The sequence below is a fragment of the Chiloscyllium plagiosum genome, unplaced genomic scaffold, assembly GCF_037043375.1.
Source record: "Chiloscyllium plagiosum isolate Xiang-an unplaced genomic scaffold, Cpla_swu_hap1 HiC_scaffold_27, whole genome shotgun sequence".
Classification (NCBI taxonomy): domain Eukaryota; kingdom Metazoa; phylum Chordata; class Chondrichthyes; order Orectolobiformes; family Hemiscylliidae; genus Chiloscyllium; species Chiloscyllium plagiosum.
In genome coordinates, this window is record NW_028270165.1 from 9,728,315 (window position 1) to 9,868,375 (window position 140,061).

The 140,061-nt window shown below is 45.7% G+C and overlaps 3 protein-coding genes, 1 long non-coding RNA gene and 5 other non-coding genes across 17 annotated transcripts; 7 read left to right on the forward strand and 2 right to left on the reverse strand.

The window, feature by feature from the left end:
- The first annotated feature begins 21,123 nt into the window (after positions 1 to 21,123).
- trnap-ugg (transfer RNA proline (anticodon UGG)) lies at positions 21,124 to 21,213 on the forward strand. Its single transcript is given in 2 exon segments — positions 21,124 to 21,159; positions 21,178 to 21,213. It is a non-coding gene; the product is annotated as a tRNA-Pro (tRNA).
- A 2,742-nt stretch (positions 21,214 to 23,955) lies between these two features.
- trnap-ugg (transfer RNA proline (anticodon UGG)) lies at positions 23,956 to 24,045 on the forward strand. The gene is given in 2 exon segments: positions 23,956 to 23,991; positions 24,010 to 24,045. It is a non-coding gene; the product is annotated as a tRNA-Pro (tRNA).
- Positions 24,046 to 26,787: 2,742 nt separating this feature from the next.
- Positions 26,788 to 26,877, forward strand: trnap-ugg (transfer RNA proline (anticodon UGG)). The gene is given in 2 exon segments: positions 26,788 to 26,823; positions 26,842 to 26,877. It is a non-coding gene; the product is annotated as a tRNA-Pro (tRNA).
- A 2,742-nt stretch (positions 26,878 to 29,619) lies between these two features.
- Positions 29,620 to 29,709, forward strand: trnap-ugg (transfer RNA proline (anticodon UGG)). Its single transcript is given in 2 exon segments — positions 29,620 to 29,655; positions 29,674 to 29,709. It is a non-coding gene; the product is annotated as a tRNA-Pro (tRNA).
- A 2,742-nt stretch (positions 29,710 to 32,451) lies between these two features.
- Positions 32,452 to 32,541, forward strand: trnap-ugg (transfer RNA proline (anticodon UGG)). Its single transcript is given in 2 exon segments — positions 32,452 to 32,487; positions 32,506 to 32,541. It is a non-coding gene; the product is annotated as a tRNA-Pro (tRNA).
- Positions 32,542 to 46,593: 14,052 nt separating this feature from the next.
- On the reverse strand, positions 46,594 to 75,005 carry LOC148143058 (uncharacterized). Its single transcript, XR_015751110.1, has 2 exons — positions 74,852 to 75,005; positions 46,594 to 47,590 (listed from the first exon to the last, which is right to left on the reverse strand). It is a non-coding gene; the product is annotated as an uncharacterized LOC148143058 (long non-coding RNA).
- On the forward strand, positions 47,355 to 63,226 carry LOC148143059 (uncharacterized). The gene is made up of 3 exons (XM_087974030.1): positions 47,355 to 47,459; positions 53,376 to 53,557; positions 59,752 to 63,226. Exon 3 carries the CDS (start codon positions 60,141 to 60,143, stop codon positions 61,146 to 61,148), a length of 1,008 nt encoding a protein of 335 aa, XP_087830156.1. The 5' UTR covers positions 47,355 to 47,459; positions 53,376 to 53,557; positions 59,752 to 60,140; the 3' UTR covers positions 61,149 to 63,226.
- A 20,059-nt stretch (positions 75,006 to 95,064) lies between the features above and the next one.
- On the forward strand, positions 95,065 to 108,724 carry LOC148143060 (uncharacterized). Of its 4 annotated transcripts, none has more exons than XM_087974005.1 (3): positions 95,096 to 95,168; positions 99,572 to 99,656; positions 105,346 to 108,724. In XM_087974005.1, exon 3 carries the CDS (start codon positions 105,668 to 105,670, stop codon positions 106,859 to 106,861), a length of 1,194 nt encoding a protein of 397 aa, XP_087830131.1. In that variant the 5' UTR covers positions 95,096 to 95,168; positions 99,572 to 99,656; positions 105,346 to 105,667; the 3' UTR covers positions 106,862 to 108,724. The 4 variants fall into 4 exon arrangements, with proteins under 4 accessions (XP_087830130.1, XP_087830131.1, XP_087830133.1 ...); XM_087974007.1 differs by having other exon boundaries at positions 95,147 to 95,168; positions 99,561 to 99,656; XM_087974004.1 differs by lacking the exon at positions 99,572 to 99,656 and having other exon boundaries at positions 95,065 to 95,168.
- Positions 108,725 to 110,640: 1,916 nt separating this feature from the next.
- LOC148143061 (uncharacterized) lies at positions 110,641 to 124,865 on the reverse strand. Of its 6 annotated transcripts, XM_087974021.1 has the most exons (4): positions 124,520 to 124,865; positions 122,561 to 122,754; positions 118,248 to 118,310; positions 110,641 to 114,656 (listed from the first exon to the last, which is right to left on the reverse strand). In XM_087974021.1, the coding sequence occupies exon 4, from the start codon at positions 114,271 to 114,273 to the stop codon at positions 113,098 to 113,100; it is 1,176 nt and encodes a 391-aa protein (XP_087830147.1). In that variant the 5' UTR covers positions 114,274 to 114,656; positions 118,248 to 118,310; positions 122,561 to 122,754; positions 124,520 to 124,865; the 3' UTR covers positions 110,641 to 113,097. The 6 variants fall into 6 exon arrangements, with proteins under 6 accessions (XP_087830147.1, XP_087830146.1, XP_087830150.1 ...); XM_087974020.1 differs by lacking the exon at positions 122,561 to 122,754; XM_087974024.1 differs by lacking the exon at positions 118,248 to 118,310.
- Between the last annotated feature and the right edge of the window lie 15,196 nt (positions 124,866 to 140,061).

Here is a 140,061-nt window from a genome sequence, read left to right on the forward strand (position 1 = left end):
AAAGTGTGAAAGTTAATTCGCCTCAAGAAAAGCCCCCTCTTACGACCTGAACAAAATAGATTGTTCACAGCCTATTACTCACCAACCAAGAATGATGTTGTGAAACTTAAAAGAGTTCAGAAATTATTTATAAGAATATTGCTAGGGTTGGAGGGTTTGAGCTACAGGGAGAGGCTGAATAGGCTGGGGCTATTTTCCCTGGAGCATTGCAGGCTGAGGGGTGACCTTATGGAGGTTTATAAGATCTTGACAGGTATGGATATGAGAAAAAGATAAGGTGTTCCCTGGGGCAGGGGAGTCCAGTACAAGAGGACATTAGTTTTTGGGTGAAAGGGGAAAGATTTAAAACGGCTCCAAGGGGCAATTTTTTCACATAGAGGTTGGTGTGTGAACTGAATGAGCTGCCAGGAAAAATGGTGGAGGTTGTTACAAATACAACATTTAAAAGGCATCTGCATAGGTACATGAATAGGAAGTTTTAGAGGGATATGGACAAAGTGCTGGCAAATGAGACGAGATTAATTTAGGCTATCTGGTTGGCATATACTGAAGGGTTGTTTTTGTGCTCAACAATTCAATGGTTCTATTTCCACTGAGCCAGAACCAATTTCAAAAGGCTAGGAATAGGCCATTCGCCCCTTACACACTGTCCTCAACTGTGGCCTAACTGAGCATATTTCAATTCTCAGTGTTATGTAATGAGCCAGACTTTATTAAAAATCTTAAAGCAAAGGAACACTTAGGAGGCAGTGATTATAATATGGTAGAGATCAGTGTGCAGTTTGAAAGAGAGAAGGCAAAATTAGATGTAATGGTGTTACAGTTAAATAAAGGGCAATAAGAGAGGAACTGACAAAAATTGACTGGAAGCAGAGCCTAGTGGGGAAGACAGTAGAGCAACAATAGCAGGAATTTCTGGGTGTAATTGAGGACACAGTACAGAGGTCCATCCCCCCAAAAAAGAAAGATTCTCGGGCGGGGTGGGGGGGAAAAGAAGACTGCCATGGCTGACAAAGGAAGTCAGGAAATGTATCAACGAAAAAGAGAGCCTACAAAGTAGCCAAGACCACTGGGAAATCAGAAGCTTGGGAAGACTACAAAAACAAACAGAAGATAACAAAGAGAGAAATAGGAAGGAGCGGATCAAATATGAAGGTAAGCGGACCAGTAATGTTAGAAATGATAGTAAAAGTTTTTTGCAATACATAAGAAACAAACGAGAGACAAAAGTAGAAATTGGGCTGCTCCAAATTGATGCAGGAAGGTTAGTGATGGGAGATAAGAAAATAGTTAAAGAACTTAATAAATACTTTTTGTCAGTTTTCACAGTGGAAGACATGAGTAATATCCTAACAATTAAGGAGAGTTCAGGGGCAGAATTGAGTATGGTAGCCATTACAAAAAAAGGAAGTGCTAGAACAGCTAATAGGTCTAAAAATTGAGAAATCTCCTGGCCCTGATGGCTAAGCCTAGCGTTCTGATGGAGGTGGTTGAAGAATTAGCAGAGATGTTGGTTGTAATCTTTCAAAAATCACTGCAGTCAGGGAAAGTCCCAGATGATTGGAAAATCACTATTGTAAGTTCTTTGTTCACGAAAGGATCAAGACAAAAGCTGGAAAATTATACGCCGATTAGTCTAACCTCAGTTGTAGATAAAATTCTAAAATCTATCGTTAAAGATGAGATTTCTAAATTCTTGGAAGTGCATGGTTGGATTAAAATAAGTCAGCATGGATTTAGTAAAGGGAGGTCGTGCCTGACAAACTTGAAGAGTTAACAAGTAGGTTAGACTTGGGAAATCCAGAGGATGTCATCTACCTAGGTTTCCAAAAGGCCTTTGATAAGGTGCCTCCTAGGAGGCTGCTGAGTAAAGTGAGGGTCCATGGTATTCGAGTTGAGCTACTGGCATGGATTGAGGATAGGCTGCCTGAGAGAAGGCAGAGAGTTGAGATAAAAGGTTCTTTCTCGGAATGGCAGCTGGTGACAAGTGGTGTCCCGCAGGGCTCAGTGTTGGGGCTGCAGCTGTTCACTTTATATATTAATGATCTGGATAAAGGGACTGGGGGCATTCCCACGAAGTTCGGTGATGATACAAAGTTAGGCAGACAGGCAGGTAGTTCTGAGGAGGTGGGGAAGCTGCAGAAAGATTTGAACAGTTTAGGAGTGTGGTCCAGGAAATGGCTGATGAAATTCAATGTAAGCAAATGTGAGGTCTTGCACTTCGGAATAAAGAATAAGCATGGACTATTTTCTAATCATTGAGAAAATTCAAAACGCCAAAGTATAAAGGGATCTGGGACTGCTAGTCCAGGATTCTCTAAAGGTTGACTTGCGGGTTGAGTCCGTGCTTAAGAAAGCAAATATGATGTTGTCATTTATTTCAAGAGAGTTGGAATGTAAAAGCAGCGAAGTGCTACTGAGACTTTATAAAGCTCTGGTTAGGCTCCATTTAGAATACTGTGTCCAATTTTGGGCCCCACACCTCAGTAAGGACATAGTGGCACTGGAGCGTGCCCAGCGGAGATTCACACGATGGTCGCTGGTATCATAGGCCGAACAGACGATGAACAGCTGAGGATCCTGGAATTATATTCATTAGAGTTTAGAAGGTTGAGGGGAGATCTAATAGAAACTTACAAGATAGTAAAAGCGTGGATGTTTTTTTCCATTAGGCAGTTTGTTTTTCCATTAGGCAGGGAGACTAGGACCCATGGGCAGAGCCTGAAAATTCGAGGGGGTCAATTTAGAATGGAAATGAAGAGACATTTCTTCAGCCAGAGAGTGGTGGGCCTGTGGAATTCATTGCCATGGAACGCAGTGGAGACCGGGTCATTAAATGTCTTCAAGGCAGACATTGATAAATTCTTGGTATCTCAATGGGGAGAGTATGGTAAATGGAGTTGAAATGCCCGTCAGCCATGATTAAATGGCGGAGTGGACTTATGACCTTACTTCCACTCCTGTGTCTTATGGTCTTAAGGAAGAGCTCTTTGCTATTCACTTTACCTCCACTCCTAATGACATTATAAATCTTCGTAAGGTCACCCCTCAACCCCCTACACTCCAATGAAGACAGTACCAACCTTTCCTTATAACTCAAACCCTCCAGTCCTGGCAACATCCTGGTAAATCTTTACGAATCGTATTCTTCCTATCACAGAGTCACCAAAACTGTACTCAGTACCCAAAATGTGGCCTCACCAACATCCTGTTCAACCTCAATGTGATGTCCCAACTTCTATACTCAATGGGGTGGACAGTGAAGGGAATGGTGCGAAATGCTTTCCTTTACCACCTGTCTACCAGTGATGCAACTTTCAAAAGAACTATATACCTGAACCCCCTAACTCCCCCCTCCCCCCCACCGCTGCCGCCAAAGTATCTCTGTTCTACAACACAACCCAGGGACCTACCATTAACTGTACATAGCAATGCTGAAAATTCCTGCATTCTTCACCTGAAGCCCACTGAAGACGTTACCCAGTAGGTAACGAAACATCTGGAAATGAACTTTGCAGCTCAGCAAGCAACCCTACATCCAAAACCTCAACCTGAGCTACAAATCATCTCAAAACTCACTACGTCCAGCCGTTCCTTGTTTAGCAAAATGCAACCTCTCACTTTTATTCATACCTCTCTCATAGACACACACACACACACACACACACACACACTCACAGGCTTAAACTCCATCACACTCACACTTCAGTCTTATGCACGCACTCACACAAACTCACATACACACAAAACTCTATGGAGTGAATTTGTATTGGCAGAATTATATTTGCAATATTTTCAATTTTGCTCAAAAAGCACACAATCTGCAGGCAGTCAATCCATGCAATATTTTATAAATTCCAACTTTGGAAATAGAACCAGTCTGATTCAAGATTGGAATACTGACAGACTCGAACCTCACATCTTTAATGCATTGTTTGAGCTGAGATGTCACTTTTTTTTTAATAAAACATTAAGTCATCTCGAGAACGTGACTTTAAAGATGTTCTGGGATTTACATATTAATGAACCAAAACCTGCAACCCATTCTAAAAGATGAAAGACATAACAACAATCTAGGTTTATTCAATATATCCTATCAGTCGCATGACACTGTGATCTTTTGCTATACAATCGGGGTATTATTCTCCTGCCAACAGCTACCCGCTGAAGGAGCAGCACTCTGAAAGCTAGTGCTTCCGAATAAACCTGTTGGATTATAACCTGGTGTTGTGTGATTTTTAACTTTATCTACCCCAGTCCAACACCAGCACCTCCACACCGTTTCCAGTGAACGCAGCCCACATCTCCCACTGCTGCCAGTAAACTATACAATGCTGATGAAACGGTGCAGTACCTGCACTTCTGAAAAATTTACAATTTCTAATGATACTAGGTACTCATTCACTGCTCCATCTGATACATGACATTGGAAACTTAGTGCAGGAGGCTGAAATGAAATGAGCAGCTTTAAAACAAAAACCTCTTGGAGCTCAAAGCCTTCAATGAGAGTCTGAGCCCGGCGAAAAGTTCAGGTAACCTTTATTGCGACCCAACGTTGTTACAGCTTCAAACCACCCCCCCTCCCCACCCCCGCAAAAAGGTGTAGAAAAAGTAGCTGCTTTTTAAATAGCTTAAGGTCAAAGCGTGCACCCCCAACCCACACCATCTCACCTTCTTTACTATGGTCACCACCGAGTTGTCAGTTTGTAATTGGATCCTTGGTACAGCCTTAACTGTAGGAAGTATTGCCTCACTCAGCAATTTCAACCCATACCCTGTAAACAAGTAAGACTTTCCCCACTCAATGACTGGTGGCAGTGGTGGGCAATGAAGAGTCAATCATGCTGTTGTGGGTCTGGAGTTACGTGTCGGCCAGACCGGGTAAAGGATGCAGCTGGGACAACTGAGTGAATCCTTCCCCACAACAGCAGTTTCCTTCCCTAAAAAGGGATGTGAGTGAATCAGATGGGTGTTGTCCCCCAAACAATCATTTCTTCATGAGGTTCTGAACTCCAGATTTCTGACCGAAATCCAATTCCACCATCTGCCACGGCGGGATTCAAACCTGGCAGTCCCCGGAACTGGGTTGATAGTCCAGTCAATCAGGTAGTTGGCTATCCGTCCTTTATTCCCCCTGCGATGGCACATGGACTCGCTGGTGCCTCCGCAGATGGGAAGCGCAGGTAAAGCCCTTCTCACACGGAGAGTAGGTGAACTGCCTCTCCCCAGTGTACACCTGCCGGTGGGCCAGCAGGATGGAGGAATTGCTGAAGGCCTTCCGACACTCAGTGCAGAAGAACGGCCTCTCTCCGGTGTGCCCCTTCCTGTGGGCCAGCAGGGTGGAGGCCTGGTTAAAGCCCTTCCCACACTCGGGGCAGCTGAAGGGCCTCTCCCCTGAGTGGACCTGCTGGTGCCTCACCAGGTCAGAGGAATTGCTGAAGGCCTTCCCGCATTCGGGGCAGCTGAAGGGCCTCTCCCCAGTATGACTGCGTTGATGAGTGTCCAGGATAGAAGGGACACAGAAGCCTTTTCCGCAGACGCCACACTTCCACGGTTTCTGCACGGGGCGGGATCCATTGGGTTTCTCCATGGCCGAAGCTTCAGCTGCAGACAAACGCATGTACAGCCCCTGCCTGCCGTGAATTCCTCTTTCCAGGCCATATAATTGCTTCAGGCTCCATACTCAGTGTGCTGCAACATTAGGGTCTCTCATCCAGTCCCATTGATGCTGAAGACGTGCTCCAACAGGAACCAAAAGGCTTTGCTCCTTCTCACAGAATCACAAGTCAAAAATTGTTGCAGTCCTGATGGACTGAGTGACTGTCGGACATTGACGTCGAAGTGAGGACAGCAGAAGCTGGAGAGTCAGAGTTGAACAGTGCAGCGCTGGAAAAGTACAACAGGTCCGGCAGCATCCAAGGAGCAGGAAAGTTGATGTTTCGGGCATCAGCCCTTCATCTGTTGATTTTGAAACTTCCGTCTTCAGATCATCAAATGCTTTGTAAAAAGAGATTACAAAAGTCATGACTGTCAGTGCAAGGTAGAAATTCAGAACAAGCAATTCTACTTTCTGCAGAACATTCTTTTCTTTTGTTATTCCATCTCTGAAAATTGAAAGCACCATCCCTCTCTCTCTCTCTCTCCCCCTCTGTTCTCACACCGCTCTAACTAATTCTCCTGAAGGTGTTGATTCAGGATCTTACAGGGGCAGAACTGCAAAAACTTCAAGACTGACATCTCTCTGAGTTTTGGATAACTCCACTGCTGAGAGTGAGCAGGTCTGATTTTGGGAAGCTCAAAAAATAGTGTCAGTTCAGGGTGAACCTGCAATGCAAGTTCTTGAGAAACAACCAGACATGAAGTGGTTAACATCCCTGGAAAGGAGAGAGCAAAATGAGACATCAAAGGCATTAACACCGACATCAGGGAGAAACTGAACATACAGATGTGGCAAGCCAGAGTCAGAGATATACAGCATGGATGACTCGTCGATGCCAACCAGGTATTCTAAATTAATCAAGACCCATTTGCCACCATTTGGCCCATATCCCTCTCAATCCTTCCATTTTATAGTTCCATCCAGATGCCTTTCAAATGTCATAATTGCACATGCATCCACCATTTCCTCTGGCAGCTCATTCCTTACACACACCACTCTCAATGAAAGAGTGAATTTAGCACAGTGAATCCATCTTAGCCATAGTGCCCAGGGGTGTGTAGGTTAAGTTAGCACGGCCAATCCATGCTAACCTGCACATCCCTGGGCACTATGGGTAAATTCGCACATCCCTCGATGATATGGATAACTGAACACTGCCAATCCACCTGAACCCATCCAAAACAGAACACTATGGGTCATTTAACATGGGGAATCCACCCCAACCTGGACAAAGTTACATATAACATAATAAAAGGTTACAGTCCAACAAGTTTATTTCGAAGTACCGGCTTTCGGAGTGCTGCGTCTTATTCAGTTGGTTGTGGAGTACAAGATCAGAAGACACAGAATTTATGGAAAAACATTACAGTGTCCTGCCACTGAAATTATATACTGAACAAACCTGGATTGTTAAGTCTTTCATCTTTTAGAATGGGTTGCAGGTATCAATAATATGCAAGTCCCAGAACTTCCTGTCAGGCTCCTTCTCGAGATAACAAGGTTTTATAAGAAAAGCTGACATCTCAGCCCAGATAATGCATGAAAGGAGTGAGGTCAGAGTCTGTCTGTATCCCAATCTTGAGTCAGCCCGCTTCGATTTGCAAAGTGAAATTTACAAAATATTACATCTATTGGCTGCCTGCATTGACTGCCAGCACATTGTGCATTTAGAGTGATACAGTCATAGATGGACAGCATGGAAACAGACCCTTCAGTCCAACTCATCCATGACGACCAGATATCCCAAACCAATCAAGTCCCACCTGCCAGCAACTTGCCCATATCCCTCCAAACTCCTTCCTATTCATATGCCCATCCAGACTAGCCTCCACCACTTCCTCTGGCGGCTCATTCCATACACATACCACTCCCTGAGTGAAGAAGTTGCCTCTTAGGTCCCTTTCACCCTAAACCTATGCCCTCTAGTTCTGGACTCCCCCACCCCAGGGGAAAGACTTTGTCCATTTATCCTATCAATGCCCCTCATGATTTTATCAATATCCGCAAGATCACCCCTTAGCCTCTGACGCTCCAGGGGAAACAGCCTTAGCCTATTCAACCTCTCCCTATAGCTCAAATCTTCCAATCCTAGCAACATACTTGTAAATCTTTTCTGAACCCTTTCAAGTTTCACAACATCTTTCTGATAGGAAGGAGACCAGAATTGCATGTAATATTCCAACAGTAGCCTAACCAATGTCCTGTGCAGCCGCAACATGACCTCCCAATTCCTGTACTCAATACTCTGACTATTAAAGGAAAGCAGACCAAATGCCTTCTTCACTATCCAATCACTATCCTATTCTTCACTACCTGCAACTCCACTTTCAAGGAGCTATGAAACTGCACTCCAAGACCTCTTTGTTCAGCAACACTCTCTAGGACCTTACCATTAAGTGTATAAGTACTGCTAAGATTTGCTTTCCCAAAATGCAGCACCTCACATTTATCTGAATTAAACTCCATCTGCCACTTCTCAGCCCATTGGCCCATCTGATCAAGATCTCATTGTCATATGAGATAACCTTCTTCGCTGTCCACTACACCTCCAATTTTAGTGTCATCAGCAAACTTATAGCTATACCTCTTATGCTCACATCCAAATCATTTATATAAATAATGAAAAGTAGTGGACCCAGCACAGATCCTTGTGGTACTCTACTGGTCACAGGCCTCCTGTCTGAAAAAACAACCCTCCACCACCACCTTCTACCTTTGAGCCAGTCCTGTATCCAAATCGCAAGTTCTCCCTGTATTCCATGAGATCTAACCTTGCTCACCAGTCTCCCATTGGGAACCTTGTTGAACACCTTACTGAAGTCCATATAGATCACATGTATTCTCTGCCCTCATCAGTTCCCTTCGTTAGTTCTTCAAAAAAACTCACTCAAGTTTGTGAGACATGATTTCCCACACGTAAAGCCATGTTGACTATCCCTAATCAGTCCTTGCCTTTCCAATACATGTACATCTTGTCCCTCAGTTGGCTTCCCTCCAACAACACCGACGTCTGGCTCACTGGTCTATAGTTCCGTGGCTTGTCTTTACCACCTTTCTTTAACAGTGGCACAACGTTAATCAACCTCCAGTCTTCCGACACCTCACCTGTGACTATCAATGATACAAATATCTCAGCAAGAGCCCCAGCAATCACTTCTCTATCTTCCCACAGAGTTCAAGGTTACACTTGATCAGGTCCTAGGAATTTATCCACTTTTATTTATTTCAAGGCATCCAGCACTTGCTCCTCTGTAATATGGACATTTTTCAAGATGTCACCATCTATTTCCCTACATTCTATATCTTCCATGTCCTTTTCCACAGTAAACTCTAATGCAAAATACCCGTTTAGTATCCCCCTCACCTCCAGTGGTTCCACATACAGGCCACCTTACTGAACTTTGAGAGGCCCTATTCTCTCCCTACATATTCTTTTGTCCTTAATCTATTTGCAAAAATCCTTTGGATTCTCCTTAGCTCTAGTTGCCAAAGCTATCTCATGTCCCCTGTTTTCCCCTCCTGATTTCTCTCTTAAGTATACTCCTACTCCCTTTATACTGTAAGGCTTCACTCGATCTGTCCTGTCTATACCTGACATATGCTTCCTTCATTTTCTGAACCAAACCCTCAATTTTTCCAGTCATCCAGCATTGCCTATACCTACCAGCCTTTCCTTTCACCCTAACAAGAATATATTTTCTCTGGACTCTAGTTGTCACAGTTCTGAAGGCTTCCCATTTTCCAGCCGTCCCTTTACCTGCAAACATTGGCGCACTATCAGCTTTTGAAAGTTCTTGCCTAACACCGTCAAATTTAGAACTTTTGAGCAAAATAGAATGTATCTGCAAATGTAATGCTGCAACTTCAAATTCATCCCCATGGAGAGTGTGGTTGTGTGTGTGTAATAGAGAAACCCTGTTTCCATGCTGTATATCCATATGTCTATTTGATAACAGATGCTTTATTTTTGTTGTTGCAAGTATTGTTGTAAATCATAGCTGGATATTAATAGTTAGATGTAAGGGAGAGAGAATTCCTCAGGTAGAGCACTATCAGAATCCTGGGAGACCACTACTTCAGATTTACTTGGACTGGTTGACAGTCTGGGAGATTATGGATTGGGTCTCGATTGAATAAATGTTTTATTTTTCCCGAACGTGTAAAAGGGGGCGTTAAAGCTTCAGCAGAAATCCAGCAGAGCTGAGAACAGACCAACATCTGTGGGAACAGGGAGATCAACAGAGGACAGAGAAATCAGGACCTGAAATCCAAGCTGACACCAGACTACCCTATGATCAGTGCTTTGATGAGCAGCACCAACTCCCTCCCTTTACTGAGCTTCCCATTTGACTATCCCCTCGATATTCAGGATCCAGTCCTTCCCATCCTGAAGCCATGTCCCTGTAAGGAGTCTTAGATCATAATTATTCTCTTCAATGTGTTCAGTCAATTCATTCACTTCTGTTACAATGCAGCTCACATTCAGTTTTTAGTTTCAGTTTTTGTCATCTTCTGAATCCAGTTTTGATTGCTGGTATATTTACTCTCCTTGTCCCTTTCTATCATTCTCTGATGTTCATTTGCACATCACGACATTGCTCACCAGCCTTGATTTGGATTGGCCAGGCTAAATTGCCCATAGTGTGCAGGTTAGTTGGGTTAGCCATGGGAAATGCAGAATTATAGGTTCATTGTAATAGAAGCAGGAGTCAGCCATTTGGCCCGTCCTGCCTACTCTGCCATTCATTAAGATATGGCTGATCTATCCATCTTCTCAGCTCCTCCACCCTGCAATATCCCAACTATCCTTAATTCCCCAATTATGCAGAAACTCATCTAATTTTGTCTTCAATATACTTAATATACTAGGTGGGCGGCATGGTGGCACAGTGGTTAGCACTGCTGCCTCACAGCGCCAGAGACCCGGGTTCAATTCCCGCCTCAGGCGACTGACTGTGTGGAGTTTGCACGTTCTCCCCGTGTCTGCGTGGGTTTCCTCCGGGTGCTCCGGTTTCCTCCCACAGTCCAAAGATGTGCAGGGTCAGGTGAATTGGCCATGCTAAATTGCCCGTAGTGTTAGGTAAGGGGTAAATGTAGGGGTATGGGTTTCGCTTCAGCGGGTCAGTGTGGACTTGTTGGGCCGAAGGGCCTGTTTCCACACTGTAATGTAATCTAATCTAATCTAATCTTAACGAAGCAACCTTCTCTGCCATAGTTTCACTGCCAGAGACTGCCATAGTTTCACTACTCTCCAGGAAAAAAAGTTCCTCCTCATCTCTGTCCTAAATCTACTTCCCCTAATCTTGGGGCCTAGTCTCATCTACCAGCAGAAATGACTGGATAGGGTAGGGTTTCATCCCCACAGTGCAATGAATTCCCACTTTCCACCAAATCCCACATGTACTCACTCACTCACTCAGTTGCTGGCTCACAAATGAAAGATTTCATTGTAATTTCTTCTGCTCTGAGTAAGGGCAAAACATTTTTGAAAGCTGTTCTGAAAGTCCAGTCTTCACAACAACACTTCTGCTTTCACTGAAGATGATTAAAGTCATACAACACAGAAACAGACCCTTTGGCCCAACTCATCCGTGCCAGCTATATATCACAAACTAATTTAGTCCCATTTACCAGCATTTGACTCATCCCTCTAAATCCTTCCTATTCAAGTACCCATCCAGTGGCTTTTAAATGTTGTCATTGTACCAGCCTCCCCACTTCCTCGGGTAGTTCGTTCCATACACGTTCCACACTCTGTCTGAAAATATGTTGCCCCTCAGGTCCCTTTCCCTACTCACCTTAAACTTCTGCCCCTTTAGTTCTGGACTCCCCTACCATGGAGAAAAGACCTTGGGTATTCACCCTATCCATACCCCTTATAAACTTCTTTAAAGGTTACCACTCAGCCTCTGATGCTCCAAAGAAAATATCTCCCTGGCCTGTTCAGCCCCTTCCTGCAGCTCAAACCCTCCAAATCTGGCAACAGACTTCTAAATATTTTATGAGCCCTCTCAAAGTTTCATAACATCTTTCCTACATCAGAGAGACCAGAATTGAATGCAGTATTCCAAAAGTGGCCTAACCAATGTCCTGTACAGCCGCAAAATGATCTCCCAGTTCCTATACTGAACGCTCTGGCCAATAAAGGAAAGCATACTAAACACCTTGTTCACTATGCTGTCTATGTAAGACTCCACCTTCAAGGAACTATGAACCTGCACTCCAAGGTCTCTTTGTTCTGCGACACTCCCCTTAATTGTGTCAGTCCAGCCTGGATTGCTGGACCAAAATGCAACATCTCACATTTCTCTGAATTAAACCCCATCTGCTACTCCTTGGCCCATCCAATCAATTCTAATTTATGCTAAACTCTCTTTCCTCTGTTATTCCTGAGAAGCTGAAAATCTCTGTCCCACATACTCTCCCTCCATTCTGTCATTGCTGAACCTAATCCCTGCGTACCTCATCCTGAAAAGTCTGTTTCATGCTGATTAACAGGCCCACACTCAGGGGGATCTAATGGAAACATACAGAATACTGAATGGCCTGGACAGAGTAGACTTTCAGAGGATGTTTCCATTGGTAGGAGAGACTAGGACCCGAGGGCACAACCTTCGAGTAAAGGGAAGGCGTTTTAGAACGCAGATAAGGAGAAACTTCTTCAGTGAAAGAGTGGTGAATCTATGGAATTCATTTCTACAGAAGGTTGTAGAGGCTCGGTCACTGAGGATATTTAAGACTGAGGTCGATAGGTTCCTGAGTATCATGGGGATGGAGAGTTCCAGGGAGAGCGCAGGAGAATGGGGTTGAGAAACCTATTAGCCACGATTGAATGGTATGAACAGACCTGATGGGCTGAATGGCCTAATTTCTGCTCCTATGTCTTATGGTCTCTTGCTGTCCTGGCCACAGTGAGAGAATTGTGAGCAGGAGTTGGCCTTTTGGTCTTTCGAGCCTGCACAAGCATTGAACAGATCATAATTGAATATGGATCTACTTACATCTAGGTGAATAGGCTGGAACTTTTTCACTGGACCATAGGAGGTTGAGAGGTGACCTTATTGAGGTTTATAAAATCACGAGGGGCACAGATGAGGTCAATATCAGCTGTTGTTTCAAGAATAAGGAGCAATCTCTTTAAGGTGAGAGGAGAAAAATTTTAAAAAGACATGAGGAGCACATTTTTCGTTTAAGAGCGTGGAGTGTGTGTCAAATGAATGTCCAGAGGAAGTAATGAATGCAGGTACAGTAACAACATTTAAAATAAATTTGAATAAGTGCACAAATAGAAAAGTTTCAGAAGGATATGGGCCAAACATTGGCAGGTGGGGCTCGTTTAGTTTGTGAATATAGTCAGCATGGACTAGTTGGACTGAAGGGTCTGTTTCTGTGCTGTATGACTCTGTAACTGTTCTATACTGGTCTTAAAACCATTTTCTTGCCTTCCCCCAAAACCATCCACTTCTTTGTTCATCAAAGTCAAATGAACTCGGCCTTGAATACATTCAATGACCGGCCTAACTGCTGAAAGACATCCACACTTCTGAACTCAATTCCTCTTGCTAATATATCACTTGCTTTGCTCATTGCTTGCTGCACCTGTCTGACAACTGGCAGTAACTGGTTTCGAAGGACGCTGAGGCCCCTTTGTCCATCCACACATCTTTCCTGATGAAGAGCTCGTGCCCGAAACGTCGACTCTCCTCCTCAGTTGCTGCCTGACCTGCTGTGGTTTGCCAGCGCCACACTTTTCAACTCTGATCTCCAGCATCTCACTTTCGCCACATCTCAACATATCACTACATAAACAATGCACCTCCTTTCTGCTTTTTTTTTACATACATCAAAGGCTATACCTTTACATTGTGGCACTGCGTTTGCAAAGTGAGACACAGACCTGGATCGACTTTTCCAGAGTCTGTCCCCTCCCTCGATTCACTCTTTCTTTTCATTTGCTACAAATCAATAATTGAACCCCAGAATGAAAAGAAAATGGAAAACGTGTTGACAAAAACACTATTATACTCACAAATTTTAGACAGAGGAAGGAATTTATAGTCTGGGGTGAGGTTTAATCTTCATTCAGTGACAAAAGGGCAGCATCAGCGGTTTCAGAGCTCACGGTCCAACTTCCGCATTTCGACAATGGCCGACTCTGATTGGCAGGAGGACTAGCCTCCTTCGGGTCCTCCAAGGTTCTCCATTGGTCCATGGAACGGAGCTCGTGCGCCTTTTCTGCGGACACCCAGGCGTATGCGCAGTACTTTGCTGACACCGACAGACATGCGTAGTGCTTACTGACACCGCGGAGCATGCTCAGTATGCTCTGTCACGATGCTGGTGTTCACTGACAAATTTTAGAGTTAAAAATCATAAACCACCTGGTTATAGTCCAACAGGCTTATTTGGAAGCACGGGATTTTGGAGCACTGCTCCTTCATTAGGCGGTTGTGGAGTACAACATGGTAACACAGAATTTATGATCTTCTGATCTTATACTCAACAACCACCTGATGAAGGAGCCACGCTCCGAAAGCTAAGTGTTTCTAAACAAGCCGATTGGACTGTAACCTGGTGTTGTGTGATTTTTAACTTTGTACACCCCAGTCCAACACCGGCACTTCCAGATCATGACAAATTTCAAGTGTCCAAATGCGAATACGAGAGAAAAATGCCAACGCCATTTTTTTTCCGAAATGTTTTTTTTCCCCTGTGCCTCGACGTTTTATTCCTGTTGTATTTTGTCTGGCTGCTCAACGTTCCTGCCTTTACCCCAGGGTCGAGGTATTCCAAAACTAGAGGGTACAGGTTTAGGGTGAGGAGGAAAGATTTGAAGAGATTCAAAAGACTCGGCAGAGAACATTCACCCCCTACAGGGCGAAAGTGACGGCTACAGATGTTGGAGATTAGGGTCGAGAGTGTGTGCTGGAAAAGCACAGCAGGTCAGGCAGTGTGCGAGGAGCAGAAGAATCGACGTTTCCAGCAAAACCCTTCATCAGGAAATAGCTGTGTGGAATTGCAGAGCTGTAGCATAATCGAGTGGGTCTGGATGGGATGCTATTAGGAAGGTCGGTGTGAATGGCCTGTAGGGATGATATGATTCCACTGCCTTAGCCACGCGTATATTGAGAAATGATTGCCCCAAGTCTGCTGTGGGAGGAGTGGGTTCGTTTGTGGGACACTGATACCAGTTCTGGGGAAGGTAGGATTGTGCTGTCTCTCTCTTCACACTCTGCACCCCACCCCCGTCCATTTTCTCCTCACCCACGACCCCCTGCAAATTCTCTCCCCTCACACTGCATCCCCATTCTCTCCCCATAACCCTCTGAACCCCAGTCCTTCTCTACCCCCCAACCTCTGTCCCCCTCTCCATTTCTCTCCCTTCTCCGCCCCCACCAGCGACCGGCCCCATCCTTTCTGGTGCCTGAGCCCTCTTTGATCGCTGTATCAAGCCCTTTTAAGGAGAAAGAGAGAATGGGTGGTGACGATTCTACCTGGGAAACAGGGAGAAATGACTGATTTTTAAAATTGAGAATAGCTAAAATCATATATTCAGAAACGTTGTTAAAGTCTGGAAGAATGTTCTTTTTTGGAAAAAAAAACAAGCTGTAGAAATCTTTCTGAAACTTGCATTGATATATGCACAGTTAGGCCACAACCAAGGACAGGCTGTAAGAGTGAATGAGTGAATACAAGACAAGCCCCACCTCACCCATGAGGAGAAAGTGAGAACTGCAGATGCTGGAGGTCAGAGTCGAGAATGTGATTCTTAAAAATTACAGCAGGTCAGGCAGCATCCAAGGAGCAGGAGAATCAACGTTTCAGACATAAGCCCTTCACCTTGCCCTCTCCAGTGTGTGTTGTGAAACTGCTTAACTGCTTAATAATTTCTAGTGGCCGAGCAGAGGCTGATAACAAGTTTGGAACACACGAGAATGACCTTAGCTGAGACCTTGGGTCCATGAGTCACTACAGGAGACCCAGCTACACAATACACACGCAAATTCTCTCTTTCTCTCTCTCTCTCTCTCTCTCTCACACACACACACACACACACACTCAAGTACTCACACGGTCGTGCAGACCCACTCTGATACACAGGCTCTCTCTCAGACACACAATGAGACACCCCTCACACTCACATCCATGCACACACCTTCTCACACAATTATACTCCATCACACGCACACTTTACCCAGCATGCACACGCACACACACAGACGCTCTGTCTCCTGCATGCACTCACACATAGAAGTCTTTGGGGTGAATTGCATTTGCAGGATTATATATTTGGAAATAGAACCCGTCTGACTCGAGACTGGGATACATACAGACTCTAACCTCACAGCTCTCATGCGTTGTCTGACCTGACGTGTCACCTCCCTTTATAAAACATTAAGTTACCTGGAGAATGTTACTAAAAAGGAGTTCTGGGATTTACAGATTAATGAACCGAAATCTGCAACCCATTTTAGAAGATGAAAGACTTAACAGGTTTCTTCAATATATCATTAATGTTGCATGACACGATAATCTTTTGCTATATATTCTGTGTCTTACCATCCTACTCAACAGCTACCTGATGAAGGAACAGCGCTCCAAAACCCAGTGCTTCCAAATAAGCCTGTTGGATTTTACCCTGGTGTTTGTGTCATTTTAAAACTTTGTTTCCAGTGAATACAGCCCACACCTCCCACTGTTGCCAGGAAACTTTGCAATGCCAATGAAACAATAAACCTGCAGTCCTGAAAAATTTACAAGTTTGAACAATACTAGCTACTCATTCACTGCTCCTTCTGAGACCGGCACTGGAAACTCGGTGCTGGTGGCTGAAAGAAATGAGAAGCTGTTGGATCTCACAGCTTTCAGCGAGAGTTTAAGCCTGACAGTAAGTTCAGGTAACCTTTACTGTGACCCAACTTTGTTACAGCTTCAGATCTCCACATCACAAGGCGTACAAAAAGTAGCTTTTCTTAAAAAAAAAAGCACCTCAAGCTCAAAGTGCACACACTCACCCCCACTCCCCCACCACACTTTCTTTATTATTGGTCAGTTGAGTTGTCCCTTTGTAACTGGATCCTTCGTACAGCCGGGTAAAGCATGCAGCTGGGACGACTGAGTGAATCCTTTCCCGCAACGGCAGTTTCCATCACTGAAAAGGACATGAGTGAATCAGATGGGTTTTTGCCCTCTGAAAATGGTTTCATCCTTAGATTCTGAAGTTCAGATTACTGACCGAATCCCAATTCTGCCATCTGCCGCGACGGGATTCGAACCTGAGAGTCCCCAGAGCGGGGTTGTTAGCGGCGCTCGGCCATCGCTCCTTCCCTCCCCCCGCGATGGCACGTGAACGCGCTGGTGTCTCCCCAGGTGGGAGGAGCAGGTGAAGCCCTTCCGGCACTGACAGCAGGTGAACGGCCTCTCTCCGGTGTGGACCCACTGGTGGGTCAGCAGTGCAGCTGACTGAGTGAACCCCCTCCCGTACGTGGGACACGTGAATGGCTTCTCTCACTTGTGCGTCTCCAGATGGCTGATCCGACTGAAGCCCTTCCAGCACACTGAGCAGGTCAATGGCCTCTCCCCGCTGTGAATACGTCTGTGGGTTTCCAGCAGGGATGGGGAAGGGAATCCTTTCCCTCAGTCCCCACATTTCCACAGTTTCCCCATTGGGGGAGCTTTCCTTGTGTTGATCTGGGTTTGAAATTACAATCAGAACGGGGACATAGTCTATCCCCACCGTGAGGGATGAGACTTTGATTCCCCCAAGCTGAGTAAATGGTGTGAAGCACTTTTCACAGTCAGCGCACTGAATCTCCCTCACTCGGTGTCTCAGTATTCTTCCTGCCACACCAGTGTCCAAAATCTCTCAAGCAAACAACAGCAACCATGTCTTCTTGATTGGAATGGCTGCTGATATTCAAGTCCCAATGAATCAAGTGGCTCTGACAGAAGTTGATGTATCATTTGTTTTCAGATTTCTTTCGGCACGTTTTCCTGCAAAAAAAAATCACAAAATAAGTGATTTAAACGCGGGACACTTAAACGAACATAACATAGGTGGCAGTTCCCGTAGTTTGCCAGATGCCTGCTGATCACATAATACCCAGCACACAGAAACCTGAAATCCCTCATGCAGCCAGATAGGCTGAGGTGAACGGCCTCTCTCCGGTGTGGACCCACTGGTGGGTCAGCAGTGCAGCTGACTGAGTGACCCCTCTCCCGTACATGGAGTTTTCCCGTAGAGGAAAACTTCATTCAAATCTAATCTAATCTAATCTTCAACTAAATGAATGTACATATATATATATATATATATATATCAATATGCCAATCCTTTCAATGCGACTCAGTTCCATGAAAAATTACACTTTTAATTGTGAACATGAGGAAAAAAGCAATCATTTTCCAGCGTGCAAACTGCACACGTGCCAAACTGAGGGAATACACAAGGAAAATACCTAAAAGAGAGATAGAAAGTATTTGAGCACCTTTGCAGAATCTGCTCCCTCTCTGGATTCACTCCAGTTGCTACAAATAAACCTCCCTGGGGGTCAGGCAGCCCCGCATCGGGAAGCACTGGGATGGTCAACTACGACCAGTTTACATGGAGAACACATCTCCACATTAAGCAGCCTCGAGGCAAACTTCACTTCCTTCCACTTAAAGTTCAAGACCCCTCAAAGCGAAATTCCCCAGGTAAGTTTGGAAGAATTTCTTTCAGGTGTTCACTAATCATTTCTATGAGCACTTTGTTAAAGTTTGAATATTGCGAGTTTTGATAATTAGTGATTCTGAGCGAAATCACAGTTCGAAAAACAGAATGTGGGAATTTAGACAGAGTTTATTTTTGCACAACAGGATATGACATGACAGCAGTGAAGATCTTTTGACGTCATTCTCAAACGTGCCTGCCACACGCCAGATGAAAAGCTGAATACTTCTCTGGAAAAACTGCCGAGCATTGCAGGAGAATGGCACAACGCGTGCGTGTTGGGACCATAACCCAAAAGAAAAACCATTCTCCCCTATTCATTCAACGTCGTCTTTAGCAGCTTTCCCGTATAACGGCGCTCTGTTCTGCACCTTGCCTTCTCATCCGCTTCCCAAAAGATCAAGTCTCTAAACTTCATTTGTGCAAAAATGCCCCATTTATTTTCGCAGAAAGCACCGTCGTGAAACAAGGTTGGGCTGCCTGGAGAACGAATGGGGAAGAAACCAGGCAAGTGAAATGGTGTCGACCCAGCAGAGCGAAGGTGGGCCGCATGGCGTCTATTCAGAGTGAAATCACAGTTCGACCAACAGAATGTGGGAAGTTAGAAAAAGTTTATATTTACACAGCCTCCATACGTCTGCGCAACACCATATAAGACGACAGCAGTGGAGATCTTTGACAAGAGTCTCGTCAGACGAAAGGCTAAAGGGACCTGTGGAAAACGGAACTGTGCATAAGAGCAGAGTGGCGTAGCGGGAGCGTGCTGGGCCCATAACCCAGAGGTCGATAGATCGAAACCATCCTCTGCTATTGTTCACTGTCTCCTTGAGCGACTTTCCTTGGCGATGGGACTCCGTTTGGCATCTTGCCTTTCAAAAGACTTCCTGACTGTCTGAATGCCCCGTATCATACCATATAGTATGGCGAAACTCACACCGTTCAAGTGACGGGCTTTTGGAGGTCTGAGTGGTCTTCTCCTGTTCTTCGTTGGTTTCCTATGAACTGAACCGCAAAACCACTTCTCTGAGATGCCAATGAGCTGATAAAGTTGAAACGCATGCCTTGCGGTTTCGTGCCTTCCCTGCAGTAATTCGCCACGCCGGTTCCGACGTGAATGACAAGCAGATGTTCTGGAAACTCTTTGCTGCTTGCAATTCTTGGAGCAAAGTAGAATGTATTTCACACTGAGCAAGTTTCAGCTGGCTCAGAGTCTCCAGTGTACATTGCTCTCTTTCCCGCCAGCTCAGAGAGAGAACAATAGGAGGGACAAAGGAGTGAATAACGATCCGTGTGGGAGGGTGAATAACTGTTAATGGAGAGCGTTCGTGGCTAACAATAAGTAGTGTGTCGTAGCAGACTATGTGATAACAAGGGACTCGTATGTGTGTGGTAGGGGTCAAGGATATGGGGGATTTCAGGCCCTAAAATCGTGCAACTCGATCTTGAAGACCGGAGGGCTGTAGGGTTTTGAAGTGGAATATGAGGCGTTGTTCTTCCATCTGGAGCTGAGCTTTGCTGGAGCACTGCTGCAAGCCTGAGACAGAGATTTTGGCCAGGGAACAGGGTGGCGTGTTAAAGTGGCAGGAAAGCAGAAGCTCAGGTCCGTTTTTTGCGGGCAGAACCGAGGTGTTCTGCGAAGCAGTCATCCAGATTATACTTCATGCTCGGTTGGGGACACGACACTATGAGCGGCGAATGCAGGAGACTAGGTTGCGGCAAATGTGCAGGTGAAGTGCTGCTTCACCTGGAAGGTATGTTCGAGTCTGGAAGGATATTCAGGAGGGAGCGAGTAAATTGTGCTTCTGAGTGAAATCACGGTTCGCAAAAACAGAATGTGGCAATTTAGACAGAGTTAATATTTGCTTGTGGGTGATATGTCTGCCGGTGCGTGATGGGAGCATAACCCAGAAGGGAAACCATCTTTCCTATTCACTCAATGTTGTCTTTAGCAGCTTGTTGTGCACCTCGCCTTCTCATCTGCTTTCCAAAAATCTTCGACGTAAATATTTCACATTGATATACTGGCCCAAAATGCACAGTTGAGATGACACACTCGTGGAGGTCTGCGGGGTCTTCTCCTGTTCTCTGTACCCTATGTTGAGGAGGGTAATGCTTGTCACTGGTCAGTCCGGTGTCAGAGAAAAGTTTAGAAAGAAAACGGTTTAATTTTCTGCCAGTAGAGAGGGCCCTGTTCCTGGGGACGGGCAAACGGCAGCTCAGAGACAGAATGAGAAGCAGCTGTTCATAGAGTCATAGAGATGTACAGCATGGAAACAGACCCTTCGGTCCAACCCGTCCCTGCCGACCAGATATCCCACCCCAATCTAGTCCCACCTGCCAGCACCCGGCCCATATACCTCCAAACCCTTCCTATTCATATATCCATCCAAACGCCACTTAAATGTTGCATTTGTACCAGCCTCCGCCACTTTCTCTGGCAGCTCATTCCATGCACGCACTACCCTCTGCGTGAAAATGTTGCCGCTTAGGTCTCTTTTATATCTTTCCCCTCTCACCCTAAATCTATGCCCTCTAGTTCTTGACTCCCCGACCCCAGGGAAAAGACTTTGCCTATTTATCCTATCCATGCCCCTCATAATTTTGTAAACCTCCATAAAGTCACCCTTCAGCCTCCGACGTTGCAGAGAAAACAGCCCCAGCCTGTTCAATGTCAACTATACTTCACTCTGAGCAAGACTCAGCTGGTTCAAGAGGTAGAGCGGGGGGTGGGGTGGAAGCGCGCTTGCTGTCTGGCTCGTTGGTCTAGGGGTATGATTCTCGCTTTGGGTCTTCGTCGACGTAGATTTGCGAGAGGTCCCGGGTTCAAATCCCGGACGAGCCCGCGGTTTATGCCTTGTGCAAAAGTGCCTCTTCCATTTTCTCAAAAAGTACGTTCGTTAAACGAGGTTGGGCTCCCTGGAGAACCAATGGGACAGAAAGCAGCGAAGTGTAATGATTGGAGGTTGCGGTGTTTGAGGGATGTCAGCGATGAGGGTGGATTGGAAATTTGGGATAGCTCTCTTCGGAGATCCGAAGTTTGAAATCTGGCCCCATTGAAGCTTTCCAAGTTACGCGAAGTCGAGACAGAGAAAGTAATGTAGTCAAAATGCTCCCACGCCTGAAAGGATCGGCAACGATTCGGCGGAGATTTAAAGTCATGAGGAAAAGAACCAAAAGTGACATTAGGGAGAACGCTTTCGTACAGGGAGTGATTGGGGTCAGTAAATCCCTAACTGACACTGACAAAGAGGCAGATTCATGAGACGCAAACGGGAATTCGGTGGTCATGTTTAAAGTAACAATGTGCAGAATAACATGGAGAAGGCAAGAGAATGATACGAATAGAGACCCACGTTTACTTACTGTGTCGACCCAGCAGAGCGAAGGTGGGCCGCATGGCGTCTATTCAGAGTGAAATCACAGTTCGACCAACAGAATGTGGGAAGTTAGAAAAAGTTTATATTTACACAGCCTCCATACGTCTGCGCAACACCATATAAGACGACAGCAGTGGAGATCTTTGACAACAGTCTCGTCAGACGAAAGGCTAAAGGGACCTGTGGAAAACGGAACTGTGCATAAGAGCAGAGTGGCGCAGCGGGAGCGTGCTGGGCCCATAACCCAGAGGTCGATGGATCGAAACCATCCTCTGCTATTGTTCACTGTCTCCTTGAGCGATGGGACTCCGTTTGGCATCTTGCCTTTCAAAAGACTTCCTGACTGTCTGAATGCCCCGTACCATACCATATAGTATGGCGAAACTCACACCGTTCAAGTGACGGGCTTTTGGAGGTCTGAGTGGTCTTCTCCTGTTCTTCGTTGGTTTCCTATGAACTGAACCGCAAAACCACTTCTCTGAGATGCCAATGAGCTGATAAAGTTGAAACGCATGCCTTGCGGTTTCGTGCCTTCCCTGCAGTAATTCGCCACGCCGGTTCCGACGTGAATGACAAGCAGATGTTCTGGAAACGCTTTGCTGCTTGCAATTCTTGGAGCAAAGTAGAATGTATTTCACACTGAGCAAGTTTCAGCTGGCTCAGAGTCTCCAGTGTACATTGCTCTCTTTCCCGCCAGCTCAGAGAGAGAACAATAGGAGGGACAAAGGAGTGAATAACGATCCGTGTGGGAGGGTGAATAACTGTTAATGGAGAGCGTTCGTGGCTAACAATAAGTAGTGTGTCGTAGCAGACTATGTGATAACAAGGGACTCGTATGTGTGTGGTAGGGGTCAAGGATATGGGGGATTTCAGGCCCTAAAATCGTGCAACTCGATCTTGAAGACCGGAGGGCTGTAGGGTTTTGAAGTGGAATATGAGGCGTTGTTCTTCCATCTGGAGCTGAGCTTTGCTGGAGCACTGCTGCAAGCCTGAGACAGAGATTTTGGCCAGGGAACAGGGTGGCGTGTTAAAGTGGCAGGAAAGCAGAAGCTCAGGTCCGTTTTTTGCGGGCAGAACCGAGGTGTTCTGCGAAGCAGTCATCCAGATTATACTTCATGCTCGGTTGGGGACACGACACTATGAGCGGCGAATGCAGGAGACTAGGTTGCGGCAAATGTGCAGGTGAAGTGCTGCTTCACCTGGAAGGTATGTTCGAGTCTGGAAGGATATTCAGGAGGGAGCGAGTAAATTGTGCTTCTGAGTGAAATCACGGTTCGCAAAAACAGAATGTGGCAATTTAGACAGAGTTAATATTTGCTTGTGGGTGATATGTCTGCCGGTGCGTGATGGGAGCATAACCCAGAAGGGAAACCATCTTTCCTATTCACTCAATGTTGTCTTTAGCAGCTTGTTGTGCACCTCGCCTTCTCATCTGCTTTCCAAAAATCTTCGACGTAAATATTTCACATTGATATACTGGCCCAAAATGCACAGTTGAGATGACACACTCGTGGAGGTCTGCGGGGTCTTCTCCTGTTCTCTGTACCCTATGTTGAGGAGGGTAATGCTTGTCACTGGTCAGTCCGGTGTCAGAGAAAAGTTTAGAAAGAAAACGGTTTAATTTTCTGCCAGTAGAGAGGGCCCTGTTCCTGGGGACGGGCAAACGGCAGCTCAGAGACAGAATGAGAAGCAGCTGTTCATAGAGTCATAGAGATGTACAGCATGGAAACAGACCCTTCGGTCCAACCCGTCCATGCCGACCAGATATCCCACCCCAATCTAGTCCCACCTGCCAGCACCCGGCCCATATACCTCCAAACCCTTCCTATTCATATATCCATCCAAACGCCACTTAAATGTTGCATTTGTACCAGCCTCCGCCACTTTCTCTGGCAGCTCATTCCATGCACGCACTACCCTCTGCGTGAAAATGTTGCCGCTTAGGTCTCTTTTATATCTTTCCCCTCTCACCCTAAATCTATGCCCTCTAGTTCTTGACTCCCCGACCCCAGGGAAAAGACTTTGCCTATTTATCCTATCCATGCCCCTCATAATTTTGTAAACCTCCATAAAGTCACCCTTCAGCCTCCGACGTTGCAGAGAAAACAGCCCCAGCCTGTTCAATGTCAACTATACTTCACTCTGAGCAAGACTCAGCTGGTTCAAGAGGTAGAGCGGGGGGTGGGGTGGAAGCGCGCTTGCTGTCTGGCTCGTTGGTCTAGGGGTATGATTCTCGCTTTGGGTCTTCGTCGACGTAGATTTGCGAGAGGTCCCGGGTTCAAATCCCGGACGAGCCCGCGGTTTATGCCTTGTGCAAAAGTGCCTCTTCCATTTTCTCAAAAAGTACGTTCGTTAAACGAGGTTGGGCTCCCTGGAGAACCAATGGGACAGAAAGCAGCGAAGTGTAATGATTGGAGGTTGCGGTGTTTGAGGGATGTCAGCGATGAGGGTGGATTGGAAATTTGGGATAGCTCTCTTCGGAGATCCGAAGTTTGAAATCTGGCCCCATTGAAGCTTTCCAAGTTACGCGAAGTCGAGACAGAGAAAGTAATGTAGTCAAAATGCTCCCACGCCTGAAAGGATCGGCAACGATTCGGCGGAGATTTAAAGTCATGAGGAAAAGAACCAAAAGTGACATTAGGGAGAACGCTTTCGTACAGGGAGTGATTGGGGTCAGTAAATCCCTAACTGACACTGACAAAGAGGCAGATTCATGAGACGCAAACGGGAATTCGGTGGTCATGTTTAAAGTAACAATGTGCAGAATAACATGGAGAAGGCAAGAGAATGATACGAATAGAGACCCACGTTTACTTACTGTGTCGACCCAGCAGAGCGAAGGTGGGCCGCATGGCGTCTATTCAGAGTGAAATCACAGTTCGACCAACAGAATGTGGGAAGTTAGAAAAAGTTTATATTTACACAGCCTCCATACGTCTGCGCAACACCATATAAGACGACAGCAGTGGAGATCTTTGACAACAGTCTCGTCAGACGAAAGGCTAAAGGGACCTGTGGAAAACGGAACTGTGCATAAGAGCAGAGTGGCGCAGCGGGAGCGTGCTGGGCCCATAACCCAGAGGTCGATGGATCGAAACCATCCTCTGCTATTGTTCACTGTCTCCTTGAGCGATGGGACTCCGTTTGGCATCTTGCCTTTCAAAAGACTTCCTGACTGTCTGAATGCCCCGTACCATACCATATAGTATGGCGAAACTCACACCGTTCAAGTGACGGGCTTTTGGAGGTCTGAGTGGTCTTCTCCTGTTCTTCGTTGGTTTCCTATGAACTGAACCGCAAAACCACTTCTCTGAGATGCCAATGAGCTGATAAAGTTGAAACGCATGCCTTGCGGTTTCGTGCCTTCCCTGCAGTAATTCGCCACGCCGGTTCCGACGTGAATGACAAGCAGATGTTCTGGAAACTCTTTGCTGCTTGCAATTCTTGGAGCAAAGTAGAATGTATTTCACACTGAGCAAGTTTCAGCTGGCTCAGAGTCTCCAGTGTACATTGCTCTCTTTCCCGCCAGCTCAGAGAGAGAACAATAGGAGGGACAAAGGAGTGAATAACGATCCGTGTGGGAGGGTGAATAACTGTTAATGGAGAGCGTTCGTGGCTAACAATAAGTAGTGTGTCGTAGCAGACTATGTGATAACAAGGGACTCGTATGTGTGTGGTAGGGGTCAAGGATATGGGGGATTTCAGGCCCTAAAATCGTGCAACTCGATCTTGAAGACCGGAGGGCTGTAGGGTTTTGAAGTGGAATATGAGGCGTTGTTCTTCCATCTGGAGCTGAGCTTTGCTGGAGCACTGCTGCAAGCCTGAGACAGAGATTTTGGCCAGGGAACAGGGTGGCGTGTTAAAGTGGCAGGAAAGCAGAAGCTCAGGTCCGTTTTTTGCGGGCAGAACCGAGGTGTTCTGCGAAGCAGTCATCCAGATTATACTTCATGCTCGGTTGGGGACACGACACTATGAGCGGCGAATGCAGGAGACTAGGTTGCGGCAAATGTGCAGGTGAAGTGCTGCTTCACCTGGAAGGTATGTTCGAGTCTGGAAGGATATTCAGGAGGGAGCGAGTAAATTGTGCTTCTGAGTGAAATCACGGTTCGCAAAAACAGAATGTGGCAATTTAGACAGAGTTAATATTTGCTTGTGGGTGATATGTCTGCCGGTGCGTGATGGGAGCATAACCCAGAAGGGAAACCATCTTTCCTATTCACTCAATGTTGTCTTTAGCAGCTTGTTGTGCACCTCGCCTTCTCATCTGCTTTCCAAAAATCTTCGACGTAAATATTTCACATTGATATACTGGCCCAAAATGCACAGTTGAGATGACACACTCGTGGAGGTCTGCGGGGTCTTCTCCTGTTCTCTGTACCCTATGTTGAGGAGGGTAATGCTTGTCACTGGTCAGTCCGGTGTCAGAGAAAAGTTTAGAAAGAAAACGGTTTAATTTTCTGCCAGTAGAGAGGGCCCTGTTCCTGGGGACGGGCAAACGGCAGCTCAGAGACAGAATGAGAAGCAGCTGTTCATAGAGTCATAGAGATGTACAGCATGGAAACAGACCCTTCGGTCCAACCCGTCCATGCCGACCAGATATCCCACCCCAATCTAGTCCCACCTGCCAGCACCCGGCCCATATACCTCCAAACCCTTCCTATTCATATATCCATCCAAACGCCACTTAAATGTTGCATTTGTACCAGCCTCCGCCACTTTCTCTGGCAGCTCATTCCATGCACGCACTACCCTCTGCGTGAAAATGTTGCCGCTTAGGTCTCTTTTATATCTTTCCCCTCTCACCCTAAATCTATGCCCTCTAGTTCTTGACTCCCCGACCCCAGGGAAAAGACTTTGCCTATTTATCCTATCCATGCCCCTCATAATTTTGTAAACCTCCATAAAGTCACCCTTCAGCCTCCGACGTTGCAGAGAAAACAGCCCCAGCCTGTTCAATGTCAACTATACTTCACTCTGAGCAAGACTCAGCTGGTTCAAGAGGTAGAGCGGGGGGTGGGGTGGAAGCGCGCTTGCTGTCTGGCTCGTTGGTCTAGGGGTATGATTCTCGCTTTGGGTCTTCGTCGACGTAGATTTGCGAGAGGTCCCGGGTTCAAATCCCGGACGAGCCCGCGGTTTATGCCTTGTGCAAAAGTGCCTCTTCCATTTTCTCAAAAAGTACGTTCGTTAAACGAGGTTGGGCTCCCTGGAGAACCAATGGGACAGAAAGCAGCGAAGTGTAATGATTGGAGGTTGCGGTGTTTGAGGGATGTCAGCGATGAGGGTGGATTGGAAATTTGGGATAGCTCTCTTCGGAGATCCGAAGTTTGAAATCTGGCCCCATTGAAGCTTTCCAAGTTACGCGAAGTCGAGACAGAGAAAGTAATGTAGTCAAAATGCTCCCACGCCTGAAAGGATCGGCAACGATTCGGCGGAGATTTAAAGTCATGAGGAAAAGAACCAAAAGTGACATTAGGGAGAACGCTTTCGTACAGGGAGTGATTGGGGTCAGTAAATCCCTAACTGACACTGACAAAGAGGCAGATTCATGAGACGCAAACGGGAATTCGGTGGTCATGTTTAAAGTAACAATGTGCAGAATAACATGGAGAAGGCAAGAGAATGATACGAATAGAGACCCACGTTTACTTACTGTGTCGACCCAGCAGAGCGAAGGTGGGCCGCATGGCGTCTATTCAGAGTGAAATCACAGTTCGACCAACAGAATGTGGGAAGTTAGAAAAAGTTTATATTTACACAGCCTCCATACGTCTGCGCAACACCATATAAGACGACAGCAGTGGAGATCTTTGACAACAGTCTCGTCAGACGAAAGGCTAAAGGGACCTGTGGAAAACGGAACTGTGCATAAGAGCAGAGTGGCGCAGCGGGAGCGTGCTGGGCCCATAACCCAGAGGTCGATGGATCGAAACCATCCTCTGCTATTGTTCACTGTCTCCTTGAGCGATGGGACACCGTTTGGCATCTTGCCTTTCAAAAGACTTCCTGACTGTCTGAATGCCCCGTACCATACCATATAGTATGGCGAAACTCACACCGTTCAAGTGACGGGCTTTTGGAGGTCTGAGTGGTCTTCTCCTGTTCTTCGTTGGTTTCCTATGAACTGAACCGCAAAACCACTTCTCTGAGATGCCAATGAGCTGATAAAGTTGAAACGCATGCCTTGCGGTTTCGTGCCTTCCCTGCAGTAATTCGCCACGCCGGTTCCGACGTGAATGACAAGCAGATGTTCTGGAAACTCTTTGCTGCTTGCAATTCTTGGAGCAAAGTAGAATGTATTTCACACTGAGCAAGTTTCAGCTGGCTCAGAGTCTCCAGTGTACATTGCTCTCTTTCCCGCCAGCTCAGAGAGAGAACAATAGGAGGGACAAAGGAGTGAATAACGATCCGTGTGGGAGGGTGAATAACTGTTAATGGAGAGCGTTCGTGGCTAACAATAAGTAGTGTGTCGTAGCAGACTATGTGATAACAAGGGACTCGTATGTGTGTGGTAGGGGTCAAGGATATGGGGGATTTCAGGCCCTAAAATCGTGCAACTCGATCTTGAAGACCGGAGGGCTGTAGGGTTTTGAAGTGGAATATGAGGCGTTGTTCTTCCATCTGGAGCTGAGCTTTGCTGGAGCACTGCTGCAAGCCTGAGACAGAGATTTTGGCCAGGGAACAGGGTGGCGTGTTAAAGTGGCAGGAAAGCAGAAGCTCAGGTCCGTTTTTTGCGGGCAGAACCGAGGTGTTCTGCGAAGCAGTCATCCAGATTATACTTCATGCTCGGTTGGGGACACGACACTATGAGCGGCGAATGCAGGAGACTAGGTTGCGGCAAATGTGCAGGTGAAGTGCTGCTTCACCTGGAAGGTATGTTCGAGTCTGGAAGGATATTCAGGAGGGAGCGAGTAAATTGTGCTTCTGAGTGAAATCACGGTTCGCAAAAACAGAATGTGGCAATTTAGACAGAGTTAATATTTGCTTGTGGGTGATATGTCTGCCGGTGCGTGATGGGAGCATAACCCAGAAGGGAAACCATCTTTCCTATTCACTCAATGTTGTCTTTAGCAGCTTGTTGTGCACCTCGCCTTCTCATCTGCTTTCCAAAAATCTTCGACGTAAATATTTCACATTGATATACTGGCCCAAAATGCACAGTTGAGATGACACACTCGTGGAGGTCTGCGGGGTCTTCTCCTGTTCTCTGTACCCTATGTTGAGGAGGGTAATGCTTGTCACTGGTCAGTCCGGTGTCAGAGAAAAGTTTAGAAAGAAAACGGTTTAATTTTCTGCCAGTAGAGAGGGCCCTGTTCCTGGGGACGGGCAAACGGCAGCTCAGAGACAGAATGAGAAGCAGCTGTTCATAGAGTCATAGAGATGTACAGCATGGAAACAGACCCTTCGGTCCAACCCGTCCATGCCGACCAGATATCCCACCCCAATCTAGTCCCACCTGCCAGCACCCGGCCCATATACCTCCAAACCCTTCCTATTCATATATCCATCCAAACGCCACTTAAATGTTGCATTTGTACCAGCCTCCGCCACTTTCTCTGGCAGCTCATTCCATGCACGCACTACCCTCTGCGTGAAAATGTTGCCGCTTAGGTCTCTTTTATATCTTTCCCCTCTCACCCTAAATCTATGCCCTCTAGTTCTTGACTCCCCGACCCCAGGGAAAAGACTTTGCCTATTTATCCTATCCATGCCCCTCATAATTTTGTAAACCTCCATAAAGTCACCCTTCAGCCTCCGACGTTGCAGAGAAAACAGCCCCAGCCTGTTCAATGTCAACTATACTTCACTCTGAGCAAGACTCAGCTGGTTCAAGAGGTAGAGCGGGGGGTGGGGTGGAAGCGCGCTTGCTGTCTGGCTCGTTGGTCTAGGGGTATGATTCTCGCTTTGGGTCTTCGTCGACGTAGATTTGCGAGAGGTCCCGGGTTCAAATCCCGGACGAGCCCGCGGTTTATGCCTTGTGCAAAAGTGCCTCTTCCATTTTCTCAAAAAGTACGTTCGTTAAACGAGGTTGGGCTCCCTGGAGAACCAATGGGACAGAAAGCAGCGAAGTGTAATGATTGGAGGTTGCGGTGTTTGAGGGATGTCAGCGATGAGGGTGGATTGGAAATTTGGGATAGCTCTCTTCGGAGATCCGAAGTTTGAAATCTGGCCCCATTGAAGCTTTCCAAGTTACGCGAAGTCGAGACAGAGAAAGTAATGTAGTCAAAATGCTCCCACGCCTGAAAGGATCGGCAACGATTCGGCGGAGATTTAAAGTCATGAGGAAAAGAACCAAAAGTGACATTAGGGAGAACGCTTTCGTACAGGGAGTGATTGGGGTCAGTAAATCCCTAACTGACACTGACAAAGAGGCAGATTCATGAGACGCAAACGGGAATTCGGTGGTCATGTTTAAAGTAACAATGTGCAGAATAACATGGAGAAGGCAAGAGAATGATACGAATAGAGACCCACGTTTACTTACTGTGTCGACCCAGCAGAGCGAAGGTGGGCCGCATGGCGTCTATTCAGAGTGAAATCACAGTTCGACCAACAGAATGTGGGAAGTTAGAAAAAGTTTATATTTACACAGCCTCCATACGTCTGCGCAACACCATATAAGACGACAGCAGTGGAGATCTTTGACAACAGTCTCGTCAGACGAAAGGCTAAAGGGACCTGTGGAAAACGGAACTGTGCATAAGAGCAGAGTGGCGCAGCGGGAGCGTGCTGGGCCCATAACCCAGAGGTCGATGGATCGAAACCATCCTCTGCTATTGTTCACTGTCTCCTTGAGCGATGGGACTCCGTTTGGCATCTTGCCTTTCAAAAGACTTCCTGACTGTCTGAATGCCCCGTATCATACCATATAGTATGGCGAAACTCACACCGTTCAAGTGACGGGCTTTTGGAGGTCTGAGTGGTCTTCTCCTGTTCTTCGTTGGTTTCCTATGAACTGAACCGCAAAACCACTTCTCTGAGATGCCAATGAGCTGATAAAGTTGAAACGCATACCTTGCGGTTTCGTGCCTTCCCTGCAGTAATTCGCCACGCCGGTTCCGACGTGAATGACAAGCAGATGTTCTGGAAACTCTTTGCTGCTTGCAATTCTTGGAGCAAAGTAGAATGTATTTCACACTGAGCAAGTTTCAGCTGGCTCAGAGTCTCCAGTGTACATTGCTCTCTTTCCCGCCAGCTCAGAGAGAGAACAATAGGAGGGACAAAGGAGTGAATAACGATCCGTGTGGGAGGGTGAATAACTGTTAATGGAGAGCGTTCGTGGCTAACAATAAGTAGTGTGTCGTAGCAGACTATGTGATAACAAGGGACTCGTATGTGTGTGGTAGGGGTCAAGGATATGGGGGATTTCAGGCCCTAAAATCGTGCAACTCGATCTTGAAGACCGGAGGGCTGTAGGGTTTTGAAGTGGAATATGAGGCGTTGTTCTTCCATCTGGAGCTGAGCTTTGCTGGAGCACTGCTGCAAGCCTGAGACAGAGATTTTGGCCAGGGAACAGGGTGGCGTGTTAAAGTGGCAGGAAAGCAGAAGCTCAGGTCCGTTTTTTGCGGGCAGAACCGAGGTGTTCTGCGAAGCAGTCATCCAGATTATACTTCATGCTCGGTTGGGGACACGACACTATGAGCGGCGAATGCAGGAGACTAGGTTGCGGCAAATGTGCAGGTGAAGTGCTGCTTCACCTGGAAGGTATGTTCGAGTCTGGAAGGATATTCAGGAGGGAGCGAGTAAATTGTGCTTCTGAGTGAAATCACGGTTCGCAAAAACAGAATGTGGCAATTTAGACAGAGTTAATATTTGCTTGTGGGTGATATGTCTGCCGGTGCGTGATGGGAGCATAACCCAGAAGGGAAACCATCTTTCCTATTCACTCAATGTTGTCTTTAGCAGCTTGTTGTGCACCTCGCCTTCTCATCTGCTTTCCAAAAATCTTCGACGTAAATATTTCACATTGATATACTGGCCCAAAATGCACAGTTGAGATGACACACTCGTGGAGGTCTGCGGGGTCTTCTCCTGTTCTCTGTACCCTATGTTGAGGAGGGTAATGCTTGTCACTGGTCAGTCCGGTGTCAGAGAAAAGTTTAGAAAGAAAACGGTTTAATTTTCTGCCAGTAGAGAGGGCCCTGTTCCTGGGGACGGGCAAACGGCAGCTCAGAGACAGAATGAGAAGCAGCTGTTCATAGAGTCATAGAGATGTACAGCATGGAAACAGACCCTTCGGTCCAACCCGTCCATGCCGACCAGATATCCCACCCCAATCTAGTCCCACCTGCCAGCACCCGGCCCATATACCTCCAAACCCTTCCTATTCATATATCCATCCAAACGCCACTTAAATGTTGCATTTGTACCAGCCTCCGCCACTTTCTCTGGCAGCTCATTCCATGCACGCACTACCCTCTGCGTGAAAATGTTGCCGCTTAGGTCTCTTTTATATCTTTCCCCTCTCACCCTAAATCTATGCCCTCTAGTTCTTGACTCCCCGACCCCAGGGAAAAGACTTTGCCTATTTATCCTATCCATGCCCCTCATAATTTTGTAAACCTCCATAAAGTCACCCTTCAGCCTCCGACGTTGCAGAGAAAACAGCCCCAGCCTGTTCAATGTCAACTATACTTCACTCTGAGCAAGACTCAGCTGGTTCAAGAGGTAGAGCGGGGGGTGGGGTGGAAGCGCGCTTGCTGTCTGGCTCGTTGGTCTAGGGGTATGATTCTCGCTTTGGGTCTTCGTCGACGTAGATTTGCGAGAGGTCCCGGGTTCAAATCCCGGACGAGCCCGCGGTTTATGCCTTGTGCAAAAGTGCCTCTTCCATTTTCTCAAAAAGTACGTTCGTTAAACGAGGTTGGGCTCCCTGGAGAACCAATGGGACAGAAAGCAGCGAAGTGTAATGATTGGAGGTTGCGGTGTTTGAGGGATGTCAGCGATGAGGGTGGATTGGAAATTTGGGATAGCTCTCTTCGGAGATCCGAAGTTTGAAATCTGGCCCCATTGAAGCTTTCCAAGTTACGCGAAGTCGAGACAGAGAAAGTAATGTAGTCAAAATGCTCCCACGCCTGAAAGGATCGGCAACGATTCGGCGGAGATTTAAAGTCATGAGGAAAAGAACCAAAAGTGACATTAGGGAGAACGCTTTCGTACAGGGAGTGATTGGGGTCAGTAAATCCCTAACTGACACTGACAAAGAGGCAGATTCATGAGACGCAAACGGGAATTCGGTGGTCATGTTTAAAGTAACAATGTGCAGAATAACATGGAGAAGGCAAGAGAATGATACGAATAGAGACCCACGTTTACTTACTGTGTCGACCCAGCAGAGCGAAGGTGGGCCGCATGGCGTCTATTCAGAGTGAAATCACAGTTCGACCAACAGAATGTGGGAAGTTAGAAAAAGTTTATATTTACACAGCCTCCATACGTCTGCGCAACACCATATAAGACGACAGCAGTGGAGATCTTTGACAACAGTCTCGTCAGACGAAAGGCTAAAGGGACCTGTGGAAAACGGAACTGTGCATAAGAGCAGAGTGGCGCAGCGGGAGCGTGCTGGGCCCATAACCCAGAGGTCGATGGATCGAAACCATCCTCTGCTATTGTTCACTGTCTCCTTGAGCGATGGGACTCCGTTTGGCATCTTGCCTTTCAAAAGACTTCCTGACTGTCTGAATGCCCCGTATCATACCATATAGTATGGCGAAACTCACACCGTTCAAGTGACGGGCTTTTGGAGGTCTGAGTGGTCTTCTCCTGTTCTTCGTTGGTTTCCTATGAACTGAACCGCAAAACCACTTCTCTGAGATGCCAATGAGCTGATAAAGTTGAAACGCATGCCTTGCGGTTTCGTGCCTTCCCTGCAGTAATTCGCCACGCCGGTTCCGACGTGAATGACAAGCAGATGTTCTGGAAACTCTTTGCTGCTTGCAATTCTTGGAGCAAAGTAGAATGTATTTCACACTGAGCAAGTTTCAGCTGGCTCAGAGTCTCCAGTGTACATTGCTCTCTTTCCCGCCAGCTCAGAGAGAGAACAATAGGAGGGACAAAGGAGTGAATAACGATCCGTGTGGGAGGGTGAATAACTGTTAATGGAGAGCGTTCGTGGCTAACAATAAGTAGTGTGTCGTAGCAGACTATGTGATAACAAGGGGCTCGTATGTGTGTGGTAGGGGTCAAGGATATGGGGGATTTCAGGCCCTTCTCCTGTTCTCTGTCCCCTATGTTGAGGAGGGCAATGCTTGTCACTGGTCACTCTGTTGTCAGCTGATAAAGCTGAAACGCATGCCTTGTGGTTTCCTGCCTTCCCTGCAGTAATTCGCCACGCCGGTTCGTACGTGAATGACAACATGATCAGCATGTCAGTAACTGTGTCACCATTCAGACACAGTCCCTTAGTATTCGGACAGATATCACTGATTGTGAATCACCTCAGAGAGAGACAAGTGGCAGAGAGTCGCCGTGGACACGATGGGCTGGACCGCCTCTGTCGGCGGGAGAACGATGGTACGTGTTTATGCCGTCCCACTGCCTGTCTCTGGGACAGAGAGGCTGAGGGAGCGACAATGGTTCATTTAACCGTCCCTTCCGTGTTGGACTGTCTGCAGTCCCGCAGCTCAGGGCCGTGGGGATGACTCTCAGTGAGTGAAGGTTTCACTCGGATTCTCTTCATCTGGGACACTTGGGGCTCAGATGTTAACTGCTGCGCGGTCGCAGCGATGAAAGCGATGCCCACTTTGCGAAAGATTTTCTGTAAGATTGCTGCGTGAAGACGAATTTTGAACACCAAGCAGACTGCACAACAATGTACTCATATGAATCTATTTGAGGGAAGAGTCCTCGGTGTCCATTTCTCTCTGCCCCGCCAGCACAGCATCTTTCTATCTCTCCGATAACAGACGTTTGGAGGAAATTCACAATCAAAGTTACTCACTTCCCACTCATTAGATTACTTACAGTGTGGAAACAGGCCCTTCGGCCCAACAAGTCCACACTGACCCGCCGAAGTCCAACTCACCCATACCCCTACATTTACCCCTTACCTAACACAACGGGGAATTTAGCATGGCCAATTCACCTGACCTGCACATCTTTGGACTGTGGGAAGAAACCGGAGCACCCGGAGGAAACCCACGCAGACATGGGGAGAACCTGCAAACTCCACACAGTCAGTCGCCTGAGGCGGGAATTTAAGCCAGGTCTCTGGCGCTGTGAGGCAGCAGTGCTAACCACTGTGCCACCGTGCCGCCCACAAAGTGTAAGTGATACCTCTCACCCCAAGGGATTGGGAGTTAAAAAGCAGAAGAGCGAATGGACTCTTCCCTCCCTCCAGAAAAGCGGACAAGTAGAAACAAATTGGTTTAATTATCCGCCAGTGGAGGTAGACCATTTCCTGGGGATGAGACAAACATCAGCGCCCCGGGGACAGCATGACAAGCAGATGTTCTGGAAACACTTTGCTGCTTGCAATTCTTGGAGCAATGTGGAGTGTATTTCACACTGAGCAAGTTTCAGCTGGCTCAGAGTCTCTAGTGTACATTGTTCTCTGAGTTTATATTTGCACATCAGCGACATGTCTGCACAACAGCACATGACACTACAGCAGTGAAGATCTTTTGATGACATTCTCGAACATGCAAGTCGCACGCCAGATGGAAAGCTGAATACTTCTCTGGAAAAGCTACCGTGCAATGCAGGAGAATGGCACAACGGGTGCATGCTGGGATCATAACCCAGAAGCGAAACCATTTTCTCCGACTCACTTAATGTCTTTAGTAGCTTTCCCGTATAACGGCGCCCTGTTCTTTTCCTTGCCATGTCATTTGTTTCCCAAAACTTCGGGTATCTGAGCTCAATATATCACATCGATCCACAAGTCAAATTTACACAGTTGCGCTGGCACCCTTGTGGAGCTCTGAGTTGTCTTGTCCTGTTCTCTGTCGGTGTGTCCTGATCTCGTGTGAAACCTCTGCTCTCAGATGGCAATGAACCGGTGAAGTTGAAACACATGACTTGCTGTTTTAGTCCATTTCCTACAGTAACGAAACCAACGGTGTAATAAAAGACTTCCTGCAGGATTGTTGTGTTAAGACAAATTCTGAACACCAAGCAGGCTGCACAAAAATGTACCCATATCAATTTACCTGAGGGAAGAGTCTCCAGTGTCCATTTCTCTCTGTCCCGACAGCACAGCATCTTTCTATCTCTCCGTTAACAGGACCTTTGGAACAAGTTCAAAGTTGCCCATTTCCTACGCATGACTGTAACTGACTTCTCCTGCCTCACGTAATAGTGTGAGAGAGCAGAAGAGTGAATGGGCTCTGCCTTCCACCAGCACAGCTTGCAAGTAGAAACGAAATGGTTCAATTATCCACCAGTGGAGAGAGCCCGGTCCCTGGGGACGGGACAAACAGCAGCGTCCTGGGAGCAGGGAGACAGATTGAGAAGCAGATGTTCTTGAAACTCTTCCCTACTTGCAATTCTGGGAGCAATGTACAAAGTATTTCGTACTGAGCAAGTCTCAGCTGCTTCCGGAGGTGGCTGCACCCATGGCTGGTGGCTCGTTAGTCTGGGATATGATTCTAGCTTTGGGTCTTCGAGCATATGCAGCCGTGTGAGAATTCCCGGGTTCCAATCCCAGGCGAACCATCATTCCTTAAATTGACCTGAGCAAAATTACCTGATGAATTTTCTCAAAAAGCCGCTTAATTAAATAAGAGCGGACTGCCTGAATTAGGGACGGCGCAGAGCTGCCATTGCAGTGAACACGGCGAAGGGAAACACTTGTTCAAAGTGAAAACAAGTATTGCAGATTTTTCGTCCGCGCAATCCGAGTCTGAATGAATCCTCCACCTGTATTACGCTCAATTCTGAGGGTGATACTTCAGGAAGCGGGGAAGTGAAGTGATTGCAGACAGCGCTGAACAGGTACCGTTCTGAGGAATGTCAGCAATGAAGGGAGATTGGAAGGTTTGGGGCAGCTCTCGTTGGAGAACAGAGGGCTGAAAGCTGGTCTGATTGAAGTTTCCACGTCATGAGGGTTTTAGACAGAGGAAATAATGCAGTGAAAATGCTCCCAGGCCTGAAAGGATCGAGAATGATTTGGCAGAGATTTAAAATCATCAGGAAAATAAGTAAAAGTGACATTAGGAAGACCGTTTTCGCACAGGGAGTGGGGTCAGTAAGTCGCTGTCTGACAGTGACAAAGAGGTAGATTCAATGGACACAAAAGGGAATTCGGTGGGCATGTTCAATGTAACAATGTGCAGATTTACAGGGAGAAGTCGACAGAATGAGACACTTATTTACATATTGTGTTGAGCCAGCAGAGCTATGGTGGACTGCATGGCCTCAGTCTGCGCTGTCCCACATTTCGTGATTCTGAGTGAAATCGGAGTTGGGCCAACAGAACGTAGGAAATTTGACAACGGATATATTCTGCCCACCAGGATACTCCATCACAGCAATGAAGGTGTTTTGACATCATTCTCGAAGGTACATGCCACAATGCAGATTCAAAACCGAGTATTCCTTTGAATCACGGAGTAATTTGTTTACAGTTATTCAGTTGAGTTGAGCGGAGTTGCGCATTGGGAGCCTCTCCAGTTGATAGGTCGAAGCCGTTTTCTCCTGTGTGATAGTCCCACCAGCACTCCAATTTGCTGTGCTTCCAGTCAGTAGATGCAGCTCACTATCCCATACTGATACACGGGCCACGATGACCCAGCTGTGGTGACAAGCTTGTGAAGGTCTGAGTGCTCTTCTCGTGTTCTCTGTCGGCCTGTTATGATCCGAATCATCAAACCTCTCTTCTCCGAGATAGGAATAAACTGGTGAAGGTGAAACACATCAGTTGCGGTGTGTCCCATGTGCAGGAGGCCCTGCAGTAATTCCCCACGCTGTTTCACACAGCAGCATCCTCTCGGTGAATTACACTTGGGAAAAAAAAAGGTTGAACCAAATCAGTGTCCGCCACTGGATTTTACTGACACCGTTTATAAAATTCAGGCTCACCGTTAATTTGGAGAGGGGATGCCCGACTGTAGTTTCCGCTCCTCCTGTTGAATAAAGATAATTTTAACTGTGTCCAGTGAGAGAAAAGGATTTGCCGTTGGTGGGAAACACTTCTATCTGAACCCGCTGTCACTCTGCTATAACAGGATGCGCTGGGACCTCCTGATAGATTGAAACACAAAGCTGGGAATCTCTAGATTATGTTGTGGAAGTATCGGTATAACTGAACGAAGCGGCTGTGTGTTTAAATCCCGTGATCAACAGTTTGTGTTTTACTTCTCACATTGCGGGGAGCTGAGCATTTACCCAAACAATGGGCACACCACCTCCCTGACACAGTGTTCACAAATCAAACTGACAGCAAAGCTTCACGTGTGTGATCGAAAGTTTCCGGAAAGAAGTAAATGCACTCCTTCCTTGGTTTGAAACCCTGAGCCTGACGTGACTTGAACACGTGAGTCAGACGCGCTACCATTGCGCCACAAGCTCGCAGAGAGTTACGGGTCTCTATTCATGATTAAAGGAAGTGATCGCACTGCAATGATTTTACGTTATGTGTAACAACGGACATCAACAGTTCATGTCTGGTCTGTCTCTCCCCTCTCTCTCTCTCTGTCTCTCGAAACAATTTGCAACTCTCTCTCAATAAAAAGCTGAAAGAACTGTGGATGCTGTATATCAGAAACAATAAAAAGAACTGATGGTGATTGGGAAATTGTCGGTTTATATGCAGGAGATATTGTGGGAGGAAGGCGGACGCAGGAAATGATAGACCAGGACAGAGCCCAAAGCGAGGGAAGAACTGTTGGACAGGAAAGGGAGTTGATAACGATCTGCGTGGAAGGGTGAATGGAGACTGTTCGTGGCTAAGAATAGGTAGTGTGTAATGACAGACTATGTGATAACAAGGCTTAGTGTGTGTGGTAGGGACGAGGATACTATGGAGTTCAGGCCCTAGAATTATTGAATTCGATATTGGGACTGGAGGGATGTATGGTCCCCAAGTGCAATATTCGGTGCTCTTCGTTCTGCTGGTGCTGAGCTTCGCTGGGACAATACAGCAAACCTGAGACAGAGATGTTGGCCAGCGAACAGGGTGGGGTGTGGAATTGGCAGGAAACTGGAAGCTCATGGTCTTTTTTGCGGACAGAACGTAGATGTTCTGCGAAGCACTCAACCAATGTAGACGAGACCACATTGTGAGCAGCAAATGCAGTAGACTGGGTTGTGGGTAGTGCGGGTAAAGTGCCGCTTCACCTGGAAGGTACGTTTGGGCCCTTGGATAGTGAGGAGGGAATAGGTAAATGGGCTGGTGTCACACATTCGGTAGTTGCAGGGGAAAGTGCCGTTGGACTATTGGGGTGGGAATGGGGGTAGGGTTGATGGGAATGAAGGAAGAGTGGAACCAAGGTATAACTCCTGCCCATTTACCTATCTGCCAAATAGAAGAATTTGTTAAGTGTGTACAATGAAATTTTCTAATTCACAATGTGGATGTACCTACTGGAGAGGGTGTAAAACATAAGGGCCAACAACCCCAATCCTGTTAACATTAAAATAGTGATTGAAAATAATATATCAGATCTAAAGGTTGTAGTTCCAAATTGGAGGAAGATTCAGGTATTCGGCAAGATCTTTCAAAAGCTGATTGGGGGCAAATGTTCGCAGGTTGCTGGAAAATGGGAAGCCTTCAGATATGAGATAACAAGAGTCCAGACACAGAATATTCCAGTTAGGGTGAAAAGAAAGGCTAGTAGGTGTAGGGAATGCTGGATGACTGGAGAAAATGAGATTTTGGTAAAGAAAAACAAGGAAGCATATGTCAGGTATAGACAGAGGGATCGAGTGAATCCTAAGAATGTAAAGGCAGTACGAGCATACTTAAGAGAGAAATCATGAGGGCAAAAAGAGGGCATGAGATAGGTTTGGCAAATAGAGTTAAGGAGAATCCAAACTGTTTTTAAAAATACATTAAGGACAAAAGGTAAAAAGGGAGAGAATAGGGCCCCTCAAAGGTCAGCAAAGCGGCTTATGTGTGGAGCTGCAGTAGATGGAGGAGATGCTGAACGAATATTTTGCATCAGTGTTTACCGTGGAGAAGGGCATGGAAGATATAGAATGTGGGGAAATGGATGGTGACATGTTGGAAAATGTCCACATCACAGAGGAGGAGGTCTTGAAATGCATAAAAGTGGATACATGCCAGGACCTGATCAGGTGTACCCTAGAACTCTGTGGGAAGCTAGGGAAACCATTGCTGGACATCCTGCTGAGATATTTGTATTATCGATAGTCACAGGTGAGGTGCCGGAGGACTGGAGGGTGGCTAACGTGGTGCCACTATTTAAGAAAGTGGTAAGGAAAAGCCAGGGAATGCAAGACCAGTAAGCCTAACATCCGTGGGTGACAAGTTGTTGGAGAGAATCCTGGGAGATAGGATTTACATGCATTTGGAAAAGCAAGAATTGATTAGCGATAGTCAGCATGGCTTTGTCCGTGGGAAATCATGTCTCACAAACTTGATTGAGTTGATTGAAGAAGGAGTTTGATTCAGATAAATGCGAGGTGCTGCATTTTGGGAAAGCAAATCTTAGCAGAACTTATACACTTAATGGTTCGGTCATAGAGAGTGTTACTGAACAAAGAGACCTCAGAGTGCAGGTTCCGAGCTCCTTGAAAGTGGAGTCAAAGGTATATAGGATCGTGAAGAAGGTGTTTGGTATGCTTTCCTTTATTGGTCAGAGTATTGAGTACAGGAGTTGGGAGATCATGCTGCGGCTGTACAGGACATTGGTTAGGCCACTGTTGGAATATTGTGTGCAATTCTGGTCTCCTTCCTATCGGAAAGATGGTGTGAAACGTGAAAGGATTCACAAGGATCTTGCCGGGGTTGGAGGATTTGAGCTATGGGGAGAGGCTGAACAGGCTAGGGTTGTTTTCCCCGGAGCGTCGGAGGCTGAGGGGTGACCTTATAAAGGTTTACATAATTATGAGGGGCATGGATAGGATAAATAGACAAAGTCTTTTCCCTGGGGTGGTGGAGTCCAGGACTAGAGGGCATAGGTTTAGGGTGAGAGAGGAAAGATATAAAAGGGATCTAAGGGGCAACGTTTTCACGCAGAGGGTGGTACGTGTATGGAATGAGCTGCCATAGGAAGTGGTGGAGGTTGGTACAATTGCAACATTTAAGAAGCATTTGGATGGGCAAATGAATAGGAAGGATTTGGGGGAATATGGGCTGGGTGCTGGCAGGTGGGGCTAGATTGGGTTGGGATATCAGGTCGGCATGGACGGGTTGGACCGAAGGGTCTGTTTCCCTGCTCTACATCTCTATGACTAAGTAAGAAAGTGGATTGATGAAGGCAGAGCGGTGGACGTGATCTATATTAACTTCAGGAAGGCATTCAACAAGGTTCCTCATGGGAGACGTGTGAGCAAAGGTATGATCTCATGGAATACAGGGAGAACTAGCCATTTGGATACAGAACTGGCTCGAAGGCAGAAGACAGAGGGTGGTGATGGAGGGTTGCTTTTCAAACTGGAGGCCTGTGACCAGTTGTGTGTAATAAAGATCGGTGCTGGGTCCACTACCTTTTGTCATTTATACAAATGATTTGGATCTAAACATTGTAGGTATAGTTACCGAGTTTGTAGATGACAAAATTGGAGGTGTAGTGAATGCAAAGAAGATTACCTCAGATTACAACGGGATTTTGATCAGATGGGCCAATGAGCTGAGTGGCAGATTGAGGTTAATTTAGAGAAATGTGGGGTGCTGCATTTTGGAAAAGCAAATCAGAATAGGTCTTTTACACTTAATGGTAAGGTCCTCGGCAGTGTTGCTGAACAAAGAGACCTTGGAGTGCAGGTTGATAGCTCCTTAAAAGTAGAATCGCATACAGATAGGATGGTGAAGTAGGCGTTTGTTATGCTTTGCTTTATTGTTCAGAGTATCGAGTAAAGTCATTGAGAGCTCATGTTGCCACTGTACAGAACATTTGTCTGGCCACTTTTTGGATATTGCATGTAATTTTGGTCTGCTTCCTATCGGAAAGATGGTGTGAAACTGGAAAGGGTTCAGAAAAGACTTACAACGATGTTGCCAGGGTTGGAGGATTTGGCCTAATTGGCCTACTCCTCCTGTTGTTATGAATCTGTAGCCCTGAATTTCCCATGGTAGAAGCGTTCCCATGGCACAGAGGAGGTTTTCTAACATAAAATTAAAGCCATTGCTTTGCTTGAACTCAAACTGCTTGACTTGGAGGAGAGTGGGAATTTGCAAAGTGTCCTCCCCTCCACACGTGCCTCAACTGCAGGGCAGCTGTCCGGCCCGCCCTCCATTGTTGACGTCATCCCTGTTAGTTTCAGAGTGAAATTCTCTCCCTCTGGGCAACATCTGGGAGCAAAGCAATGTCACCCGCTTTCCATATACCATCCTCCGGGAGTGAGACAGGGAGTGGGAGGGGGAGATGGGGGTGGATGAAACACTGTTCACTTGTAGCAACTGGAGTGAATCCAGGGAGGGAGCAGAGTGCCCAAAGGTGCTCAGCTACTTTTTTTTCTCTTAAGGGTATTTTCCTTGTGTATTCCTTCAGTTTGGGGGCTTGGCACATTGGAAATGTGGGGACTGTGGGAAGGGATTCCCTTCCCCATTCCTGCTGGAAACCCACAGATGCATTCACACCGGGGAGAGACCATTCACCTGCTCAGTGTGCAGGAAGGGGTTCAGTCGGATCAGCCAACTGCAGACGCACGAGTAGGTCCACAAGGGAGAGAAGCCATTCACAGGCCCCATGTGCGGGAGGGGGTTCACTCAGTCAGCTGCACTGCTGACCCACCAGCGGGTTCACACTGGAGAGAGGCCATTCACCTGCTGTAGGTGCCCGAAGGGATTCACCTGCTCCTCCCACCTGCGGAGGCACCAGTGAGGTCACGTGCCATCGTAGGGGGATTGAAGGAGCGATGGCCGAGTGACCCTATTAAGCCAGCTCTGGGGAATCCCAGGTTTGAATCCTGCCGCGGCAGATGGCAGAATTGGAATTCCGTCAGTAATCTGGACTTCATAATCTAAGGATGAAACCATTTCCTGGGGAAACCCCCCCCCCATCTGATTCACTCGTGTCCTTTTTCGGGAAGGAGACTGCTGTTGTGGGAAAGGGTTCACTCAGTCGTCCCAGCTGCATGCTTTACCCGGCTGTACCAGGGATCCAGATTCTAGATCAGTGGTGCTGGAAGAGCACAGCAATTCAGGCAGCATCCGAGGACAGGCAAAATCGACGTTTCGGGCAAAAGCCCTTCATCAGGAATAAAGGCAGAGAGCCTGAAGCGTGGAGAGATAAGCTAGAGGAGGGTGGGGGTGGGGAGAGAGTGGCATAGAGTACAATAGGTCAGTGGGGAAGGAGATGAAGGTGATAGGTCAGGGAGGAGAGGGTGGAGTGGTTAGGTGGAAAAGGAGCTGGGCAGGTCGGACAAGTCCGGACAGGTCAGGGGATCGAGTTTCTGGAGGTTAGAAGCTAGGATGAGGTGGGGGAAGGGGAAATGAGGAAACTGTTGAAATCCACATTGATGCCCTGGGGTTGAAGTGTTCCGAGGCGGAAGATGAGGCGTTCTTCCTCCAGGCGTCTGGTGGTGAGGGAGCGGCGGTGGAGGAGGCCCAGCACCTCCATATCCTCGGCAGAGTGGGAGGGGGAGTTGAAATGTTGAGCCACTGGGCGATGTGGTTGATTGGTGCGGGTGTCTCGGAGATGTTCCCTAAAGCGCTCTGCTAGGAGGCGTCCAGTCTCCCCAATGTAGAGGAGACCGCATCGGGAGCAACGGATACAATAGATGATATTGGTGGATGTGCAGGTAAAACTTTGATGGATGTGGAAAGCTCCTTTAGGGCCTTGGATAGAGGTGAGGGAGGAGGTGTGGGCGCAGGTTTTACAGTTCCTGCGGTGGCAGGGGAAAGTGCCAGGATGGGAGGGTGGGTCAGTTACAAAGGGACAACTGAGCTGACCAATAGTAAAGAAAATGGGGCGGGAGGAGTGGGGCGAGTGTATGCACTTTGAGCTTGAGCTTTTTTTTAAAGCTACTTTTTCTACATCGTTTTGCTGGGGAGATCTGAAGCTGTAACAAAATTGGGTCGCAGTAGAGGTTACCTGAACTTACCACCAGGCTTAGACACTCATTGAAAGCTGGAGATCCAACAGGTTTTTGATTTAAAGCTGCTCATTTCTTTCAGTCTCCAGCACTAAGTTTTCAGTGTCGTATCTCAGAAGGAGCAGTGAATGAGGAGCTAGTATTGGAAGAAATTGTATGTTTTTCAGGACTGCAGGTTCATTGTTTCATTGGCATTGCAAAGTTTACTGGCAACAGTGGAGGGTGTGGGCTGTATTCACTGGAAACAAAGTTTAAAAATCTCACTAACACCAGGATATAGTCCAACAAGTCTATTTGGGAAAATTAGGTTTTGGAGCGCTGCTCCTTCATCAGGTAGCTGTGGAGTAGGATCATAAGACACAGAATATATAGCAAAAACCTTTAGTGTCATGTAACATAAATGATATATTGAAGAAACCGAGATTGCTGTTAAATCTTTCATCTTTTAAAATGGGTTGCAGATTTCAGTTCATTAATTTGAACATTCCAGAACCTCTTTTAAGTCAGATTCTCCAGGTAACTTAATGTTTTATATAGGGAACCTCACGTCAAACAACGCATAAAAGCTGAGGTTCGAGACTGTCTGTATCCCAATCTTGAGTCAGACTGGCTCTATTTCCAAATATATAATTGTGGAAATGCAAATTCACCCCAAATGTGTGAGTGCATGCATGAGAGAGAGCGTGTGCATGCTGGGTAAAGTGTGTGTGTATGTGTGTGTGTGAGAGAGAGAGAGAGAGAAAGAGAGCATGTGACATGGACGCAAGGTCACGGTTGAGGCCATCTCCTGGTTTCCGAACTTGGCTATCAGCCTTTGCTGGCGCACTAAAAATGATTAAGCAGTTACACAACACACATTGGAGAGGGCAGGGTGGGACTTGTCTTTCGATTTGCAGAAGGTGGGAGGTTCTGGGTGCTGGAAGCGAGGGAAACACAGGCTGGAGGACCTTCGGCTCAGAGAGATGGAGCTGGAAGCCAGGCTGCAGACACTTTGGGGGAATCATAGAACCCCAACACTGTGGAAACAGGCCATTTGGCCCAACATGTTCACACTGACCCTCTGAAGAGCATTCCACCCAGACCTACCCAATAACCCCCACAGTTAATCCCTGAATTTATAATGCCCAATCCACTCTAACCTTCACATCTTTGAACCATGGGAGGAAACCGGAGCACCTTGAAGAAACCCAAGCAGACACGGGAGGGGTGGTGGGGGTGGGGTGGGGGAATGGGGGAGATAGGGAAATGCAGACTCCACACAGTCACCCTGAGGGTGGGATCGAACCCAGGTCCCTGGCGCTCCGATGAATCCCCTCTCCAGCTTTCAGCAATCAATTGGCTTCTTCCCAATCCCGGTGACACTCCAGTCAGTTTGAGGAATTGAATTTGCTTCCACAGAGTTTCTATGGTGCAGGGGTCATTGTGTCTCAGCAGCTTCAACGATCCACTGACGGGCTCGCCTTCACATTTCGCGAGAGTTCAAGTTCTCTCCACAATCAGAACCCTGAAGCAGTCTGTGTGTAATCACGGGCTTCTCAATGCACATTGATGTTTGAAATCATTTCCTGTAGACAAACATTTCCCCTCCTGGATTCAAACGCTGCTGATATTCGGGCCCTGAGTAAATTCCTTGTGCATGCCTGAAGAGCAAATCCTCCTCTGCTAATACCTTGAGAAAACACATCACTACTGTCAGTGCAGGACAGAAAACAGATGAGAGAATTCTGGTTTATATGAAACAGCCTTCTCTATCTTCTACTCAAAATCTCTGTCTCCCAATTCTTCCACCTTTCAATGGACTCCAACCCATCCTCCTGTTTTTGCCCAGCTCCCGTCTCCTGAAAGGGCTGACTCTTGGTTCAGTTTCAAGCCACTTCTTGCCATCCCCAGTGTGCAGAGAAGGGGATGCTGGAAGTGGGTGGGATCCTTTCACCACCTCCCCATTCAATCAGGACCCAATCATGCCCTCAGCTCCTCCTGTCCATTCTCTCTCGCTATCCCTAGCATCCCGTCTCTTTTCTCTCTCTCACACACACACATACACACATGCCACGCTCTGCACCTCCGTCCATTCTATCTCCACGCCCTCTGCCCCCTGTCCAGTCTCTCATCCACCTGCTTTTCCCATCCAATCCTCTTCTCTCTCTCCACACCCTCTGCCTTCCACCATCCAGTCCCTCTCCACACACTCTCTGTCCCCTCTCCATTCTCTCTCTTTCCCCACCCTCTGCTCTCTATCCATTCCCTCTCTCTCCCCAACCCTCTCCTGTCATTCATTGTTGCTCTCTTTCTCCCCCACCGTGACCCAGTTCATTCTCTCTCCCGACACTCTGCAACTCCCAATTTCTCTCGTTTCACACTCTGCATCCACCCCCCCTCCCATTCTGTCTCTCTGACAAACCCTCTGCCCCCCACCCTATGTACCGCCAGGCTTTCTTTACCCCCAATGCTCTGTCCCCATGTCCATTTTCTCTCTCTTTCTTCCTCCCAGCCTCTGTCTCCCGTCCAATTTCTCTACCTGCACCCCCACTCCCATCCTTTCTCGTGCCTCGAGCCCTCGTTGATCACTGTATCAAGTCTTTCTAAGGATAGAGAGTGAATGGATGCTCATGACTCTACCTGGAAGATGGGGGAGGGGTGGTTGGAGGGGAGGTGGGTGAGAAATCGCTGATCTTTAACATTGAAAATGGGTGAAATGATTTATTTAGAAACATTGGTAGTCTGAAAGCATGTTCAATTGTTTAAAAAGCTGCAGACACCTTTCTGAAACTTGCATTGAAGTCTGTACAGTTAGGCCACAGTTGAGGACAGGCTGTAAAGGTGGAATGGCCTATTCCTAGTCTTGGTTCAGATTATGTACAAATAGAGTCATAGAGACGCACAGCACGCAAACCACATATTCTAAATTAATCTCGTGATCCATTTGCCACCATTTGGCCCATCTCTCTCTCTCAACCCTTCCTATTCATATACCCATCCAGATGCCTTTTAAATGTCGTAATTGTTCCAGATTAGACCACTGTCTCTGGCTCTGCGTGAAAATGTTACCAGTTCGGTCCCTTTTAAACCTTTTCCCTCCCAGCCTAAGCCTATGCCCCCGTAGTTTTGGACTTCCTCTATCCTGGGGAAATGACATACAAAAGTGGAGCAGCCAAACAAAATGAAAAAGGAATAAACTGTTGAGTCCCAGGGAAACAAAAAAATTGTTTTCTCTTATTGGCATTTGGACACTGTAAATCTGTCAGTTGCACCAGCATCTCCATTGGGCATTCTGCGCATGCATCTCGGTGTCAGCAAGCACTGCGCATGTACGCCGGTGTCAGCAAAATACTGCGCATGCTCTTCGCTGCCGGCGGAAACAGCGCACGACATTCTTCTGCTGGACCAATAGGAAGCACTGGAAGACCGGAAAGAATGTGGTCCTCCGGCTTTTGATTACTCCCCCCGCCCATATCTGAATGCGGAAGTTGGACCATGAGCTTGTGAAGATGGTGTTGCTCCTCTCTCTCTGAATGAAGATTGAACTTCAACTTCTTCCGTCTGTCCAAAATCTGTGAGTACAACACGCTCTTTTCCATTTTATTTTTTCATTCTGGCGTTCAGTTCTTGACTTGCAGCAAAGTTGATTTAGGTATGTGTCTTATTTGGCAAATGCAGTAACACATTGTGAAGTTATAGCCTTTCCTGTAAAAAAATAACAGAAAGGAGATACGTTGTTTAAATGGTGATATATTGGGTTGTGGAGCAAGTGAAGACTGCAGATGCTGGAATCAGAGTCAAAAATTTAGCGCTGGAAAAACACAGCAGGTCAGTCAACGTTTTGGGCAAAAGCCCTTCATCAGGAATGATGTGTAGATGTACAAAGATGCCTCGGCTACCTTCTACTCAGGCTTTCTACTCCAGTCAATGCCAGTTGTCAGATAGGTGCAGCAAGCAATGCAAGTGATATGTTAGCAAGGGGGAGTTCAGAAGTGGGAATGTCTTCCTGCAGTTAGGGAGACATTGAATATATTCAAAGCTGAGTTCATCTGACTTATGAATCTCAAAAATAGTTATCGGGGAAGGCAAGAAAATGTGTTCTGTTTCAAAAATATTTTTAGAAACTTTTTCAGATCTTTCACAAAACATCTATAGATAAAAAAGAACAATACCAAAATAGAAAGATATATGCAGTGCAACAATGTCATATCACAATACTATTAATGATGAACTACCTACTATTCTACCAGAACAAACTTAGCTTAAACTAAACTGCAATCAAATTAAATAAAAACTAAATTAAACTGAATTCAAATTAACTCAAATTATATCACATTACTATATTCTATTTCACTCACTACACCTCCACTGAGATTCCCATCCCTGGGAGCACCAGTTATTGTACCCGTGTTCTTTTTCCCCAGCCTCCCCCTCCCAGGGTCCCACGGGTGCCCAGACTGATTCCCATGGCTATACCACGGCCCTAATTAATATTGCCGATAAGTCTGCATCAATATAATTTAGAAAGGCTGCCATGTCTTGTAAAACTGCACCATATTTGTGAGGTAATCTTGGGGGAGATGTTCCATCACCAGCCTATGCCACCCCATAAGCCCTGGGGGATTTTCCAATGTCCAAAAATGTTCTTCCTTGCACAGTGGGTAAGAATGTTACACAGTCTGTTCCCCTGTTCCCCCAGAAAGACAAATTTGGCAACTCCAGAAGTAGGATCCACTTTAACTTCAATCCCCAGGATGTCCTTCAGCTCCCTTACGATAGCACTCCAATATCGCTGGATCTTACAACATAACCAATAGCAGTGTGTGAGAGTGCCTATATTAATTTTACATTTGGGACACCCTGGTGATGCCACTCTCTTGAACTTAGAGATGCCTCTCTAACGTCAAATGAGCGCTGTGTAAATTCTTCAATTGAATGGCCTGTGCTTTGTTACATATTGAAATTTTCCTTACATTTTCCCATATATCTTCCCATACTTCCAATGAAACATCCTCTCCGAGATCCTGATTCAACGTCCTACAGAGTCCCTCCATGTCCCTAAAGGCACGTCTCTTCTGTAAATGATACAAAGTACTAACTGAAAGAGCGCCTGTACACCGGAGCAGTCTTTTCTCCACGTCTGACCTGTAAAGCTGAGCCAGGAGTGTGGTCTTCCTCTGTATATAATCCCTTATCTGAAAGTACGGATAAGGTTCCTATTAGACAATCCATATTTCTGACTTAGTTGGCTAAATGTCATCAAGACCTCCCCCTTGCATGAATCTCCCAGACAGGAGATTCCCTTATTAGATTACTTACAATGTGGAAACAGGCCCTTCGGCCCAACAAGTCCACACCGACCCGCCGAAGCGCACCCACCCAGACCCATTCCCCTACATTTACCCCTGCACACAATTTAGCGTGACCAATTCACCTAACCTGCACATTTTTGGAGTGTGGGAGGAAACCGGAGCACCCGGAGGAAACCCACGCAGACACGGGGAGAATGTGCAAACTCCACACAGTCGGTCGCCTGAGGCGGGAATTGAACCCGGGTCTCTGGCGCTGTGAGGCAGCAGTGCTAACCACTGTGCCACCGTGCCGCCCATGACTTAAAGCCGGAGTCCATTGCCCCAGGTTTAAATCCTTGGACTCCCACCAATGGGGTAAACGGCGAGGTCTTAAGCCAATTGCCCTTGTCTTGTCTCATTATCCTCCAGACTTTCACTGTATTTAAAATGATTGAATTCTTACACTGCTCGGTTATGGATTTCATCTTATCCATGAATAATAGATGAACTGAGGGGACATCTCAACTGAGGCTTCAACGTCAAATCAAATCCCTCTGTGCTCAGTCACCCACATATGCTAACAAAGCGCTTATTTGATATCTCCAAGTCCGGAAGGTCCACCCTCCCTCATCCTGCGAGAGCTGCAATTTGGTAAATTTAATTAGGGGGCACCTGCGACATCAAATAAAATAACCGAGCCAACCATCAAGCCTCAGTAATACTCTTCTGGGTAGCAACAACGGAAGCATTCTCATGGGGTACAACAGGCGAGGAAGAACATTCATTTTAAATCAGGGTAATTTGGCCGAACCATGATAACGGTAATCCCTCCCAATCTGCAAATCCTGCTTTATCCTCTCCAGTAATTGTACATAGTTAGCTTTATACAGCTGGTGGAAAGCAGGAGTAATAAACATTCCCAAATACAAAAAATCCTTTTGATGACCATCTAAACAGGGTCTGCATTCTATCCTTCAGATCAGGCACCTCCACTAATCCCCCCACCGGCTTGGCTTCCAATTTTCTAAAGTTGATCCTGTAGCCCGAAAACTGCCAAACACATTAATTGTTTGAATCAATCGAGGAACGGACTCCTCCAGATTGACCAAGAACAAAAGGACATCATCAGCATATAGGGTGATCTTATGCTTGCCCATTCCCACCTCTGGCGCCACTATTCCAGGATCCCACCTGATAGCCTCCACTATTCCAGGATCCCACCTTGAATTGCCAAGGTAAATAGCAGTGGTGAAAGAGGACACCCCTGTCGACTACCCCTCCCAATATGAAAGTTATCTAACTTTGTGCCGTTTGTGATGACTGCTGCTTTAGGATCATTGTACAACACCACTACCCGTCTAGCAAAGGATCCCCCCAGACCAAAACGCTTGAGGACCCCAAACAGGTACAGCCATCCTATCCGGTCAAACACCTTTTCTGCATCTCGGGAAACCACTGAACCCGGGATCAATCTTTGCTGGCATACCTGCACTATGGTCAGTACGCTCCTGATATTGTTGGAGGAGCTACGGTCCTTAAAACCCATCTGATCTTCTTTCATAATATAGGGCAACACCTTTTCCAACCTCAAGGCCAGCATCTTGGGTAGAATTTTAAAATCTACATTCAACAGTGAGATGGGTCTGTATGAAGCACATTCTTCAAGCTCTTTCCCCTTCTTTAAAATGAAGGCGATATTAGCCTCCCTAAGAGAGGGTGGAAGACAAACCTGTGTATATGAATAGCTATACATCCTCAGAGGTGGCATTTATGAATTCCTTATAGAATTCACTTGGGAATCCATCTGACCCCGGTGCGTTGCCACTCTGGAGATGCTTTATTGTTTCCTGCACCTCCTGTATCATCATAGGTGCATTCATCAGGGAAACCTGTTCCGCCTTTATACTGGGGAGGGGCAGGTTCTCCAAATTCAAACAATCTTTGTTTGGCGAAGGAGACCCTTTTTTGCCACCTGTGTGTGTAATGAGTCGAGAGCAGCCCAGAGAGCTGCAGCTTGACCAGTGAAGGCCTAATATAATATACTTCCTCAGCATCTGTTGTTGCTCCTCCCTCTGCTTCCTTCGAGTTGTTGAATACGAAATAACTAGGCCTCATAAATATGCCTTAGTGGCCTCCCACAGTATTGCCGGATTACTGGCCTGACTGGAGTTGATATTCCAGAAGGCCCTGAACTTTCTTGTGATGTACTCAACGAATTTGCTGTCCCTTAACAGGAATGGGTCCATGTGCCAGTGCCATCCATTCCACCACCCATGATTTTACCATCTAAATACACTGGCGCATGGTCCAAGACAGCTATCTGCCCAATTTTACAAGCCAATGTTCTGTCCAAATAATCCAATGGCATAAAAAATATGTCAATTCGCGTGTGACACTTTGTGTGGGTTGGAACAGAAAGTAAAGTCTCTTCCATTTGGGTGGAGGTGCGTCCACACATCCACTAACCCCAACTCCTCGCACTGGGGCAGCACGGTGGTTTAGTGGTTAGCACTGCTGCCTCACAGCACCAGGGACCAAGGTTCAATTGCGGCCTCGGGCAACTGTCTGTGTGGAGTTTGCACATTCGCCCCGTGTCTGCGTGGGTTTCCTCCAGGTGCTCCGGTTTCCTCCCACAATCCAAAGATGTGCAGGTAAAGTGAATTGGCCATGTTAAATTGCCCATGGTGTTAGGTGCATTAGACAGAGGGAAATGGATCACGGTGGTTTACTCTTCGGAGGGTCAGTGTGGACTTGTTGGACCGAAGGGCCTGTTTCTACACTGTAGGGAAACTAATCATGTCCACCAACTGCTTAGATTGTGCAGTCATACATGCCAGGCCCTTTGTCACCCTGTCTACCTCAGGATCTATGAGGCGATTAAAATCCCCTCCTATGATTGTGCTGTGCACCCCAAGACTCATTAATATAGCAACTGCATCAATCAGAAATGTAAGAGGGTGCACGTGGAGGGTGGGGGGGCGGGCGGTACACATTCAGGACACCATACTCTTCTCCATGTAATTGAGCTTTAAGAACGATGGGCAGTCCATGTTTGTCCTTAATTTGCTCAATTGCCTGGAAAGGAAGGTTCCTTCTTACCAATATAGCCACTCTTCTACTCTTGGAGCTAAAGGAGGCGAAGAATACCCTATCATAACCCCCCCTTGCTGCAGTTTCAGATGTTCCTTATCGGTTAAATGTGTTTCTTGCAGCAGGGCGATGTCCATCCTTTCCTTCCTGAGGTTTGACAGAACCTTCTTTCTTTTTAATGGGGGAATGGCTCCCTTTTACATTCCAGGTGCACCACCTGAACGAATCACTAGCCATGGTCATCCAGAACAGCCCGTGGTTTCCCGAGAGGAGGAAGCTTATCTGAAGTGCGGCGAGTGACAAAGACAATAAATGTATAAAGTGTAAAAGCTACTACAACTAAAAAACTAACTAACCACTACATATAACTTAAGCAAACACCCAAATAACCCCCAATACCATTAGAGATCTCCCTCATCCCTGCCAATAGGGTGCCCTCCTCCCAATCCTTGCTACCATCCCGGCTCCTTCCAGCTGAGGCCGTGCCCTAGCCCCAGGGAATACACAGATGAAAAACATGTTATTTACATTCTGAGAGTTAACAATGGATGTCCATTTCCCACCCCCCCCCCCCCCCCCCCCCACACACCCTTTCTCCATACATCTGAACCACCCCTAGTCCAAAACCAAAAGGACAGCAGTAAAAAACAAAGGCCCCAGATAATATCCAACTGACCGATATACTAAATCATTCTGGTTTTACTTCAAGGCAGTTGGTATAAAACTGATAACCACAAAATAAGTGGAGAGAGGAGACAGGAAGGGGCAAAAAAACTGTACCATTGTCTGTAACAATGCCCCCTCCCTCCACCCCGACTGGAGTCCTTTAATTCAGAGAATTCACATAGTCCTTTGCTTTTTCTGCTGAATCAAAATTATATACCGCCCGTCCATGAGAGAAATGCAACACGGCCAGGGTACCTGAAGTAATATTGACTGTTCAGATCCCTTAATTTTCTCAACCTCATCAAATCCCTTCTCTTCTTAATTCTGGGACCTGAGAAGTCCTGAAAAGACATTATTCTTGAGCCTTTGTGCATTAAAGCCTCTGGATCACTTCCCAGTCTTCTTGCTGTTTCAGTCACTAACTGTTTTTCTTTGTAATGCAGGAGTTGCACTAGGACCGTGCGGTGGCGTGGGTCCGGCCTGGACCTGCGCATTGTGATCCCGTTGGTCCACTCCACATTCAACAGGCCCGACTCCAACTCCCGCCCCAGGAATGTCGGGAGTCACTTCTCCAGGAATCCAACGAGGTCTTCACTGCCCTCACGTTCCGGAAGACCCAAGAGCTGTAAGCTTTTTCTTCTACTTTTGTTTTCCAGGTCGCCCACTTGCTCCTGAAGGACCCGTACCTGGTCTTCCAGCATTCGGATCCTTCCTCCCGAGACCTCCGCCACGGTCTCCGGTGCCACGGTCCTCTCCTCCTCTGCCTATTCTCTTTGGTCCAACATTTGAATTTCCTGACCATGCTTTTCCAGCGTGGCAGATAGTGGTTCCACCGCTGCTTCAATCTTATCTCAGAGTTTGCCAAACTCCGAGAGTAACTGCTGCCCCATTAAACCCAAAGGGTCTGCCCTGGGAGTTTGAGCAATGGCTCCATGCACCCCTGATGCAGTAGGAGAGTGCCCTACCTGCTGCACCACTTTCAGCGCCTTTCCTTCATTTGCTTTCATTCTGGTCTTAAAGCTGTCAAATCACAATTATAGCAAGTCCAGATGTTCAGTACATTTATATTAGCAATTTTTGGGGGGGGGGGGGGGGGGTTAAGGTCCACCTTGCCAGGGGGTATGGCAGAGCCCAGCACAGCAGACCACTCAGACCACTGCTATCATGGATCTCCAAGAAAATGGTTTTAAGACCAGTACAGATACAGGATCATACAGCACAGAAACAGACCCTTCAGTCCAACGAGTCCATGCTATGTTCTCAAATTAAACTGGTCCATCTGCCAGTGATTGGCCTATATCCCTCTGAACCTTTCCTATTCATGTACTTCTCCAAATGTCTTTTAAACATTGTAACTGTACCTGCATTCACTACTTCCTTGGGACACTCATTCCACACACAAGCCACGTTCTTAAAAAATAAGTGCTCCTTGTGTCTTTTTAAAATCTTTCTCCTCTCACCTTCAAAATTTGCTCCCTCATCTTGAAACCCCCTCCCTCGGGAAAGGATACCCACTGGTCACCCCATCTATTCCCCCTCATGATTTTATAATCCCCAATAAGGTCACCTCTCAACCTCCTATGCTCCAGTGAAAAATGTCCCAGCCTGTCCACCCAGATGTAGGGATATTCATTTCCAGTTATGATCTGTTCAATGCTGGTGCAGGCTCGAAAGACCAAATGGCCTACTCCTGCTCCCAGTTCTCACATGCAAAGACCATAAGACATAGGAGCAGAAATTAGGCCATTTAGCCCATCGCGTCTGCTCTGCCATCCAATCATGACTGGTAAATTTCTCAACCCCATTTTCCTGCTTTCTCCCCATAACCCTTGATCCCCTTGATATTCAAGAACCTATCTATCCCTGTCTTAAATATACTCAATGATCTGGCCTCCACAGCCTTCTGTGGCAATGAATTCCATAGATTCACCACTCTCTGGCTGAAGAACTTCTCCTTATCTCCGTTCTGAAAGGTCTCCCCTTTCCTCGAAGACTGTACCCTCGGGTCCTAGACTCTCTGATCAATGGAAACATCTTCCCAATGACCACTCTGTCCAGGCAATTCTGTATTCAGTATGTTTCAGTTAGATTCCCCCTGAGTGTGGGCCTGTTAACCAGCATGAACCAGACCCTTCAGGATGAGGTACAGCAGAGATTAGGTTCGGCAAAGTGAGAATGGAGGGAGTGTGTGGGATGGAGAGTTTCTGCTTTTAGGGAATGAGAGAGGAAAGGAAGTTCATTATAAATTAGAATTGATCAGATGTGATGAGCCAAGGAGTAGCAGATGGTGTTTAATTTAGACAAATATGAAGTGTTGCATTTTGGTAAGACAAATGAGGGCATACTTATATACCTAAGGTCCTGGGGAGTGTGGCAGAATAAAGAGACCTTGGAGTGCAGGTTCATAGTTCCCTGAAAGTGGAGTCGCAAGTAGATCAGACAGTGAAGGTGGTGTTTGGTATGCTTTCCTCTATTGGGCAGTTCATTGAGTACAGGAGTGGGGAGGTAATGTTATGGCTGTACAGGACATTGGTTAGGCCGCTTTTGGAATACCACACTCAGTTCTGATCTCCTTGCTGTAGGAAAGATGTTGTGAAACTTGAAAGAGTTCGGAAAGGATTTACAAGGCTGTTGCCAGAGTTGGAAGGTTTGAGCTCCATGGAGAGGCTGAATAGACTGGGGCTGTTTTCTGTGGAGTGTTGGAGGCTGACGGGTGACACTATAGAAGTTTAGAAGGGTCATGGATAGGAAGCATCACCAAGATCTTTTCCCCAGGATATGGGAATCCAAAAGTATGGGGCATAGGTTTGAGGTGAGAGGGGAAATAGGAACCTGAGAGGCAACGTTCTCACGCAGAGGGTGATGTCTGTAAGGAATGAACTGCCAGAGGAAGTGGTTGAGGCTGGTACATAACATTTTAAAAGGTATCTGGATGGATACATGAAGAGGAAGTGTTTACAGGGGTATGGGCTAAGTGCTAGCAAATGGAACTAGATTAATTAAGGATATCTGGTCAGCACAAACGAGTTGGGCCGAAGGGTCTGTTTCCTTACTGTATGATTCTAATCGTCTTCTGTGAAAGTAGAAGTGTAGTTGTGAAGACTAGAATTTCAGGAGGAGCTTTCAAAGATAGTTTGCCCTTCCTGGGAGCAGAAGAAGTTACAATGAAAGCTTTCATTTGTGAGACAGCAACTGAGTGAGGGAGCACATCTGGGATTTGGTTGGAAAGCGGGAATTAATTGCACTGTGGGGATGAAGTGCTAGGTTTACTAGCAGTAAGTACAATGTGCTGAGCAGGGAGCCTAGTGAAGGGTTAGGTTGCTTTTGTTTTAAACTGCTTATTTCATTCAGCCTCCAACATTGTATTTCCAACGCTGTTCATCAGAAGGAGCAGTGAATCAGTAACTGGTATCGTTAGAAGCCTTACAATTTTCAGTACTGCAGGTATTGCATTGTTTCATCAGCATTGTAAAGGTTACTGCCAGCAGCGGGAGGTGTGGGCTGTATTCACTAGAAACGATTAAGCATTTAGATAACACACATACGAGAGGGCAGGGTGGGACTTGTCTTTCAATTTGCTGAAGGTGGGAAGTTCTGGGTGCTGTGATATGGGGCACACACAACTGCGGTAAATCATAGAATCCCTACAGTGCAGAATCAGGCCCCATTCAGCCCATCAAGTCCACACTGACCCCTCCGAAGAGCATACCACCCAGACCCACCCCCACCCCACCCCACCTATCCTGTCCAGTCGTTTCTGCTGGTGAGTTAGACTAGAACTAGGGATTTGGTCTCAAGATTATGGGGAGTAGATTTAGGACTGAGATGAGGAGGAACTGCTTTTCCTGGAGAGTAGTGAATCTATGGAATTCTCTGCCTGAGGAAGAGGTAGAGACAGCTTTATTAAGTATATTCAAGACACAGTTGGATTGGTTTTTGCAGGGTAGGGAAATTAAAGGTAGTCAGGATAACGCAGGGAGGAGGAGCTGAGACGATGGATAGATCAGCCATGATCTTAATGAATGGAGGAGCAGGCTCGATGGGCCAAATAGCCTACTCCTGCATTTATTACTCTGAAACTATAACCCTGCATTTCCCATGGGTAACCCACCTAACCTGTACATCCTTGGACACAATTTAGCCTGGCCAATCCAAATTATGGCAGGTGAGCAATGTAGTGATATGGAAAATGAACTTTCAAGAACGATAGAAAGGGACAAGGAGGAGAAATGTACCAGCAAGCAAAGCTGGATTCTAAAGATCACAAAAAAATACTAAAAGCTCAGTATCTGAATGTGTGCTGCATTATAATAAAGTGAATGAATTGACTGCACACAGAAAAGAATACTTATGATCAGAGACACCTTACAGAGACATGGCTTCAGGATGACAAGGATTGGATCCTGAATATCAAGGGGGTACATGGAATTCAAGTTGAATGAGAAGCTCGGTTAAGGTAGAGGGTTGGCACTACTAATCAAAGCACTGATAACATGGTAGTCTGGTGTCAGATTGGATTTCAGGTCCTGATTTCTCTGTCCTCTGTTGATCTCCCTGTTCCTACAGAGTTCTATGTCAACTGTTGTCAGCTCTGCTGGATTTCTGCTGAAGTTTTGACCCCACCCCCATCTTTGATACATTCCAGATCAATAAAATATTCAGCCAATCAAGGCCTAACCCACAATTTCCCAGCCTGTCAACCATCCAGACAGAGAGACTCGTCGTAGCAGGGAAATTAAACAAAAAAAAAGGTGACAATGCTTAATGTTTGTTCATTAGGAAGTAGACCAGAAATAAAGGGTCTCCCAGGATTCTTATAGCGCCCAATTTGAGGAACTCTCTCTCACTTACATCTAACTATTATTACACAGCTCTGATTTGTAACAATATTTATATCCTCAGAAATAAAGCATTTGTTATCAACTAGACAGAGATAAACAGCACAGAAATAGACATTTGCTTTCTCTCATGCATGCGCACACGTATATAAAAGTCTATGGGGTGAACTTATATTTTCAGAATATTTGCAGATACATAGAACATTACAGCGCAGTACAGGCCCTTCGACCCTCGATGTTGTGCTGACCTGTGGAACCAATCTGAAGACCGTCTAACCTATACTATTCCATTCTCGTCCATATCCCTATCCAATGACCATTTAAATGCCCTTAAATTTAGCGAATCTACTACTGTTGCAGGCAGTGCGTTCCGCACCCCTACTATTGACTAAAGAAACTACCTCTGACATCTGTCCAATATCTATCACCCCTCAGTTTGAAGCTTTATCCCCTCGTGCTAGCCATCGCCATCCAAGGAAAAAGGCATTCACTGTCCAAACTATCTAACCCTCTGATTACTAAGTCACCTTTCCATGTTTTTCTTTCTAAACGAAAACAGCCTCAAGTTCTTCACCGTTTGCTCATAAGACCTTCTATCCATACCAGGCAACATCCTAGTAAATCTCCTCTGAACCTTTCCCAAAGCTTCCACGACCTTCCTATAATGCAGTGACCGGAACTGTACACAAAACTCCAAATGTGGCCGCACCAGTTTTGTACATCTGCAGCATGATCTCATGGTTCCGAAACTCAATCCCTCAACCAATAAAAGCTAACACACCATATGCCTTCTTAACAACCCTGTCAACCTGGGTGGCAACCTTCAAGGATCTATGTATCTGGACACCAAGATCTCTCTGCTCATCTACACTACCAAGAATCTTACCATTAGCCCAGTACTCTGCATACTTGTTAATCCTTCCCAAGTGAATCACCTCACACTGTTCCACATTAAGCTCCATTTTCCACCTCTCAGCCCATCTCTGCAGCTTATCTATGTATCTTTGTAACCTACAACATCCTTTGTCACTATCCACAACTCTACCGACCGGAGTGTCATCCGCAAATTTACTAACCCATCCTTCTATGCCCTCATCCAGATCATTTTCACAAATGACAAACAGCAGTGGACCCAAAACAGACCCTTGCGGTACCCCACAAGTAACTGAACTCCAGGATGAATATTTCCCATCAACCACCACCCTCTGTCTTCTTTCAGCTAGCTAATTTCTGATCCAAAAATTCGATTTTGCTCAAAAACTGCAAATCTGCAGGCAGTCAATATAGGCGGTGAATATATATAATATTTTGTAAATTCCACTTTGTCAAAGAAAACCAGCCTGATTCAATATTGGGATGCAGACAGACACTTAACCTCGCACCTTTAATGCATTGTCTGAGCTGAGATGTCACCTTTTGTTACAAAACCTTGTTATCTTGAGAAGGTGACCTGTAAGAAGATCTGGGATTTATATATTCATTTTACCTGCAACCCATTCTAAAAGATGAAAGACTGATGTTTGTCACATCTGTATGTTCACTTTCTCACTGGTGTTGGTGTCAGTGCCTTGATGCCCCCCCAGGACGTTAACCATTTTGTGTCTTGTTGTTTGTAATGAAGCTGTATTGCAGGTTCATCGTGAATTTATACAGTTTTTTTGGCTTCCCAAAATCAGATCTGCTCACTCGGAGCAGTATCCCAATGTCGTGGAAAATATAAACTTTCAGGTGGAGTTATCCAAAATTCAAAAGGGATGTAAGTCTTGATGTTTTTGCTTTTCTGCCCCTGTAAGATCCTGAAGCAGCACCTTCAGGAGAATTAGTTAGAGCGGAGTGAGAATAGAGAGGGAGTGTATGAGTGGGATGGTGCTTTCAATTTTGTGGAATAATAGAGGAAAAAAATGTTCTGCACAAAATAGAAGCTTGTTCTGAATTTTTACCCTGGACTGACAGTGATCACTTTTGTAATTTATTTTTACAGAGTATTTGATCTGAAGACCGAAGTTTAAAAATCAACAGACGAAGGGCTTATGTCCAAAACGTTGACTCTCCTGCTGCTCAGATGCTGCCTGACCTGCTGTGCCATTCCAGCACCGCACTTTGACACTGACTCTCCAGCATCTGCAGTCCTCACTTTCACGTCAATGTCTGACAGTCGCTTAATCCATTGCGACTGTGACTATTTTTGACTAAGATTATGTGGAAAAGAGCAAAGCTTTGTGGTTCAGTACGTTTTCAGCATCATTGGGTCTGGACGAGAGTCCCTACTGTTGCACTGAGTGTGGAACCTAAAACAGTTATACGGCCTGGAAAGGAATTCACAGCAGGTAGAGGCTGTACACACATTTGTGTGCAGCTGAAGCTTTGGCCATGGAGAAACCTGAGGAATCCTGCCCTATGGAGAAACCGTGGAAGTGTGGTGACTGCGGGATAGGCTTCTGTGTTCCGTCTGCCCTGGAGGCTCATCGGCACAGTCACACTGGGGTCAGGCCATTCTCCTGCCCTGAGTGCAGGAAGGGATTCAGCAGTTCCTCCACCCTGCTGAGGCACCGACGGGTCCACACGGGGGAGAGGCCCTTCAGCTGCCCCGAGTGTGGGAAGGCCTTCAGCAATTCCTCTGACCTACTGAAGCACCAGCGGGTTCACACCGGGGAGAGGCCATTCTCCTGCCCAGAGTGTGGGAAGGGGTTCAGCAGTTCTTCTGCCCTGCTGACCCACCAGAGGGTCCACACGGGGGAGAGGCCCTTCAGCTGCCCTGAGTGCAGAAAGACCTTCACCCAGGCCTCCACCCTGCTGAGGCACCAGAGTGTCCACACCGGAGAGAGGCCATTCTCCTGCCCAGAGTGTGGGAAGGGGTTCAGCGATTCCTCTGCCCTGCTGACCCACCAGCGGGTCCACACAGGGGAGAGGCCCTTCAGCTGCCGTGAGTGTGGGAAGGCCTTCACACATGCCTCCAACCTGCTTACCCACCGGTGGGTCCATACTAGGGACAGGCCCTTCAGTTGCCCCGAGTGTGGGAAGGCCTTCAGCAATTTCTCCCACGTGCTGATCCACCGGCGGGTCCACACTGGGGAGAGGCCATTCGCTTGTCCTGAGTGCGGAAAGGCCTTCAGCAATTCCTCTGACCTACTGAAGCACCAGCGAGTCCACACTGGGGAGAGGCCCTTCAGCTGCCCTGAGTGCGGGAAGGCCTTCACCCAGGCCTCCACTTTGCTGAAGCACCAGCGGGTCCACACTGGGGAGAGGCCCTTCAGCTGCCTTGAGTGCGGGAAGGCCTTCACTCAGTTCTGCAACTTGCAAAGGCACCAGCGGGGACACCAGCGCTCCCAACAATCTGATTCTGCCGGTGAGGTTGCTGTGGATCACCCCCAGGACTGAACTTCCTGCCCTTTCTGGCAGTCGGTGTGGTGGAAGAGTCGATGGGCTTTTTTTTTGTTTTCTGCTGGACTGCACCCCACACCCACAGTGGCTCAGCGGTTAGCAGCACTGCCTCAGTGCCAGCGACCTGGCTTCGATTCCACCATTGGGGTGACTGTCTGTGTGGAGTTTGCACATTCTCCCCCTGTGCCTGCGTGGGTTTTCTCTGGGTGCTCCGGTTTCCTCCCACAAACCAAAGATGTGAAAGTTGGGGTGGATTGGCCAAGCTAAGTTGTCCCAGTGTTCAGGGATGTGTAGGTGTGGTCCATTAGTCAGGGTAAATGTAGAGTAATAGGGTTGGGAAATGGGTCTGGGTGGGTTACTCTTTGGAGGGTCAGTATGAACCTGTTGGGCTGAAGGGCCAGTGTCCACACTGTATGGATTCTGTGATTCTATGAACTTTGATCCATTGGGCGCTGCTGCTCGTTGAGCCTGGGATTGCACATTCCCACTGAAACAATCCGCACAAACCTAAGCCTGTGAGACCATTGGAGTAGAAGTTAGGCCATTCAGCCCATCGAGTCTGCTCTGCCATTGGTTAGAGACAAAAAAAACTGCAGATGCTGGAATCCAAAGTAGGCAAGCAGGAGGGTGGGAGAACACAGCAAGCCAGGCAGCACCAGCAGTGATGTCAGTGTTTCAGGTATTAACCCAAATCATTGACTTCTCCACCAGAAATGATTTTCCAGGATGTTGCTGAGGGTTGGAAGGTTTGGGCTACAGTAGACTGGGGCTGTTTTCTCTGGATTATGGGAGGTTGAGGAGTGACCTTATATGAGTTTATAAAATCATGAGGGGTATGGATAGGGCAAATAGACAAGGTCATTTCCCTGGAGGTTAGACATTCCAGAAACAGAGGGAATAGGTTTATGGCAAAAGGGAAAAGATTTAAATGGGACCTATGGGGTAACTTTTTCACACAAAGGGTTGTACATGTATGGAATGAGCTGCCAGAAGAAGTGAAGGCTGTTACAATGACATTATTTAAATGGCATCTGGATGGGGACATGATTAGGAACGGTTTGGAGGGATGTGGGCCAAGTGCTGGAAACAGACCCTTTGGTCTGATTAATTTAGGATACCTGGTCAGCATGGAGAAGTTGGACCAAAGGGTCTGTTTCCAGCACTTGCCCTGTATTCCTCTAACCCTTCCTGTTCATACACCCATCCAGGTGCCTTTTTCATGTTGACATTGTGCCAGCATCCACTGTTTCCTGTGGCAGCTCACTCCATCCACGCACCACCCTCTGCGTGAAAAAGTTGTCCCTCAGGTCCCATTAAAATTTTTCTCCTCTCACTTTTAAACCTATTCCCTCTAGTTCTGGACGACCTCAACCCAGGGAAAAGACCTTGACTATTTACCCTATCCATGCCCCTCATGGTTATATAAACCCATAAAAGGCAGCACCTCAGCCTCCGATGCTCCAGGGAAAACAGCCCCAACCTATTCAACCTCTCCCTTTCCCTCCAAACCTTTCCCCCTAATCACGTACTTATCCAAATGTCTTTTATATGTTGTAATTGTACCCGTGCCCACAACTTCCTCTGGACGTTCATTCCACATGTGAACCACACTCTGCAAAACCATTTGTCCCCACCTGTCTTTTTGTCAATCTTCCTCCCCTCACTGTAAATATGTGCCCCCTGGTCTTGAACTTCCCCACCCTAGGGAAGAGACAACTACCTTTATCTATACCTCTCATGATTTTATAAACTTCGCCTCTCAACCTCCTCTGCTCCAGCAAAAAAACACCAGCCTTAATTCCAATTTGCTAATAATAGCGCAGCAATGATTTCAGCTGTGTGTGTGTGTCAAGGATCTCTCATTTCTAAGGTAATGCAGTGCCTCTTAGGTTCACCTGATCTTAAAATGAATGGCACCCCATTCATTTCAAATGTCTATGGTTTCTTGCAAAGTCAGTCCTGTTTGGGAAATAGCCAGTGGCATCTTAGACTCCGTAGGCTGCTTCTGACCAGGTTTGTATGCTCTGATTTGAGATGTATGAGTAGAACTTCACAATAAAAATTAATGCAGCCTTTATTCATGACTCATTTTTAAATACATTTGGTGCATTTACAGATGTGATTGAGAAGCTTCTACAAATGAATCTTGGACTGATAACAGTTTGTCAGGATTTTGAAAGTCATTGTGCCTCTGTCGCAGCATAGGGGAGGGCTCTTTCAGATAGAAGACATCATACAGAAAATTCTCCCACGTCAGATGAACAAAGCCGACATGTTTGCAGCAAGTTGTGAAACTTGAAAGGGTTCTGAAAAGATTGACAACTATGTTTGCAGGGTTGGAGGGCTTGACCTACAGTAAAAGACTGAATAGGTTGGGGCTATTTTCCCTGCAGCATCGGAGGCTGAGGGGTGGCCTTATAGAGATTTATAAAAATGCATGAGGAGCTTTTAGCAGAGACATCCCAGGAGTGATTGTTTTAAAAAATTCAGGTTCGTAGGAGAGTAGTCTGACACAGAACAAACGACCAAGAGGCGAGTCTGCTAGAATATGAGCATTTTATTCCCCGCAGCGTCGCCACAACCAGGTCTCTCAAACTTACAACGGGTCTGGCTTATATTCACTCTACATGTTACCGGAACTGGGAGCTGTCAGTTCTCGTAGAGCGGTTGCCAACAACCCACGCTCGGCGGTTAAACGTAACCCCGGAGCAGACTCCCGGGTCTGGCTTATACTCACTCTACGTGTTACCGGAACTGGGAGCCGTCAGTTCTCGTAGAGCGGTTGCCAACAACCCACGCTCGGCGGTTAAACGCAACCCCGGAGCAGACTCACCGAACTGGAGACTTTTCCAGCTGATATACTCTTTTCCAGATGTAAACATTCATGTGAACAGCAGAGCAAGGCTAAAAAACACATTCCATTCTGGTTACATACAGATAAGAAGATTCACACGGGGAGGTGTGTAATAAGATTCACACGGGACTAAGCAACACCTCCATTCCGGTTAGATTCACACATGTATTGGGACATAATTTTTAACCGTTTCACCACATTCCACTGCTTGGAATTTTACACCACATTCCACTGCTTGGCCCAATACATGTGTTACATTATGCTTAATTCAGTTCAATTCGTTTCAGTTAATTTCAGTTCAGTCAATTCAGTGTAGTTCAATTCAGCTCAGTTCAGGTCTGTTCAGTTCAATTCAATTGTGTTCAATTCAGTTCCGTCCATTTCAATTCAATTTAGCTCAGTTCCATTTTGTTCCGTTCAATTTGATTCACTTCAGTTCCACTCAGTTCAGTTCAGTTCAATCCCATTCAATTCTGTTAACTCCGCTTCAGCTTTTTGGACATGCCCACATCCTCCGCTGTACCCCAGGCAAGGGGTTCTTCGGCAGGACTGGGATCCTCTCAAGGGTGGACAGCAGCGACCCTGGGGTTCCTTTCGTCGCCCCCCACCATTTCTCAAACAAACTGCCACGTACATGCCCACATCCATGCCATCCCGGGACGGTCGGGACCTCCACAGTTTGTTCTTCTGGTTTCTTAGTCTTTTTCCAAAACATTGTTCTGTATCAAAATCTCTCCTCAATTGCGATTGACCCTGCTCGCAGCGCCAAATGTTTTAAAAAATTCAGGTTCGTAGGAGAGTAGTCTGACACAGAACAAACGACCAAGAGGCGAGTCTGCTAGAATATGAGCATTTTATTCCCCGCAGCGTCGCCACAACCAGGTGTCTCAAACTTACAACGGGTCTGGCTTATACTCACTCTACATGTTACCGGAACTGGGAGCCGTCAGTTCTCGTAGAGCGGTTGCCAACAACCCACGCTCGGCGGTTAAACGTAACCCCGGAGCAGACTCCCGGGTCTGGCTTATACTCACTCTACGTGTTACTGGAACTGGGAGCCGTCAGTTCTCGTAGAGCGGTTGCCAACAACCCACGCTCGGCGGTTAAACGCAACCCCGGAGCAGACTCACCGAACTGGAGACTTTTCCAGCTGATATACTCTTTTCCAGATGTAAACATTCATGTGAACAGCAGAGCAAGGCTAAAAAACACATTCCATTCTGGTTACATACAGATAAGAAGATTCACACGGGGAGGTGTGTAATAAGATTCACACGGGACTAAGCAACACCTCCATTCCGGTTAGATTCACACATGTATTGGGACATAATTTTTAACCGTTTCACCACATTCCACTGCTTGGAATTTTACACCACAGTGATACAGCTGGCCAAACCACTAGGTCTTTCCCCCAGGGTGGGGGAGTCCAGAACTAGAGGGCAGAGGTTTGGGGTGAGAGGGGAAAAGTTTAGAAGGGACCTCAAAGGGGCAAGTTTTCACACAGAGGGGGGTGTATGTACAGAATGAGCTGCCAGAGGGAGTGGTGGAAGCTGGTACAATTACAACATTTAAAAGGCATCTGGATGGGTACATGAGCTAAATGCTGACAAATGGGACTAGATTAATTTTGGATATCTGGTTGGCATAGACCAGTTGGACCGAAGGGTCTGTTTCAGTGCTGTACATCTCTCTGACTCTGTAACAGGACAGATAGTTTGTGTGTGAACCAGAGGGGCCTGTCAGTAACATTGCCTCAACCGAACTCTGAAACCCAATGTGGTATTTTTTTTAAGGGACTTAGAGCCAAAAAAGATGCACAGTAGGTAAATAGACCCTTCAGTCCAACTCGTCCATGCTGACCGGATATCCTAAATTAATCCAGTTCCATTAGCCAGCACTTGCCCATATCCCTCTAAACTCTTCCTATTCATGTTCCAATCCAAATACCTTTTGAATGTTGTAATTGTACCAGCCTCCATCACTTTCTCTGGCAGCTCATTCCCTACACGTACCACCCTCTCCTTGAAAAGGTTTCCCCTCAGGTCCCTTTTACATCTTTCCCCCTTATCCTAAACCTCTAGTTTAGGATTTCCCCACCCTGGAAAAAAGATTTTGACTACTTACCCTATCCATGCCTATAATGTTTTTATAAATCTCTACACTCTTCAGCCTCAGATGTTCCAGGGAAAATATCTGCAACTTATTCAGCCTCTCCCTATAACTCAAACCCTCCAAGCTCAGAATCCTTTCAAGTTTCACAACATCCTTGCTGGAAACACAATTTGTAGGTATAGTGTTATGGACAAGGCCAGACCCTAACTTTACTGGTTGTTTTAGGCAGAGGTATCCCAGGAGTGATGCAGCTGGTTTCCAGGAAAACAGAATTTATTTACACACCACGGAATGAAACACAAATAAAGAAAACAATGTAGAATAACAGCCGTTTGAAAACCCAACCGACACAATCTCCCCGCAACTTCAAAAAGCTGCAGTTCCGATTTCCTGCAACATTCCCATAAACACACCCCTCTGGCAAAAAAAGGTCAGTTCATGCACAGATTCTTACAGGAGAGATGTTGGAGAGAGAGTTAGCCAGAAATATCTGTTGAATCAGGGTACCTTTCTTCCCCCTGTAGCTTTGGACAGACTGCTTGCTAAAACTCAAACCAAACCAGGGTAAACAAAATGCAGAACTGTCCTTTCATTGTACAAGCATTTTAGAAAAAATCTCAAACCCTTTTCCCTGATTGATGCCTTAGCCAGTATCTGTTGGCCATTAGCAAAATCCCTAACCCCAGATGATTTGGAACCTCTGCCTTTTACAACCCCTCTTCAAAAAAATACCAAGAACAACATAATCTTCTTAAAGGAGAATCACTGTCACAACAGAGAGCTGAAACATTTGTATCAAAAGGTCGTATTGTTAGCAGGCCAAGAAAACAGTTTTTCAATTGAGCCAATCAATTTAAACCAGGCCCTTTGGCTACAAAAACCTATTAAATTTCAATCTGATGGTTTTGAAAACAGAGGAACAATCCTATCATTAAAAACAATTAGATATATGTCATCAAGGGTATAAAAGAAGGGGGCAGTTAGACAGAGGCAGAAAGCAAACGTCCGATAAGTGGGGGATATCAGTTTGCTGATGAGGGGTGGGAAGGGACGATGAAGAGGGGTAGGTAGAGGTTCAGGCAGAGCGAAAACACTGACAGAGGCCAACTGAGCCAACCGACCTGGCCCTGTGCTGGAGACTCAATGGGACAGAGACAAGATGTATCTTTTTCAGATCTATCTGCAGTGCTTGGACAAACATTACACTCCATCCAGGATAAAAATGTCCTCCATCTGCTCCAGCAGATCAATTCCGTAGGGAAGGTGCTGTCAGAGAGCATCAGCCCCCATCGGAAGTAAAGTGGATGTGAGAGTAGCCAGTCCGGCAGAAAGGATCCTCTTGCCCCTCCCACTTCACCCACTAAACAGGGTTCAAGGTGTGACTCAGCGGCAGTAACAGCAGAATATACTGGCACTGGAGTGTGTCCAGCAGAGATTCACATGGATGATCGCTGGAACGATACACCTAACATACGATGAATGGCTGAGGATCCTGGGATTATATTCATTTGCTTTCAGAAGGCTGAGAGGAGATCTAATAGAAATTTACAAGATTATGCAGTGCTTAGAAAGGGTGGATGCTGGGAAGGTATTTCCATTAGGCAGGGGAGACTAGGACGCATGGGCACAGCCTGATAATTAGAGGGGGTCAATTTAGAACAGAAATGAGGAGACATTTCCTCAGCCAAAGAGTGTGGGCCTGTGGAATTCATTGCCATGGAGCACAGTGGAGGCCAGGACGTAAATGTCTTCAAGGCAGAGATGGATAATTCCCTGAGAGATCAAGAATTTAAGGGCTACAGGGAGATTGCGGGTAAGTGGAGCTGAAATGCCCATCAGCCATGATTAAATGGCAGAATGGACTCAATGGGCTGAATGGCCTTACTTTCACTCCTATGTCTTATGGTCTTAACTCATCCATGTTGACCAGATATTCTAAATTAATCTAGTCCCATATGCCAGCACTTGGCGCATACCCCTCTGAACCCTTTCTATTCATATAACCATCCAGATGCCATTCACATATTGTAATTGTACCAGCCTCCACCATTTCCTCTGGCAGCTCATTCTTTACGCTCACTACCCTCTGAATTAAAAAGTTGCCCTTAGGTTTTGTTTTTAATCTTTGATCATCCACCTCAGCCTAAAGCTATTACCCTTTTGTTCTGGACACCCCCAAACCCAGGGGACAATACCTTGTCTATTTACCCAATCCATGCCTTTCATGATTGTATAGGTGTATACAAACGCCTCTGCCACACTCAGGAAAACAGCCCTAAACAATTCAGCTCAAACCCTCCAACGCTGGCAGCATCCTTGTAAATCTTTTCTGAACCCTTTCAAGTTTCACAACGTCCTTTCGATAGGAGGGAGACCAGAATTGCACACAATATTCCAAAAGTGGCTTAACCAATGTACCGTACAGCCACAACATAACCTCCCAATTCCGATACGCAGAGGATTGGGAAAGTTGTCTTTTGTGGGTTTTGAAAACTGGGAAAGAATGGAGGGACAACCCGAACTTGTGAGGGTCAGCTTGGAAGCATAAAAAAAAAGGTATCTCCCCCTCCCCAATTACTATCATCCGTCCCTCCTCACCCGGGTAATTAAGACACATACCTGAGTGGCCAGAGTAGACTCCCTCACTAGATTCACCCCAGTTGCTACAAGTGAACAGATTTCCCCCCAACCCCCTCTCCCTCCCAGGATGAGGAGTTGCCCAGAGGAGGGTGTTTTACATTGAAACCGATATGGCCACTTTCGCGTTGTGATGTCGAAAACGGGGCAGGCCGACAGTGGAACTCTGCAGCAGACGGAAGGAGAGCAGTTTGCAAAAATCCCTTCCCTTCAAAGAATCCTCACAGCATGGAAGCAGGCCACTCGGCCCAACAAGTCCAAACCAACGTTCTGAATGGTAATTCACCCATATCCCTCCCCTTATTGCCCTACACTTACCCCAGAGTAATACACCAAACTTACACATCCCTGGACACTATGAGGGAATTTAGCCTGGCCAATCCACCCTTGAAGATTTGGATCCCAAGCGGGACCCCTCGGTCTCGAAATCAGTCAAAGAATCAACAGAATGCGGACTGTACAAAGCAAGGTTATCAGTTTAATAAAGTAAGGCAGCCTGATGCAATTCTATCCAGCAACACAGAGGTTAAAGCTTCTGTGCTCCGTGGTACAATTGGGTAATTGTGTTTTTTTAAGAGACAACACAGCCTTAATTATAAAAGATCAATCAAATGTAATAAGGTGATATGATTGACAGCAGGTTAGTCCAATGATATTTCCTGGGAAACTGATTGTGCGTAAAACAAAATCATCCCATGCTTGCCAGTTCAATGTTAGTTCGAATAGCAAATTACTGTCTTATGATTCATATTATGAAAACTCCATGTTCTCTTCTCTCCAATTCCAACCAACTCAGCAAAGCAGCAATTCAAGTTCACAGTGTCAAATCATAACCTGAAGCCATTTTGATATGTTATTTTAAACTGAAAAGCCATTTTGTGGTTAATAAAAACCTACATTCACCTGTTGCTCCTAACAACAGCCTAAATTCAAAATTTAAATCCTCATCTCCCCCTGGGTTCATCTCCATCATTGCAAGCTCATCAGACGAGCCCCTTGCAAGGGGGGAGATGATAAAGATCGAACTTGCCCTGCTGTGTGAACTTGCCATTGCTAGCATTGGTGCACAAGAAGGGACAGTTTACCTGTGCGATCCTGAGCAACCAGAGACTGTGTACCAACTATGCCAGGAAGATGTCCTTGTCTGCTGAGAGACTGAATGTTACTAAGAATGACTATTGCAGTGAACAGTTAATTTACAGAACAAGTCTAAATGGTCTTTACCAAAGGTGTTGTGTGCCAGTTTGATACCAGTTGTGCTATGGGCAGCCCTGGTAAGCCTTGCCCCATCCAATTAGGTCATGCCGCAAAAGAGAAGATAGGGAAATGTTATCTTTCAGTAACAATTTGTTTCTTCAAAGTCACAATATAATATTTGGCAGGAATGAAGTGGCCTATTACGTCCTGACTTCAGTAAAAGACTCTTTGACCCCTAATGGCACCCATGTCTTCCCAATTATGGGATGAGTCGAACCATTCTTGGACAATAATCGCATCTCTTACCGAAAGACCCATCTATTGAACAGCCTCAAGGAAGTCACAAAGATAGGCCTCTTATTGGTCTACACTAACCCTGGTTAATATTTCGAATAAAGTAAGTACTCCTCGTGCTGTAGCTGTAGAGAATGGAAAAATCCAAAATCTCTACAAAACAGTAATATCACTCTTTGGGATATGTAGCTCTTAGTTTTTTTTCTGTAGGAGGATTTTCAGGAATTATTAGTCATCAAAACTGTAATTATATCGTTTGTGGTCTCACCCTTTTGGGTAATGAGACAACTGCTGCTTTATTGAGATGAGGATTTAAAATTTGAATTTAGGCTGTTGTTAGGAGCAACAGGTGTATGTAGGTTTTTATTAACCACAAAATGGCTTTTCAATCCAAAATAACATAACAAAATGGCTTCAGGTTATGATTTGACACTGAAATGGAATTGTTGCTTTGCTGAGTTGGTTGGATTTAGAAATAAAAGAGAACAATGGAGTTTTCATAATATAAATCATAAGTAACTTGGTATTCGAACTAACCTTGAACTAGCAAGCATGGGATGATTTTGTAAGTAAAATAATCTGTTTCCCAGGAAATATCATTGGATTAACCTGCTGTCAATCATGTCACCTTATTACATTTGATTGGTCTTTTCTTGTAATTAAGGCTGTGCTGTCTCTTAAAAAACATAAACGTGTAATTTTCGAATGTAATTGTGTAATTTCGTCACGGAACATAGAAGCTTTTAACCTCTGTATTGCTGGATAAATCTATGCTAGGCTGCCTTATTTCATTAAACTGGTAACCTTGCTTTAAATAGATCGTACTCCTAGTGATTCTTTTAACCGATCTTGGACCGAGAGCCCGATTGAGGGGGTCTAGATCTTCACCCTAACCTGTAGAATCCCGAACACTATGGATAAATTTACCTCGGCCAATCCACCCTAACCTGCCATCCCTGGACACTGTAGGTAAGTTAGCGTGATTAACATACACCATCCAGAATATCCTTGGGCATTATCAATAATTTAGTATGGGGGAACCACCCTAACCTGCACATCACTGGACAGTATGGGTAATTAAGCTCAACCAAGGCCGAGGTTACCACGAGGTTGGAATTCTCTTCCAGAAGATACCGCAGTGAACCTGCACAGTTACTGCCTTTGCTGTTTGAATTCATGTATCGCTGGAATTCGGAGTGCGTCTGGGAAAATTAATAAACAGTGAAATTCACAGCTGATTTTGGAGGAACTGTTTGGGCAAGGATCACAGCAAGCAGCAGAAAAGTGTATTGTTTTTAAGTGGGACCTACAGAAGGTCTGCAGTAGCGAGTAGAATGGGTTCTTTCTTGATTATATGTTTTTTGAGATATGTCTCTTGATTAAACTTAAAATATAAGCCATAGCTATTAATTTAACTTGGGGCAGTGTTTTGTAGAGGAATAAGACGGTGTTAGTTTCTGGATCTGTAGATTGTGAAGGAGCAAAAATGGCCTTTAGTAGAGTTATATGCGCTTCTTGTCAGATGTGGGAGTTTAAAGAGAGTTTAAGGGTTACTGCAGATTATATCTGCAATAAATGCTGTTGGTTGCGAATCTTATGAGATTGAATGGATCGGTTGGACAGACAGTTAGAAGTGATGAGGAATTTGCAACAGCAACAGTATGTGATGGATGGTAGTTATAGGAAGGGGGGAAGTCTCAGATACAGTCACATAGATGGATTAACTCCAGGAAAAGTAAGACAGGCAGGCAGTGAGTGTAGGAGCTTTCTGTGACTATACCCATTTCAAACAAGTATGCCATTTTGGAAAATATAGGGGGTGATGGATTCTCAGGGGAATGTAGCACGAACAGAGAGATTACAGAGAGTTGGCAGGAATTTAAAAAGGAGGTTCTTGAGAGTAGTAATATCTGGATTACTCTCAGTGCTACGAGCTAGGGAGGGCAGGAATAGGAGGTTAGAGCAGAGGAATGCATGGCTGAGGAGCTGGTGTATGGGAGAAGGATTCACATTTTTGGAGCATTAGAATCTCTTTTGGGGTAGAAGTGACCTGTACAAGAAGGACGATATGCACCTAAATTGGAAAGGGACTAATATACTGGCAGGGAAATTTGCTAGAGCTGCTCGGGAGGATTTAAACTAGTAAGGTGGTGGTGGTGGTGGTGGGGGGGGGGGGGAACCATGGAGATAGTGAGGAAAGAGATCAATCCGAGACTGGTACAGTTGAGAACAGAAGCAAATCAAACATTCAGGGCAGGCAGGGTCCAGGTAGGACTAATAAATTAAACTGCATTTATTTCAATGCAAGGAGTCTAACAGGGAAGGCAGACGAACTCAGGGCATGGTTAAGAATATGGGACTGGGATATCATAGCAATTACAGAAACATGGCTCAAGGATGGGCAGGACTGGCAGCTTCATGTTCCAGCATACAAATGCTACAGGAAGGATAGAAAGGGAGGTTGGCTAACTTGGTGCCACTGTTTACTAAGGGTGGTAAGGACAAACCAGGGAACTATAGACCGGTGAGCCTGATGTCGATAGTGGGCAAGTTGTTCGAGGGAATCCTGAGGGACAGGATATACATGTAATTGGAAAGGCAAGGACTGATTAGGGATAGTCAACACGCCTTTGTGCGTGGGAAATCATGCCTCACAAACTTGATTGAGTTTTTTGAAGAAGTAACAAAGAGGATTGATGAGGGCAGAGACTGGTTGGACTGGTTAGAATAAAGGGAGAACGAGCCATTTGGATACAGAACTGGCTCAAAGGCAGAAGACAGAGAGTGGTGGTGGAGGGTTGTTTTTCAGACTGGGGGCCTGTGACCAGTGGAGTGTCACAAGGATCGGTGCTGGGTCCACTACTATTTGTCATTTACATAAATTATTTGATTGCAAAGAAGTTTGCAGATGACACCAAAATTGGAGATGTAGTGGACAGCGAAGAAGGTTACCTCAGATTATAAAAGGATCTTGATCAGATGGGCCAATGGGCCGAGAAATGGCAGATGGAGTTTAATTCAGATAAATGCGAGGTGATGCATTTTGGGAAAGCAAATCTTAGCAGGATTTATACACTTAATTGTAAAGTCCTAGGGAGTGTTGCTGAACAAAGAGACCTTGGAGTGCCGGTTCATAGCTCCTTGAAAGTGGAGTCGCAGGTAGATAGGATAGTGAAGAAGGTGGTTGGTATGCTTTCCTTTATTGGTCAGAGTATTGAGTACAGGAGTTGGGAGGTCATGTTGCGGCTGTGCAGGACATTAGTGTGAGAAACAAAGCTCACTCACTTCAATAATTTCAGTCCGAGACAAGAACTGAAGCAGTAGTATCGTTTATATCGTTTATACGCTCTTGCAAGAGGAGTGTGGTGTCTATTTACAAAATAGTCAAACACAGTGTTTAACGAGTACACAACATTTATGTAATTCGTTCCTCTTCCCTCCTCCCATTGCTCCTCCCCTGTTTACATCTCCCACGTCTCTAAGACCGGCGCCCATTACTCTTGTTTATCTTTTGCCTTATCTGTGACAAAATGCTTATTTCTGGCCTCACAAGGCCATTTGACCACATCCTGCTGTGGTCCATTTTTAGGTATAGCCTCCTTTACTGCCAGCTGCTTCCTTGCTTGCTAGAACCTTATGACCTCTTGATTGTGGTTTGTTCTTGTTTTCGCAGAAGCAGGAAACAGATGCTTATAACTACTGTTTGTACAGGCATAGCTAGCTTAACCCCCTCCCCTCACAGCACCTTATCTATTAGTCTGTAACATCTACCATTGTTTGCAGGCACATTTCATTCTTGTATGCACATTTTAGCTAATACAAAAACAATTATATATTTGCTTCACATAGTTTTCATTCTTGTTAACTCAGGTCTTGGCTGAAACAATTATACACTTGGCGTGAGTTCATTTACCTTGCAGAAGCAATTTATGATTACAGAAGTAACACTGCTTTACCTATATCCCACATTGGTTAGGTCACTGTTGGAATATTGCGTGCAATTCTGGTCTTGTGACCTTATAGAGGTTTACAAAATTATGAGGGGCATGGATAGGATAAATAGACAAAGTATTTTCTCTGGGGTCAGTGAGTCCAGAACTAGAGGGCATAGGTTTAGGGTGAGAGGGGAAAGATATAAAAGGGACTAAGGGGCACCTTTTTCACACAAAGGGTGGTGTGTGTATGGAATGAGATGCCAGAGGAAGTGGTGGAGGCTGGTACAATTGCAACATTCAAAAGGCATCTGGATGGGAAGGGTTTGGAGGGATATGGGACAGGTGTTGACAGGTGGGACTAGATTGGGTTGGGATATCTGGTCGGCATGGACGGGTTGGACCGAAGGGTCTGTTTCCTTGCTGTACATCTCTGTGACTCTCTCAATGACAGTTGATGGTGCCCTCACCAAGATGGCAGCCCGCGCTCCCCGCCCCAAAACAACAGGCGCCTGACCCACACAAAGATGGCGGCGGGTTGCCTGGGCAACCCGAGAGGTCCTTCCCCAGTGAAGTAAACACTGGGCCGGTGGGTTTTTTCCCGAGGCCTGAGGCCTCCCCCTAGGAGTTTATAAACCCCCCAGTCTCCCTCCTCCCGCGGTTCCCAATCCTACCCTGTCTCCTCTCCCCGGGATGTTCCTGAAACCTGGTCCTGTTCTGAAGGAGGATCACCGGACCCGAAACACCTCCTCACATTCCTCCCGACACGAGCTGCCGGACCTGCTCAGCTTTTCCAGCGGCTCCTGTTCTTGTTCCTTCAGCCGCTGAAGCCGCACTCAGTAACACTGCCTCAGTCCCGCAGCGGGACCTACACTGCACATGCGCCAACACAAGAGGCGGGGTCCTGCTGTATGGCGTCATCGCAGGGGCGGGGCGTGGTTGGGGACTACCTCCAAACTATCGGAGACAATGGGGGCGGGGCGATGGTTTTGCCGGCCCCCAGCCTCCTGGAAGGTATTTTTAAAAAAAGTTTCAACTTTTTAAAAAACTTTTCAGGCTGTTGAGAAATGTTGTGGGATATAGGTAAAGCAGTGTTACTTCTGCAACCATAATTGCTTATGCCAGGTAAATGAACTAACACCAGTGTATAATTGTTTCAGCCAAGAATGGAAACTGTGAAGGAAATACATAATTGCTTTTCATTACCTGAAATGTGCATACAAGAATGAAATGTGCCTGCAAACAATGGAAGATGTTACAAACAGATAAGATGCAAAGAACATTGAGTTATGCCAAACTTGGCACTTTGCCCTCATGTAGGCACTGAAACGAGCCAAGTTAGTTACAGGGTAAATAAGAGTGAGGGTCGCCCGGCTTGGAGTAGAGGGAGAAGTAAACAAGGGCAGAGCGCAGCTAGGCAGGGGCAGAACCAAATAAGAATTATTGATAGGTTTGAAGGCCAATGAGGTAAACAGGGAAGTACTGAGAGAGACTCAATTAAACTGTATAAATTGTGGAGTAATTTTTGGATCGGTGTGCCTCCTTGTTAGACACACGTCTTACAAGAACGTTTCAATAAAATTCGCTGCTTCAGAATTTGACTCGGACTTAAATTTATTATATTGTGAGCTCTGTTTCTCACAATTTGGGAACTCGTCTGGGGTGTCCATCATCACCAGCAGGGTAGGCACTATCGATGGCTGGGAAGATGCGTCCCGTTCCTTTCAGAACGGTCCCGTGTACCTCGGCGGTGGCTTCCCCCATCTAGTCGACTGACTGAGATCCACTGAGAGTCTATCTGAACCAGGCAAAAAAGGTTGTGAAATAGGAAATTTAAGTAGGCACAGGGAGACGTTGAGCCAGGCAACTCCGTGCACGGACCAACGTAGGAAAATTGATTTTTAAGTACTGCCTTGGTGGCTGTGATAGAGTTTTAGTAGTTAATAAGGGACTAACGAAGGAACTCAATATGGGCTGTGCCACGGGTAAAAACAAAAGCCTCCGGAAAAAAAAGGAAATGGAAATGGAAATGGAGGCGGGTCCCTGACAACATACCGCCAGAAAGTCCGTTGGGCAGGATGTCGTGGAATTGGAAAAATAATACGTGTAGAAGGGGCAAGATAGGAAAAAGATGATTAAATATTATTGCTTTGTATGGACTAAGCAATTCATTCTTTGTCCCGCCGTTTTCTGGCCAAAGTACGGGTCGGACGAAGACTGTGTTTGTAAATATTTGAATTTATATGTCAACGGAAAACAGCCATACAGTGAGGCGGAATCAGATTATGCTTCGTGACGGAAGGGCTAGTAGCTGAAGAGCTACTGAGGGTACACTTCGTCACTAAATCATGCCAGACATCCAGAAAAAGATTCAAAAGACAGAGGGGTGGAGTGAGAAGCCTCTAGAGGAGTCGTTGTGGGAAGCTCAAAGTGTCTGTGACATACGGTATGTGTGTGTGTGTGAGAGAGAGAGAGAGAGAGAGAAGCTGTACAGCTAATAGAAAGTTTAACCTTTGTGATTTGGTTTGAATGCACATTTATTTGTTGGTGATTGAATGTTTGTGCTTTGTTCCCTGGAGCTTGAGAGCCAGGACTGTTTTGAATCTGATTTCCAGTATGGAAATTTAACATGATTTCTTTTAAGGTTAAGGATTTTACAGTGATTATGAAATAAAATGTTAACTCCTGTTCTTTTTACAGGTCATGACTGCCTTACTATCAGTTTCTAAGTAATCTCTTTTATCCTTACATAAAGCGATTTATGGAGGACAGTTGAAGATTCAGTTCAACATTAGATTGTAATAAATCAAAAAAATTTTATGGTTAATATCTGTGACCTTGGATTCGGCCATTATTCATGCATTAGATGTTTTTTTAAACTGGAATAGACAAATCCTTCTAAGGCAGCTCCGGTTATTTCACAACCTATAGCATTGTAATTGAGCAATGACTGGTCAGGACTACTTCAGAAAACTAATTTTGGATTTAAATTAAGGAACTAAAACTGGATAATTATAGTGGATTTCAAAGTTGGGAACTGTATGCATTTTACATTTTAAATATTAAATACTGAATAAATGAATTTATAATATATAAATATATATTTACAAGTAAGGTTCCAAAATGTATAGTTAGGAACAGGCTTTAAAGTTAGACAAGCATAAATTGATGAATTGATATTTGAGGTTACAGGGAGCAAGAAACATTGCAATATTTATTTTTTTAAAATCAAGGTCTAAACAAAACATTGGTGATGAAGAATGGCCATTAGGTGGCCCTAAAGCTGTTCAATTGGTTAAATCGGCTCAGTTTTGAGTTGAAACTTTATTGCTGGAACAGCACAGCAGGTCAGGCAGCATCCAGGGAACAGGAGATTCGACGTTTCGGGCACAGGCCCTTCCTCAGGAATCGGGCCTGTGCCCGAAACGTCGAATCTCCTGTTCCCTGGATGCTGCCTGACCTGCTGTGCTGTTCCAGCAATAAAGTTTCAACTTTGATCTCCAGCATCTGCAGACCTCACGTTCTCCCCTAAATCGGCTCAGTAATTGATCTGGCAACGTAACATAAAAAGCAGAAACAGAAGGCAAAAATAATGACAGCCAAGGTTGATGAGGTAATAAAGAAAAGGATAAAACTAAAAGAAGAAGGAAACCGGAATGGTGGCGGGCAGCATGTTGAAAATAAAGGGAGGAGAAAGGATCGGGGAGGAGATGTTAAGGGGTCTGGTAGACAGGAACAAGGATCAAAGTGGAAATCCCCACAGGTGGGATGTTATTACTGTGGAAAGACAGGTCACTTTGAGAGAGTGTCCAGATCTGAAAAAGGAAGCAAAGGCAGTACCGTTTATGAACCTCGATGAAGAATAGGGGTATCAGGGGTTCCTGCCCCCGGGGACCCACCAGGAACCCTTGATAAATTTAAAGGAGGGACTTTACAAAGAGGACGTAGTTTTTCTAGTTGATATGGGGGCACAAGGTCATCCTTAAATTTTAAGCGCAAGAGAGCGGAAATCTCAAAACAAATGTTAGCTGTTTCTGGAGTAAAAGGGGAGGGATTTACAGTTCCAGTTTTTGAACCTATGATAATCGAAAATGGGGAAGAGATAGTCAAAAATGAACTGTTATCTACTCCTGATAGTGGAAGTAACTTATTGGGGAGGGATTTAATCATACTCCTGGGACTGGAGATTGGAGTATGGGACCAGAGATTAGTAATACAAATGGCCATCCTGACTGAGGAAGAGGAGAAGGAAATAGAACCCATAGCGTGGGAACGGGAAGGGAATCGCGGGAATTACAAATACCTCCTTTGGAGATCAGTTCAAAAAGAGAGGGAGATGTGGTTTGCAAAAGACAATATCTGATTTCAATAAAGGGACGCAGGGGACTGCAGCCAGTAATTGAGGGATGGATTAAGGATGGATTAATAAAGCCCTGCTTGTCCCCTTACAATATCCCTATCCTGCCAATAAAGAAATCGGACGATAGTTATCGCCTGCTATAAGACCCCAAGGGCATTGAACCAAATAGTACAAGCCCGCCACCCTGTGGTTCCTAATCCCTATACACGACTGAGTAAGATTCCCCATGACCATAAATGGTTCAGTGTAGTGGATCTGAAGGATGCCTTCTGGGCATGTCCACTGGCGGAGGGAAATAGGAATATGTTTGCCTTCGAGTGGGAAGATCCAAAAAGAGGGCGAAAACAGCAGTACAGATGGACGGTACTCCCACAGGGATTTACTGAATCCCTGAATTTCTTTGGTCAGGTGTTGGAACAAGTCTTGGAGAAGTTTAATAGCTCCCAAGGAGCTACTCTGATACAATATGTAAATGATCTTTTGTTAACAGGTGAGAAAGGGACAAAACAATAAAAGCCACAAACAAATTACTAAACTTTCTAGGACAACAAGGATTGAGGGTCTCCAAGAATAAATTGCAGTATGTAGAGATGGAAGTCAGATATTTGGGACACGTAATCAGTGAAGGAAAATGAAAAATAAGCCCAGAAAGAATTGAGAGAATTGTGGGAATGCCGCAGTCTAAAACCAAAAGGGAATTACTAAAATTCCTGAGTACTGTAGATTATGGATAGACTCATATGCATAGAAAATAAAGAAATTATGTTTGAAACAATTAGAGGAAGAACCTAAATTATTGAATTGGTCAGAAGAATAGACAATAGACAATAGGTGCAGGAGTAGGCCATTCAGCCCTTCGAGCCTGCACCGCCATTCAATATAATCATGGCTGATCATTCCTAATCAGTATCCTGTTCCTGCCTTATCTCCATAACCCTTGATTCCACTATCTTTGAGAGCTCTATCCAACTCCTTCTTAAATGAATCCAGAGAGTGGGTCTCCACTACCCTCTGGGGCAGAGCATTCCACACAGCCACCACTCTCTGGGTGAAGAAGTTTCTCCTGAGCCTGTCCTAAATGGTCTACCCCGTATTTTTAAGCTGTGTCCTCTGGTTCGGCACTCACCCATCAGTGGAAATATGTTTCCTACTGCTAGAGTGTCCAAACCTTTCATAATCTTATCCGTCTCAATCAGATCCCCTCTCAATCTTTGAAACTCAAGGGTATACAAGCCCAGTCGCTTCAGTCTTTCAGTGTAAGGTAATCCTGCCATTCCAGGAATTGACCTCGTGAACCTACACTGCACTCTCTCAATAGTCAGAATGTCTTTTCTCAAATTTGGAGACCAGAACTGCACACAGTACTCCAGGTGTGGTCTCACCAGGGCCGTGTACAGCTGCAGAAGCACCTCTTTGCTTCTATACTCAATTCCTCTTGTTATGAAGGCAGCATGCTATTAGCCTTCTTCTCTACCTGCTGTACCTGCATGCTTGCCTTCATTGACTGGTGTACAAGAACACCCAGATCTCTCTGTACTGCCCCTTTACATAAATTGATTCCATTGAAGTAGTAGTCTGCCTTCCTGTTCTTGCTCCCGAAGTGGATAACCATACATTTATCCACATTAAACTGCATCTGCCACTCACCTAACTTGTCCAGGTCACCCTGTAATCTCCTAACATCCTCATCACTTTTCACCCTGCCACCCAGCTTTGTATCATCAGCAAATTTGCTAATGTTATTGCTGATACCATCTTCTATATCATTAATATATATTGTAAAAAGCTGTGGTCCCAGCACGGATCCCTGCGGTACCCCACTGGTCACTGCCTGCCATTCCGAAATGGAGCCGTTTATCACTACCCTTTGTTTCCTATTAGCCAACCAATTTTCAATCCAATCTAGTACTTTACCCCCAATACAATGCACCCTAATTTTACTCACTAACCTCCTGTGTGGGACTTTATCAAAAGCTTTCTGAAAGTCCAGGTACACTTCATCTACTGGATTTCCCTCATACAACTTCATAGTTACATCCTCAAAAAATTCAAGAAGATTAGTCAAGCATGATTTCCCCTTCATAAATCCATGCTGACTGTCCTATCCTGTTACTCCTATCCAGATGTGCTGTAATTTCATCCTTTATAATAGACTCCAGCATCTTTCCCACCACGGAGGTCTGACTAACTGGTCTATAATTTCCTGCTTTCTCTCGCCCACCTTTCTTAAAAAGTGGTATAACATTAGCCACCCTCCAATCCTCAGGAACCGACCCAGAATCTATTGAACTCTGGAAAATAATCACCAATGCATCCACGATTTCCCGAGCCACCTCCTTCAGTACCCTGGGATGCAGACCATCAGGCCCCGGAGACTTATCAACCTTCAGACCTAACAGTCTCTCCAACACCAAATCCTGGCAAATATAAATTCCCTTAAGTTCAGGTCCTTCAGCCACTGTTACCTCAGGGAGATTGCTTGTGTCTTCTTCCCAAGTGAACACAGATCTGAAGTACCCATTTAATTCCTCTGCCATTTCTTTGTTCCTAGTAATATATTCCCCTGTTTCTGTCTTCAAGGGCCCAATTTTTGTCCTAACCATTTTTTTGCCTTGCACATACCTAAAAAAGCTTTTACTATCCTCCTTAATATTCTTGGTCAGTTTACCTTCGTACCTCATATTTCCTCTGCATATTTCCTTCTTAGTAATCCTCTGTTGCTCTTTAAAAGCTTCCCAGTCCTCAGTTTTCCCTCTTATCTTAGCTATGTTATACTTTTTCTCTTTTAACTTTATATGTTTCTTTACTTCCCTCGTCAGCCACGGCCGCCCATGCCTCCTCCTGGAATCTTTCTTCCTTTTAGGAATGAACTGATCCTGCAACTTCTGCATTAGACACAGAAATATCCGCCATTGTTCCTCCACGGTCATCCCTGCTAAGGTATTGCACCATTGAACTTTGGCCAGCTCCTCCCTCATAGCTCCATAGTTCCCGTTATTTAACAGAAGTACTGTCACTTCCGACTGTACCCTCTCCCTCTGAAATTGCAGATTGAAGCTTATTGTATTATGGTCACTACTTCCCAATGGCTCCTTCACTTCGAGGTCTCTGACCAATTCTGGTTCGTTACACAATACCCGATCCAGAATTGCCTTCTCCCTGGTCGGCTCCAGCACCAGCTGCTCTAAGAATCCATCTCTGAGGCACTCCACAAAGTCTCTTTCTTGAGGCCCAATACCATCCTGATTTTCCCAGTCTACCTGCATGTTAAAATCCCCCATAACAACTGTAGTGACATCTTTGCGACAGGCCAATTTCAGCTCCTGATTTAACTTACATCCGACATCCAGACTACTGTTTGGGGGCCTGTAGATGACTCCCAAGAGGGTCTTTTTACCCTTAGTATTTCGAAGCTCTATCCACACTGACTCTACATCCCCTGATTCTAGGTCCCCCCGCGCAAGGGACTGAATATCGTCCCTTACCAACAAGGCCACCCCACCCCCTCTGCCCGTCAGTCTGTCCTTACGATAGCACGTGTATCCTTGAATATTCATTTCCCAGGCCCTGTCCACTTGAAGCCACGTCTCAGTTATCCCCACAATATCTTATCTGCCAATTTCCAAAAGAGCCTCAAGCTCATCCATCTTATGTCTAATGCTTCGTGCATTCATGTATAGTATTTTTAATTTGTTACTGCTCTCACCCTTCCCATCAACCCGTATTTCACTCAACCTTCCAGCATGATCCCTTTCCGAGTTTTCTGCCTCATTGGTACAGTTGTCTTTCTTGACTTCTCTTGTTCTAACTTTCCCTTCAATTTCCTTTTTAAACATCCAGCTTGTCCCCTCCCCCCCGCTACTTAGTTTAAATGTAGTGTTGCTGTAGAAAACCTGCCTGCCAGAATGCTGGTCCCTAACCTATTAAGGTGCAAGCCATCTCTCTTGTAGAATTTATGTTTACCAAAAAATATACCCCAGTGATCCAAGAACTTAAATCCTTGCTTCCTGCACCAGTTCCCCAACCACACATTCAAGTCCATTATCTCCCTGTTTCTGGCCACACTAGCCCGAGGAACTGGAAGCAAACCGGAGATAACCACCTTGGACGTCCTGCTTTTCAGCCTTCTTCCTAGTTCTCCGAAGTCTCGCTGTAGTATGTTCCTCCTCTTCTTCCCGACATGTACCACCACCTCTGGCTCTTCACCCTCATCCTTGAGGATTTCCTGCACTCTGTCCGCGATGTCTTTCACTCTAGCACGAGGAAGGCAACATGCCATCCTTAAATCCTGTCTGCTGCCACAAAAACCCCAGTCAGTTCCTCTCACAATGGAGTCCCCTATTACCTCTGTGCGATGTCCGACTCTTCTGCTCTGCCTCTGCGGCAACTTTTGATTAACAAACTTGGCCGCCTTGCGAACTGGCAGTGTCATCAGTCTCTGCTTCCAAAAGCTTCAACTTGTTCCTGACAGGTACTTCTCCCGGGGTCTCTTGCACCTGTCTCCTCTCTGCCTTTCTCATCGTCTGCTCTCTTCTGGCATGATTGGTGTAATAACATCGCTGAAGGTCTTATCCAGAAAGATCTCGTTCTCTCGGATGAGCCGAAGGTCCTCGAGTTCTTTCATCAACACTGCAATATGCTCGGTCAATTGCTGAAAGTGCACACATTTTCCACACATATACGAGCCAGACACACCAGAGTCGTTGACCTCCCACATCAAGCACGTAGCACACTGAACCAGCTGGGCAGTCATGTCTTCACCCTCTTCAACTGTAGCGTAATCACTTCACTCAACCTCCTTGTCAAAGAATCCTGTGCTGACGCCTCACTCTTCGATCTAAACTTCCTTAGACCCTCTTTTTGTGGCACGTCTGTGGACTCTTAATTAAGGTTCGAGGAGGAGGGAGGGAGGGAGACCCTACTTTGTAGGACCTGGGGTTTAGAACACACCCACTCTAATAGTAATCACTTACCTTCCCGACCGGCCTTGCGCTCCGTCTGAACTTCCGCCCAGCTCCCGCCGCTCACTGCTGCGAAAAGGAGTGAGGGAAGAAGAGAGGGAATTAGTTGAAGAACTAAAGAGGAACCTAATCCATGTCCCTGTTCTTGCATTACCTTCCCTAGACAAGCCCTTCCATTTGTTCTAGGGGTCCTAACCCAGCGATGGGGGGGAATAAAGCAGCCAGTTGCCTACTTGTCGAAATTATTAGACCCAGTCTCAAGGGGGTGGCCGGAGTGTATGCAGGCAGTGGCAGCAACAGCCTTATTGGTAGAGCAGAGTTGGAAACTTACTTTTAGGGGAGCCTAAATAGTCAGCACCCCACATCAGGTACGGACCATATTAAAATCAGAAAGCAGGGCGGTGGCTCACAGACTCTAGGAGATGAAATATGAGACAATCTTAATAGAGCAGAATGACCTTGTGTTAGTCACAGACAGTTGCTTGAATCCAGCTGCATTTCTGTGGCAGGGAGAGGAGGTGGCCCTTGGCAATCCAGAACATGACTGCCTTGATATTATTGAATATCAGACTAAAGTGCAGGTGGACTTAAGAGACGTACCGTTGCATCCGGGAGCTCGGTTGTTTATCGACGGGTCCTCCAGGGTGATTGAGGGTAAAGGCACAATGGATATGCTGTAGTATACGGGATAGAGGGAAGTGTTATCAAGGCTGAAAGACTGCCTAATGGCTGGTCAGCCCAAACTTGTGAACTCTATGCCCTAGAAAGATTTTTAGATTAGATTAGATTACATTACAGTGTGGAAACAGGCCCTTCGGGCCAACAAGTCCACACCGCCCCGCCGAAGCGAAACCCACCCATACCCCTACATTTACCCCTTACCTAACACTACGGGCAATTTAGCATGGCCAATTCACCTGACCCTGCAAATCTTTGGACTGTGGGAGGAAACCGGAGCACCCGGAGGAAACCAACGCAGACACGGGGAGAATGTGCAAACTCCACACAGTCACTCGCCTGAGGCGGGAATTGAACCCGGGTCTCTGGCGCTGTGAGGCAGCAGTGCTAGCCACCGTGCCGCCCTTAAGCGAAAGAGCTCTCAGAACCTTAGAAGGCAAGGAAGGAACGGTGTACACAGACTCCAAATATGCGTTTGGAGTAGTAAACACCTTCGGAAAAATTTGGCAAGAAAGAGGATTGATAAATAGCAGAGGAAAATAACTAGCACGTGAGAAATTGATAAAACAATTGCTGGAATCCCTGTTACTCCTGAGAGAAATAGCGGTAGTTCATATAAACGGACATCAGAAGGGGAATGAACCGGAAGTGAGAGGAAATAGACTGGCCGATGAGGTAGCTAAAGAAGCAGCCCTGAATCCACAGGGAGCAGTACTATACTCCCTAACACCTTCAATCATCAGGTGCCCCGTTGTTTACTGCAAAGGAGAAAAAGGAACTAAAACATTTAGTAACTGCAAAGACAGCGGATGGGCGCTGGCTGTTACCTGGTGGGAGGGAAATGTTGAATAAAATGACAATGCCAGAAATTTATGGCTGTCTTACATCAGGGGAATCACTGGGGAGTGCAAGCAATGTGTGATTTAGTTTTAAGGAAATATGGATGCAAAGGGATATATACAATAGCCAAACAGATATGTGAGGGATGCATAACATGTAAAAAAGTAGACAAGAAGGTGTTAAGGAAACAAGTCCCAGGAGGGAGAGAACCTGGGCTAAGACCATTTCAGAGCATTCAGGTAGATTATACCGAATTATCCCGAGTGGGAAGACTGAGGTGTATGCTGGTAATGGTTGATCACCTATCTGGATGGGTGGAGGCCTACCCTTTAGCCACTGCCACCGCAAGTGGGGTGTCCAAGATAATACTCGAACACATAATCCCCAGATATGGGATAGCGGAATGCATAGATTCAGATCAGGGAACTCACTTTACTTCCAGAGTACTGCAGGGAGTGATGAAGGGGTTAGGAATCTCCTGGGAGTTCCAGTCCCCTTGGCACCCACCTTCATCAGGAAAGGTTGAGAGAATGAACCAGACACTCAAGAAGCAGTTATCTAAATTAGTAGCAGAAACCAGACTCCCTTGGACTAAGTGTTTACCTATAGCCCTTTTGCGAGTGCGAGCGGCCCCAAGGAAAGATATGGGGCTGTCCCCTTATGAGATATTGTTTGGCCTGCCCTATCTGGGAATGAAAGGGGAACTGCCAACCCTGCAGACTAAAGATCTGTTCTTAAAGAAGTATATACTGGGCTTAAAAATGTGTTGCTGGAAAAGCGCAGCAGGTCAGGCAGCATCCAAGGAGCAGGAGAATCTATGTTTCAGGCATAAGCCCTTCTTCAGGAATCACTGGGCTTGTCCTCCTCTTTGTCTTTCGTCAGGAAACAGGGTTTATTGGCACAGACTCCACCCCTTGAATTCACCGTCCATTCGATCCAACCGGGGGATCATGGACTGAGACCAAATTGCAACCAGACTAGGAGGGGCCGTACCAGGCACTCTGATGATAAGAACGGCGATAAGAACAACAGAGAAAGGCTGGACTCACTACACTCAGATCAAAGGGCCAGCTGAATCTCCAGTTGAGAGAGAAGTCTGGACAACCAAACCGACAAAAAAACCACTTAAACCTAAGCTAAAAAAGACTTTAAATAACTGATTATATAGTGGCGCGAGCACGGGAGAGTTTCTGTAGTGTTGTATGCTAAGTCTCTCGGTGCTTCAATACCACTGTAGAATGGGAAGAATGTTTAGGTATCCGAAATGAGCTTTTCTAGTCTTAGGATTCTGTCAGGCTATGGTGTGGTCGTCTTACTTAGTGATAACGGTTCCAGAAAGTACAAATCTACAAGTTATAGAAACAGATGCCTGCAGCCTACTGGATTGCGGAGATGTAAGAAGTCAGAGGCAATATAATAACTCAGAGATACATGTTAAGTTCTATGAAAAAGGCCCCAAAGCGGGGGCATGGGGTAGAGTTGACGGGAAGGAAGTGTTTTGGAGAGAGACGTGTAAGGGATATCTTTGGGATGGAGGATGTAAAGAATGGCGGAGGCAGGAAGACCGTGAAGGTGATCTCTTGATTAATCCACTCGTCACAGTACACCGGGGTCCCTTCCGGCTAGCTCTTGACTGTCCCGATAAAAAGTGTAACCCTATATATTTAACAATAAAGAAAATGTCATGGCGTGAAGCAGTTTTGGGGGGAGGAACCTGTCAGGTCCAATTAAACAAAACATTTTTGATAGAAATGAAAGCAGACAGGAAGGATTTCTTGGGATGTTGTTTCAATATACACGTGCAAGACGGAACCCGAATAGGGGAAAGGAATAGTAAAGCCCCTTACTCTGACCCTAAGGTGATAAAAATTGTAAAGGTAAACACTTAAAACAGACCATTGAAGTAGAAACAGGATATGGGGATACAAATGCCTGGGTTGATTGGGTAAAGTACACTGTGAAAAGTCTGAATAAAAGCAATTGTTATGCATGTGCCTCTGGGAGACCAATGGCCCAAGTAGTCCCCTTTCCGCTTGGGTGAAAGCGAGACAGGAGGGGCATGACATGCATGATAGCCCTGTATCAGGATGAGACCACACGGAGTAATAAAAATTGTATGCCCCTTCTATTAATGTTCCCTCCCTTAAAGAAGAAAGATTTAAAAATGCTCCCCCCCGTGTTTTCTGCCGTGGTCGGAAATCACACATTTTTTGTAAACAGACAAGGAACAAATCGGTCCAGGTACTTGGGGGAGCTGAAATCATGTACCGAAATTGAGGACGTGACGGAAAAGGACAAGGGAGGGAACTACTCAGCATTAAGGATTCCCCGAGCGGATCTGTGGTGGTACTGTGGAGGGAAAATATTGAGACCCACCCTACCTCCAAATCGGAGGGGCATGTGTGCAATTGTGCAATTGGCAATCCCATTCACCCTGGCATTTGAAACAAAAGAGATAGTAAAGAAAGGGGAATGGAGTAAGAGATCACTATCGGATAATTCGTTTGATGAGCGGATATATCTAGACTCTATAGGAGTTCCAAGAGGGATACCGATGAGTTCAAGGCTCGTAACCAGATCACAGCAGGCTTTGAATCGGCTCTCTTCTGGTGGGTAGTAGTCAACAAAAATGTAGACTGGATAAATTATATTTTCTATAATCAGCAAAGGTTCAATAATTACACTAGAGACACAATTAAAGGCATAGCCGAACTACTTGATGCAACCAGCAGACTGGCCTGTGAGAATAGAATGTCCCTAGATATGATCCTAACAGAAAAAGGGGGAAATTGTGGGATATAGGTCGAGCAGGTTGCTTCTGCAGCTGTAATTGCTTCTGCAAGGTGATGAACTAACTTACACAATTGTATAATTGTTTCAGCAAAGAACTGAGTTAGCTAAACTTGCATGCAAAGATGAAACTATATGAAGGGAGTCAAAGTTTGTGAGCAGATTTGTAGCTCGGGTGCTCGTTGTTGTGGTTCTGTTCGCCGAGCTGGGAATTTGTGTTGCAGACGTTTCGCCCCTGTCTAGGTGACATCCTCAGTGCTTGGGAGCCTCCCGTGAAGCGCTTCTGTGTTGTTTCCTCCGGCATTTATAGTGGTTTGTACCTGCCGCTTCCGGTTGTCAGTTCCAGCTGTCCGCTGTAATGGCCGGTATATTGGGTCCAGGTTGATGTGTTTGTTGATAGAATCTGTGGATGAGTGCCATGCCCTGGCACTCCCTGTGAATTCCCTGGCTATTCTCTGCTTGGCTTGTCCTATAGTAGTAGTGTTGACCCAGTCGAACTCATGTTGCTTGTCATCCGCTGTGTGGCTACTAAGGATAGCGGGTCGTGTCGTTTCGTGGCTAGTTGGTGTTCATGGATACGGATCGTTAGCTGTCTTCCTGTTTGTCCTATGTAGTGTTTTGTGCAGTCCTTGCATGGGATTTTGTATACTACATTGGTTAGTAACATGAACACCAACTAGCCACGAAACGACATGACCAGCTATCCTTAGTAGCCAGGGAATTCCCAGAGGCATGGCACTCATCCACAGATTCTATCAACAAACACATCGACCTGGACCAAATATATCGGCTACTGGAGCGGACAGCTGGAACTGACAACCGGAAGCGGCAGAGACAAACCACTATAAATGCTGGAGGAAACATCACAGAAGCGCTTCACAGGAGGCTCCCAAGTACAGATGATGTCACCTAGACAGGGGACGAAATGTCTGCAACACAAATTCCCAGCTCGGCGAACAGAACCACAACAATGAAGGGCATCAGTTAAGATTAGGACGATCAACAATGGAATATGTTACGGACAAGTATATAAGGAGGAAAAGAACACTGAGCCATGCCAGCTCAGCAGATTGCCTTCACATAGGCACCAGAATGAGCCAACTTAGTTGCAAATAAGGGATAAAACAACAAGAGAAAGGGGCACCAGGCTTAGAGTAGTGGGAGAAGTAAACAAGGGCAGACCGCAGCGAGGCAGGGGCAGAATACAATAAGGAATAGTGATAGCGTAATATGCTAGGCCAATGAAGTAAATGGGGAAGTACCGAGAGAGACTCAATTAAACTGTATAAATTGTGAAGTAATTTTTGGATTGGGGTGCCTACTTGTTAGCCACCCATCTTGCAAGTACGTTTCAATAAAATTCGCTGCTTCAGAATTTGACTCGGATTGAAATTTATTGATACGGGAACTTCGTTTCTCACAGGCAGGTGTCTATTTCCTAATGCGTGTTGGGTGTACAGTAGTTATTGTAATAAACAGCACGTTTCCGGAGTCCCCACTTAAATACAGCTGCTGTTTGTCTACTTATCTGGATGTTGGCAATTTCCTCAATTAGATATTGATTCAGGGGCTTGGTGGTGATGGGGAATCTATCCTTGACTGAGGACAGTATCACAGGCACAAAGCATTAGACTTTTAAAAATATTTTTATTGAAAACTTTTCTTTATAAAACTTATAACACTACAAAAATATTAAAATAACATTATAACAACTAACAACAGTAAACCAACTACTAAACTACTCTACAAAACAAATCAAAACTTTACTCATTACAGATCAATAAATTAATAAATAATTCTGCTTGGCCCCAAATAAAAGAACCAAACCAACCATTCAACTTCTGAAATGTCTGCCTAGGAAAAAGCAAAAGGAGCAACAGCCCAGGATATAAGAAGCCAGGAAGAACATTCATTTTAATAAGAGCCACTCGACCTCACCATGATATCGGAAGGGCCCCCCATCTTCAAAGATCTTGTTTAATCTTGTCAAAAAGGTCGACAAAATGAGCCTTAAATAACTGATCAAAGATGGGGGTAACAGAAAGGACTAAGTAAAGAAAACCTCTCTGTGCCCACTGAAAAGCAAACCCACCCTCAACGTCAGATATTCCCCGAAGACACCCCACAGGCAAAGCCTCCGACTTTGAAAAATTAATCTTGTAACCTGAGAAAGAGCCAAATGAATTGATCCACTGTATCAATTGGGGCACTGAAACTACCGGGTTCAAGAGAAAAATAAGAACTTTATCCACATATACTGTGCTCTTATGCGTCTTTGATCCCACCTCTGGGCCGACTATATTGGGGTCCCTACAAATAGTCTCTGCCAGCGGCTCAATCACCAATGTGAAAAGTAAAGGTAAAAGGCCACAGCCTTGCCGCCTGCCCCTGCCATGTTAACATTACTAGGCCTTACACTATTGGTGAGAACTGCTGCTGGAGGATCACTGTAAAGGACCCTCACCCATCTAGTAAACACTTCACCTAGGGTATAAAAATGATCTAGACACTCCACCCAGTCAAATGCCTTTGAATCAAGGACATGATAATGAAATATCAAGGCTGCTTGAGAAAAGAAAGCCAGTAAAGTTGCTGAATGACTTCTTGCTGTCCTATTATTTCCAACACTTTTGAAGGCAGCTTGTTCCAGGTCATTGTCACCTAAATGAAGTTTTCCTGCGTACACACTTCAGGTTATCTGGCTATGTGAGGGTTCTCAGGTTTCTGTGTGCTGATCAGCAGGTATCTGGCAATCTACAAGAATTGCCACCGATGTTATGTCCATTTAACTGTACTAAGTGTTCACTTATTTTGTGATTTCTTTTGCAGGAAGACATGCAGAAAGAAATCTGAAAGCAAATGATACATCAACTTCTGACGGAGCCACTTGATTCAATGGGTCTTGAATATCAGCAGCCATTCACATTGAGAAGAAATGTTTGCTTTTGTCTGCATGAGAGATTTTGGACACTGGTGTGGCAGGAAGAATACTGAGACACCCGAGTGAGGGAGATTCAGTGCGCTGACTGTGAAAAGTGCTTCACACCATTTACTCGGCTTGGGGGATCAAAATCTCACCTCTCACAGTGGGGAGAGACTGTGTCGCCATTCTGTTTGTAATTTCAACCCCAAAGTGACACAAGGAAAGCTTCCGCCCCCACCCCCACCTCCATGGTGAAATGTGGGGACTGTGAGAAAAGGTTCCCTTCCCTATCGATGCTGGAAACCCACAGACACGTTCACACGGGGGAAGAGGGAAGAGACCTTTCACCCGCTCCGTGTGCGGACAGGGATTCAGTAAGATGGGCCATCTGCAGACACACCAGCGGGTCATGTGGAAGAGAAACCGTTCAAGTGCTCCATGTGCAGGAATGGATTCACTCAGTCATCTACACTGTTGATCCACCAGTGGGTCCACACCGGAGAGAGGCTATTCACTTGCTCTCCGAGCAGTAAGGGCTTCATCCACTACTCCCACCTGTGAATGCACCAGCAAGTTCACATGCCATCACAGGGGATTGAAGGAGTGATGGCTGAGTGCTATTATCGACTGGACTATCAACCCAGTTCTGCAGACCCCTGGGTTCAAATTTCACTGCAGCAGATGGCAGGATTGGAATTCAGTCTGAAATCTGGAGTTCAGAATCTCATGATCAAACCATTTTCGGGGAAGGAAACTGCCGTTTTGGGAAAGGATTCACTCAGTCGTTCCAGTTGCATCGTTTACCCTACAAGTGACTCCTGACCCACAGCAGTGTGGTTGACTCTTGACTGCCCCCCAGCCTGGCAAATAAGCGGGAGAATCTTACTTGGAGACAGGGTATAGGTTGAAATTGCTGAGTGAGATAATACTTCCTACGGGTTAAGGCTGTACCAAGGATCCAATTACAAAGGGAAACTCAGCTGACCAATAGTAAAGGAAGTGGGGTACAGGGGAGTCTGAGCTGTTTAAAAAAAAGCTACTTTTTGTCCACCTTTGTGCTGGGGAGATCTCAAGTTGTAACAAAGTTGAATCGCAATAAAAGTTACCTGAACCTACCTTTTGGACTCACAAATTGAAGGCTATGAGACCCAACAGGTTTTTATTTTAAAGCTGCTCATTTCTTTCAGCCTCCAGCGTGAGGTTTCCAATGTCATATATTAGAAGGAGCAGTCAATGTGTAGCTCAACTTATTAGAAATTTTAAATTTTTCAGGACTGCAAGTTCATTGTTTCATCGGCATTGTAAAGTTTACTGACAGCAGCTGGACGTGTGGGCTGTGTTCATTGGAAACAAAGTTAAAAATTACACAGCACCAGGTTATAACAATAGGGGTCATCTCAGCTCAGATAATGCATCGACGGCGTGAAGTCAAAGTCTGTCTGTGTTCCAAAGTTAGGTCAGACTGATTGTATTTCTAAAGTGGGAACTACAGAATCTTACATGGATTTATGCAGTTTTTGAGCAATTCAAATCTTGCTCAAGATTGGACTACTGCAAGGAAGTGTACAGACAACTGACCAGGAACACGACAGGCAACAGCCAGCCAATCTGACCAAAGAGCACACCCGTGAATTAACAACATTGATCAAGACTTTCAATTCAATCCTTCAGAGTTCTCAAGCACCCTCTTCCCATGTATTCTCATGAAGGCAACTTCTACTGCCTTCGTCCCATTGTATCAGGCCACGGGACTGTGTGAAAGAATCTCTCTGGCTATGTTGAAGGCATCTCGAAACCCATTGTACAAGGGACCCCACGCTTCTGTCGCGACACTACAGATTTCTTCCAGAAACTCAGCACCAACAGACCAGTCGAATCAGGAACATTGTTTGTCACAATGAACGCTTCAGCACTCTACACCAGCATTCCCCACGATGATGGCATCACAATAACAGCCTCAGTAATGAATACCAGCAACTGCCAATTTCTGAGCTCTGTCCTACAACTCATCTGCTTCATCCTCGACCACACCATATTCACCTTTGACAACCAGTTCTTCATCCAGACACACAGAACTGCCATGAGGACCAAATTTTCAACCCAGTATGCCAATATTTTCATGCATAGGTTCGAACAAGACTTCTTTTCTGCACAGGACCTCCAGCCAACACAATACACCAGATATATTGACAACATTTCTTCCTCTGGACCCAGGGCGAGGAGTAGCTGAAACAACCACACAGTGATATCAACAAGTTTTGTCCCACCATCACACTCGCCATGGACTACTCTTTAGTATCTGTCTCATTCTTGGACACATGCATCTCCATTAAGAATAGGCATCTCAGCACTTCTCTGTACTGTAAACCCATGGATAACTTGACAATGCTACACTGCTCTAGTTTCCACACAAAACATATTAAAACAGCCATCCCCTATGGAAAAGGCCTTCGCATACATAGGATCGGTTCAGATGAGGAACGTGACAGACACTTGGAGGTACACAAGCATACCTTCAAAGGAACGGGATACAATGCTCAACTCATCAATTGCCAGTTCCAATGTGTCGCAGCGAGAAACCGTAATGACTTCCTTAGGAGACAAACACGAGCTGCAACCAAAATGGTCCCCTTTGTTGTCCAGTACTTCACGGGAGCTGAAAAACTATGACACGTTCTTCACAGCCTGCAACACATTATCGATCAGGATGAGCACTTCACCAAGACCTTCCCCACGCCTCCACTTCTCACCTTCAAACCACCAAACTTTAAACAGAACATTGTTTGCAGCAAACTGCCTGGCCTTAAGGCAACATGATACAACCTTGTTATGGCAGAGGCTGCAAAACATGTCAGAGTGTCAACCCATTACACATGGGTTCACCACCCACCATGAGTGCAGCAGGTACTCATGTGACCCCGACAACATTGTTTATCTCATACACTGCAGGCACTGACGCGCTGAGGCATGGTATATTGGCGAGACTGAGCAGAGGCTACGGCAATGGATAAATGGACACTGCACAACAATCACCAGGCAGGAGTGTTCCCTCCCAGTCAAGGAACACTTCAGCGGTCCGAGACATTCAGCCTCGGACCTTCGGGTGACCATCCTCCAAGGCGGACTTCAGGACAGGCAAAAATGCAAATTGCTGAAAATGTGTTGCTGGAAAAGCGCAGCAGGTCAGGCAGCATCCAGGGAACAGGAGAATCGACGTTTCGGGCATAAGCCCTTCTTCAGAAACTTATGCCCGAAACGTCGATTCTCCTGTTCCCTGGATGCTGCCTGACCTGCTGCGCTTTTCCAGCAACACATTTTCAGCTCTGATCTCCAGCATCTGCAGACCTCACTTTCTCCTCAAAAATGCAAATTGGCCAAGCAGAGGCTGATAGCCAAGTTCGGTACCCATGGGGATGGGCTCAACTGGGACCTTGGATTCATGTCACACTGCAGCTGACCCCATTACATTATACACTCTCTCATACACACACGCTCCTCCAGACCAACACACTCACGCAGACCCTCTCTCATACACAAGCGCTCTCTTATATGCTCCCACACACACACAGCCTCTCACAGACTTATAACCCATTACACTCTCACACAGACACACACTCACACCTCACCCCGCCCCCCCCCCCCCCCCTCATACACACTCTGTTTCCCTTGCGCGCACATGCACAAGTTTGTGGAGTGAATATGTACGTGTAGAATTACATTATATTTTGTTCAAAACCTGCATTAATCCACCTAAGATTCTGTAACTCCCACTTTAGGAATAGAATCAATCTGACCTAACAGTGGGACACAGACTTTAACTTCACTCCTTCAATGCATTACTTTAGCTGAGAAGACACCTATTGTTAAAAGCAATCTTGAGAATGTAACTTTTAAAAAGTTCTGATATTTACATATGAAGGAACAGAAACTATCATGGTCATTCTAAATGACGAAAGCTAAATTTGTTTAATATTACTCCCATGACACTATAATCCTCTTGCGATAAAGTCTGTGTCTAATTATTCTGCTCCACAACCACCCGATGAAGAAACAGCGCTTTGAAAACTAGTGCTTCCAAATAAACCTTTTGGAATAACCTGGCGTTATGTGATTTTTAACTTTGAAAATCTGTCAGTAATATCAGCATCTCCATGCTGCGCATGCTACTCGGTGTCAGCAACGCAGTGCGCATGTTCGCCGGTGTCAGCAAAACACTACGCATGCTCGTGCAACAAGCGGAAATGTCCCACGACCTTGTTTTGATGGACCAATGGGACGCTCAGGAGGACCGGATGGCGACTGGTCCTCCTGCCAATCACAGCAAACCCATTGTCTGGATGCGGAAGTTGGACCAAGATGTTGCTGTTCCTCTCTCTCTCTCTCTGAATTAAGATTGAGCTTCAGCCTAGACCACAACTTCCTTCCTCACTCCAACATCTGTGAGTACAGCAATCTCTTTTCTCACCCCCTTTTCAATTCCGGGGTTCAGCTGTTGACTTACAGAAACTGAAGGGAAACGGAGTGAACACAGGGAGGGGACAGACTCGGGAAGGTTAGTCCAGGTCAGTTCAAAAACACATGGCAAATACAGGAGAATTGACATTTCGGGCATGAGCCTTTCATTAGGAATGATGTGTGGATGTACAGAGGGCCTCAGCATCCTTCTACACCAGTCAATGCCAGTTGTCAGACAGGTGCAGCAAGCAGTGAGCAAGGCAAGTGGTATTTAGCAAGAGGAATTGAGTTGAGAACTGGTGATGTCTTCCTGCAGTTAGAGCGTCATTGAATATATTCAAGGCTGAGTTCATCTGATTTTTGAACAACAAACAAGTGGATGATTATGGAGGAAGGCAAGAAAATGATTTTAAGACCAGCACAGAACAGTTACAGAGTAATACAGCACAGAAACAGACTCTTCAGTTCAAGTAGTCCATGCTGACTATGTTCTCAAACTAAACTAGCCCCACCCTGTGTTTAGCCCATATCCGTCTGAACCTTTCCTGTTGGAGTCATAGAGATGTACAGCATGGAAACAGACCCTTCGGTCCAACTTGTCCATGCCGACCAGTTATTCCAATCTAGTTCTATTTGCCAGCACTTGGCCCATATCCCTCTAAATCCTTCCTAAATCAGATGCCTTTTAAATGCTCTAATTATACCAGCCTCTACCACTTCCTCTGACTGGTCATTCTGTACACATTACCATTCTCTTGGTGAAAAAGCTGCCTCTTAGGTCCCTTTTATGTCTTTTTCCCCTCTCACCCTAAACCTATGCCCCCTCGTTCTGAACTCCTCCACCACAGGGAGAAGACTTTGTCTATTTACCCAGCCATGCCCCTCTGTAAAGTCACCTCTCAGCCTCCGATACTCGAGGGAAAACAGCCCCAACCTATGTAGCCTCACCCCCAAGAGCGTAAATCTTTCAAACTTGGCAACATCCTGGTAAATCTTTTTCTGAACGCTTACAAGTTTTAACCATTCTTCTGATGGGAAGGAATCCAGAGTTGCATGCAATTTTCCAAATGTGGCCTCACCAATGTCCTGGACAGCTACAACATCAACTCCCAACTCCTTTACTCGATGCTCAAACCAATAAAGGAAAGCATACCAAATGCTGCCTTCACTATCCTATCTACTTGCAACTCTACCTTCAAGGAACTATGAACCTGTACTTCAAGGTCTCTTTGTTCAGCAACACTCCCCAGGACCTTACCGTAAAGTGTATAGGTCCTACTCTGATTTGTTTGTCCAAAATTCAGCACCTCACATTTATCTAAGTTAAATTTCATCATTCATGTAATTATCCAAATATCTTTTAAATGTTTTAACTGTACCTGCATCCACCTCTTTCTCTGGACATTCACTCCACACACAAACGACTCTCTGTGGGGAAACGAAATGGTGCCCCTCATGTATTTTTTTAAAAATCTTTCTCCTCTCTTCTTCAAAAGTTGCTCCCTAATTTTGAATCCCCACCAAGGGAAAGGATCTCCGCTGTTCACCTCATCGATATCACTCATGATTTTGTCATCCTCTATTAGGTCACCACTCAACGTCCTCTTCTCCAGTAGAAACATTTCTAGCCTATTCACAGAGATGCAGGTATATTCATATTCACTTATGATCTGTTCAATGCTGGTGCAGGCTTGACAGGGTAAATGGCCTGCTCCCAATTCTCTCACTCCTAGTCCAGGACAATAACAGACCATTAAACACAGGAGCAGAAATTAGGCCTTTCAGCCCATCGGGACTGCTCTGTCATTAAATCATGGCTGATAAGTTTCTCAATCTCATTCTCCCACTTTCTTCACGTAACCCTCGATTTCCCTCTTGACACTCAAGAACTTATTTGTCTCTGTCTTAAACATATTCAGTGACCTGGCCTCCACAGCCTTCTGTAGCAGTGAATTCCACATGTTCATCACTTTCTGGCTGAAAAGGTTTCTCCTTATCTTTGTTCTAAAAAGGTTTTCCCTTTACTCTAATGCTGTGCCCTCAGGTCCTAGTCTCTCCTACCAATTGAAGCATCTTCTCCACGAGCGCTCTGTCCAGGCCATTCAGTATTCTGTCTGTTTCAATTAGATCTCCCCTGTGTGTGGGCCTGTGTATCAGCACAGACCAGACCCTTCAGGATGAGGTACAGCAGGGATTAGGTTCAGCAAAGTGAGAGTGGAGGGTGTGTGTGTGGGAGATGGAGACTCAACTTTTAGGGAGTGAGAGGGGAAAGAAAGAATTGATAGGATGGGCTGATAGGCCAAGGAGTGGCAGAATGAGTTTAATTTAGATAAATGTGAGATGTTGCATTTTGGTAAGGCAAATCAGGGCAGGACTTACACAGTTAATAGGGAATGTTGCTGAACAAAGAGACCTTGCAGGTTCATATTCCTTGAAAGTGGAATTGTAAGGAGACAAGATAATGAAGAAGGCATTTGGTATGCTTTCCTTTATTGGTCAGAGCATTGAGTACGGGAGTTGGGAGGTCATGTTGCGGCTGCACAGGACATTGGTTAGGCCACTTTTGGAATAGTGTGTGCAATTCTGGTGGCCCTCCTATGGAAGAATGTTGTGAAACTTGAAGGGGTTTAGAAAAGATTTACAAGGATGTTGGGTTTGAGTTGTCGGGAGACACTGAATAGGCCGTGGATATTTTCCCTGGAGCATTGGAGCCTGAGGGGTGACCTTATAGAAGTTTATAAGGAGTGTGGATAAGGTGAATAGCAAAAATCTTTTCCTCGTGGTAGGGCAGTCCATAGGTTTCACTTGAGAGGGGAAAGATTTAAAACAGACCTGAGGGGCAATTTTTTCAGTGTGTTTATTGAATGAGCTGCCAGAGGAAGTGGTGGGGCCTGCTGCAATTACAACATTTAAAAGGCACCTGGATGAGTATATCAATAGGAAGGGTTTAGAGGGGTATGGGCCAAATGCTGACAAACGGGACTAGTTTAATTTAGAATACCTGGCCAGCGCAGACGAGTTGGACCAAAGGGATTGTTTCCATGCTGTATGACTCTGATAATCATTGGTGAAAGCAGAAATGTCGTTGTGAAGACTGGGCTTTCAGAGCAGCTTTCAAAGATGTTTTGCCCTGACTGGGAGCAGAAGTTATAGTGAAATCTTTCATTTGTGAAACAGCAACTGAGTGAGTGAGTACATCCTGGATTTTGGTGGAAAGTGGGAATTCATTGCAATGTGGGGTTGAAGTGCTTTAAGGTTTACTGGCAGTAAGTAAAGTGTGCTGAACAGGGAACCAATGGGAAATGTAGGGTTATAGGTTCGTATTAATAAGAGCAAGAATAGGCCATTTGGCCCATCCACCCTGCTCTGCCATTCATTAAGATTATGGCTGATCGATCCTTTTAAACTGCTCATTTGTGTCAGCCTCCAACACTGTATTTCCAATGCTGTTCATCAGAAGGAGCAGTGAATCAGTAACTGGTATCGTTAGCCTCACGATTTTCAGTACTGCAGGTATAGCATTGTTTCATCAGCATTGTAAAGTTTATTGGCAGCAGTGGGAGGCGTGGGCTGTATTCATGAGAAACAATTCTGCATTTAGATAACACACACACTCTCGTGGCACTTGTCTTTGGATTGGCAGAAGGTGGGAGGTTTTGGGTGCTGTGATCCAGGGCAAACAACTGCGGTAAATCATAGAAGCCCAACAGTGTGGAAGCAGGCCATTCAGCTCATCAAGTCCACGGCAGTCCCTCCGAAGAGTAAACCACTCGTGCAGCTACCCCCCTCCCCCATCACCAATCCAGTTGTTTCTGCTGGTGGGTGAGATGAGCAATAGATGACATGACCTCAAGATTAAGGGGAGTCGTTTTAGGACAGATGAGGAGGAACTGCTCTTCCGGGAGAGTAGTGACTCTCTGGAACTGTCTGTTCAAGGAAGCAGTAGAGGCAGCTTCATTGAGTATATTCAAGACACAGTTGGATGGGTTATTGCATGGTAGGGAAATTAAGGGTAGTTGGGATAATGCAATGGATCGATCAGCCATGATCTTAATGAATGGCAGAGCAGGGTGAATGGGCCAAATGGCCTACTCCTGCTTCTATTGCTATGAACCTGTAACCCTGTATTTCCCATTGGCTAATCCACCTAACCTGCACATCCCTGGACACTGGGCAATTTAGCATGGCCAATCCAAATCAAGGCAGGTGAGCAATGTAGTGATGTGGAAAATGAGCATCAGAGAATGATAGAAAGGGACAAGGAGAGTAAATGTACCAGCAATCAAAGCTGGATTCAGAAGATCACAAAACTGAAACTAAAAATGGCGTGTCTGAATGTTGAAGAGAATAATTGAAGAGAATAATTATGATCTGAGACTCCTTACAGAGTCATGGCTTCAGGATGACAAGGAGTGGATCCTGAATATCGAGGGGGTACATGGAATTCAAGTTGAATGGGAAGCGAGTTAAAGGTAAAGGCACTGCCAGTCAAAGCACTGATAACATGGTAGTCTGGTGTAAGCTCGGATTTTAGGTCCTGATTTCCCTGTCCTCTTATCTCCCTGTTCTCACAGAGTAAGATGTTGTCTGTTCTCAGCTCTGCTGGATTTCTGCTGAAATTTTGACCCCACTTTTTACACCTTCCGGAACAATAAAACATTCAGTCACTCAAGGCCTGACCCACAACCTCCCAGCCTGTCAACTGAACAGTGTTATCATCGCAGAGAATAAAACAAGAAAAATGGAACAAAATTAGGAATTAAATAGGTTCTTGTTTAATGTTTGTTTGTTAGGACGTAAACCAGAAATTAGGTCTCCCAGGATTTGTATTGTGCCCTAAGTGAGGAATTCTCTCTCCCTTACATCTAACTATTAGTACCCAGCTATGATTTATAACGATATTTGCATCAACGGAAATAAAGCATCTGTTATCAAATAGACATAGAAAGATACAGCACGGAAATAGACTTTTTGATCCAACACATCCATGCTGATAAGGTATCCTATGTAAATCTAGTTTCATTTGCCAACATTTGGTCCATATCCCTCTAAACACTTCCTACTTACATACCCATCCAGATGCCTTTTAAATGTAATTGTACTGGCCCCTTCCTCTGGCAGCTCAGTCCATAAATGCACCATCCTCTTTGTGAAAACATTGATCCTTAGGTCCCTTTTAAATCTTTCCCCTCCCACCCTAAACCCTCTAGTTTTGGACACCCCCACCCTGGGAGACGTGCTTGCCTATTTACCCTGTTTATGCCCCTCATGATTTTATAAACCTTGACAAGGTTACCCCTCTTGCCTTTGACGCTCCAGGGAAAGCAGCCCCATATTATTCAGCCTCTCCTTATACCACAATCATCCAACCCTGGTGACATCCTTGTCAATCTTTTCTGCACCCTCTCAAGTTTCACAACATCCTTCCTACCCTGTAGCAGGTAGACCAGAATCTAATGCAATATTCCAAAAGTAGCCTAACCAATGTCCTGTATAGCTGCATCATGACCTCCCAACTCCGATACCCAATGTATTCTATGGACCAAATAAAATCTTTGCAGTTCAGAAAGAGGCTATGATTTTATTCTGTGTCCCAGTCAATTTTAGTCATTATCTCTGGTGTATGGTGTGTCAGGATGGGATCACTGGTACCAGAATTGCATGCAATATTACAATAGTGGCTGAACCAATATCCTGTGAAGTGTACCAAACACCACCTTCACTATCCTGTCTACCTGTGACTCCACTTTCAAGAACTATGAACCTGCCATAGAGTCATGCAGCATGGAAGCAGACCTTCGGTCCAACCAATCCATGCCAACTATAATTCCAAATTAAACTCGTCTCTCCTGCCTGCTCCTGGCCTGTATCCCTCCGAACTTTGCCTATTCATGTACTTAAACAAATGTCTTTTAACTGTACCCACATCCACCACTTTTTCAGGAAGTTCATTCCACACATGAACCACCCTCTGTGAAAAATTAGTATTTGAATGGCAAGGATTGAAAGATTCAGAAGATTTACAAGGACGTTCCAGGGTTGGAGGTTTTCAGCTTCAGGGAGAGGCTGAATAGATTGGGGCTGTTTTCCCTGGATCGTTGGAGGCTGAGGGGTGACCTTATAGAAATTCATAAAATCATGAGGTCTTTTCCCTGGGGTAGGGGAGTCCAGAGGTTGAGGATGAGAGGGCAAAGATTTAAAATTACTTAAGGGGCAACTTTTTCATGCAGAGGTTGGTGCATGTATTGAATGAGCTGCCAGAGGAAGTGGTGGAGGCTGGCACAATGACAACATTTAAAAGGCCTCTGGATGGGTGTTTGAATAGGAAGGGTTTTGAGGGACACGGGCCAAGTGCTGGTAAATGTGGCTAGATTAATTTTGGATATCTGGTCGGCCTAGACGAGTTGGACCGAAGGGTCTGTTTCCGTACTGTACATCTCTATGACACTGAGGTTGAATAAGTCCTGATCTGATTTGCATTTCCAAAATGCAGCACCTTACATTTATCTGCATTAAACTCCATCTGCCACTCCTGAGCCCACTGGCCCATCTGATCAAGATCCTGTTTTAATCAGAGGTAACTTCCTTCGCTGTCCACTATACCTCCAATTTTGGCATCATCTGCAAACTTACTAACTATACCCACTATGTTCACATCCAAATCATTTATATAAATGATGAAAAGTAGTGGACTCAGCACTGATCCTTGTGGCACATCACTGGCCACAGGCCTCCAGTCTGAAAAGCAATCGTCCACTACCACCCTCTTTCCTCTTCAAGCCACTTTCCACCTTCAAGCCACTTCTGTATCCGGTTGATTAGTTCTCCCTGTATTTTGAGATCTTACCTTGCTAACTAATCTTCCATGAGGAACTTTGTTGAATGTCTTACTGAAGTCCATGTAGGTGAAACCCACCACTCTGCCTTCATCAATCCTCTTTGTTACTTCTTCAAAAAACTCAGTCAAGTTTGTGAGACATGATTTCCCATTCACAAAGCCATGCTGACTATTGCTAATTGGACCTTGCCTTTCCAAGTACATGTACATCCTGTCTCTCAGGATTCCCTCCAACAACTTGCCTATCACCGATGTCAAGCTCATTGGTCTGTAGTTCCCTGGCTTTTTTTGACCAGCTTTCTTAAATAGCGGCACCACATTAGCCAACCTCCAATCTTTTGGAACCTGTGACTATTGATGATACAAATATCTCAGCAAGGGGCCCAAAAATCACCTCCCTACCTGCCAGAGAGTTCTGGGGTACACCTGATCAGATCCTGGGAATTTATCCACTTTTATGTGTTTCAAGATATCCAGCACCACCACTTTGGTAATATGGACATTTTGCAAGATGTCACCATCTATGTCCCCACATTCTATATGTTCTTCTCTACAGTAAACAATGATGCAAAATACTCATTTAGGATCTTCCCCATCTTCTCCACTCCACACATAGGCTGCCTTGCTGATCTTTAAGAGGCCCTATTCTCTCCCTAGTTACCCTTTTGTCCTTAAATGTATTTATAAAAACCCCTTCTAAGTCTCCTTTAACATATTTGCCAAAGCTATTTCATGTCCCCTTTTCGCCCTCCTAATTTTCTTCTAAAGTATACTCTTCTAAGGATGCATTCGATTTTTCCTATCCATACTTGTCATATGCTTCTGTCTTTTTGTTAGCCAAGCCCCAATTTCTCTAGTCATTTGCATTTCCTACACCTACCAGCCTTTTCTTTCACCCTAACAGGAATATACTGTCTCTAGACTTTCGTTATCTCATTTTTGAAAGCTTCCCATTTTCCAGCCGTCCCTTTACCTGCGAACATTTGCCCCCAATCAGCTTTTCAAAGTTCTTGCCTAATACCATCAAAATTAGCCTCCCTCCAATTTAGAACTTTGACTTTTAGATCTGGTCTGTCCTTTTTCCATCGTTATTTTAAATCTACTACAATTATGGTCACTGGCCCCAAAGTGCTCCTGCACTGACACCTCAGTCACCTGCCCTGCCTTATTTCTCAAAAGTAGGTCAGGTTTTGCACCTTTTCTGGTAGGATCATTGACATACTGACTCAGAAAAGTTTCTTGTACACACTTAACAAATTCCTCTTGATCTAAACCCTGAACAGAGGCAGTCCCAATCGATGTTTGGAAAGTTAAAATCCCCTACCATGACCATCCTTTTACACTTACAGCTAACTGAAATCTCCTCATTACAAATTTGTTTCTCAATTTCCCGCTGACTATTAGAGGATCTATATTACAATCCCAGTAAGGTGATCATCCCTTTCTTATTGCTCAGTTCCACCCAAATATCTTCCCTGGATGTATTCCCAGGAATATCCTCTCTAAATACAGCAGTAATACTATCCCTTATCAGAAACTCCACTCCCCCTCCTCTCTTGCGCCCACACCATGCTTCTTATAGCACTTGTATCCTGGAACATTGAGCTGGCAGCCCTGTCCGTCCCTGAGCCACGTTCTGTAATTGCTATGATATCCCAGACCCATGTTCCTAACCATGCCCCGATTTCATCTGCCTTCCCTGTTGGGCCTCTTGCATTGAAGTAAATGCAGTTTAATTTATCAGTGCTACCTTGTTCTCTGCTTTTTTCCTTCCTGCCCTGACTATTTGACTCACTCCCTTTCCCAACTGGACGAATCTCAGGTTAATCTCTTTCCTCACTATTTCTCTGGGGCCCATCCCCCACTTACTCATTCAGCAACTTTACTGGCTTTCTTTCTGCAAGCATCCTTGACATTTCATTATCCTGTCCTTGATTTAGCTTGTTCCAGGTCATTGTCACCTAAATGAAGTTTTCCTCCATACACACTTAAGGCTATCTGGCTGCATGAGGGTTTTCAGGTTTCTGTGACCTGGATAATGTGATCAGCAGACATCTGGCAAACTACAGGAATTGCCACCTATGTTACATTCATTTAACTGTACTGGCAGTGATCACTTATTTTGTGAATTTATGTTGTGGTTCTGTTTGCCAAGCTGGGAATTTGTGCTGCAGACATTTCGTCCCCTGTCTAGGTGACATCCTGAGTGCTTGGGAGCCTCCTGTGAAGCGCTTCTGTGTTGTTACCTCCGGCATTTATAGTGGCTTGTCTCTGCCGCTTCCGGTTTGTCAGTTCCAGCTGTCCGCTCCAGTGGCCGGTATATTGGGTCCAGGTCGATGTGTTTATTGATAAAATCTGTGGATGAGCGCATTGCCTCTAGGCATTCCCTGGCTGTTCTCTGATTGGCATTTCCTATAATAGTAGTGTTGTCCCAGTCAAACTCATGTTGCTTGTCATCTGTGTGTGGCTACTAAGGATAGCTGGTTGTGTCGTTTCATGGCTAGTTGGTGTTCATGGATACGGATCGTAAGCTGTCTTCCTGTTTGTCCTATGTAGTGTTTTGTGCAGTCCTTGCATGAGATTTTGTACACTACGTTGGTTTTGCTCATGTTGGGTATCGGGTCCTTTGTCCTGGTGAGTTGTTGTCTGAGAGTGGCTGTGGTTTGTGTGCTGTTATGAGTCCTAGTGGTCGTAGTAGTTTGGCTGTCAGTTCAGAAATGTTCTTGATGTATAGTAACGTGGCTGGTCCTTTGGGTTGAATGAGTAAGTGGGGGATGGGCCCCAGGGAAATAGTGAGGAAAGAGATTAACCTGAGATTCGTCCAGTTGGGAAAGGGAGTGAGTCAAATAGTCAGGACAGGAAGGAAAAAAGCAGAGAACAAGGGAGCACTGATAAATTAAACTGCATTTACTTCAATGCAAGAGGCCCAATAGGGAAGGCAGATGAAATCGGGGCAACATGAGTTTGACTGGGACAACACTACTATTATAGGACAAGCCAAACAGAGAACAGCCAGGGAATTCCCAGAGGCATGGCACTCATCCACAGATTCAATCAATAAACACATCGACCTGGACCCAATATACCGGCCACTGCAGCGGACAGCTGGAACTGACAACCGGAAGCGGCAGGGACAGACCACTATAAATGCCGGAGGAAACAAAACAGAAGCACTTCACAGGAGGCTCCCAAGCACTCAGGATGTCACCTAGACAGGGGATGAAACGTCTGCAACACAAATTCCCAGCTCGGCGAACAGAACCACAACAACGAACACCCGAGCTATAAATCTTCTCACAAACTTTGTGAATTTATTTTTGCAGAAAAACGTGGAAAGAAATTTGAAGCAATTGATACGTCGACTTCTGGCAGAGCTCCTTGATTCATTGGGACTTGGATATCAGCAGTCATTCAAATTGAGAAGAAATGTTTGCTTTTGTCTGGTTGAGAGGTTTTGGACACTGGTGTGGCAGGAAGAATACTGAGACACCCGAGTGAGGGAGATCCAGTGCGTTGACTGAAAAGTACTTCACACCATTTACTCGGCTTGGAATATCAAAATCTCACCCCTCACGTTGGGGACAGACTATATACCCTTTGTATTTATAATTTCAAACCCAGAGCAACACAAGGAAAGCTCTCCTCATGGGGAAACCATGGAAATGCGGGGACTGTGGGAAAGGATTCCCTTCTCCCTCTGTGCTGGAAATACACAGACGTGTTCACATTGGGGAGAGGCCGTTCATCTGCCACCATTGCGGGAAAGGATTCATTCAGTTGTCTCAGCTGCAGACACACCAGCGTGTTCACACCGGGGAGAAGCCGTTCACCTGCTCAGTGTGCGGGAAGGGGTTTGCGAATTCTTCCAACCTGCGGGCACACCAGCGGGTCCACACAAGAGAGAAGCCCTTCACGTGCTTGATGTGCGGGAAGAGGTTCGCGCATTCATCTGCACTGCTGATCCATCAGCGGGTCCACACTGGGGAGAGGCCGTTCACTTGCTCCGAGTGCGGGAAGGCTTTCCATCGTACAAGCAACTTGCGGAAGCATGAGCGGGTCCACACGGGGGAGAGACCCTTCAGGTGCCCCAAGTGCGGGAAGGGGTTCAGTCAGGTGGGCGACCTGCAGAATCACGAGCAGGTCCACACGGGGGAGAGGCAACTCACCTGCTCTGAGTGTGGGAAAGCCTTCGGTCATGTGGGCGACCTGCGGAGGCACCAGCGGGTCCACACTGGGGAGAGGCCGTTCACCTGTCCCGAGTGCGGGAAGGCCTTCCGTTATGTTAGTAACCTACGGACCCACCAGCGGATCCACACAGGGGAAAAGTCATTCACCTGCCCAGAGTGCGGGAAGGGGTTCCATCATGTGGGCAACTTGCGGAATCACGAGCACGTCCACACGGGGGAGAGGCCATTCACCTGCCCTAAGTGCGGGAAGGCCTTCGGTCATGTGGGCATCCTGCAGAGGCACCAGCGGGTCCACGCGGGGGAGAGGCCATTCACCTGCCCTGAGTGCGGGAAGGCCTTCTGTTATGTGGGTGACCTGCAGAAGCACCAACGGGTCCACACCAGGGAGAGGCAATTTGCCTGCTCAGTGTGTGGGAAGGGGTTCAGTCATATGGGCAACTTACGAAAGCATGAGTGGGTCCACACAGAGGAGAGGCCCTTTACCTGCACTGTGTGCGGGAAGGGATTCATCAATTCTTCCAGCATGCTGACTCACCAGCGGGTCCATACCGGGGAGAGGCCATTCACCTGCTCTCAGTGTGGGAAGGGTTTCACCCACTCCTCCTACCTGCAGAAGCACCAGCGAGTTCATTTGCCATTGCAGGGGGATTGAAGGAGTGGGTGGCAATAAAGGTTACCTAAATATACCACCGGACTCAGACTCTCATTAAAAGCTGAGCTCCAGCAGATTTTTGTTTTCATGCTGCTCATTTCTTTCAACCTCTAGCACTAAGTTTCCAATGTTGTGTATCAGAAGCTAATATTGTTAGGAACTGTTACATTTTTCATCTCTGCAGCTGCTGCATCATTTCATCAGCATTGTAAAGTTTACTGGCAGCAGTGCAAGGTGTGGGCTGTATTCACTAGAAACAAAGTTTAAAAACCACATAACAGCTGGTTATAGTCCAACAGGTTTATTTGGAAGGACTAGCTTTTGGAGTACTCCTTCATCGGGTAGTTGTGGAGCAGGATCATAGGACAGAATTTGTAGCAAAAGATTAGTGTTATGCAACTGAAATGGTATATTGAACAAATCTAGATTGCTGTTATGTCTTTCACCTTTTAGAATGGGTTGCAGGTTTAGGTTCATTAATACGTAAATCACAGAACTACTTTTAAGTCACATTCTCGACGTAACTTAAGGTGACATTTCGGCTCAGACAATGCATTAAAGTTGAGGTCAGAGATCATCTGTATCCCAATCTTGAGTCAGACTGGTTCTATTTCCAAAGTAGGAATTCATAAAATATTGCGTGGATTGAATACCTGCAGACTGTGTGCTTTTTGAGCAAAACTGAATGTAACTGCATATATAATTCTGCAAATTCTGCAAGGTAGAAGAAAGAGGGTAGTGGTGGAGGGTTGCTTTTCAGACTGGAGGCCTGTGACCAGTGGTGTGCCACAAGGATCAATGCTGGGTCCACTACTTTTCATCATTTATATAAATGATTTGGATGTGAACATAGGAGGTATTAGTTAGCAGGTTTGCAGATGACACCAAAATTGGAGGCATAATAGACAGTATAACAGGATCTTGAACAGATGGGCCAGTGGGCTGAGGGTAGGCAGATGGAGTTTACTTTGGAGATGGAGATAAATGCAAGGTGCTGCCTTTTGGAAAAGCAGGACTTAGACACTTAATGGTAAGGTCCCAGGGAGTGTTGCTGAACAAAGAGACCTTGGAGTGCAGATTCATAGCTCCTTGAAAGTGGAGTTGCAGGTAGATAGGATAGTGAAGAAGGTGTTTGGTATGCTTTCCTTTATTGGTCAGAGCATTGAGCATTGGTTAGGCCACTGTTAGAATATTGTGTGCAATTCTGGTTTCCTTCCTATCAGCAAGATGTTGTGAAACTTTTAAATCTTTTCTGAACCCTTTCAAGGACGTTGCTAGTGTTGGAGGGATCGAGCTATTGGGAGAGGCTGAATAGGCTGGGACTATTTTCCTTGGAGGATCAGAGGCTGAGAGGTGACCTTATTGAGGTTTATAAAATCATGAGGGGCATGGATAGGGTAAATAGACAAAGTCTTCTCCCTGAGGTTGGGGAGTCCAGAACTATAGGGCATAGGTTTAGGGTGAGAGGGGAAAGATATAAAAGGGACCCAAAGGAGCAACTTTTTTCACACAGGGTGGTGTGTATGGATGGAGCTGCTGGAGGAAGTGGTTGAAGCTGGTGCAATTACACCATTTAAAAGGCACCTGGATGGGTTTGTGAATAGGAAGGGTTTAGAGGGATATGGGCCAAGTGCTGGCAAATAGGACCAGATTAGATTAGGATATCTAGTTGGCATGGACAAGTTGGACTGAAGGGTCTGTTTCCATGCTGTATATCTCTATGACTCTGACTCTAAATGCAAGTTCACCCCATAGTATGTGTGTGCATGTGAGTTTGTGTGAGAGTGTTGAGAGTGTGTGCTTAAGAGTGCATGTTTGTGTATGTGCATGTGAGGTAAAGTGTGTGTGTGATGGGAGTATAAGCCTGTCAGAGGGTGAGAGTTTCGGAGGAGGGCGGGGGGGGGGGGGGGGGGGGTTGGTGAATGTGTGTGTCTGAGAGGGGTATGGATAAAAGCAAGGGGTTGCATCTTGGTAAAACAAACAAAGCAGCACTTGTACAATTAATGGTAGGGCCCTGGGTCTTGATGTAGAACAGAGATACCTGGGGGTTTCAGCACATAATTCTTTGAAAGTTACACCACTGGTAGACAGGGTGGTTAAGAAGGCGCTTAGCACATTTGCCTTCATGCTTTGGACTTTCTCACAAATATGGTGCACCAAAAGACAGAATTTTTATAAGACATGGCAGCCCTTTTTGAATTATCTGGAAGCAGATTTGTCTGCCATTTTAATTAGGGCCTTTGTGTAGCCATGTTGGTTTGGTTTAATGAACTCTATGCCCTGACAGGAAGAATTTCAAACAAATGTTGGGGTAATAATTGATGCTCTTGAAGATTGAGAGCTATGGTCTTATTGCACATTATTTATTGATCTGTAGTGAGTATAGTTTTGATATGTTTTGTGTAGTAGTTGGTTTACTGTTATTGTTGTTAGAATGTTATTTTCATATTTTTATAGCTTTATCATTCAGAAAAAGGTTGCAATAAAAGTAGTAAAATGTCTAATGCTTTGTGTCTGTGACATTATCAGTCAAGGATAGTTTCCCTATCACCACCAAGCCCCTGAATCAGTATCTAATTAAGGAAACTACAAACATCCATAAGTCGAGAAAACAGCAGCTGTATTTAAGAGACAGAAGATGAGGTGTTTTTTCTCCAGGCGTCAGGTGGTTAGAGTTTGGTGGTGGTGGAGGGAGAGTTAAAATGATCGGCCACAGGGCAGTGGAGTCATTTAATTTCAGTGTCCCAGAGCTGGTCTCTAAAATGTTCTGCAAGTTGGCCTCCATTCTCCCCAATGTAGAGGAGACCAGGTAGAGAACTGGACATATTTATAAGATTTATTTATAAGTTGTATAAATCTTAATCTCCCAGAGTTATTTTCTAAAAAAATTTAAATTAAATTGGGCGACAATGAAACAGTTTGTTGATCAGACTTGAATCATCACCCTCAAATGAGACAATGCCATTGACAGCAGTGAACAGCTGTTTTTGTTAAAAAGCACAAGTTCTTGATTTATTTTCACATCTTACTGATATTCACATCTGCACATTCAATGTCAAACTCTGACATCAGAAATGACATGACACCATTAATTTTTTCTTACAATAATCCAACAAAAATTAATAACACAATGAATACCAAGTCCGATTAATATGAAATTAAATTTGACCAAATAAAATGTAAAATCAGGATGGGAGATAACAAATGGGGGAAGGGCAGAAGGCAAGAAATGCAGCATCATAGAAGGTGCTCCTCCAGGGAGTGTATTTTACCAACTACAACTGCTCAATATAAACAAACACTCTGACATGATCCTCCGGTTTTAATGTAAACCATAGCCCCATACAGTAGGTACCATTTAAATAAGTTAATAGATACAAGCCTTGAGCAAATCCAGCCTCCAGCCGGACTCCCCGCTTCTTGGAGCTCGGACCTTCCTCCAGCTCCGGGGGGTTGTTGAGCTCCTGGGCTCCGGCCGCCGCCGACGAAGCCGCGGGCGCCGGCTCTCTCTCCTCCACCGCCGACATTTTTAATTTGTTTTATCGTTCACCCGGTTACCGTCACCTCCCCCTTCCCGGGCCCCGGGAATTATACAAAAATAAACAATAAACCCCACCGGGGACTGTCTCCTTTTCTTCACAACTTTTGTTTGAAAAGTTCCGGCTTTAATTTGAAATGTATTTTAAAGGTATTTTCTGAGGTAAACGATGCCTGTCTGCCCCCCTCCCTCCGTCAGAAACCACCCGCTGAGTCGATGAGAAAACCGCAGCCTCGTGCCGCCATCTTTGTTTTTCTTCTTCTTTCCGTCTCCTCCTTCAGTGACGCGCGACATCCACGCCCCCTCCAATCATAGCGCACCTTACTCCACCTGACCAATGGCGGCTGGCTTTGTGCGTCGTGTTGGTCCCACCCTCTGCAATATCTCTCTCCGATTCGTCGGTACCGACCACAAGCTTTGGGATTAGTTGGGAATTTCACAACCACGTCAGTGTATCCGCCCTTTTCATTCCCGTTCATTTATTCAACAGCAGATGACCCAATTTACTGCAACGGGCTCTGGGGCTTTAGCGGTAATGTCACATATTCAGGGGGAAGATGTGATTTTTAACGTTATCAACCAATTCAACTCTGGCACCTCCACATCCATTCATTCAATCGAAGAGGGCTCAATTTAGTGCAATGGGCTCTGAGAGTATAATATTTGTATCCCATGTTGAGAAGAAACCTCTCCCCACTCATTCAGTAGAAGAAGGCCTATTTGCTGCAGAGGTTTTTTTTTATGGCGCAGTGGTAGTGTCCCTACCTTCGAGCCCTGAAATCCCACTGCTATGAGGATGCGTAATAACAAATTTTTTAGTCATAAGTCACATGACACCAGGTTATAGTCCAGCAGGTTTGTTTGGAGGGGATCTTACAGAAATATATTAAATTATGAAAGAAATAAAAGTAGGATGTTGCATTGGTAGGTGAGACTAGGATAAAAGCGCACGGCCTCAAGATTAGAGGAAGCAGGTTTAAAACTGAACTGAGAAGAAACTTCTTCACCCAGCGGGTTGTTAATCTATGGAATTCCTTGCCCAGGGAAGTATTTGATATTACTTCAGCAATCACTAGAAGCAGTAGATATGTTTTTGAAAAATAAAAGAATTAAGGATATGGTGAAAACGCAGGTAAGTGCAGCATAGATTAGTCATGATCTTATTGAGTGGTGGAGCAGACTCGAAGGGCCGGAAGGCTGACTCTTGCTCCTAGTTCTTATGCTCTTATGTTGAAATCACAAGCTTTTGGAGTGTAGTCACTTCAGCAGATGAAGTCATGAAAAAACAAGTGCAGGAAAGAGAATTTAGATAAATGAAAGACAACGCATCTCAACGGTCAATTACTTACTCCCATTCCTATTTCTGATTATCTTACTACACAGCAAGTTGTGTTTTCCAAACATTAATTTTATTTCCATTGTTTAAAATTAAATATTTAAGGTGAACAGTTTGTTTTTCGTCACTTGGACACACTGTGAATATCATAAACCCTCTCATGAGATATCATAGGAACAATTCATAAACTAGATTTGTCACTGAGTCACTCAAGGAGATATAGAAAGGAGAAAAAATCCCAACATGTGCAGGATGCTAACGAAAAGTTAGCAACCTGATATGGTAACAGGAGCAAGTGAACAGCCCCAATCAGGAAACTCATTAGATTAGATTAGATTACTTACAGTGTGGAAACAGGCCCTTCGGCCCAACAAGTCCACACCGCCCCGCCGAAGCGCAACCACCCATACCCCTACATTTACCCCTTACCTAACACTACGGGCAATTTAGTATGGCCAATTCACCTGACCTGCACATTTTTGGACTGTGGGAGGAAACCGGAGCACCCGGAGGAAACACATGCAGACACGGGGAGAACGTGCAAACTCCACACAGTCAGTCGCCTGAGGTGGGAATTGAACCCGGATCTCTGGCGCTGTGATGCAGCAGTGCTAACCACTGTGCCACCATGCCACCCACTACAGTACCTTGTACTATTCTTCACTGAACACTGCAATTGCTTTCCTTTTCAGTTTAATGATCCATAATTGAATCTGACTCCAACACACTCTCTGGCAGACAGTTCCAGAGGTCAAAGTATTTTCAATCATTAACGAAGTAAGTTTTGGATCCATCCCAAAGACAATTCCGATGGACTTTTGCTTCCAAACATTTACAGCAAGTTCTTGGTATGGACACATTTCCAACTTAGTAGGTTTATTCCAGTTTTATAACATATTGGGGTGGCACACTGCTTAGCATTGCTACCTCACAGCATAAGGGACCCAGGTTCAATTCCAGCCTCAGGTAACTGTCTGTGTGGAGTTTGCACGTTTTCCCTGTCTGCACAGGTTTCCTTCCACTGTCTAAAGAGGGGCTTCGGTACATCTGTGTGGACCTCCTCCAATTAACTGAGGGCAATGGGGCACTGTGAGGATCAACAGATCAGACAGTCAGTCAGCAACTTCTCTCCGGGAGACTTGTCTCAAGAAAGGCAGCGGTTTCTTATCTCATCCATTCTCCTATACTCCACAAACTCCACACCGACAGTCGCCCCAAGGGTGGAATTGATCCTTGGTTCCTGGTGCCATGAGGCAGTGCTAATCACTGAGTCACAATGCCACCCCTGACCCGTGAAGTTGCAGTCCAATGGAAAACAAATACAGTGCACCAACTCTCCCACTGCACCCACTGTCAGGAGAATCAGTCCTGCGGGGGACTCATGGCAATGTCAGCGTTGGAATCTGATTGTTGTGAGCGCTGGTGCCCCCGCTGGTGCTTCCGCAAATTGCGGGAAAATGTAAACCTCTTCCCGAACTCAGGGCAGCTGAAGGGCCTCTCCCCGGTGTGGACTCGCTGGTGCTTCAGCAGGGCAGAGGAATCACTGAAGGCCTTCCTGCACTCGGGGCAGCTGAATGGCCTCTCCCCCGTGTGGACCCGCCGGTGGGTCAGCAGTGTGGAGGAGCGGGTAAAGCCCTTCCCGCACTCGGGGCAGGAGAACGGCTTCTCTCCAGTGTGGACGCGCCGGTGCCGAAGCAGGGCAGAGGAATTGCTGAAGGCCTTCCTGCACTCGGGACAACTGAATGGCCTCTCCCCTGTGTGGACCCGCCGGTGGGCCACGAGGTTAGAGGAAACAGCAAAACCCTTCCCGCACTCGGGGCAGGAGAACGGTCTCTCGCAGGTGTGGATCCGCTGGTGGGTCAGCAGGTTGGAGGGCTGGGTAAAGCACTTTCCGCACTGGAGGCAGGAGAAGGGCCTCTCCCCAGTGTGGACCCGCTGGTGCCTCAGCAGGTGGGAAGACCTGCTGAAGGCCATCCCACACTCGGGGCAGCTGAAGGGCTTCTCACCCGTGTGGACCCGCAGATGGGTCAGCAGAGCAGAAGAGCGGGTGAAGCCCTTCCTGCACTCAGGGCACGAGTACGGTCTTTTCCCGGTGTGGACCCGCTGGTGCCTCAGCAGGGTAGAGGAATCACTGAAGGCCTTCCCACACTCAGGGCAGCTGAATGGCCTCTCCCCTCTGTGGACCCGCTGGTGCTTCAGCAGGTCCGAGGATTTGCTGAAGGTCTTCCCACACTCAGAGCAGGGGAAGGGCCTCTCCCCAGCGTGGACGCGCTGGTGGGCCAGCAGGTGGGAGGAGTAGGTGAAGCCCTTCCCACACTCAGGGCAGGAGAATGGCTTCTCCCCGGTGTGGACTCGGCGGTGGTCCAGCAGGTGGGAGGAGCAAGTAAAGCCTTTCCCACACTCGGGGCAGGAGAATGGCCTTTCCCCGGTGTGACTTCGCCGATGAATCTCCAGGACAGATGGGGCATTGAAGCCTCTCCCGCAGTCGCAACACTTCCATGGTTTCTCCACGGTGTGGGATTCCTCTGGTTTCACCATGGCCACAGCTACAGCCCCTGCCCACAGTAAATTCCTCTTTCCTGGCTGTATAACTGTTTCAGGCTTTGCACACAGTGCGCTGTAACAGTAGAGACACTCATCCAGTCCCACTAATGCTGAAAATGGTCTGAAACAGAAACCAAAATGTTTTGCTCCTTCTCACAGAATCATAGTTCAAAATCGTTGAGGTCCCGATGGATTGAGTGACTGTCAGACATCGATGTGAAAGTGGGGACTGTCGACGCTGGAGAGGAGTTGAAAAGTGCGGTGCTGGAACAGTACAGCAGGTCAGGCAGCATCCAAACAGCAGGAGAATCGACGATTCAGGCATAGGCCCTTCATCTGTTGATTTTTAAACTTCAGTCTTCACATCTTCAAATACTCTGGAAAAAGAGATTCCAAAAGTCATCACGGTCAGTCCAGGGTAGAAATTCAGAACAAGCTACTCCACTTTCTGCAGAACATTTTTTTCTTTTGCTGTTCCACAAAATTGAAAGCATCCCACACTCTCTCTCTTCCTCTATTCTCACTCCCTCAAATTAATTCTCCTGAAGGTGCTGATTCAGGATCTTACAGGGACAGAAAAAGCAAAAACGTCAGGACTGACACCTTCGAATTTTGGATAACACCACATGAAAGTTAATATCTTTCAGGATATTGGGATATTGCTGAGAGTGAGCAAGTCTGATTTTGGGAAGCAAAACAAGTGTAAATTCAGGTTGAACCTGCAATACAGCTTCTTGATAAAAAAAAAGACATGAATTGGTTATCGTCCCTGTGGTGGTGGTGGTGGTATGTGGTGGGTGGAATGTGACATTAAGGCATTGACACAGACAACCCGAGAGAAACTAAACATACAGTCATGGCAAATGTTAGTGGCAAGCCAGAGTCAGATCTACAGCACAGAAACAGCCCCTTCGGGCCAACCAGATATCCTAGCCTAATCTAGTCCCATTTGCCAGCACTTGGCCCATATCCCTCTAAACCTTTCCTATTCATATACCTATCCAGATGCCTTTAAAATGTCATAGCTGTATCAACATCCACCACTTCCTCAGGGAGCTCATTCCTTCCACACACCACCCTCTGCATGAAAAGATTACTCCTTCGGACCCTTTTAAATCTTACCCTCCTCCACCCTAAACCTTTTCCCCTCTAGTTCTGGACTCTCTCACCCAGGGAAATGTCCTTGTCTATTTACCCTATCCATGCCTCTCATGATTTTATTAATGACCCTCAGTCACCCCTCAGCCTCTGATGCACGAGGAAAAACAGCCCAGCCCATTCAGCTCAAACCCTGGCAACATCCTTTTAAATGTGTTCTGAACCCTTTCAAGTTTCACAACATCATTCTGAGAGGAGCGAGACCAGAATTGCACACAATATTCCAAAAGTGGTCTACCCAATGTCCTGTACAGCCACAACACAACTTCCCAACTCTTATCCTCAGTCAGAGGATTGGGAACGTTTTCAAAACCCACAAAAGACAGCCAGGAAAGAATGCAGGGACAAACCAAATTTGAGGGTCAGCTTGGAAGCATCAATGAGAAATCGGCGGACTGGGTTTATTGGGTATCCGTTCTGGAGTACGTATACATATTTCTCTTCTGCTCTTCGCAGTTCCTCTGGGCTGCAATGTGTGGTGGCTCGTTGAAATAATCTCCTGATGCAGCTTCGTTTGTGGGTGTTGGGATGATTGCTTCTGTAGTTAGGTATTTGGTCCATGTGTATTGTTTCTTGTAGACGCTAGTGTGAAGTTCCCCATTGACTGTTCACTCTACTGTGACATCTAGGAATGGCAGTTTGTTGTTGTTCTCCTCCTCTTCAAACCAGGAGCCCCCCCTCAGGCCCATAGTCTCACTACCCGGAACACCAATATACAGACTAGTCAAAGACCTCCAGTGAAGACTAAAACACCAAGTCGAAGATTCATGCCACTCCATTCACTCCACCCAAGAATTCCTGAACACCAAAGACACCAAGATAGAAGAGGATGAAATAATGCTGTCCTTTGACATAACAGCCCCGTTCACATCCATTAACATCAACGTGGCCAAAGAAACACTGACTACACTACAAGAACCACCAAAGACACAAACACCAAACAGCACCAACTTCATCAGCAAAGATAACATTGTCAAGCTTGTGGACCCGTATCTTATTACCCACTTCACATTCAATAACAAGCCCTACAAACAAATCAACAGAACACCCATGAGACCACCAATATCAAGGTTCCTAGCACAGGCAATAATGCAGAGACTCGAACAAACAGCCCTCCCAATGCTCCAATCCAAATTTTGGGTCCGCCGCAGTGACGGCACCTTTGTCATCACAAAATGAAACAAATTAGAGGAAACCTACAATACCATTTGTGGGCGGCACGGTGGCACAGCGGTTAGCACTGCTGCCTCACAGCGCCTGAGACCCGGGTTCAATTCCCGCCTCAGGCGACTGACTGTGTGGAGTTTGCACGTTCTCCCCGTGTCTGCGTGGGTTTCCTCCGGGTGCTCCGGTTTCCTCCCACAGTCACAAAAGATGTGCAGGGTCAGGTGAATTGGCCATGCTAAATTGCCCGTAGTGTTAGGTAAGGGGTAAATGTAGGGGTATGGGTGGGTTTCGCTTCGGCGGGTCGGTGTGGACTTGTTGGGCCGAAGGGCCTGTTTCTACACTGTAATGTAATCTAATCTAATCTAATCATCAACAATATCCTTACTGGCATAAAATTCACAAAAGAGGAGAACAACAACAAAGTGCCATTCCTAGATGTCAGTAGAGCGAAGTCAATAGGGAACTTCAGACTAACGTCTACAGGAAAACAACATACACAGACCCAAGTACCTAATGCAGAAGCAAATCATCCCAAACGAATCTGCATCAGAACACTATTTCAACGAGCCACTACACACTGCACCATCCAGAAACTACGAAGAGCAGAAGATAAATACTTATACAGCATATTCAAGAAGAACGGTACCCAATAAACCCTGTCCGCTGATTTCTCAACAACAAACTCAAAGCAGACACATGCGCAGAAACCCTAGCCACATTACCTTACATCAAAGACATCTGTGAAATGATGTCCAGACAACTCAAACCTCTCCACATCATGGTAGCCCACAAATCTACCAACACACTTAAGCAGCAGCTAATGAACCTGAAAAAACAAATGTTATTTACAAATTACCATGCAAGTATACACATGGACTCTGCCCCCATAGTTCTCGGTGGCAAGAAATGCTGGGATGAGATAAGGAAGATTTTTTTCAGTCAGAAAGAGCTGACTCTGTGGAACTCATTGCCACTGAAATGAGGAAAGTAACTGAGTGCTTTTAAATCAGATAAAGATAGGCTCTTGATTAGTAAGGAAATCAAGGGTTATAGGGGGGAGGCAGGAAAATGGGATTGAGAAACATTGGCCATGATCGAATGGTGGAGCAGACTCAACAAGTCGAATGGACTGATTCTGCTTCTGTATCTTATGGATCTGTAACCACAAAGATCTGACTTAATTTTCACTACTTTTACTGTGTTCCTGTCATATTTATGGCAAGCGTGTGGCAATACGTTGTAGATTTCTCAAGCTAGATCTTCTAATTTCATATCAAATATTGATAATTGGAGCTAATATTAGAGAGAGTAAAGGTGCTTATTTCTTGGATAAATAAACCCGTCATGCATTTTAAGCTTAAACCTTGCATACTTGCAAAATTAGAGTTGCCATTTTGCCCGCTGTCATCAAATCTCCAATAAAACCTCCCTTTTACTTGATAACCCATTTTGGGAAATAATAAACATAACTGAGGTTTTGTGTTTTATGCAAGCGCTTTAAGCTTTTGATATAATGATTTTAAGCCATCTACACAGAGTGTGATTGAATTTCTAAACTTAAGTAACAGCCTTAAAGTATTTGTATCACTCACATAATTGTAATTAATGTAAATATTGAATTAAACTTATTGAAAAGAACATACTTGCTGAATTAGAGTCAGCATTGTTTTCAATGCTTTGTCCATTATTCCCTTTCACCTCATTACCTATTTTAGAGAAAAAAAAAATATTGCATATGCTTGAACATTTACTTTTTTTGGCAATATTTTAAAATGAAGAAAGCAGTTCAGTCAACTTCAATCTTCATCCGGTCACTTTTTAGAAAAGGTTTTGAGCACAGTTATAAAATAATAATGCAAGGTTACCTAATTTGCAGCATTGCTTGAGACAGATTTCATAGTACAAGAAGTTATGATCTCCATTCAGTAATGTCTCGATTTGAACATAGTTTAAGTTAAGCTAAGGGTGTTGCAGGAATTGAAGTCATTGTGAAAATGTTACCAGGGAAAACATTGGATAAAAAAAAATTCTGGTTTGAGTTTGTTCTTTGGGTATAAACAGATACTGGATCCAAGTGTCCTCCCAATCTTCTTAAAATATCCCACAAAATAAACACAATGCAACCTAAATAAATCAGGCCCAAAAGAAATTCAGAACCCACACTAATATATGGCAAGGAGGAAAGTTTTAGACTACAGGGCAATAAAGATGGGTTGGTCAGATGGGCAGAACAATGACAGATGGAGTTCAATCCTGAAAAGATTGAGATGGTACATTTCAGGAGGATCAACAGGCAGGGGAGTACATGAACTTAGAATATACTGAAGATCAGAGAAAGGTATATGTGTTCATAGATTCTTGAAGGCAACAGGACATGTGGATGAAATGGTTAAGGCGGCAGATGAAATACTTGCCCTCAATAGTTAAGGCATTGAACATGAGAGCCAGGAGATCATGATGGAACTGTACAAGACATTCGTTGGGCCACAGCTGGAGTACTGGATCTGGTCGTCACATTATTAGAAGGATGTGATGGCACTAGAAAGGGTGCAGAAAGGAATACTAACCCTGGGTGGTGCATGTTGGTGGGTTTCAGCTATGAGAGTGATTAGATCGGCTGAGGGTATTTTCCTTAGAGCAGAGAAGGATGGGTGAGGACCTGTTTGTACAGATAAGACACTTAGGGTCTAGATAGGAAGAAACTTTTCCCCTTGGTGGACGGCTTCAGCAATTAGGGGGCATAGATTTAAGGAAAGAGATAGGACATTTTAATGGAATTTAAGGAACAATATCACCTAGAATGTGCTGGAGATGGATGAATTTACTTATGGGAAGAATTGGTTTGTTTGAAGGGATGGATATAATGAAATAAAACTAGTTCAGAAAATCATTATAATGTGCTAAGAAAAAGAACTGGAGGTAGACCTGCAATAGTGGAAACAATCTAAAGAAGTTTCATTGTCCCATCTGAGAAAAACAATTCTGCTAAACTTCTCAAACGAACCCAAACATGTGTCAGATCTTGTTTGTTTAAAATCAATTGAATCTATTCCAAGTATTTAGGAAAATGAGAATCATCTTTAATCCTGGCCCTATTGGCTGCAACCAAAACTGATAGCAAGCTTTTTCAGTTTCATTGAAGTGGAGCGATCTGATAACCCTCAATTCCATTTTCCTGCCTTTTCCTTGTGTTGCATCTCAAATAACGCTGGAGGCTCCACTGAGGGTAATATTGGCTCATTAGAAGAACAGAGGAGGGTTGTTTGAGCTTATTGAGCAGTTTGTAGACTCAAACAAGGATCCAGAAAACAATTTTCTGTGGCACAGAAGCAAGGACAATTAACAAGGATTGATGTTGGTACTGTGTGTCCAAGTGTCTCAGTATTCAAAGTCCTATATAAGTTAAGCTTCTGAAAAATTGAAGATGTCAATGGAAGATCAGTGGGGAATCAAGGGTTTTGGGGAAAAGGCAGGAAAATGGAATTGAGGGTTATCAGATCAGACATTATCTCACTGAATGGTGGAGCAGAATGACCAATACTGCTATTTCTTGCGGTAAATCGATCTGGGTGTTGATAAATGCTTTTGTATGATTTTTCTTTGTAGTCTGCAACATTTTGTATTCGGAAGAAGTTGGCTTTTGTGTTGCATCTCAAATAACGCTGGAGGCTCCACTGAGGGTTGTTTAACAACTGAGGTTACATATCATCAAGTTAAATCAAAATAAGCAGCAAAATATATGGTAAAAGTGTAGGTGTGACTGCTGAAGGCCAAATAAAACAGTTTCAGTCGTAAAAATGTCTTTACTCCATAATGTTTCGTTTTACATGCAGTCAGCGACAACCAATCAAGGTGTCGCAGAGTAAAGTTAGGTCTCACCAAGACAGCTGACATGTCCGTACAATACTGTTGTAGCACTCTTTAACCACAGGGTATATACCAGTGATTCATTTATTTTTCACTTTCCCCAACATCCCAAATTAGGTTGAGGTTTGTTACAGCATCCTGATGGGAAGCCCGATGTAACATGCTCAGATACTGCTGCAGTAGTGTGATGTGTTAAATTCCCAATGATTTTCAAAAAAGAGTGAAAGGCAGTGGTTGCATGTGTTGACAGCACAGGTATTATTTATATTGGCTTTGAGATAGGGAACAACCATCACCTCCCAAATTGTGTTTTGTTTGCACAGCAACTTTGAGTATGAAAAGCATTCTATTTTTAGACGGCCTAAATGCATACACCGTTTCTTATCAGCGTACCTGAAACTTAACATTAAAAAGCACAAACAATTCATTTTCACTGTAAATTACATATTTTAAAATCAAATATTGCAAGACGTACAAACACACCAAGAAGTCAAAATTTGTGAAGAAAGCACATCTTTTCTGACAGTTCAGAGAGGGAAAAACTTTGTTCTTGTGGTGGTCAGTGGAGACTTACTCGATCAAATATTAACCAGCAGTGTATATCACAGAGATGCTGTATAAATCAAGATCTTATTGATCACTGTTGACAAAATTAAACCTATTGACCTGACTCTTTACAAAATAAGAACAGATTTTAGTGCATAACATTTTCCCATAATACAGACATTTTCAGTAGTGCAGTTATGTGAAAAGAAACCTGCGTTGTTAATTTAGTTTGTTGCTCCAATTCATAAATGTTGTTTTCATTTATTTTGAAAAATCAACCCTTCCACTCTTTCTAAAGGTACATGACACTTTATTTTTTTTTTCTTTGCCAATTTCTTTCACAACAAAAGCATTAACTTTTTTGGCATTGGGTGGGGGAGCTCTGCCAGCTGCCAATTTCTCCCTGAAATTGTTTCACTTGACATGAGTCTTGCCAATAAATGACAGCAACAGCAGCAGCTAATACTGATGATAACATTTCAACAAAAGTACACCAAGGTGCTTCACATTATGTATCACCCAAGCTGGAGAAATGTGAGGATCTCCTTCTCGGCCTTTCCCCTCAGCTGAGGTGTGGTGACCCTCAAGATAAACCACCACCAGCCATCTCTAATGAGAGAGAACAGTCTAATCCTCTGGGAAGACTGTGATGAATGTGTTTAAAGTTGAAAGACTGTTGAAATATAAGTGGTTAGCACTGCTGCCTCACAACACCAGGGACCCGGGTTCAATCCCATCCTGGGGCGACTGTCTGTGTGGAATGTGCACAATCTCCCAGTGTCTGTGGTTTCCTCCGGATGCTCCGGTTTCCTCCCACAATCCAAAGATATGCAGGCTAAGTGAATTGGACATGCTAAAATTGCCCATAGTGGTACATAAGTCAGGGGTAATTGTACAGGAATGGGCTTGGCTGGCATACTCTCTACAGGGTCGGTATGGAGCTGTTGGGCCGAAGGGCATATTCCCACACATAGGGATTCTATGACTGTAACAAACACGACATCTGACAAACAGGAATAAAACTAGCCACCAGGATATATGAACATCAACTAGCCACAAAAACACATGATCCACTATCACTAGTATCTTTACATACAGACAAAGGAGGACACCATGTTGACTGGGACCATACATCCATCCTATGACAAGCCACCATCCAATAAGCCAACCAGAAACACACACAAGACTTCCTTGGAACATGTCATTCCAACTGGAAATCTATTGATTTGGACCCCATCTACCATGCTCTGAGAAAAAAGAATGGAAATGATATCACCCATCCTAAAACCAAAAGACATAAATAGAAAGCAGGACATAATACCAGCGCTTAACTCGACTCACTGATGTTGTTACCCAGTATGGTGATGAAACATCTGAAAATGACCTTCCAGTTCAGCGAGCAAACTTACATCCAGAATGATAAAATTCTGGTTGACACAAAGGCTGCCACAAAGTTGGAATTCTCTCCCAGAAATGACAGTTGATGGTGCCCTCACCAAGATGGATGCTCGCGCTCCCCGCCCCAAGACAACATGCATCTTACCCTCACGAATATGGCGACCGGTTGCCCCCAGAGGTCCTTCCCCAAACAAAGTAAACACTGGGCCTGTAGAGCTTTTGTTCACGGCCTCAGGCCTCCCCTAGGAGTTTATAAACTCCCCAGTCTCCCTCCTCCCGCGGTTTCCAATCCTCTCCTGTCTCACTGTCTCCTCTCGGTAAAAACAATGACTGCAGAAGCTGGAAACCAGAGTCTAGATTAGAATGGTGCTGGAAAAGCACAGCAGTTCAGGCTGCATCCGAGGAGCAGTAAAATCAACATTTCGGGCAAAAGCCCTTCATCAGGATTACAGGCAGAGATCCTGAAGGGTGGAGAGATAAATGAGAGTAGGGTGGGGGTGGGGAGAAAGTAACAGAGTACAATAGGTGAGTGGGGGTGGGAAGAAGGTGATAGGTATGGGGGGGAGGGGATGGTGGAGTGGATAGGTGGAAAAGAAGATAGGCAGGTAGGACAAGTCATGGGGACAGTGCTGAGCTGGAAGTTTGGAAGTGGGGTGAGGTGGAGGAAGGGGAAATGAGGAAATTGTTGAAGTCCACATTGATGCCCTGGGGTTGAAGTGTTCCAAGGCGGAAGATGAGGCGTTCTTCCTCCAGGCATCTGGTGGTGAAGGAGCAGTGGTAAAGGAGGCCCAGGACCTCCATGTCCTCGGCAGAGTGGGAGGGGGAGTTGAAATGTTGGGCCACGGGCGGTGTGGTTGATTGGTGCGGGTGTCCCAGAGGTGTTCCCTAAAGCGCTCTGCTCGGAGGGGTCCAGTCTCCACATCTGGAGCAACGGATACAATGATATTGGTGAATGTGCAGGTAAAACTTTGACGGATGAGGAAGGCTCTTTTAGGGTCTTGGATGGAGGTGAGGGAGGAGGTATGGGCGCAGGTTTTGCAATTCCTGCAGTGGCAGGGGAAAGTGCCAGGATAGGAGGGTGGATCGTAGGGGGGCATGGACCTGACCAGGTAGTCAGAGGGAACGGTCTTTGAGGAAGGTGGAAAGGGATGGGGAGGGAAATATATCCCTGGTGGTGGGGTTTGTTTGGAGATGGCAGAAATGTCGGAGGATGATTTGGTTTATGCGAAGGTTGGTAGGGTGGAAGGTGAGCACCAGGGGCGTTCTATCCTTGTTACGGTTGGAGGGGTGGAGTCTGAGGGCGGAGATGCGGGATGTGGACAAGATGCGTTGGAGGGCACTTTAACCATGTGGGATTGGAAATTGCAGTATCTTAAGGAGGAGGCCATCTGGTGTGTTCTGTGGTGGAACTGGTCCTCCTGGGAGCAGATACGGCGGAGGCAAAGGAATAGGAAATACGGGATGGCATTTTTGTAGGAGGTCAGGTGGAAAGAGGTGTAATCCAGGTAGCTGTGGGAGTCGGTGGGTTTATAAAACGCCGGTGTCGAGTCGGTCGTTATTAATGGAGATGGAGAGGTCCAGGAATGGGAGTGAGGTGTCAGATGGTAAATTTAAGGTCAGGGTGGAATGTGTCAGTGAAGTTTGCTCAACCTCCTCGCGGGTGCACGAGATGGCGCCAATGCAGTCATGAATGTAGCGGAGAAAGAGGTGGGGAGTGGTGCCGGTTTAATTACAGAAAATGGACTGTTCTACGTAGCCAACAAAGAGACAGGCATAGCTGGGGCCCATACGGGTGCCCATGGCTGTCCCTTTGGTCTGGAGGAAGTGGGAGGATTCGAAGGAGAAATTGTTAAAGGTGAGGACCAGTTCAGCCAGATGAATGAGAGAGTTGGGGACGTCGGGAGAGGCAGAAACTGAGGGCTTGGAGGCCCTGGTCATGGCGGATGGAGGTTAGAGGGATTGGGTATCCATGGTGAAGATGAGGCGTTGGGGGCTGGGGAAACGGAAGTCTTGGAGGAGGTGGAGGGCGTGGGTGGTGTCTCGAACGTATGTGGGGAGTTCCTGGACTCGGGGGGAATAGGACAGTGTCGAGGTCGGTACTCACTGTCCCCTCTCCCCGGGCGCTCAGGCCTGGCGACCTCTCCGGGATGTTTCCGAAACCTGTTTCTGTTCTGAAGGAGGATCACTGGACCCGTAACGTTCCCTCGGATTCTCTTGACACATGCAGCCAGGGCTGCTCAGTTTTCCCAGCGGGTCCTGTTCCTGTTCCTTAAGCCACCGGCGCCATTCCTCTCCCACTCAGTAACACTGCCTTTGTCTCGCTACATGACCTACACTGCACATGCGCCAACTCACAAGGGGCTGGGTGACCAGACCGTGACGTCACCCCGCGTGTAGTGGGCGCGGTTCGACGAGGCATCCAACCAATCGGAGACAATGGGGGCGGGGCGAATGTGTTCCCTGCTCCCCTCGCCAGCCACCTGAAAGGTGGGTTTGTCTTTAAGTTTTAACGTTGTTTTAAACATTTTCAGTCTTTTCCGAAATGTTATTCCAGACCTCGAAGGCTGTAACATTGGAAAACTTGCAAACATAAAACGAAGGGATACTAAAAAAACGAATAAAGATAAATTACGAAAGAAACCTAGCGCAAAATATCAAAAAGAATAGCAAAAGCTTCTGTTGGCATGCTAAAGGGAACAGAGTCGCTATGGTCCCTTGGAAAATGAAACCAGTGAGTTAATAGGAGGAACACTGAAATGGCAGAGATGCTAAGTCAATCCTTTTCCTCAGTTTTCAAGCTGGAGGACAATAGTACCATTCCTATTGGAATGGGCAAGTCAGAGGTGATAGAAAGGATAGAACTTAAACAATCAACGTTGAGAGGGAAAAGGTACACAGCAAACTATTAGGATTGAGGGCAGACAAGTCCCCTGGGCCTGACGGCCTACATACCAGGGTACTAGATAGACTTTAGTAAGGCGTTTGACAAGATTCCCCAAGGGAGACAGGTTCGCAAGGTGAGATATCATGGAATACAGGGAGAACTAGCCATTTGGATGAATTGCTGTGTTCTTCCAGCACCACTGATCCAGAATCTGGTTTCCAGCATCTGCACTCATTGTTTTTACCCCTTTTGGATACAGAACCAGCTCAGGTAGGAAGATAGAGGGTGGTGGTGGAGAGTTGCTTTTCAGACTGGAGGCCTGTGACCAGTAGTATACCACAAGGATGGGTGCTGGGTCCACTACTTTTCATCATTTATATAAATGCTGTGGATGTCAATATACGAGGTATAGTTACTAAGTTTGCAGATGACACCAAAATTAGAGGTGTAGTGGACAGTGAAGATGCTTAGCTTAGAGGATAACAGGGTGGAGTTTAATTTAGATACATATGCGGCACTGCATTTTGGAAAAGCTTATCAGAGGAGGACTTATACACTTAATGGTAAGATCCAAGGGAGTGTTGCTGAACAAAGAGACCATGGAGTGCAGGTTGATAGCTCCTTGAAAGTGGAGTCACAGGCAGATAGGATAACGAAGGTGGCGTTTGGAATGCTTTCCTTTATTGGTCAGAGTATCAAGTATTGAAGTTGGGAGGTGATGTTGCAGCTGTACAGGGCATTGGTTAGATCACTTTTGGAATATTGTGTGCAGTTCTGGTCTCCTTCCTGTCAGAAGTTTGTTGTGAAACTTGAAAGGGTTCAGAAAAGATTTAGAAGGACATTGCCAGGGTTGGAGGATTTGAGCTATTGGGAGAAGCTGAATAGGTTGGTGCTGTTTTCCCTGGAGCATTGGAGGCTGAGAGGCGACCTTATAGAGATTTATAAAATCATGAGGGACATTGATAGGATAAACAGACAAGGTCTTTTCCCTGAGTTGGGAGGAGTCTAGAACTTGATGGCATACATTTAGGGTGAGAGGGCAAAGAAATAAAAGGGACTTAAGGGACAACCTTTTAACGCAAAGGGTGGTGTGGGTATGGAATTAGCTGCTTGAGGAAGTCATGAAGGCTGGTATAATTACAAGTTGAAAATTTATTGCTGGAACAGCACAGCAGGTCAGGCAGCATCCAGGGAACAGGAGATTCGACGTTTCGGGCACAGGCCCATCTTCAGGAAAGGCCTGAAGAAGGGCCTGTGCCCGAAACGTCGAATCTCCTGTTTCCTGGATGCTGCCTGACCTGCTGTGCTGTTCCAGCAATAAAGTTTCAACTTTGATCTCCAGCATCTGCAGACCTCACTTTCTCCTGGTATAATTACAACATTTGAATGGAATCTGGATGAAAGGGTTTAGAGGGATATGGGCCGAGTGCTAGCAAATGGGACTAGACTGTTTAGGCTAACTGGTCAACATGGATGAGTTGGAGTGTTAAAGTAGGGATTTGAGACAGCCCAGGGAATCCCTTGTGGAGTCAGGCCTGCAGCCTCTCACGATTCGTCCCGGAGTTCGTACTCTTTGAGAGTCTGGAATTTAAAAAAAAATCCTCTTACAGACAGTTTAGTTTAATTTTAGTTAACCCCTTTATTTAGCAATAGCTTCACTGATACCGATAAGCTAAACTAGCTAGGTTCTAGTAACCTAGAAGAGTAGGGGACCAACACTTCAAGTACCCTGGGGAGAAAGTGAGGTCTGCAGATGCTGGAGATCAGAGCTGAAAATGTGTTGCGGGAAAAGCACAGCAGGTCAGGCAGCATCCAGGGAACAGGAGAATCGACGTTTCGGGCATAAGCCCTGAAGAAGGGCTTATGCCCGAAACGTCGATTCTCCTGTTCCCTGGATGCTGCCTGACCTGCTGCGTTTTTCCAGCAACACATTTTCAGCTCTGATCTCCAGCATCTGCAGTCCTCACTTTCTCCTCAAAGACTTCAAACTACTGCGAATCCTCTTACAAGGATGCCTTCCTTGAAGAAGCTCTCTTCCTCCCTCTACAAAGATTTCAGTGAGTCCCTCTCTCACTGCACCCCCCAGGTCATCTCCACTTCAAGTGCCCTGGCAGGTTACTCTGATATACTCCTACAAAGTGGTTTCCTTTACACAAAGGTTTACAAAAACATTGCATGTTCTTAATTCGTAAGGAAGAAAAGTTAATTGACAGGTCCCTGTACGCTTGACTAATCACTCCTACAGGCCCCAAGCCATTCATGAGAAAAACATATCCAGCCGAGTTAGGTGCCTGCTAGCGAGATAAACTCCCATCATAAAGAGGTACCAGTCTGAGCTAATTGGAGAGTTCCTAACCTTGTACAGGTCACAAGTCAGATACACTTATTTTCCAAAACGGCTTCTTAGCAGAAGGGCAAACTTTTGACCATAAAATGGCTTCCTGACACATTGTGCCTGAATCTCTTCAATGTTAGGCCGAGAATAATTTCTAAGCTAGGAGTAAACTCCTGCTTTTTAGGCACTGAATCATACTGTACCTGAGGCTGAGATGTTACCAAAAGGTTGCATTTATATTGATTCATTAGTCTTCGAATTAAACATGTTCTCTTTTCAGGGTTGTGATTCAAATAAGACACAAGATCTGATTAGTTGGAATTGACGGTGGGGTAGTCTGAAAGGTCTGTAGAGTGGTCTGCAAGAACAGCAAGTAAGTTAAAGCTTCGTCAATGTTACCTTTTACAGAGTTCATATTTAATAACCGGTAATGGCTACTCAATACCATCATAAAGTCTCAAAAATACAATTACGTTCAATCCAAAGCAGGTAATTTTTTAATGGCTTCGGGAGCCCCAGCGCGACAATAGTTTCTCTCTCTTGTCCTTTTGAACTCTCAAGTCAGGGACTTTTAACAGCAAATATGTTTTTCCCTCTGTTTGCCTAGCTTGCAAAGGGTAATAGGAATCTATTATAATTAACAGGACCTGACTGTCAATTACAAGGCTTTTGACAGTACCAAGTTTCGTTTCGGGGTCAGAATCAAACGCTGTCATTAATTTCACAAGGGAACAGCCATGAATGTTATCACTCTGTGTCCTATTTACACAGATTCACTGTTAAGGCAAATGTACTTAATTGCCTTAGGGTATCCTGTTATCACTTGGTTATCTTCTGCATACCTTGAGTTCTCCCCTTTTACCAAGCCTCCCTGCCTGTCTATTTTCTAGTGTGCAGCAAATGTGCTCTATAATTCAACGTTATATTTTAGTTTAAATGTTTAAAAACAAGTTTTATGCTATCGACTTTCTTATTCCCTTCTTTTGTTATTTCATGACAACTACTTGGCTTATGACAATAATTAGTCCATTCAGTCAATTTGTATTTTCAAATAAGTCAAGTGCCTCCTCTGCCAGGTCATCGTCCAGAGAAGTAGAGTCTGAAAGATACTGGATTTCAGCATGGAAGTTCAGGCATGGAGGTAGAGGGGTAGACAAGGGTCAATTAAGCAGACTCTTCTTTGGCTTAGGTGGAAAACAATGTACAGTCCATTTCATGCATAAGCGGACGACAGTGTATATTCCTAGGATGAGACCAAGGACTATCAGTACAATCCATCCACACAGTGATCATAGCAAGCAAGTAAACTTCCATCCATATGAATCAGACAACAGTTGGGCAGGTATCTTCCCTGCATCTTGACCAGTTTTGTTGATCACATCTGTGTTTTCCGTAAGATCAGGACATGGTTTAGTAACAAGTTCATTTATGAGAACACAATCATGGGGAGGATCAGGCAGTTCAAGCGGTTCTTCCTGCAGGAATGTAGGGGGGTTAGTGTTAGAGCAGCATTTAAAGGAGAGAAACGGATTCAGAAGTAATGCAACCTCACAGCGACTGAGACGAACCTTAACGAGGTGTTGAGTATATTTAGAAATCAGCAAGAATACTGCAGAATGCGAGGTACAGACTTCTACATTTTGATGTAAAGTTATGTTAGAGGCAGCCACTACCATAGTATGGATGGCAGAGAGAATCTGGAAGGCATATCTTGAGCAATGGGGTCAAGCTTAGTAGAAAAATAGGCAATAGGGCGCCAAGAGGAGCCATGCTGCTGGGTGAGAACAGCTGAAGCACAGGTATCAAGGATGGCAACATAAAGATGAAAGTGGCAGTCATACAAACATCGGTCTAGTGTGGGTGCTGAAGAGAGGGTAGTTTTAAGCTCCGTAAAGACTTGTAGTTATTCAGGGGTGAGTTCATACCATTAAGGCTCACTAATCGAGGACAGGGAGATAATTTTTGATCAGAAGGGCACAATTAGGAATCCATTGTCGGCAATAATTGATGAGGTCGAGAAACTACCGTATCTGTTTAGGAGTGGTTGGAGGGGCAATACAAAGAATAGGATCAATACGTTCACGTGTCAAGCACCGATCAAATTCAGAAATGAGAGTACCTCGGAACTTAACTTCTTTCTCATTAGTCTTAACTTTGCTGGGGGGTACAATATAGCCACGTTGATGTGGATGGTTGAGAAAGGTAGTGGAGTCAGTGTGATTGGACACTTTGTCAGGGCTAGCGAGGAGGTCATCGATGTATTGAACTAGGGTAACGTCTCCAGGAAATTCAAATAATTCAAGCTGGGCGTGAAGAGTCTCTGAAAAGGGTGTCGGCGACTGAATAAACCCTTGAGGTAGGCAAGTCCACATATATTGGTGGCCCTTAAAAGGAGGCAAAAATGTATTGGGCTATCTGGATGCAAAGGAAGACAAAAGAATGCATGTTGGAGGTCAACGATAGTGAAGAGCTTGGCTGAGGATAGTAGCAGGATTGGCAACTGGAGGATTATGAGCCTCAATGATTTTATTTACTTCACGAAGGTCGTGAACGACATTCAGGACGCTCCGGTGTAGGGATCGGAAATATAGGTGTATTGACAGAAGAATGGCATGGGACTAGAAGGCCTTGCTGTAGAAATGAATCAATGACAGGTTGAATGCCAGCTTCACCTTCTGGTTTCAGGGGGTATTGAGATATAGACAGGAAGACAGAATGAGGTTTGTTCAGAATGGAGATGGGTGGGACCTTAGCAAGACCCACTTGTGTTTTAGAGTCCACACAGACTCCAGGGTATACTGCGTCCTGCGGGTGAGGGTGGGCATGATGATGATGAAGACTGCCATGAATCGACTAAGGCTGTGCATAAAATAGGATTGATATCTCAGTGAGCAGCTGAATTTCACGGCAAGTTTGATCAGCATGGTCAAAAAGAGTCTTGGTGTCAAAACCTACTTCGTAGGCTTTATGTTCTGGGTTCAAGTGAGTGGTGACACAGGGGAAAATGATAGGGCCAGTTATCCAGCTATGAAGAGGAACTGACACGAAAAGAACGCCACCAGCTGGTGACCTGATCTCACCAATCACCCAAGTGTGCTGAGTAGTGCCCAGTAAGGGATTATAGTGTGTTCAAGCCTGAGATCATAAGCTAAAGTAATGTGGGGGTGAGGGACGTTATGTAAAATAGGATCAAAAGCATAAGGATCCAAATCAAATTACCACCATCAAGGAGGCTTTGGTTTGGTATTGATGCATTGAACAAAATGAGGTGGATCCTGAATCAGGATACCATCATCATGACATTCAATAGTAATATTTAGAGGACAGAGGAGATCTCTAGCAAGTAGAGGGATACGTAATCCATTAGTTACAACAAAGCAAAAAGGGAGCGTGACACAATTTTTCCACACCACTGTCAGAGGGACAGCGTATGCATGTTTATTAGACGAACTATCAAAACATTGCAGGATTTCATCATCGTCCAAGATTTGAAAATCAAAAGCATTAGCAAGATGGACGGGAAGTGATGAAACAGTGGCTCCTGTGTCAAACATAAATTCAATATCATGGCCATTATGGTTAAGAATTAGCATAGGTCCATCCTCTGGGCTAGCGGTAAGTATGGGAAAATTCAAAGCAGGAAGCTGCCCTATATCCGGGAGTCAGTTTTGAAAAGGGTTTTGTGCAGTAAAAGGGGCAACCTGCTGAGGTCACTGGGGAGGGAGACCAAGAGATTGTCTGTTGTTTTTACTGCGGTGATGAACCAGGGACTGCTATGGAAAGGGCAGTTCTTGGACCAATGTCCTGGTTCATTGCAATTGAAACAAAGGTGTAGTTGTTGGGGGACTCTAGGGGGTGGGGGAGGCAGTGAAGAGTAATGAGAGGATGTATAGAGGCATCATGGACTGTTGGGGAAGGATACATAGGAGGACCGCAAGGTCCATTGGGATGTTGTGAATACACAGTACCATTTCTACTGTCCTGCCATACTGGACGATAGTATGAGGGTTTCATTTGCTAGCTTGACTGACCTTGCAGACGAAAAGGTCTACTTTGAATCCTGGGTTTAAGTTTAGCCACTGTAGTTTGGGCAAGTTCTGTCTTACTCTTGGAATCCTTTTATTCTCAGAAGTACCAAACCTATCAGCTGAATTGTGCAACCTCAGAATCTTGCCAGTGGATATTGTGGGTTTTAATAGCTTTCTGTACCTGATCAGGTAAGAAAGTCATACATAGGGCATTAAATTGGGATGATCACCCTTGTAGGTAGTTAGCGTCACCAGAGGAAGCGCCATAGCATTCCTTAAAATGGGTAAGGAACTCCTCAGCCTCTTCGCCTGAGCTAGGTTTACATGTTAAGACTTTACCCACATCAACTACATGATGCACTGCTTGGTGGAGACAGGTAATAATCCAATCTGATAGTTTCTGCCGGGTGCCGGACTACAGGCTGGGTATGATTATTACCTTGTAAAATTTCTCAGAACTCGCCCATTTTTCAGGCAAAAGGCTGCATTCTGAGGTGAAGTAGGTCTTGGGAGGCAGCATTATAAATGGTCTTAGTCCTGTTAATTACATTTATAAGGCTAACATCTGCTATTTTGTACGGTCAGTCAGGGAGGATCAGTCAGATCGATGTTGTATAATGATTCATGATTGGGGAACTGCAGGGATTGGGACTAGGACTAGGACCCCAGGTATTCACAGTATATGTCAGTGATTTAGATGAGAAAACTAATTGGAATATATCACAAATTGCACAAAGATGACACAAAGCTGGGTGGAAGGGTGAGCTGTGAGGAGGATGCAATGTTATTTGGACAGGCTGAGTGAGTGGGTAAATGTATGGCAGGTGCAGTTTAGTGTGGATAAATGTGAGGTTATCCACTTTGGTAGTAAAAACAGAAAAGCAGATTATTTCAATAACTGTAACCTGGGAGATGGGAATGTTCACCAAGAACTAATCCAAGATGGAGGCTGAGAAAATTTGTGGCTGTAAGAGCTGCTCTTTTTTAAAGATATTTTCAGTGTTGGAAGCGATTTCCTTGAATTCCAGGAGCAGCAATTACTGTTTTATATGCTGTTGCATTGTTTTGGAACTTTGGAGTAAAAAAATCAAGTCAACAGCACTTTTAAAAGAGAGAAAGACAGCTAATGGCAGCGAGCACATGGTCTGAAAGCGAGAGATAGAGAGAAATTCCTACACTGCTAGCTGACACAGCAGTGAATCTATGTAGTTACTGCCTTTGTTGTTTGAAATCATGTATCTCTGAACATTGGAATGCATCTAGGAAAAATTAACAAACACAAAATTCACAACTGGTCTTGGTGGAATCTGTGTGGGAGAGCTCACAGCACAGGAACTGATAAGTGCATAGTTTTTAATGTGTAACCTTGCTGTAAGTCTGCGGTAGTGAATAGAGTGGGTTCTTTCTTGATTATTTGTTTTGAGATTTTAGAAGCTCACCAGCGGGTCCACAACAGGGAGCGGTCAATCACCTGCTCCGAATGCAGAAAGAAATTCATTTATTTTCTTCCAGCCTGCAGACGCACCAGTGGGTCCACACCGGAGACAGCCTGCTCACCTGCTGTCAGTGTGGGAAGGGCTTTACCCCCTCCTCCCACCTGTGGAGGCCATTGCAGGGTGATTGAAGGAATGACAGCCAAGTGCCATTATCGACTGGACTATCAACCCAGCTCTGGGGACTCCTGGGTTCGAATCACACTGTGGCAGATGGCAGAATTGGAATTCAGTCAGAAATCTGGAGTTCAGAATCTAATGATGAAACCATTTTCTGGGGAAACAATATCCCACAGATTCACTCATGTCAGAGTCTGTCTGTATCCCAATTTTGAGTCAGACTGGTTCTATTTCCATCGTAGAATTTATAACATATTACATGGACAGACTGTCTGAAGATTGTGCGTTTTTTGAGCAAAATAGAATGTACTTGCAATTAAAATCCTGCAATTGCAAATTCATACCATAGACTGACGTGTGTGTCTGCATGAGAGAGTGTGTGTTTGTGTATGTGCGTGCTTGGTAAAGTGTGAGAGTAATGGAGTATAAGCCTGTGAGAGGGTGTGTGCATGTGTGTGTGCCTGAGAGTGAGCATGAGTGTGAGAGTGAGAGAGAGAGTGTATCGTGTAGTGGGGTCACCTGTAGTGTGACATGAACCCAATGTCCCAGTTGAGGCCACCCTCATGGGGTTCCAAATTTGGGTATCAGCCTCTGCTCAGCCACCAGAAACGATTAAGCAGTTACACAACACACATTGGAGAGGGCAGGGTGGGCCTGCTCTTTCGATTTGCAGAAGTTGAGACGCTCTGGATACTGTGATCCAGGGCAAACACAGGCTGGAGGACCTTCGGCTCAGAAAGATGCAGCTGGAAACCAGGCTGCAGACACGTTGGGGGAAAAGGGGAAAGTTAACTGGACACTTTATTCTGGGAAATGGTCATTCCTCTACGGACAAAGCCTTCTGACTGGGTCAGTGGACAGGGTCAGGAGGGTGTCAGCACAAGTCAGACAGATAAAGGGGATCTGAGAGAGGTCTGCACGAGCGAGGAGCTACCTGGCTGCGTGGTGGGAGTAAGAACAATGTTGGGGAGGGGGCAGTGGTGGTCAGGGAGAGAATAGTGGCAGGGATTGTTACCATTCTCTGCAGTTGGCAGCAGAAGACCAGATTGCATCAGTGTCTGTCTGGCGCCAGGATTTGGGAACCGGTGTGCTCAGGGCTGGAGAAATGGAAAAGGGAAGTTGCAGCGGGTGTGGTCTAACAATGTCAGGAGGAGAGAGCCTCTGCTGAAGGCTCATGAGAAGGCAGAAGCTACAAAGACAAAGCAGAACTTCAAAGCTCTGGGTGGCACGGTGGCTCAGTGGTTAGCACCACTGCCTCACAGTACCACGGACTTGGGTTCAATTCCACTCTCATGTAGCTCTCTGTGTGGACTTTGGCATGTTCTCACCTTTGTGTCTGCGTGGGTGAACTCTGGGTGCTCCAGTTTCCTCCGACAGTCTAACCATCTGAAGTTTAGGGTGGATTGGGCATGCTGAAGTGTCCAGGCATCTGCAACCTAGGGTGGGTTAACTCTGGGGAACTGCAGAGAAAATGGGTGGGGATGCTGTTTGGAAGGTCAGTCTGAATTTTATGGGCCGAATGGCCCATAGGGATTATATGAATCTACTGTCTTAGCCATGAGTCTATTGAGAAATGACTGCCCCCAAGTCTGCTGTGGATGGAGTGGGTTCCAGTTCATGGAACACTGACACCATTCCTGGGGAAGGTGGGATTTGAGCTGTCACTTCCCCAGCCCACTGACCCCATGCATTCTCTCTCTCCTTACAGTCTGCACTCACCAAATCTCTCTGCCCAGCCATTCTTTCTCTCTCCCCCTCATTTTCTGCCCCCCATTCTCTGTCCCCAAGTCTTTCTCCTCCCCCCACCTTCTGTCCCTTGTCCATTTTTTCTCTCTCTCTCCCCCTACCCTCTGCTCCCCTATCCATTCTCTTTCTCTCTCTTCCCCCCCCCCACCCTCTGCACCCCTGTCCATTCTCTGTCCCTTCTACCTTCCCCCCATCCTTTCTCGTACCTCGAGCCCTCTTTGACTGCTGTATCAAGCCCTTCTCGGGAAAGAGAGAGTATGAATGGTGATGACTCAACCTGGAAGACAGGGGTGCACAAGAAATGGCTGATCTTTAAAATTGAGAACAGCTGAAATGATATATTAATGTCTAAAAGCATAAAGCTGCAGACATGTTTCTGAAACTTGCATTGAATTAGGCGGGTAGAGTCATACAACACAGAAACAGACTCTGCAGTCCAGCTCACCCATGCTGACTGGATACCCTAAATTAATCTCGTGACCCATTTGCCAGTATTTGACCCATATCTCTCTCAACCCTTCCAATACATATATCCAACCAGATGCCTTTTAAATGTTATAATGGTACCAGCTTCCATCACTTCCTCTGGCAGCCCATTCCACACACGCTCCACCCTCTGTATGAAAAAAATACAAATCTATGCCTTCCTCACTCCCTCGTTTTATCTGTACTGATACCTTCGGGGATCTCTGGACATGGACAGCAAGGTTCCTTTGTTCCTCAGCACTCTGTAGGGACCTACTATTTATTGATTATTTTCTTCCATTATTACTTTTCCCAGAATGCCTGGAGATTAAATTCCATCTCTCTGCCCCATTTACCAGCTGATTGGTATCAAAGTATAGCCGGAGACCATCCTCCTCACTATCAATACCACCACCTTTCCAGAGTTTACTCCTAAACAGAGGGGGGGGGGGGGGGGGGGGGCAGCACTGTCTCCAGCTGAGCAGTGGGAATTGTGTGTGTGTGTGTTGTGGGGGCTTGGAAACTTTGCAAACTCCCTTTCCTTCATTTTTTATTTCCCACAAATCCATGCGATTTGAGTTTTTATAACAGAAAACAGCACAGGGTTTAATTTTAACTTCCCACTGGCTGAAACTTTGTCCTCCCCTCTAACGTCTAAGAGTAAAACACTTTACTTCCCCTCCCCTCCCTCCATGTGTAACACAGAGTTGTGGGATTGGCACCTGTTTTTATTTTGTGATCTATTCCAAATGAAATTTTATCTCTGCGCAGGCACAAGTGAACAGCCTGTTTTTGTGCTTTCTGCGAGATCAGGCTAGCAGCTTTTAAATCCTTATGTTAAGCAGCAGAAGCAAACAGTAGATCAGCAATTGTATTTTGAGAGTGGTAATTCTAGCCCTGGTAATCCTGTTGGGTCAACAGAGAGAGAGGGAAAGGATGTCACATCTAAAGTGCATACAGAAGAGTTGTTACACTTGTTCAGTCAGTTGAGTTGGTTCTGCCCTCAGATGTGACTGGATGTTGCTTTTCATGGATCATAATTAAACTACAACGGAACACATTAAATTCAAGGAATTCAATTGAAAGGGCAGTTTGAGTGAATAAATGGAAAACTGCTTCAAGATTGGCTCCTGGTCTTTTACTTCACCAATTAGAAGTTGTTGGTTTGACAGCTCTCCTAATCATAGAATCCCTACAGTGTGGGAGCAGGCCATTTGGCCCATCGAATCAACACTGACCCTCCAAACAGCATCCCATCCAGACTCACAAAAATGTGCACCGCATGTGTGCTGAGAAGGGGATGCTGGGAGTGAGTAGGATGCTTTCACCACCACCATCTCCCTCCAAGACCCAAACATCCCCACAGCACCACCTATCCATTCCTCCAACACCACAGTGCCTCTGGCCTTACCCCCTGCCAACCACAGTGCCACTGTCCATTCTCCCTGCCACTCACAGCGCCCTCCCATCCATTCTCCCCGCCACCCACAGCATCCCCTGACCATTCTCTCTGCCACCCACAGCACCCTGTCAATTCTCCCCCACCAACTACGGCACGACTTGCCCATTCTCCCCTGTGGCCACACAACACCCCCATCAATTCTCCCCCGCCATTCATGGCTCCCCCCTCTCCATTCCCCCATGCCACCCACGGCACCCCTGTCCATTCCCTCATCACCCCCAGCACACCGTCCATTCTGTCTCTCTTTCTTTCTCTCACCCCCACCCTCTGCATCCCTGTCCAGTGCCTCTTCCCATCTTCTGACTCCCTATGCATTTTCTCTCTCCCCCAAACCCTCTGCTCTCCATCCCTCTGTTCCCCCATATATTCTCTTTCTCCACCCACGTTCTGCCCTCTGTCCATTCTCCTGCAATCCAATGACTCCCATCTATTCTCTCTCCCCTCACACTCTGCACTCCACTATTTCTCTACCCCACAATGCTCTGTACCCCATTCTCCCTTGGCCCCCTCCACCATTCTCTGCTGCCCCATTCTCTCACTTTGCCCCCTACCCTTTGCCCTGCAGGTCTTTCTCTTCCCTCCCCCCCACTAACCTCTGCCCCCCAATCTTTCTCTAACCCCACCCTCTGTTCCTGTCCATTTTCTATTTCTCTACACACCACCCTCTGCCCTCTCATCCATTCTCTCTCTTTTCTCCCCATCCTTTCTCATGCCTCGAGCCCTCTTTGATTACTGTATCAAGGCCTTTTCAGAAGAGAGAGAGAATAGATGGTGATGACTCAACTTGGAGTCAGGACGGGTGACAAATGGCTGATCTTTAAAATTGAGAATAGCTAAAATGATACATTCAGAAACATCATTAATGTCTGAAAGCATGTTCAATTTTTAAGAGCTGCTGAAATCTTCTGAAACTAGCATTGAAATAGGCGCAGTTAGGCCACAGCTCAGGACAAGCTGTAAGGGGTGAATGGCCTATTCTTAGTCTCATGAAATTGGTTCTGACTATGTCAAAATAGAGTTATAGATTTGTATAGCACAGAAACAAACTAAATTAATCTCGTGACCCATTTGCCAGCATTTGGCCCATTTCCCTCTGAATCCTTCCTATTCATAGCCCTATGAGAATGCATTTTAAATATTGTAACTGTACCAGCCTCCACCACTTCATTGCATACACATACCACCCTTTGTGCAAAAAGGTTGGCCCTTAAGATCCTCAGAAATCTTTCCCCTCTCATCTTCAACCTATGCCCTCCAGTTCTGGACTCCCCTCCCCCCAAACATGCGGAAAAGACATACAAAAGTTGATCAGCCAGACAAAATGCAAAAGCAATAAAATGTCGAGCCACAGGGGAACAAAATTGTTGCTCTACCTTTGTTTTCCTATTTGCATTTGGACACTTAAAATCTGTCCGTAAAACTAGAACCCCACAAGAGTATATTGCCAATATTTGCTGGTGTCAGCAACGCAGTGCGCATGCTCATCGCTGCCCAAACGAAAGGCGCGCGACCTGTTTTTGATGGACCAATCGGAAGCCCTGGAGGACCAGAAGGAGATTGGTCTTCCTGCCAATCAGAGCCACCGCATTGTCTGAATGCGGAAGTTGGACCACGAGCTTCTGAAGATGCTGCTCGTGCTCCTCTCTTTGGAATGGAGATTGAGCTTCACCCCAGACTCCAACCTCCTTTCTCCGTCCAACATCTGTGAGTATGGTCGTCTCTTTTCTCAACCACTTTTTCCATTTCACTTTTTTTCATTCTGGGGTTCGGTTGTTGACTTGCAGCAACTGAAAGGAAAAGGAGTGAATCCAGGCAGAGACAAACTCTGGAAAAGTTGGTCCAGGTCTGTGTCTCAATTGGCAAAATACATCGGCAGGAGACTGCAAGAACACACTAAGCCAGGCAGCATAAGGGGGTGGCCAAGGCGATGTTTTGGGTGTAAACCTTCTTCGTGGCGGAGTGGGCGGTGGGGGAGAGTGTAGGGGGAACTGTAGATGAGGCATTAAAATGGGTGGTGACTGGGAGGACCAGTCAGTCTCTGCGGACCCGGCTGCGATGCTCGGCGAACCGTTCCTCAAGTTTACTCTTGGTCTCCCCGATGTAGAGAAGTCCACAGTTGACAAACACATGGCAAATACAGTACCACAATGTGAAGTTATAGCGTTTGCAGTAAAAAAAAACAGAAAGGAGGTGCATTATTTAAATGGTGATATATTGGGGTGTGGATAAAGTGAGAACTGGAGATCAGAGTGGTGCTGGAAAAACAGCAGGTCAGACAGTAACGGAGGAGCAGGAGAGTCGCCGTTTTGGGCATCGGTCTTTCATCAGGAATGGGCGTACAAAGGGGCCTCAGCGTCCTCCTACACCAGTCACTGCCAGTTGTCAGACAGGAGCAACAGGCAATCAGCAAGGCAATGGTACATTAGCAAGAAAAAATGAGTTCAGAAGTTAACCAACCTCTGGTACCTCTCCTGTGACTATTGATTTACAGATATCTCAGCAAGGGGCCCAGCAATCACTTCCCTAGCTTCCCACAGAGTTCTAGGGGCACCTGATAAGGTCCCAGGTATTTATCCACCTTTGTGTTTCGAGACATCCAGCACCACTACCTCTGTAATATGGATATTTTTCAAGATGTCACCATCTATTTCCCTACAGTCTATATCTTCCATAACCTTTTCCACAGGAAATACTGATGCAAAATACTCATTTAGTATCTCCCCCATTTTCTGCGGTTCCCCACACAATCCACCTTGCTGATCTTTGAGGTGCCCCATTCTCTCCCTAGTTACCCTCTTGTCCTTAATGTATTTGTAAAAACCCTTTTGATTCTCCTTCACCCGATTTTCCAAAGCTATCTCATGTCCCTTTTTTGACCTCCTGATTTCCCTCTTAAGTATACTTGTTTATACTTTGTACCTTTATACTTTTCTAAGAATTCACTCGATCTATCCTGTCTATACCTGACATATGCTTCCTTCATTTTTTGAATCAAACCCTCAATTTCTCTAGTCATCCAGCATTCCCTACACCTATCAGACTTTCCTTTCACACCAACAGGAATATACCATCTCTGGTCTCCTCATTATCTAATTTCTGAAGGCTTCCCATTT

Bases quoted from the DNA above. Each gene is read 5' to 3' on its own strand.
- LOC148143059 (XM_087974030.1), top strand. From the start codon at position 60,141: ATGGAGAAACCTGAGGAATCCTGCCCTATGGAGAAACCGTGGAAGTGT.
- LOC148143060 (XM_087974004.1), top strand. From the start codon at position 105,668: ATGGGGAAACCATGGAAATGCGGGGACTGTGGGAAAGGATTCCCTTCT.
- LOC148143061 (XM_087974023.1), bottom strand. From the start codon at position 114,273: ATGGTGAAACCAGAGGAATCCCACACCGTGGAGAAACCATGGAAGTGT.